Source organism: Xyrauchen texanus, chromosome 42 (genome assembly GCF_025860055.1).
Source record: "Xyrauchen texanus isolate HMW12.3.18 chromosome 42, RBS_HiC_50CHRs, whole genome shotgun sequence".
Classification (NCBI taxonomy): Eukaryota; Metazoa; Chordata; class Actinopteri; order Cypriniformes; family Catostomidae; genus Xyrauchen; species Xyrauchen texanus.
The window spans coordinates 3,176,314-3,320,492 of record NC_068317.1 but is presented as its reverse complement, the minus strand read 5'-3'; the positions used below and the strand labels follow the sequence as shown (position 1 = coordinate 3,320,492).

The window sequence follows — 144,179 nt, the reverse complement described above, 5'->3', positions numbered from 1 at the left end:
CCCCTCCAGAGATACCAGCTGTATCCACAGAGGTGCTGGCCATTCACAAGCTTAAACTAGTGGTCTCCAGTGTTCCATCGGTCCCTCCCAAGCTGTCTCGAGTCCTCCTGGAATACACAGACCTCTGCAAGGTCTTCAGCCAGGCCCGGGGGCCTCTCTTCCACCCCAAAGATCTTATGACTGTGCCATTGAGCTTCTCCCCTGGAACCTGCCCACCTCGAGGGTGGCTCTTTGCTCTGTCTGCCCCAGAAAGAACTGCCATGGATGAATACATCAAAGAGGCCCTTAACAGCGGGTTCATTTGCCCCTCAACCTCACCAGCAGGGGCTGGCCTCTACTTTGTTGAGAAGAAGAATGGCAACCTTCGTCCGTGCATTGATTACCGAGGCCTTAATCATATCACTGTAAAGAATTGCTATCTGCTGTCACTTATGAACACAGCTTTCAGCTCCTACAATGAGCAACCATCTTTACCAATCTAGACCTCCGAAATGTCTACCACCTCATCAGGATCCGAGCTGGAGATGAATGGAAGATGGCCTTTAACACCCAACCATATCCCCAGAAATTAACACAATTTTATCAATGACCAAGTTCACCAACAATCCGTCTTCCAAATCATGTTTTTGCCTATAATAATGATTTATATTTGAAAGCTGTTGGAACGGATTTGGCGGGAAATTATATGTTTCTGTCTTTCTTCCGCATGTGTTTATGCCATAAATTAATGCTAAATAAAGAAAAGAATTCCGCTATACATCATGCGTATACATGTGCTGTGATAGTGGAAGTAGTTTGAAACTGAATGCTTGTAGACACAACACATGAGCAACATTGACCATGCATCATTAAAAAGACATCCCTCAGGGGAAATCACTCATTTTTAAACTAAAGAAACTGAGAACAGAGACGTGTCTCCAAGCAAAAAGGGAAAGTGACAGAGCCCGTAATAATAAAACATGAAACAAAATCGGCCTGACTTTTTCAGAGGTGGTGAGAACTCAGAGATATTAAAGGATTTAAAACCGACCCAGAGATGGCTTTTTCTTGCTTAACAGGTTAGATATTTTATTGGACTTATAGATAGCCTGGTAGCTCTCTTATTGCAGTAGTTTTTAAATAGCGTTAGCCACTCTAATGGGGAATTTTATTACGGATTGTGGTACTGCAGTGCTTGATTTCATTTTTGAGGAAGGACAATGAAAAAAAAAAAGCTTTATGTTGGTAAAAATGCCAATCTCTAAACCAATTTCTACCTTGCTCTATTTGCCTGCTAGCTAAGTTATAATAGTTTCCACCCCTTGACAAGCTGATATGATTAGCAATCATTGACTAATGTCTGTGTTGCCTAACTTTTGTAATGTTATTTATTTTATAACAATTGTTTTCAATAAGTCAAAACAACATCGTAAGATAAGCTACTTATGCTAATAAAGACATATTTTTTTTCTTTTTATTATTTATTTATAAAAACAATTGAGGGGAGGGGGCGAGTTTTGTACTTGTTAGTGACGTTCGCTCTGATAAGATGATCACCTGTTACCATGGTTACAACGGTATTCTTAAAACTTTTACCAAAACAGTGTTCCTCTGCAAGTAACTTGCATTTCTATGCTTCAACCACTAGAGGGCCAAAAGATACATAGTGTACCTTTGAGGTATAAATTAATGCCTGGGTTATATTTTATCTTTCAGCATCACGTTTGAACTCTATGCATTCAGAACAATGCCAAGATTATTTTGTAAGTGGTTTTGAACACAAACAATGCACAGGTGAAACCTTAAAGACACTGTTGTATCTGTGACATTTAGACTGTGCAAATGAGATCCACAATGAGAAGGAAGGGTGGGCTACACTGTGTGCAACCTCTGTTGTGAACAGCCAATAAGAACGCTGGCACAGGTAGGTGCCAAACTGCAATCTCTTGCTCATGAGAAAGGGATAAAAGTACCATGTCAACGGACACACTCTATTCTGAGTCCGGCAATGAAAGGGTACTAAAAGAATAACAAACCATGTTCTGGGTCACTGGCCGGCAAGGTAGGAGGCAGTAACAGATCGATCAGGTTCTGTGTCTCTCCTCCAGAGAGACAATAACAGACACAACCAACAAAAAGGTGAAACTGTTGCGAGCAAACTTTCTCTTCAAGTTTCCTGCATCTGCATGTTCCAGATTGCAAGGACCTTCTCGGTGCTTCAGAAGTAGTGCTGTGCGGAGTGAATAATTTCACTGACATTTAAACGTAAATTTTGGAGTCTACTTGTGGACTAGTCTAAAAAGTAAGAAACACTCTAAATTACACAATTTAGAAAACATTGTATGTTTATGCAACCCATTTAAAATACTTAGGGTCAGATTCACTAAGAATGAATTGCAGCTGCCAAAATTGCTGTTTTTTGCACATGCCGTCTGCGCTCATTTAGTGCCCAATACATTAAAGGAATTCATCAGAGAATGCCACAGACCACAGTATTTGACATGTAATGTACAGCATCATTGTGATCCAGACACCTGAATCATCTCTTAAACATGCTGAAAGTACACTTGACCACATCGCTCATCTGACATGCCATGTTACAAATCTCTTTTCCATATTTTGATTTATTAATTACTGCTGTATAATTGGGTTCAACATTTTTACTTTGATTTCTTTTAAACAAAATACATTTGACTGCCTACATTCATTCGTGGTGTTTCAGGCAATTTTAGTGAAAGAAGCACAATCTACAATGAGTCTATTTTACATAGAAAGGAGATGTGTTGAAAGCAATGACAATGGCTTCATTTAAATTCTCAAGACACAACACAATTTCAGTGCAGATTGTGGGTGGTTTACATTTACATTTACGCATTTGGCAGACGCTTTTATCCAAAGCAACTTACAGTGCAGTTATTACAGGGACAATCCCTCCAGCGCAACCTGGAGTTAAGTGCCTTGCTCAAGGGCCCAACAGTGGCATCTTGGTGGTGCTGGGGCTTGAACCCCCGACCTTCTGGTCAGTAACCCTGAGCCTCAACCACTGAGCCACCACTGGGTGGTTAGTGAATAAGGTGCAGGGTTTTGTGCTAAAATGCCACATGTAAAAGTGCTGCAAGTATTTAGTTAATCTTCCCCTTAATCTATTCCTACAGCCAAACCTAACACTAAATTCCACTGAAAATTGACATTTAGTAGTAGTCCTTTATTGTCACATCGTAAACCAGTGAAATTGGCCATCGACCTGTCCATACAAACATACATATGACAAGGGGGTGGACAGGACAGGAAGACAGGGAATTAGAAAGAAATACAGCATGACATGAGGAGAGGAGAGGAGAAAAAATGGCAGCCCCCAGACTATGCTCCTTAAGAAGTACAGTGTGGGAACAGGAAAAAAACACCTCAGCAAAATTAGCACATAATCAGTACAATCTACAACATGAACAAGACTTGCAACAGTGGAGGGGATTGGGGGGTGGAGGTGGCCCAGCACAGGCAAGCAGCCATCCGGACCTGCAGCCATCTACATCTTCTGTCTAGAGGATCTTTAACTACCAGCCTCAAAGAGGTTCTGGCAAACTGTTAGATGAACTAGGCATGGGAGACAAGGCTTTGTCCAGGCTGTTGTGAGCTGGGAAGGGGAACCTGCTAACCTCGCCTGGCGAAATATTCGAGTGGTGGAATGAACACTTTGAGGAACTTCTGAACCCATTTCACACTTCTAATATGGAGGGGGCAGGGAGAGAGGATTCAAAAAGTTTAGAAGTAGCAAGGCTCCAGGACTGGATGAGATTCACCCTGAGATGCTGAAGGACCTGGATGTTGTTGGGCTGGCATGGCTCACAGGCCTCTTCAGCATCACGTTGAATTTGGGCACAGTGACTGGGGATTGGCAAATGGGGGTGTTGGATCCCATTTTTAAAAAGGTGGCTGGAGGGTATGTTCAAATTATTGAGGGATCACACTTCTCAACGTACCTGGGAAAGCCTATGCCAGGGTGCTGGAAAGAAGACTCCGACCAATTGTCCTCAGCTAGAAGAGGGGCAATGTGGATTCCATCCCGGTCGTGGAACAGTGGATGAGCTCTTTACCTTGGCGAGCATCCTAGAGGGGCCGTGGGAGTTCGCTCACCCAGTCTCCATGTGTTTTGTGGACTTGGAGAAAGCTTATGACCATGTCCCCCGGGGTGTCTTGTGGGGGGTATTAAGGGAGAATGGGGTTTTGGGGCTGCTAATCCATGCCATCGGGTCCCTGTATAACCAGTGTGAGAGCTGTGTCCGCATTCTCTGTAGTAAGTCAGTCTTGTTTACAGTGGGTGTTGGACTCAGCCAAGGCTGTCCCTTGTTACCTATCCTGTTTGTGATATTCATGGACAGGATTTCAAGTGTATCCAGTTTGGGGGCCTCAGGGTTTCATATCAATGTCAATACTTATAAATATTATAAATTAGGCATTTAACAAAAAAGACATCAACAAAATACTATATGCAATAAAATATATGCAATTTCAAGACATTTATGTATGTGTAACCCTGTATAATTAAGCAAATTAATTATGAAAAGGAAATAATTAATAAGTTTGTTAAAATAATAAACTAACCAGAAAAGAGTTAAGAGTGTATGGAAAATAAGAAAATCTAAATTAAATGCATGTCTGTATAATGATTGACATCGCAAATAATTGTCCAATTACGTGAGCTCTATATTGGAAGTACCGCCCCATCACACTAGTTGCTGGATGGAGAAAGCCATTTTTCTTTTCACTGTAAGACTGGTGAGACGAGCAGCCCCGTAACTTTGTTCAAAAGTTAACAGCATCAGATATAAATATAATTGATGTTCTATTTTCTTTGGATTTGGTGAGTACGCATTTTTTAATGTGTAAACTTCCATAAATTTGTAGTCAAATGTGTACTGATGTATTCAACTGAGAGAGAATGAAAATTTATTTCTTTGTCAGAATGTAATGCTGATAAGTTCTGTTGTTTTACAAAGTAAAAAAAGATGTAATCTTTGAAAGTTCCAAATGTTCATATTTTGATGGTGATGAATGAGAAGTTTGTTTAATTAAGTAGCGTAATGTTAATTTAGCAGTCGAATTGGGACTGAAATGTAACTGTTAAATGTTAAACAGGGTAACAAGTGTTACGATGTACTGTTGTTAAACCAGAAACAGTGAATTTAATGTTGTGTTGTGAACTAAAAGAACTGCCTGTTATATACAGGTGAAACTCTAAAAATTAGAATATCATGCAAAAGTTCATTAATTTCAGTAATTCAACTTAAAAGGTGAAACTAATATATTATATAGACTCATTACAAGCAAAGTAAGATATTTCAAGCCTTTATTTGATATAATTTTGATGATTATGGCTTACAGCTTATGAAAACCCCAAATTCAGAATCTCAGAAAATTAGAATATTACATGAAATCAATAAAAAAAAAAGGATTTTAAATACAGAAATGTCGGCCCTCTGAAAAGTATAATCATGCATATGTACTCAGTACTTGGTTTGGGCCCCTTTTGCAATAATTACTGCCTCAATGCGGCGTGGCATGGATGCTATCAGCCTGTGGCACTGCTGAGGTGTTATGGAAGACCAAGATGCTTCAATAGCGGCCTTCAGCTCTTCTGCATTGTTTGGTCTCATGTCTCTCATCTTTCTCTTGGCAATGCCCCATAGATTCTCTATGGGGTTCAGGTCAAGCGAGTTTGCTGGCCAATCAAGCACAGTAATACCATGGTCATTGAACCAGGTTTTGGTACTTTTGGCAGTGTGGGCAGGTGCCAAGTCCTGCTGGAAAATGAAGTCAGCATCTCCATAAAGCTTGTCTGCTGAAGGAAGCATGAAGTGCTCTAAAATGTCCCGGTAGACGGCTGCGTTGACTCTGGACTTAATAAAGCACAGTGGACCAACACCAGCCGATGACATGGCTCCCCAAACCAACACAGACTGTGGAAACTTCACACTGGACTTCAAGCATCTTGGATTGTGTGCCTCTCCATTCTTCCTCCAGACTCTGGGACCTTGGTTTCCAAATGAGATGCAAAATTTGCTCTCATCAGAAAAGAGGACTTTGGACCACTGAGCAACAGACCAGTTCTTTTTTTCTTTAGCCCAGGTAAGACATTTGACATTTGAAGCCCATGTCCAGGACCCGTCTGTGTGTGGTGGCTCTTGATGCAGTAACTCCAGCCTCAGTCCACTCCTTGTGAAGCTCCCCACACATTTGAATGGCCTTTTCCTGACAATCCTCTCCAGGCTACAGTCATCCCTGCTGCTTGTGCACCTTTTTCTTCCACACTTTTCCCTTCCACTTAACTTTCTATTAATGTGCTTTGATACAGCACTTTGAGAACATCCAACTTCTTTTGCAATTACCTTTTGAGGCTTTCCCTCCTTGTGGAGGGTGTCAATGATAGTTTTCTGCACAACTGTCAGGTCAGCAGTCTTCCCCATGATTGTGAATTCAACTGAACCAGACTGAGAGACCATTTAAAGGCTCAGGAATCCTTTGCAGGTGTTTTGGATTAATTAGCTGATTAGAGTGTGACACTTTGAGACTACAATACTGAACCTTTTCACAATATTCTAATTTTCTGAAATTCTGAATTTGGGGTTTTCATAAGCTGTAAGCCATAATCATCAAAATTATATCAAATAAAGGCTTGAAATGTCTTACTTTGCTTGTAATGAGTCTATATAATATATTAGTTTCACCTTTTAAGTTGAATTACTGAAATTAATGAACTTTTGCACGATATTCTAATTTTTCGAGTTTCACCTGTATATACAGGTCGGGTTTTTTCTTTATGCTGGAACTGCGTTCGGTTCAGCTCGTTGAAGCAAGATGGCGAGCCTTCCCCAGTGAGATGAGCATTGACTACTGTGAGAGTTAAGTTCCAACAAACACCCGAGGAGTTGGGTAGGAAAGTTCTAATTACCTGCTAGTAATTCTGTCCTTTAAACGGAATAAAGCTTTGATTTTGATGGACCACTCAAAGAGATTTTTTCTCTTGAACTGAATCTCTTGAACCGAATCTCTTGATGTTAATCTATTGAACTGAATCTATTGATGTGAATCGATTGAACTGAATCTCTTGATGTGAATCTCTTGATGTGAATCTCTTGATGTGAATCTCTCGATGTGAATCTATTGAACTGATTCATTTGAACTGTTTACATTGTATTCACTACAATGAGTTATTTCTGAGTGTTATTGTTTAATTGTCCAATTTTATAATTGTGAACAAGGTCATTGTTTGTTTAATATTGTGTGTTATAAGAAACTGTACAACTCCTAGAAGTTGCACCCAAATTGAGTCAGGTGTAAACTGATAAATTACTGTGAATTGAAATGTAATGTCACTGTGATTTTGGGTAGAGTTTGAAACTTACTGTCAATTATTTTATTTATTTTACAAAAACAGCAATTACTGAATTTATTTTCAATACAAAATTTCTTTATTTCTTAACCAGTATTGTTACAATTACGCCTCCATAGTCGAACCTACTGGCCTATGGATAATATTAGTAGTAAGTACATAACAACTGACACATGTGCTACATATGTACATGGACATTGTATTTTTTTAAATCCTTATCTTTTCGTAATGATGAAAATGACACAATAGAGGCAATGAAATTGTATCGTAGTTCAGATGCTCTATTTTGTTATTTTGTTGTAACTATTTCCTCAGCTGAGAAATCAGGAATATTGGATTGCTCCTTTTATAATCAATGAAGCTGTTTAATGAAGCTGTCTGCGTGACCTGCAGACAAGATAAGTTGTACAGGTGATTTGGGTGGTGGGGGGCCCCATCATGTTTTTCTGCACTGGGACCCATATGATTTTAGATTTACCACTGCTTTAAAGTGAGTAAAAGCTGCTTTATCTCTTCTGAAGACATGAAACCACTGGAGTCATATTGAATACTTTTATGCTGCCTTTGTATACTTTTTGAGCTTTAAAGTTCTGTCCACCCTTCACTTGCATTGTATGGACCTACAGAACTGAAATATTCTAAAAATCTTAATTTGTATTCTGTAGAAGAAAGAAAATCCTCCACATCTGGGATGGCTTGAAGTTGAGTAAATTATGAGAAAATTTTCATTTTTGGGTGAGCTTTCCCTTTAAGACTTTCTAGATTAAAACATATTATGGGCGCAATGTGGGTGGATCTTAGTGGAAATATATTTTGTCATCATTCATTACATTTTGAATACTACTTTTTCATCCTGTCACATTAATTAGATAAAAAACCTGCCATCTTGTGTCTGGGGCCATAGGACAGGGAGTGTGGATTATATAGATTATTTTGTACATGATGTATAGTAACAGATTGTTTTAATAAAATGCCATTAAATTAATTAAAGTAAAACTGAAAAATAAAATAAAAAAGACAATGTAGGCTTCATCAAATTTTGGTTTTATTCTGTAGGTGTTTTTTTCTTTATTTTTTATTGAGCTTTGATTTTTAGCATTAATTACTTAGATGTGACAATTAGTTACACAATCAATATATTAAAGCATTGAACATTCAAACTATTCAAATGTTTTCATGTCTTACAGTATTTGCATAAATGAAAATGGAGGGCTTTTGAATTTGTTTCTGACTGCCACATTGTGTGGGTGGGCTTATGCCCACAGAGCTCAGGGGTATCGTCAAATCCCTCGTCACTCTAGCTGTGCTGAGAAGATAAATCCAGCTCAAGACACCCACTCTAGATTATCATTCCCCTAGGCAGCATGCAGCGGGCCGTGCATTTGCACTTGGAATTTCGTGGCTCATCAAGGTGTTCCGGAGGCGATATTACAAATCCTATATGGGTATGGTCATGAAAATGAATAGGTCATTATAGTCACCAAATCACCATAAACGTTTTGGTTAATTAGACAGCCAATTGGCCACTTATCAACCTTTCACAGAATAAATTTATATATATGTTACTGGCAATGACGATGGAGTGAAGAACCCAAGTGCAAATGTATTTACATAAGTGATATCCAAAACATAAATCCAAAAAACCCTAACCATAAATGTGAAACAAACATGACTAGACTTGAATTGACTTAAACTTGACATAAACTTAACTTGACATGGCATGACAACATTACCAAATACAATACTTGACCCTTCACAATGGAAAACATGAGGGCTTAAATACTTAAGAATATATATATAATAGATAAAAGATAACCAATAAACACAAAGAACTCTAAACAAGATAAACAAAAAATTAACCAATGAAAACAAGACACATGAACATGGAGGGAAAACAGAACATCACATGACCAGGAACACATGACATGAAACAACTTTCAAAAATAACTTTCAAAACAATAGACATGTTAAACATGAACCAATACATCAAATATGACATACCCCCCCCCCCACTAGCGGCGGCTCCTGACGCCTCCAAACATGGACAACCACATTAAACATGACATAATTCAAAGTTCTGTAGGGAACTGGGGGGGTTTTCTTGAGGTGTGGCCTGGCGAGACTTGGCATTGGGCATGGGACCAGGGCAGAGTCAAGGGAAGGTGGGGCCAAGAGAGGCTTGAGTGGTGGAGCCGTGGAAGGTGGGGCTGAGAAAGACTTGAGGGGCAGAGCCACGGAAGGCAGAGCCATGAGAGACTTGAAGGGCGACACCAGGGAACTTGGTACCCAGAGAGTAGCTAAAGACTCGAAGGGCCAGTGTGGAGCCGGAGGCAGGGAGGACCATGGTGGCGCTGGTGGCTCGGAGGAACAAGGCGGAGCTGGAACCAGTGGGGCTGAGGACCAAGGCGGAGCAGTAGGGATGGAGGTCCCCAGTAGAGCTGACGGATCGGAGGGGTGAGGCGCAGCCAGAGGATAGGAGAGCCAAGGCGGAGCCAGGTGACCAACAAACCAAGGAGGAGACAAGGGCGGGAACCATCTCCAGGCCCAATAGCTCAGCTGTGACTATGACATGGCGTGGAGTAGGCTCAGGCATGGCTGTGACGTGGCATGGAGCAGGTTCAGGTGTGGCTGTGACATGACATGGAACAGGCTGAGGCGTTGCTGGGATGTGGCATGGAGCAGGCTGAGGTGTTTCTGTGTCATGACATGGAGCAGGCTGAGGCGTTGTTGTGACATGGCATGGAGCAGGCTGAGGCGTTGCTGTGACATGGCATGGAGCAGGCTGAGGCGTTGCTGTGACATGGCATGGAGCAGGCTGAGGCGTTGCTGGGACATGGCATGTAGCAGGCTCAGGCATTGCTGTGACATGGCATGGAGCAGACTCAGGATCCTGAGCAAATTATGGCGCTAGCTCAGTGACCATGACGTGGTACTCTGGCTCCGCATCCGCCTCCCCTACAGTGAACATAGAACCAATAATCTGCAGGGCAATGTTGATATACTGAGCCAGGCCATAAGTAGTCCAACCACCAGGCATCAGGAAGGAAAGCTCACTCAAACCTGCCTGGAAAATGTCCTTGAGGGTTACCTCATTAAAGTGCACCCGGCAGGCCAGAGCGCAGAATTCCTCCACATGATCCTCCATGGGACGATTCCCCTGACGTAGGCATAAGAGTTGGATTGCTGGGTTCATTTTAGGTCAGGTATTCTGTAACAATGTTGCTGGAAATGACGATGATAATGGAGTGAAGAAGGGCAAATGTATTTGCATAATTGATATCCAAAACATAAATCCAAAAAAATCTAACTATAAACATGAAACATAAACATGAACTTGACTAGACTTGACTTATATTTGACATAAACTTGACTTGGCATGGCAATGTTACCAAACACAATACCTGACCCACCACAATGGAAAACATGAGGGCAAAAATACTTGGACATGGGAAAACACATGACAAAGATAACCATATTATATTGCTTATTATGGCATAGCTATGTTCAGAATGGAGTAATAGCGTAATGTATACTGCAAAGTATTTCTGTACTAATAAAAACAGTATGTGATTATTTTTTGTGATTCACATGTAAACATTTCAGAAAGAAAACAGGAAGAACATATTAGATATATAATTGATATACAGTATGAAGCCCATGAAAAGATGGGACACAATAAATTATTTAGGGTATCTTTATTTTTAATTTTTTTGTAGTAATGAATGTTTGCCAACATTTGTTATTGACCCAACATCCAACAGATTTATCAGCGAGGAAAAGACATCAAGGCATCAAGGGCCTAAACCCTGATGAGAAGTGTCTAGAAACCCATTTCTATGTTCAACAATAATTCTGGCATTGTCAAACAGATCATTCAATTTACATAAAACAATTAGTAAAAAAATATGGCAGTGGACTAACACTAAACAAAACCCAAAGAACAAAAGTAAATACATACTCAAAAACCCATTTGACATTAAATTATCAGACATTAAATCCATTAGATATAATGTATTTCGGATCACTCACAATGTGGTACGCTAAAGGGTTTCACCTGAGCCACATGGAACCATAACCTCACACAACTTAAGTATATGCCTAAGTATATGAGTATATGGGGGGCCTAAGCAAAATCCTACTTCAATTTAATGGTCTATTTAAGCCATAACAGCTGCCTGAGTCTTACATGCAGCTTCTATATATATATATATACACTCACCTAAAGGATTATTAGGAACACCATACTAATACTGTGTTTGACCCCCTTTCGCCTTCAGAACTGCCTTAATTCTACGTGGCATTGATTCAACAAGGTGCTGAAAGCATTCTTTAGAAATGTTGGCCCATATTGATAGGATAGCATCTTGCAGTTGATGGAGATTTGTGGGATGCACATCCAGGGCACGAAGCTCCGTTCCACCACATCCCAAAGATGCTCTGTTGGGTTGAGATCTGGTGACTGTGGGGGCCATTTTAGTACAGTGAACTCATTGTCATGTTCAAGAAACCAATTTGAAATGATTCGAGCTTTGTGACATGGTGCATTATCCTGTTGGAAGTAGCCATCAGAGGATGGGTACATGGTGGCCATAAAGGGATGGACATGGTCAGAAACAATGCTCAGGTAGGCCGTGGCATTTAAACGATGCCCAATTGGCACTAAGGGGCCTAAAGTGTGCCAAGAAAACATCCCCCACACCATTACACCACCACCAGCAGCCTGCACAGTGGTAACAAGGCATGATGGATCCATGTTCTCATTCTGTTTACGCCAAATTCTGACTCTACCATCTGAATGTCTCAACAGAAATCGAGACTCATCAGACCAGGCAACATTTTTCCAGTCTTCAACTGTCCAATTTTGGTGAGCTCTTGTAAATTGTAGCCTCTTTTTCCTATTTGTAGTGGAGATGAGTGGTACCCGGTGGGGTCTTCTGCTGTTGTAGCCCATCCGCCTCAAGGTTGTGCATGTTGTGGCTTCACAAATGCTTTGCTGCATGCCTCGGTTGTAACGAGTGGTTATTTCAGGCAAAGTTGCTCTTCTATCAGCTTGAAACAGTCGGCCCATTCTCCTCTGACCTCTAGCATCAACAAGGCATTTTCGCCCACAGGACTGCCGCATACTGGATGTTTTTCCTTTTCACACCATTCTTTGTAAACCCTAGAAATGGTTGTGCGTGAAAATCCCAGTAACTGAGCAGATTGTGAAATACTCAGACCGGCCTGTCTGGCACCAACAACCATGCCACGCTCAAAATTGCTTAAATCACCTTTCTTTCCCATTCTGACATTCAGTTTGGAGTTCAGGAGATTGTCTTGACCAGGACCACACCCCTAAATGCATTGAAGCAACTGCCATGTGATTGGTTGATTAGATAATTGCATTAATGAGAAATTGAACAGGTGTTCCTAATAATCCTTTAGGTGAGTGTATATAAACAATCTTGCTTTATGGGGTCCCCTGGTGGCCCGGGGGCCCTAAGTGGCCATGTGTACCACTTATAACTAGAAACGGCCCTGGTTGCAACAATTTAAACAAATAAAATACAATATGTTTTAAGGTAAGAAATACAAAATAAAACTTCCAAAAAGTGTACTTAGTTCACAAAAGATCTCTATTTATCCATGTAATTTGGAGGATTACCTTACAAACAGAGCAACCGGCCACCAAGTCTCGGATTCACTCAATGCGGAAAAGAGAGTAAGCGCAAGAGAGAAGTTAAATGTCTTCAGTGCAAAGTGCCAACTAGTGACCAGCTCTTATAGTATTTTCACCAGATAAATCATTTAATTCCTCTCACACCAATAAAAAATCATGTTATCATACCTTGAAAACTAATTCCATGCATCACTTCTGAGGAATGAACATGGTCATGAAATTGTTATAAAAGTCACCTGTCAAAGTTTCGATCGTTTTTGATTCGGGCAAAATTTGGACATACTTTCCCTTTTTCCTCTTCAATTAATTTAACGAAACCCCCAATGTTTACATTACAGATATTCATTATAGCAAGTTACACTCAGACGTGTTGCAGCAAAAATTCCAGCCAATCAACATGTAGAGCTACTGAGCGGAAGTGCTAATGACTGTCTGACTCATTGTGGTACGCATGCTTACCCTGGCCATTTTTTAACACGAGGCCTAAATAAACGTACACCGGCCCTGTCCCAAATGGACCCCAAACCTGTGCGGTCCTCTTCTGAGTCCAGAATGTGGTGATGTAAGTAAGTCCATGAAGGTGCATGAGTTATAAAATTGTGCATTTGAGACAGACTTCAAGACTTCAATCAGATGATGCATTTTTATACAGTATGTTAATGACTGAGGTGATAATCTGACATGGTGCGAGCCGGAGCCTGTCTGTGTTCCGCAACTGCTACTGGGTCCTTGAATAAACTATAACGTGCAAGGAAGGACAGCTGATCATTTTTGGTGCCCCCCTAATGAGTTGGTGCCCTACGCAGACTGTGTAATATGTGTTTAGGGAGCGACGGTACTGATCACATCCATGCAGTTTTACAAATTATCATTTGAAATATCACAACATTGATAGATAGTTGTAACAGTTCAAGGATGGGCAAGGGGGAGGCGGGAACTGACTGAACAGTCAACATAAACTTTAATGATATAAATGAACTTAAAACAACAAAACATAAGGACACATAATGTTTTATTTAAAATGTAAAAATGCAGAATTGCAGTTTTTTGTGAGGGTTAGATTTAGGGGTAGGGGATAGAATCTGTAGTTCATACAGTATAAAAATCATTATGTCTATGGAGAGTCCTCATAATGATAGCTGCACCAACATGTGCGTGCGTGCGTGCCAAATTCAACCCAGAGAGCAAGAAACTTTGGGCCAAATGTGGAAGTTAACCATCACATCTAGCCTAGATCTGGCATGACTAAACATATGTGCGTCAAACTTTCACCGTATATGTTTTGCCAAAGCTTCAGAATTGGAGGAATTTTCTCTTGGGTCACAACTGGCATTGAGGTATATGGCCCAGATGACAACATATTGCTGAGAGACATTTGTGGCTATGGAAAACATTAACTTGCGATTGACATTTGGTTTATACTTGGAAAAACACATGCCTGTTCAACAATGCCATTGTTTGGTCTTTTTGTTGTAGCATCTTCTTTTTAATTCCTATTTGTGGATTAGTGAAAGTGTAGTTGGAGCAGCAGCAACTTAACACTGGACTATGGCCATTTTGTCCCGCTCTTTTCTGGATGGCCTACCTGCCTGTCTAACTATGTACCTGCCTACCTCTGCGCTCTCTGCCCCTTCACTCAGTGGCGTGAGTTGGGGGCGGGACTATCTGACAGTTTGAACAACTGCAGGCAATGGTATTCAGAAAGCTGTTTTGAAAACAATGTTTATTTTTGCAATTCCGTTCGGTGGTGTTAGTGTCGCAGAAATGATATACTCCAGCTTTAAGTAGCTTCAGGTAAGTGAAGTTTTGGCATTTTAAAATCCTATTACCGATATATTTACAAGATTTAAAAAAATAAATGCATCTGCACTTTGTACATTCATCTCTGAAATAATGTCTGATAGGTAACTAATTGTATTCATTCTAATTTTATATTTATTCGTTTTTTCTCTGATAGGTTGTGAGTGAAAAAGATATTGTCCATGGGTGAGATTCTTCTAATACGACTACCAACATTAGTACACTTTTAATGTGTTATGTTTAACATTATCTTAAATAAAAATGATTGTAAGTATGCTCACATCACGCATTAGTCAATTCTAACCAATTCCAATGTTACTACCAACATCAACACACTTCTGTAATGTTTAATATGTTATTTGTACTTAAAATGAAAAAGAATGTGATTTATTTTTGTGGTTATTGTTTATTTACTGTGCAGTAATTTAAAGTATTGTGTAGGCTTGAAGTTCTACTGGTTAAATTCTGGGAGAATGCTGGCATTTAATCTATCAGCCATGTGTGTGCCACATAAGAGCTGTCAGGCCTTAACAGAACTTAGCCAAACAACAATTATATGTAAGGCCCATTTATGGGCCACTCAATCTTTTCTAATTTGGCTTTCTACTGGTAGAGTTATGGCACTGTTTTGGGTCAATTCTGGCAAAAAATATCTGGACCAGATCTGGACCGTCATTCACTTTCTGAGCTGGACCACATTCCAGCTGTTTATTTGGGCCAAAGCTGTGCCAAATTAAATTTGAGGATGAGGAGGAGGAAGACGATGACAATGGTGAAGTGTATCTGAAAAAAAAAAAAAACTAGTTTGTTTATATATATTTTTTCTGCCATCTGTACCACAGACATTCTTCTTATTTTATAAAGGCTTTTGTATATTGTTTTTAAAATAACCTCAAATTATCTGACTGAACTCAAAAAAAGAAGCATCCAGTCAAAGTAAATGTGTATTGTAAATGCCATGTAAAGACAGTAAATGGCAGCATGTCTTAATTGAGTAAATACCATGTTTTAAATCATATCTTTTTAATAAATGTTTTTGCTTGTTTGTTTGTTAGGCCAGTAAGATTGAAGAGGATTTGTTTTTGTAATGATAAGTATTAGAAAAGAGTATATGCTCTTCAAAATAACCTTAAATTTAACGTCAGTAGTTCCAGTATATTCTTATCAAAAATAATGTCAGTCAAATGATTATGAATCGGTACAGGAGTGATCCTCTACAATAGCACTGATCTTCTTGCAAGAAGTGTAAATGACTCAACTACAACACTAATAATATTACATTTTGTCACTTTTTGCCTTTCACTCTGCAGGTAGACACATAAATTGCTGCTACTATTTCTCTTAACGTGCTACAAACTGATAAAGACCACAGGTTCATGTCATGGCTGATGTTGAGTGCTAGTATTTATATTCAATTGTCAAGAAATCATCGCTGAAGATGCTGAAGAAATGGCAGATGTTAATCTTCAGACACCTGTGAAAACCAAACACTGATTTTCTCATACCATAACTTCATCCTCAGTCTACTCTAACTTACATTTGCAAATTATTAGTTCAGTCAAAGGCTGTAAAATTATTTTTGGAGCTTCAAAAGTCAACTCACCACCCACATGCATTTTAAGGACCTACTGGGCTGAGATAGTCTTCTATTTTTCTTCAAATGTCTTCTGGTGAAGAAAGAAATTCATGTCATGAGGGTGAGTAAATAATGAGAGCCTTTAAACTCACTCTTGAATTTGTTTTTATTAATTAAAGCAACACACTGACAATAAAGCAGTAGACAATGTAACCAAGAACCTCTGAAAACAAAGCGCACATATAAATACAACAACAAAACCCCATTGTTCTAAATATTTAGAGAACAAATAAACATGAGTCGGACACATGGATGGTTCCAAGCAGGCCCTTACAAAGTCAAATGCAAAGAAAAGGAGAGTGTACATCTCGCATAACATGATAGATAAAAAAATAATTATAAAAATACAGACTTCTTTAGCTATACTGTATGTGTAATCTTACAAGCTACAGCTTGTGCAGGAAGGTATTCTCTCATATCTTGATATTTTAGAGACTCACAATAATTGTAAAATAATCTTTGAAACAATAGTAGCAAAGGTTGTGTTGTGTTAATAATAATAATAATAATAATATGTTTAATTTATATAGCGCATTTCCAGAGCTCAAGGACGCTGTTAGATTGTGTTCTGTAATATAATTCCATAGGTTGCATTACTATCTCAAGCCTCTAGGGGACACTGTGTCATGTGAATGTAAATTCCACCTGCCAGGAAGTTAATGTTTTGAACTTCTGAGAGTTAACTGTGTGCAATTTGATGCAGTTAATAAAACGTGCAGTTGGTCTTTAACCAGCAGTCTTCTACTTTTGTTTCTTTTACTGGCATTACAAATTTTAGATTACTTACTTTTTAGAATATTAAACTTTAACAAGAAAAACATTCGGATCAATAAGGAACTGAAAATGAGTAATATATGGAAATAAAAAAAATTGTGAACCAGTTATACAAATCAGACTAAAAGTGATACTATATACAGTACACAAGGTCAGTGTGAAGAGGTTTGTTGGGTGGGAAAGGAGAAAACTGAGGGGTATTGCACAAAAGCAAGATAAGGGATTAAGCTGGGATTTTCCAGTTATCCTGGCTGAATTTAGCTCTGACTCGGTTGCATGAAGGGAGGCTAAATTAATCTACATTAAGTTACTATGGAGATTTACACTTTGCAGCTAGCCTGCTCCGGAGCAGGCTAACAACCAGGCTAAGATTAATCCAAGTGATTTATCGGCTAGTTCCACCCTAAATCCTACTAGATATTAATGTGTTTTAGTCACTTCATGGTCCTGCATTAAAATACTAGATATACTGTCATTCATCTAAGTATGCATACTGTTATTTGAGTTATTATTGAAAACTGCTGTTCATTTCACTGTCAGAGGTTTGATGAATATATATATTATTCGAGATTTAAAGCGTTTATTGTCATACACCCAGTGAGGAAAGCAGATTTTCCTGAGCAATTATTACTTTGCTGTCCACAATGAATGCCAACACAGTGCAAAAGAACAATAATATGAGAAACAGAATATAGACTATGTATATCTATATATGCAAGTATAGAGTAGAAATGTACTGTTGAATGAGAAAAAATATCAATATATTATATTTTATTGCAGTTGATGAGATAATAAGAAATGGCTCATGAAGTTGCAAATGTGGTTTCAATTAAATCTGTAACGAGGTCAATATGTAGTATATATAGACTAAAGATTTGTGTTTCCTATTCACAATGGCTTGCCCTTTGTTGGATGACGTAGTTGATGAGGAAGTTTTAATACTCAGACGAGCATTCAGGCACGAAAGAGTCTTCCGAGATAGGGCAGACCCAATGGCCTTTTCAGACGAATATCTGACTGAGAGGTACAGATTCTCAGGTGATGGCATCAGATATTTGTGTAGGCTGCTGGGTCCAAACATACAGCACAGGACAGCACGGAGCCATGTTCTCACTGTCCCACAGATGGTCTGCGTAGCACTGCGATTCTTTGCAAGTGGCATGTTTCTGTATTCTGTCGGTGATGCAGAAAACCTTAATCCACTATTTGCCGCACAATAAGAAATGTAAGTCTGGCATTGAAATCTCTTGTGCACATATTTATCACCTTCCCTGGTCACAGAAGATTCATCCATATCAAGGAGGAGTTCTACAAGATTGCAGGTAACACGAATAATAACAGATTACTACAAAATACATTACATTAGCACAGTCACAGTATGACACTCATTATTTTGTGTTACAGCTTTTCCTAATGTAATTGGTACAGTGGATTGCACCCATATTCATATCCAACGCCCCTCAGGGGCACATGAGGGAGATTATGTTAACAGGAAATCCTTCCACAGTGTCAATGTTCAGGTAAGAATGAGTTATGGTTACTGTCAGCTACATAATTATTCTGTGCATTAAATGACCTTAATAGGCTATATATTTTTACAGATGATCTGTGATGCTGACTGCCTTATCACAAATTTAGAGGCAAAGTGGCCTGGCTCAGTCCATGACTCCAGAATCTTTCGGGCCAGTAGAATTTACCAGAGACTCTCTCTAGGTAACCACCCCATTTTTTTTAAGCACCTTGAACATCAAGAGTACAGTACTTGTAAGAATTATGTTTTGTATTCGCAGGTGAGTTCTCTGGTGTGCTGCTGGGGGACAAAGGCTATGCCTGAGAGACATTTCTGATGACTCCCCTTACAGACCCCCAAACCCCAGCACAGCAAGCTTACAACCATGCCCATGCCAAAACCAGGGCTCGAATTGAAATGACCTTTGGCCTCCTGAAATCACGATTTCAGTGCCTGCACCACCTGAGGGTCTCCCCAGACAGAGCATGTGATGTGACTGTTGCCTGCACAGTGCTGCACAATATTGCCAGCCTAAGAAAAGAAAGGGCTCCCAGAGTTGCTTTGGATGTTGATTGGGACAATGCTGCCATATTCCCAGATAACAGAAATGGTAGACTTGTTAGAGAACAATACATTGCAAATTATTTCAGTTAATTTAGTTTTGATTTAGCCCATCCCTTAATAAAGGATAATGTAGGCTATATAACTTTTTCATGTGTACATGCATTTTATTTGGCATCGGTAGCACACACTGTGGTTATCTTCCCAAATTCTAGTTCCACTTCACTGGATCAATAACTATAAAGTGTACTTGACATTCATAAAAAAAGAAAGTTACAAGACCACAATGGTTTTGGAATATTTTTCTTTTATTATTTTGCTGTTATTACTTGTCAGCTTGGAGCTTTGGAGAGAAAAAATTATGATGATTAATACATTGTGTTACAGTCATGGTTACAGTATGAACTGAAGTCACTTACTTCTCTTTCTAGTTTCTGGATTTCCAGTTCTAGTTTCCTCAGTGTCTTGCGTTTAATTTGCATCTCATGGTCCATGTCCTGCAGCTTTCTTTTGTTCACATCAATCTTGACTTCTGACAGCTCGATCTGTCTCTTAAGATGCGTTGTGTAGAGATATCTGACAGTTTGTGAATTCTGTGAACACCTTTTCATTAGCATAGCAGAATTTTTGCATAATGTAAATTTACTTTAGGCAATACTCACTATGTTACCAGGCTGCTTATCAGGCTGCCCAGTGTCAGGATCCTGTAACAAATGATATTTTCTATTAATACCACTTCCCTGACTTCTTATCTATTATGAACTTAAAAAAATGTGTCCATTTCCATAAAATTGACATGATACCTCGAGCCTTCTGGAGTCCAGCGACACGGTCTCATCATCGGCAAAAGTGCACTCCACTGCTGTAGATGTGGCTTCCCTCTGCCATATTCAATACTTGTATTGATATTTTTGACAGGACATGCAAAGCCTATGATTTAATAAAGAGTACTCACCGGCGAATCATAGTCTGGTGGCTCCAAAAGTGTAAGGGTGTTGCCAGCCACTGCAAGGTAAGGCAAAGTTACACAGTCCACATAGCAAAATATATTGGATTTCAATATTTTCCATGTGCAGTAGTATGGCAATAATGTACCTTGTATGAAGAGGCCAGTATCCCTTGCTGGGCCAGAGTCAGTGGCTGTCCCTCCCTGGATCCCTTCAATCACTGGCTTCCCTTTATTTAAGTCCAGGGCCAGCTCCTCTGCTGTGGTGAAGTCTTGGGTTGGAGGGCCACCCCCCCGTACCAGATATATGACTTTTTTTTATTGCTAAAATCAGCACAGACAAAAAAATGTCAGCAAACATGTCACCTATGTTCTCCATAAACAAGTCACTTACCAGCCTGCAAAATATTCTTGTATTTAATCTTGACTTGCTGCCAAGTCCTTTTTGGCCAGACATGTTTGTTCTTTAAGAGGAATAGATAGATACAAATGAGAAAATAGATTAGATGGATAAAAATAGAGCAAATTATCTGATTATAGATTACATCAAATCAATTAGAAACAAAACCTACATACAAATAGATAAGAGTAAAAGATTAAACAGATTATAGACATAAAAGAAACTAAATAGATCAAATAGATGCACATAGTGGGTAAGTGTTTGCAATTATTCTTCATGTTAAATGCATGTCCACTGGTCACATTTAAGGCAAAGTATACAATTATTTTTGAAAATGACAAGTAACTCCTTGAATTGTAATTATGAGGGTTTCAGTGGAGCACTGGTTATTTGGACTACTTACGCATTCAATCGGTCCGCTATTGTTTGCCAGGCATTCTCTCTTTGTTTTATTACAGCAGCTGTATTGCCTTTTTTACATATTATATGTTTCACTTCTTCATACGTTTCCATAAGAAGCTGTTGCTCATTAGGCGAAAAGTATGCCGCACGGGTTTTGTCCATTTTTGCATCGGTGATTCTGTGATCGATTTTGTGATCTTTTTAAGAATGCCGTGAACGTGCATTTATCCAAACTATATACACTTGGCTTGACATATCCGCGCGTTCTCATCCTGGCTCAGCAAACGTGCAACGGATTAAGCCAGGATGCACTGATTAAACTAGGTCAAGCCGCGACTGTTCTGTTATCCTGGCTTTCTTAATTCTACTTTTGTGCAATACCTCCCAGGAAACTAGGGATTTTAACTCAAAGGTAGGACTTTAAACAAACAAAATGGCTTTTCAGCATAATACACAGGTGAAAACACAACAGGCTTGCTTTTCAGCAGTCACAACTCAACACAAGTCTTTTGTGTCTGGTAGATCTCTCTCGCTTCGTCTCTGGCATGGTCCCTTTTTATTGCTCTTCCCACTGCTTACTGCAATTAGAAACAGGTGTTATACAATAATTAATAAGGCTCAGGTGTGTGCACTGCTTTCTCTCTCTCCGGATGAACAGGAAGTTGGCCATTTTGGATTGTTTTAAAAAAGCGTGCTCTGGATTTTGAAATACTCCCCTTAGTTACAGGTACCATATGTGTGCGACATTATGCCAAGACATTGATGATGCTAAATTGCGAATGTAGTTTTGATATATCAAATGGTGTTGCCATGGCGATGTGATAAAATATCAGCAAAAAATTGGAATAAGGAAATGTGTCATATCTTCTGCTTGCATGGTGTGATTTACATAAAACTTTAGCCAAATGTTTTCCCTTGCAGGCCGATCACATTGATGTGGCTATTGTGGGTCACGGTCGTATCACCACCAACTGGCGGAAGGAAGTGTGTCCATTTGAAAAGACTTTGAAATATCCCTATTATGTTAACTATTTATGCTTAAATGTTTTTAATAATGTCAAGACTGTGCAGATTTAAAACTCTGCAGGGATCGTATATTCTCATTTGTGTGAAGGATTCTTACAAACTTCCCACTCATACTAGTGACTATTTAATCATGAACTTTTATATCTTGAAAACGGTGCAAGAGACATGACATTTGTTGTCATCAACATTTTCTACGTAAACAAGCACTCATTTACATACTAAATAAGACATACTTTCATGAATATTATATGTGTAAGTAAAAAACTTTGAAAATCCCTGAATACAAATCATACTGGTTAATTCATTGGTTTTAGACAATTTATAATACATTACACGTTATGGTAAACCTGATTATCAGGGTATATTATCAGGCTAAGCCTTGAATAGTTACCATTCTTAATAGAATGAGATGAATAATACAAGATTATAATCATTGATTTGTCAGTTATAAAAGTAATCACAGGTCAAAGTCATTAGCAAAGCCATGTATTGTATACATTTTGGGTCCAAATGCATTCTGTACATTTGTAACACCCATCCACTGATATACAGATGCAATATTGGTATGTTACAATAACACTTTATATTTGGGTGACTTAGAAACCAGAACCTCTAAAAACTAGAAGCAAAATTAACCACTAGACCAATCAGTCAAGTTCTTGATTAAATTGCTGATATATGTGTTCATCTACTGACTAACAAAATCCCAAGACTGATAGTGGCAGACATAGAGACTAAATTACCATATAATGTGAAATATATATTTGAGTGATTGAAACGGTCATTAAGAATATCAAAATAGGTGATATAAAATAATCTTTTATTGTACATAAAATAATTGATATTCATGAGTTTCACAGCACTGCCACCCAAAGTACAATTTTCCTAGAGTGTATTTTTATTTAGAACTAAATTTGTGTTAATTTCCCTTTCAAATGTCTTATTCCAGATGTTACAAAGTTGATAGGCCTAAAGGGTTTTATTAGCAGAATAACATTGGATATGCATGCACTCTCCATCCATGCGTACACTTAAAAAAAATGTGTTGTGCTAATGTGGTTTATTCCAGATTACCAGTTTTATGTCAAGCTAAGGGATATTTAGAATTTGTTAATGTGTTTAATAGACAATGTATTGGTACTCTGGAGATTTTTTTTATGTTAGCAAATTAGTAGCATAATTGTTACTATATGGTTTCTGTAGAAATGCAGTTGTATCAAATATTTATAATTTGATTGTGACTCCAATTAATGAACTAGTACTTGTTGCAATGAAGCTTGGTACCTTTATCCATAAGATCTTCGCTTGGGTGCTTGCTTTGGTGTTGCCACCCCTTATAGTGCAAATGTAACAACTTTACAAACTTACATTGTACATTGTACAAATATATGAACTCTGATTGTTTTTGTTTGGATATAGCCATATACCAAATTTAAATATAAGAAAATGTGAATATTGCAACAGTCCTAATTATTATCTATTTTAACCTTAGATGCAATTTCTTGCATTACCAAACTGCACCATAATTTGATGACCAAACTTTCATTGTGGCAATGTATTTGATTACGTTGTGACAAACGGAAAAGTTAATTTCCTGTATTCGTAGCCACAATGTAACTTTGGACCATTGCAAGTCCATCATTATGACGTTGTGGCAACATTGACGAACAATACTGCTGTGCAAAGGCAAAAGGCCGTAACTTCGTGTTTGGTCAAAAATTAGTTATTTATATTTTTGAGATTTTCAAGACCTCCTTTATCATGTGGATAAGTATCTTGAGTCAATGTCATTGTTTTTTAGAGAAATTAATGGGTTGTCTTAACAATAACTTCAGTCTCCCGACTCAGCTAATTATCCATAATTGTGATCACACCCACGCGCAGAGGGTGCCGAGACTATCAATGAAAATGGTGAACGCCACTGAGACAAGTTCAAAATAAACGCATTTATCTGAAATATATATATATCTTTTTTTTTATATGAAATTAATACTTTTATTCAGCAAGAATGCACTATATTGATCAAAAGTGACAGTAAAGACATTTATAATGTTACAAAAGCTTTCTATTTTAGTTCAAAATATTGATTGTGATCCAGCACCCAAATGAAAAACATGGACAGTTCTTGATAGTTGTCTGGATGATTCTGATGAGCTGTTCTGAAGCAAACTTGACACCACCCTTGTTGCTCTTATGGAATTTCATCTCACTCCAGTCACAGCACCACTGCCAGCACCAGAGCCTGCCCAAATCTATGTCCTTTTATGCCCCGAAAAAGGAGGGCTTTCTGGTGTTCACTGCCGGTGAGCAATGTTATGGAGAATGACAAGAACACCATGAAACAACAAGAAATTAACAGGATTCCAAGTTCACCAAGTGCATGATTTATTATATCTTATTCCAGTCCCATGCATTTTACATTTGTACATGACTTAATATTAATTAAATTATTTATTTATTTTACTCATTAGAAAAATGCTTATCTTGTATTTATTCATATAATTCAGTGTCACCTATCTGCAGTCAACCTGTTAGTTTTGCTGTACACCAATTAAAGATATTCTTTACCTCCATGGAGGTTTGTGTCATGTCTAATGTATTAAAAATACCATCAGAATACAACCAAAGCACATGATAGCAATAAGTACATGGCTATAAGTAATTGAAAATCATCCAAAATAAATGCAATGATCAATATTTTTTATACAGGTGTTACTATAATGATTTTATAAATGTAATCAGCAACCAAATATTGATAATATGGAAGTTACTGCCTTTTGCCCTGGTTTGACTTCTCACTTTTTGCAGACAATACAAAGGCAAAGTACAGTAACTTCATAATAGGGGTCAAAAGTCAAGTTTGAGCTCAAGATTTTTTATTTAGATTTAATTTTCAGTGTCCTACTTATAATACATTTGGCTGGACAACTAAAAAACTTCAAAGAAATTTTTCTCAGTGTAACTACATTCTTCAGATAACTATCAATAGAATGACAAATAAAGTTAAAGATCCATTTAATATGGCTAGCAAAATAACAACGTCTGTATCTTAGAAATAATAGCCTTCAGAGACCCCCCTTCCAGCCACTAGAATCAGTCGAGCTCAAAGCCCTCTCCTTGAAGATGGCCATCCTGATCGTGCTCGCTTCCATCAAGAGGGTTGGGGACCTTCAAGTGTTTGGTCCGGCAGACCCTCATGTCATCCTAAGACCGACAGGCTTCCAGGCTGCCCAAGGTTCCTACGACCAACTTCAGGGACCAAGAACTGAACCTGAAAGCGCTGCCCCGGGAGGAGGTAGACCCAGCCTTTTCATTGCTGTGTCTGGTGCGTGCTTTGCGTACTTATGTGGACCGCACGCAGAGCTTTAGATGTTCTGAGCAGCTCTTTGTCTGCTTTGGTGGACAGCGGAAAGGGAACGCTGTCTCCAAACAGAGGCTTTCCCACTGAGTTGTTGATGCCATAGCATTGGCCTATCACACCCAGGTCATGCCCACCCCTCGTGGGCACTGGCCAATGGCACCTCCCTAGCAGACATATGCAGAGCAGCGGGTTGGGCAACACCCAGTACCTTTATGAGATTTAAGACAATCTCAGGGTTGAGTCGGTCTCATCCTGTGTTTTCTCTGGTCCGAGCCAGTAGAACTCTGTAACGCGGAACAACTGACCGGGTGTACCACTTGCAACTAGTGCCTTTCCCCTCCACTGAGGCGATCATGTGCGCTCTTATCCCAGGAGACCCCACTAACTCAGCTCCCTGGATGACTCCTTCCTAGCCCTCTGGTCCTCGAATTCAGCGGAGGAATTCCCCGGCCAGACCTACTACAGGTACTGAAACTACTCTGTACTGGAATAGGTGCTCCACAGGACGGGCCCCTGTGTGGATTAATCCCCCTATGTGTATTTTCCGTGGTACGGTCCCCCTACTGGCGAACCCGCATTTCCTTGGACAGTCCCCCCTGCCCCCCGGTCGCCACGTTGCAGCAACTCCTCCCTCGCAGCAGGTAGGATCTACCACTGCGCCATTCCCACATGTGGCCTGAAAACCCATGTGATGTATCTCGACACTCTTTACCTCCCCCCAGCCTGGGCAGGTGGTGGTCTCCGTGGGGTCTTTTCTCCCTGAAAGAATAGGAGTTGGAAAAGAACACCTTCCCCAATGTGTGTGATAGCGTTAAGATGGCCCCAGCCATCATAGAGAGAGAAACATAGAGAGAGAAAAGGCGCGGCCTGCTCCCATGCTTAGCACGTCGCTTTGTTCCCCTCTTCGAGGTTCTGGGAACCTAAAAGGTTTATGATGATTTTATGGGGTGTTGGGGAAGGGTACATGCAGTCTGCCCACGTACACGGTTCAGCGCATGGTGAGATTGAATGTAGGCCCCTAGTCTCACTTCTTCGACACAACATCGAAGTGAGCGACCGACGTGTAATGTCTAGGTTACTGTTGTAACCTCTGTTCCCTGATGGAGGGAACGAGACCTTGTGTCCTCCTGGCCACGACGCTGAACCGAGCCACTGTTATGGCCGGACCTCATTCTCGGCTCCTCAATGCAAAACCTGAATGGACAGATGCATATTTCCCTCCCTTTATACCCATATGTCTGGGGGAGGGACATGCAATTGGTATGTGTCATCACCATTTGGCCCTGCAACATTTTGGTGCTCTGCCCCCTACTGGTAATGAGATGTAATGATAATGCTAGTTTGGCTTATAACTCTTGAATGCTTTCCTGCATGATAACCATCATGCCCAGATAGTACCTCAGAACAGTGCCACATACTGGACAAAAATAATAAGAACTAGTTATTTTTATTTATTTTCAAAATAAATGTTTTTTTTTTATTATTGAAAGTTAATATTTTCTAAATGTAAGCAAATGTACATTTGTAGAGCAGGGGTCATCAGCCTATGGCATGCGTGCCAGCATTGGTACGTGGAGGGGCAATCACTGGCACGCCAGCAAGTGTGAGAGAGGTGTAGACTATTTTATTTATATAAATTCCACACCTGCATCACAACCTACATCTTGATGTAATCCTTCCTCATGATCACGCAGCGTATTTTAATGAGCTGAATGGTAGACTATACAAAAAGTTAAAATGTGATAAGACTGCAGTATACCCAACAGACTCATGCAGCACGTGCAAGCCATTCACTCATCGACAGCGCTTCAGTTTCTGTTAATTGAACTAATAAAAGCACCCATTTTGCTTCGGTCAGTCAGCACGGATGGCAGCCTACATTCCGTGTTTCATTTGATCATTTGCTTTCAGAGCAACACGTCATGTAAAAAAGAAAACACCACTATATATGAATATTTATATTTAGATAATTAAAATGCATTACATTCTTGTGGCAGAAGAGTTAATCATTGATAAGTCAATACAAAAAGCGGCTTTAGAATACAATGTATTGTTTACTACCATATTATTGATCATAAGTCAATCATTGTCATACAGTTCACAGCAATCCATTTCACAAGTGAATTTGTCAATCAGTTGGAGATTTATTATCAGGGCTTGTTTAAGACCCCATCAATTTACACCTGCTTCAGACGTATCGGGTGTTTTGTGTCATAAACATAAAATGTTTAGGTCACTGTGTCAAGTTAAATATAGTTTAATACTCAGTCTTTAAACACATCTTGAGATCCCTTAGATCGCATTTGCACTCCTTCAAGTGTTTTGAACACAAGAACGTAAGGCATGTTTGTGTTGTTCTGCCTACTGAAGTGTTTTCTTCACTATATAAACTGTGTGTTGTTCGTACAGCTGAAATTTCACTTACTGCCCTCTGGAGTAAACAGGTGGTACTACTTGCATTTCTCAGGAATCTTCCTTATTATGGTCCGGGGGCATTGCGATTAAATGCGTAAATTTTTTTAACGTGATATTTATTGTAAAATTCATCGCACTGAATTAACATATTAAATTGACAGCCCTAAAAATAACATAATATTTCATATAATAATAACAAAAAGAAGAAGGTTCAGTGGTTTCTGATCCATGTAGACTGTAATGTGGTCACATTTATTTTAATAAACTGCTCTTTCAGAATATCCTGTGGGATAGATAGAAGTCGAATTCAGTTCCCTATAACTACACTATTACGTCTTAAAGAGTTTTACACATGGGAGAGATTAAATTAATATAATTTCAGATGAAAGTGTTTGCTAACATGACAAGCTAGTAGCGATGTAAGTGTAACTTGGCAACATAGATAACAAAATAGCAAAATATTAGCCAAGAGAACCATACTAATAGTGCTAGCCTGATGGTTAGCTAGCTAGTAAGCCTGTTGTAAGTCAACAAAAGAGCTGCTGTCATGTGGTCATAGTGTGTTACACATCTCCTTTCTTGAAAACAAACAATCTCCTTCTCCTCTTCCTCTAGCAGTATGATCTGTTGTCTAGCCAGCCAATCAAAATTGACCACCTTCCTCATTTCCCAAGTGACTCAAACTTTCTCTCTGCCTTCCATTATTTCTCGATTTGGTATGATTAACTGTGAGCTCTTATGACATATTCACCCAATTAAAGGGCCTCTCTTTACTGTGCATCATTTCCATAAGAAATTCCTCTGCACCAACGTCATAAAATATCCCACCCATGCCACACACACACACAGAGAGAGAGAGAGAGAGAGAGAGAGAGAGAGAGAGAGAGAAAATCTGTCCTATTTTATTCTTTACTTTATCCTTAACGTTATAAAGCAATTTAAGTTATAAAGGGTGGTAAAATGTGAAGGTGAAACCTGATGGTAGAGGTGTTATATATAGTATATATATGTATATTCTTTTCAAGTGTTCTTGTTATATTGAATTTCATGTTTCTTTGTGTAAACTTTGATTTATATAAGTGTGAGTGTCAAGTTGACTCAACTTTATTTATATAGCGCTTTTCACAACAGGTGATGTTTTTAAGCATAAAATACATAAAATTATGCTATTGCAGAAAATGGATGAATATAATGTCAATATTAACTATTTATGTTTAGATTAAAATTAATAAACTAAGTTAGTGTTGTGGGTCAAAATTTAAGCAAAATTATATTGTATGAACTAAGTTTTAGTGATTGAAGTCCTTGAAGTTATTCTGAATTATCTGAGGAAATTCACGTAGATGTATTATTCTTTGATTTTGGCCAATGAAGGCTTTTGTTAGTGGTTAATTCATTTTCTATGTAGTTCTTTTTTTTTTTTTCTTAATAGAGTGTTGTATCTCCTTTGACCAAGTTACTATAGATATTATTCAGCCGGAAGCATATGGCAGGTTATATTAGTGAACTCCAGCCTGAGCTCATGCTTCAGACAGTGGCTCATGAAGAATCCCATGTCTTTGAGTTTGCATCAGTTCTGTCATCTTCTGTGAAGTCCATCTTAGTAGACTGAAGTGACGTCTGGCTGGCACATGCTGCAGTTAGTCATCATCACTCAGTGACACATAGCAGGACATCACACAGGACCGGAGATGAATCTGGCAGGCTCTGGTATAAGGTTTAGACAGGGAAAGAAATAGAATAAAATGATTGTAGATGCCATTCAATTTTAACCTGGGTTAAAGAATAAGAGAAGTGTTTCTGTTCTGGCAGACCTTACTAAAACAGCAACTATGAATTGAGGGATAAATTAGGAGTATGCCTGGCAGAATAGATAAGACTTTAGTCTAGACTTAAACTGAGAGAGTGTGTCTGAGTTTCAAACACTGCTAGGAATACTATTCCATAGTTTAGGAGCCAAGTATGAAAATGATCTCCCTCCTTTTGTGGATTTTGATATTCTCGGTATTGTTAACAGGCAGGAGTTTTGCGATCATAGTGAGCGAGGATTATAGCATTATAGAAGGTCACTTATACTTTGAAGCTAGACCATTCAAAGCTTTGTAAGTAATTAACTAAATATTTAAATTAATATGAATATGAAAATTATAATATAAATATTTCTTGGTTTTAACGCCAAAAAGTGAGGTTGATATGATCATATTTCTTGGTTCTAGTCAGCAATCTAGCTGTTTCATTTTGAACCAACTGAAGTTTTATTTATTAAACCTGCAGGACATCAATCTAGTAATGCAATACAATAATCTTGTCTTGAGGTCATGACCACAGTTTTTTGGAATAAGAAACATATAGCATGTGTCGTAACTTAGCAATATTTCTGAGGTGGAAGAATGAAGTTCTACAAATATTGGAAATTAGTTTTTCAAAGGTTAGGTTATTATCAAATATAACACCAAATATTTTATATTTTTTTATTTTTTGCTGTAGAAGTTGACATAACAGTACATCCATCAAGAGCTGGGTTACATTTTAACATCTTAATTTTTGAGGTTTTGTTCCAATAATTAGTACCTCTGTTTTATCGGAATTGAGTATAAGGAAATTTCTAGCCATCCACTCTTTGATAGCATTTATACACTCTGTTAGTTTGGAAAATTGTGACATTTCGTCGGGTTTCAAAGAAATATAAATGTGATAGCAATCCATCCAAATTTTGTTGTTGTTGCTTCTTCTTTCTGTGTGAGCGTGATTTGAACTCGAATAACTTTCAATAGTCCAGTAACTTCTTTTTGATATAGTTTAATAACAAAATTAACTGGAAAAATGTTACACGGTCAAAAAACTGTATCGCTCCCATATTGCATCACAAAAAACTAACCGTCATTGCCGGACATGACGTCATTGTTGCTTAGAAATATTGTATTACACATATAAAATTATTTATTATAATTACTTAACAATGCTTAATGCACACAATTATTTGTTCCACATCTATATAAAGAAACACATAACTTATGGCTCTTGCAATAAAGTTGGGTATTGTCGGCATAACAATGAAAACTTCTAGGTTACTGTTGTAACCCCCGTTCCCTGATGGAGGGAACGAGATGTTGTGTCAATGTAGTGACACTAGGGGCTCTCTTGAGAGCCTCGGTTGCCTCTGAACTTTGAGAAAAGGCCAATGAAAAATTACCGAACAGAATTTGCATGCCCCTCCCCTGGACATATGGGTATAAAGGAGGGCACAATATGGCTGTTCATTCAGGTTTTGCACTGAGGAGTCGAGAATAAGGTTAGGCTGTTACAGCGGTTGGTACAGTGTTGTGGCAAGAGGGACACAACATCTTGTTCTACGGAGGAAGGAAATCCAGGGAGCGGGAGTTTGTGTCCTCGCCTAGGAGTAAGAGCGCACGTGTTCGCCTCGGTGGAGGGGAAAGGCGCTATGCATAAGCGGTACACCCGGTCAGCTGTTCTGTATTACTGAGTTCTACATGCTCGGACCTGACAAAACATAGGACGAGACCGACTCAACCCGGAAATTATAGAATCTCGCAAATTTATAGAGTGTTGCCAATCCCGCCGCACTGCAGATGTCTGCTAGAGAGGTGCCGTTGGCCAGTGCCCTCGTAGAGTGTGCTGGAACCCGCAAGGGGCGGGCACGGCCTGGCTCTGATATGCCAATGCAGTAGCATCCGCCAAAGCAAACAAAAAGCTGCTCGGAACGTCTAAATCTCTGTGTGTGGTCCAAATAGGTGTCCAAAGGATGCACACAGCAAAGATAAGGCTGGGTCTGCCTCCTCCTGAGGCAGCGCTTGCAGATTCACTACCTGGTCCCTGAAGGGTGTTGTAGGAACCTTGAGCACATAGCCCAGTCAGGGTCTTGGGATGGCATGCGCATCTGCCGGACCTAACTCCAGGCAAGTGTCGCTGACAAAGAATGCTTGCAGGTCCCCAACCCTCTTTATGGAAGCAAGCACAATCAGGAGGGCCATCTTCAAGGAGAGGGCTTTTAGCTCAACTGATTCTAGTTGCTGGAAGGGGGGTTTCTGAAGGCTATTATTTCTAAGATACAGACATTGTTATTTTGCTAGCCATCTTAAATGGATCTTTAACTTTATTTGTCATTCTATTGATAGTTATCTGAACAGTCATGGCTGTGGATTCAACCTCCGGATGCCTCTATGGAACCTGATGATCAGTTCGTGCTTCCTTAAGGACTTACCGTCCACTGCGTCGTGGTGAGCTGATATAGCGGCTACATACACCTTCAAGGGGGACAGCCCCCCCATTGCTCAAGGTGCCCCAACCCAGTTTGGAGGCATCTGTGGTGACTATGTTGCATCTGGACACCTGCTGTAGGGGGACTCTGTCCAGGGGTTGAATAGCTGACGTCAGGAAGGGGTGAAGATCACACGGTATGTGCCATGGCGCCATGCCCATCTCAAGACATGAGTCTGAAGCCAATGCTGAAGCAGTCTCATATGCAATATTTGCCATATGCCCCAGGAGCTTCTGGAACTGCTTTAGAGGGACCTCAGTGCCTAGTTTGAATGAGGTGAGTCAATTCAGCACCGACTGCGTGTGCTCGTTTGTGAGGCGTGCTATCATTGATACTGAGTCTAACTCCATGCCGAGAAAAGAGATGCTCTGAATTGGGGAGAGCTTGCTCTTTTCCCAGTTGACCTGAAGCCCTAAACAGCTGAGGTGCCTGAGTACCTGGTGCCTGTGGGCAAACAGTAACTCTCGAGAGTGAGCTAGAATCAGCCAGTCGTCGAGGTAATTGAGTATGCGGATACCCACTTCCCTTAGCGGGGAAAGGGCTTCCTCTGCAACCTTTGTGAAGACGCGAGGGGAAAGGGACAAGCCGAAGGGGAGGTACTGATATGCCTGGCCCTCAAACCGTAGGAAGGGTCTATGTCAGGGCAAGATCAAGACATGGAAGAATGCATCCTTACTACTGGTCTACTGCTGTGAACCAATCTTGATGCCGAATGCATGTTAAAATATGTCTCTGCATGAGCATCTTGAACGGGAGTTTGTGTAAGGCCCGGTTGAGAACTGGCAGGTCCAAGACCCACTGCCTTTTTTGGGTACAGTGAATTAAGGGCTGTTGAAACCCTTCTTCATCTTGGCTGGAGGGACAGGCTCTATCGCGTCCTTGTGTAAAAGGGTTGCGATTTCCGCCTGCAGGGTGTTGGCATTCTCGCAGTGCACTGAAGTGAAGCAGATGCCGCTTAAACGGCGCAGGCACCTGGCGAACTGAATCGTGTAGCCGAGTCGGTTGGTCCTGGCCAGCCAGCTTGACGTTTTGGAGAGCGAAAGCCACGTGTCCAAGCTCCACGCAAGGGGCACTAAGGGGACAACCGTATTTGACGTACCTGGTGGGGGCTGCATCCTGAGGCATTTGTTCTGAGGACAGACTCAAATCATTTACCTTGCTCCACATACCCGGCAGGGGGCAGGTTGGTGACTGAGGAGCAGGTCCTGCGGAGACGTACATTTCCGGCAGTAAAAGGTGCCCTCCACGACTTCGTCAGCTCATCATGCACTTCCGGGAAGAAAGGGACCAGGGGGGTCATGGCTGCGAGTGGCGCCCTGACCCGAGGAACCAATCGTCTAGCCAAGTCGAGTGAGTGACAGAAGGGGAACTAATTCCATGATTCCTGATAATGTCTCCATGTATAAATATGGAGAAAAGCAGAGGCCCTTAAACTGATCCCTATGGCACTCCATATTTAACTTTAATTTTGTCTATCAGTTCCTCATTTATACCAGATAAGTGCAAAGCCAAGTTACTGCCTGTCCACAAATACCAGTGTAATTGTATGATTTATATGGTGAAAATACTATGAGAGTTGGTCACTAGGTGGCATTGTGCACTGAAGCCATTTAAAGGAATAATTCACTCACCCTCAGGCCATCCAAGATTTTTAGGATTTCATTTCTGGCCTCCTCCTTTAAACAATGCAAGTGAATGTACTCTATTTTTTGACAGTCCAAAATGCATATTTAGGGTGCATCAAAATAATCCAAAGTTCTTCTGAACCCAAACGACTGATTATTTTTAGAAACAAAACAATACTTATATACTTTTTAACTACAAATGTTCTCTTCCATACATCTCTGTGATGCACGCTCATAAGAGGGATTGTAAGTTTGTTGGTAAGGTCACACGTTACGTGGAGGAGGAGGCAGGAAGTGTTTCATTGTTTACAAGAGAAATGTCCACAGACCAAGTGCCGTTCCAAAACAGTCCAAAACAATTTCAAAACAATATAAAATAATAATAAAATTAGGACCATTACTTTGGGTCGGCTGCTAATCGCAGGGTTGGCGGTTCGATTCCCAGCCCACACGATTGCACATGCTGAAGTGTCCTTGGGCAAGATACTGAAACCCCAAGTTGCTCCCAATGGCAGGCTAGCGCCTTGCATGGCAGCTCTGCCGCCATTGGTGTGTGAATGTGTGTATGGATGGGTGATTGGGACACAGTGTAAAGCGCTTTGGCAACCTCCAAGGTTAAAAAAAGCGTTATAAAAGTGCAGACCACTTACCAAAACACTTATACAAATACAAATCTACAGCAAAGACAATGAAACTTTTGTACAGCACTCCTGCTTGTAAACAATGATGAGCTTCCTGCCTCCTCCTCCACATGACGTGTGACCTTACCAACGATCTTACGTCATCCCTCTTATGAGCACAAATCACAGAGAGGTTCGGAAGCAAACATTTGTAGTTAAAAAGTATATAAGTATTGTTTTGTTTCTAAAAATAATCAATAGTTTGAGTTCAGAAGAACTTTATTTGTCGACTGGAGTCATGTTTGTGGATTATTTTGATGCACGCTAAATATGCATTTTGGAGAACATTCACTTGCATTGTTTAAAGGAGGTTTTGACGAAGACAAAACATACATCTTGGATGGCCTGAGGGTGAGTAAATTATCAGCAAATAAAAACTTTTTGGTGAACTATTAATTTAAGTTCTTTGTTTCGCTTGTGTATTCACGTTCTTTTCCTCTGTTGCATGGCGCGAATCAGAGATGCGGTGGATCGATGCTCTGTTTGTAAGGTAATCCTCCAAAATAAATAGATAGAGATAATTTGTTATCTAAGTACTCTTTTGGGGGGCTTTATATTGTATTTCTTGCCTTACTTGAAGCCAGTGTTGTATTTTATTGTTTTCAAATTGTACAAGGTAAATGCTTCCACATGGCCCAGGTGTCGAAACCCTTCAGCGTACCACATGAGTGTTACGAAATACGTTTTATAAAATGTAATGCCTAATAGGATTGTGTGTATGTACCGTTTTTACTTTTGTCTTTTGTGATTTTTTGTTGTTGTTTTGTTTAGTGTTATTCCACTGCCGTGTTGTTTTATGTGAATTTAATGATTTGTTTTCCATTGTCAGAAGCTTTGTTAGACATAGAAATGTATTTCTAGTCACTACTCATCTAGGATTTAGGCCCATTATGTACAGTATTTTTCTATGTTAAATCTGTTGGAAGTATAGTCAACAACTTACAGTAAAAGTGTGGCAAAACACCTTAAGATGGTTCCAGTGGATTTGTCAGCATGCCATCGCCTGCTTTACCTATCAGTTATTGCTTTACCTGTTTTATACTTTCTGGTTCTGTTCCTCAGTTCAAAGAGTTTCATTAATCCACATTTATGATCATGAATTTCTTCTGGATATTCGAGCCTCTGTTGTGGACACCTGCAGTCGCTACAATGGAGGGCAAAAGAACCAAGGAATTTGTGCCTTATTCCTGTTTTCCAGAGTTATTGGTGTCAACAACCAGGAATGTGTCAACAAGAAAGCATGTCCGCAGGAGAGGAGTAAATCCTTGTAATATCCAGGCTTTAGAGTACGTTCCACTATGGGGCAATCAATTTTAATCTTGAACATGACCTACCATACCCACGACATTGAAGATGGCTTTACTGAATGTAAGGTCCATCTCTAATAATACTTTCATAATCAATGACTTTATTTCATTTCAAGAACTGACTTTTTATTTCTGACTGAAACTTGGTTCGATGGTGATCTGAGCCCCCTCTCAGAAGCCTCTCCTGGTGACTGTAACTTTGTGAGTTCCCCAAGGGATATTGGTCTGGGTGGAGGTGTAGCTGATTCAAAAGCTGATTATTGTCAGTAGAAAATTAGTCTAGCTTTGTGGCACAGTTGCAGTTGCTTAAATTAGATCTGATAAGCCCTGTTCTTTGTGCACTTATTTATAGACCGGCAAATTATAAGGATTTTATTCAATAATTTTTTTTTATCATCTCTTGTTCCTAATTTTGATAGTATTATAATTCTCAGTGATTTCATTTTTTTTATTTCTCCCAGAGGGCCCTGAGTCCAACTTAGTTGGTCCTTGTGGTGGCACAGTTACTCACCTAAATCCTGGTAGCAGAGGCTAAGTCTCAGTTGCCTCCGCTTAGAGACCATCAATCCGTGCATTTTATCACGTGGCTCATTGTGCATGACACCGTGGAGACTCGACATTTGGAGGCTCATGCTATTCTCCACGATCCACGCACAACTTACCACACACCCCATTGAGAGCGAGAACCACTAAATCAGGACCACGAGGAGGTTACTCCATGTGACTCTACCCTCCCTAGCAACCGGGCCAATTTGGTTGCTTAGGAGACCTGGCTGGAGTCACTCAGCACATCCTGGATTCGAACTTGTGACGTCTATTGTCCTAATGAGCCACTAGTTTAGGATTCTTATCTAGTTATTACTAGAAAATGTCTTGTTTTTATCTGATTAGGAAAGAATATACAAATATAAAGATACAAAATAAAATGTACAAGTAAAGGTTTTGTAATTAACAGAAATTATCTATTTTATACTAGAAATTAGTTGTTTCTTTTTACCAAATAATAAGTAATAACTGAATGAAAGTATCTACTGTTTTAAAACAGGACATGGCTTAGCCCATTTGTGAGAAAATCAAAACTGTGGTCTAGAAATTGTGCCAAAAGTCACATGACTCACAAGTATGTATTTGTTCCCATTGGATTTTGTATTTGTTCAACACTCCTGCAGAATTTGTAGAACAGATTTTATTTATTTATTTATTATTATTTATGAAATATGATGTGGAGCACACGTACCCTGCACTATATAAAAAGGTGATTTGGTCCCCCACATTTTTCCAAGCTAAACCTATATATCGAGTCCAAATGGTGGATTTGTATACTGTATTCTTTGCATTATGTTACTTTGGGCTGATTTAGTGACCATCCAGCCAATCACAGGGGAGTTTCATGAGCCGAATCCACCCTTACAGTATGTAATAGGCCATCAGTCAGACAGTTGAATCAATGTGGCTCAACAATGCTCAATTATCCATGTATTTTTATCGCCATTGATGTTGATCTAAATTAATAATCTAAAGATGAGGAACACAAAAGAGAGTTATTTATCAACATACACTTTAAAAAAACAGATCCTGTTAAATTTACGGTAAAAAACTGCCAGCTGTGGTTACCAGAAATTCACTGTAAAAAATATGGTAACCACGTTTCAGGCTTTACGGGGTGTAATTTTGATGCCTGTATATTGTGCGGTGCATTATCGTCATTTATATTATTAAATGATAAACTTGATTTTAACTTTCTGAAAATGTCAAAAGCTGCTTTTAACTTTATAATGCATTGTTCTTCAATACAATACGTTATTCACCGTAATAATTACAGAAGGTCATAATTACATGCAATTCATCAATTGAGACCCTTCCAAGAGCAATGATCAATAAACATGTAGAGTATCACGATTATGGATGAAGGCAGACACCGGACGAAGATCTATCTGCAGTGGTGGTTTATTATACACAAAGGGTAATACAAAAACATGAACAAAGGAAAACATCCACGATGGAAAAAAGGTAAACAAAAACACGGAAGGCACACAAGGAGTTAACAGGAACACGGATGGCAGACAAGGAGATAACAGAGGCAAAAACAACGACGGAAAACATGGGCATCAGGCATCTACATACAACATCTAAAGACCGACAGGGGAATGGAGAAATAAACAGGGTTATATACATTAACACAATGAAGACTAAACGAGACACAGGTGAGAACAATGACGAGTGCAGGCAGTGAGAGAGGCCAGGAATTGTGGGAATTGTAGTTTATCACACGGACAGTGAGACTCAGGGCAGACAACAGGGAAAACGTGACATGGAACGGGATCGGTGACGGGTGAAACGGAAAACACGGACCAGACAACACGGAAACATGACATAAACGTGATGGGTGAAACAGAGAACATAGGGCAGACAACACAGGAACATGACATAGCCCCCCCTCAAAAAGGCCGGATTCCAGACGGTCCTAAAAAAGGAATAGAAAAAAATGGGCAAAGGTTCAAGGAGAGGGGGGCTAGACAAGGGGGAAAACAGACAGACCAAAGGGGCCACAAGGAACAATTAGGCAGTCCATGGGGGAAAAAGGGGCAGTTAGGCAGTCCACGGGGGCACAAGGGACAATTAGGCAGTCCTCGGGGGCACAAAGAGCAGACAGGCAAACCAGGGAGGCCGAGAGGGCAAGCAAGCAGTCTCTGGGGATGTGTGAAGGGAACCGGGTCAGGTGGCCTGGGGGGCATCCACAGGGTAGGGATAGGCTTGGGAGGCCAGGGAGATATCGACCGAGCAGGGACAAGTTTAGGTGGTCTGGGAGGCGGCCACAATTTGGGGACTGGTTTGGGTGGCCCGGGAGCTGGCCACAAGGCAGGGGCCGATTCAGGGTGCCTGGGAGGTGGCCACAGGACTGAGGCCGGTTTAGATGGCCCGGGAGCTGGCCACAGGGCAAGGGCCGGTTCAGGGGGCCTGGGAGGAGGAGTGGCCACTGGGGAAGCTGGCGGAGCCACGTGAGGCGGAGCCAAGGAGGACTTCTGAGGCGGAGCAGTCGAAGACTTGGGTGGCGACACCAAAGGAGGCGTAGGCAGGGCCGCAGAAGACCCTGGAGGTGGAGCCGTGGGAGGCGATGGCGTGGAAGGTTCGGGAGGCGGAGCCGAGGAAGGTGGCGCTGTAGGAGGCTTTAGGGGTGGAGACCTGGAAGGCTCTGGAGGCGGAGCCGAGGGAGGTGGCGCCGTGGGAGGTTTCAGAGGCGAAGACCTGGTAGGCTCTGGAGTCTCTAGGAGCAGAGCCGTAGGAGGCTCTGGGGCCGGAGCCATAGGAGGCTCATGAGGTGGAGCTCTAGAAGGCTCTAGAGGCGGAGCCGAGGGAGGTTTCGGAGGCAAAGACCCGGTAGGCTCTGGAGTCTCTGGGGGCAGAGCCGTAGGAGGCTCGGGAGGCGGAGCCATAGAAGGCTCGGGAGGCGGAGCGTAGAAGGCTCGGGAGGCGGAGCGTAGAAGGCTCGGGAGGCGGAGCGTAGAAGGCTCGGGAGTCTCTGAGAGCAGAGCCATAGGAGGCCCTGGAGGCGGAGCCGTGGGAGGCTCTGGGGCGGAGCCATAGGAGGCGGAGTCATAGGCGGCCCGGGAGGTTCTGGAGACAGAGCCCTGGAAGACTTGAGAGGCTTGAGAGTTGGAGCTCTGAAAGGCTCGAGAGGCTCGAGAGGTGGAGCCCTGGAAGGCTCGAGAGGCTTGAGGGGAGGAGCCCTGAGTGGCTTGAGGGGCTCGAGAGGCGGAGCTCTGAAAGGCTCGAGGGGCGGAGCCCTGGAGGGCTCGAGAGGCTTGAGGGGCGGAGCCCTGGAAGGCTCGAGTGGTGGAGCCCTGGAAGGCTCGAGAGGCTTGAGAGGCGGAGCCCTGGAAGGCTCGAGAGGCTTGAGAGGCGGAGCCCTGAGTGGCTCGAGAGGCGGAGCCCTGGAAGGCTCGAGAGGCTTGAGAGGCGGAGACCTGGAAGGCTCGAGAGGCTTGAGAGGCGGAGCCCTGGAAGGCTCGAGAGGCGGAGCCCTGGGAGGCTCGAGAGGCTTGAGAGGCGGAGCCCTGGGAGGCTCGAGAGGCGGAGCCCTGGAAGGCTCGAGAGGCTTGAGAGGCGGAGCCCTGGAAGGCTCGAGAGACTTGGGAGGCGGAGCCCTGGAAGGCTCGAGAGGCGGAGCCCTGGAAGGCTCGAGAGGCTTGAGAGGTGCTGGCTCTTGGACGGTCCTGGCTGCTGGCGCTGGCCCTTGGACGGTCCTGGCTGCTGGCGCTGGCCCTTGGACGGTCCTGGCTGCTGGCGCTGGCCCTTGGACGGTCCTGGCTGCTGGCGCTGGCCCTGGGACGGTCGAGGCTCCAGGCGCTGGCCCTGGGACGGTCGAGGCTCCAGGCGCTGGCTCAGGGACGGTCGAGGCTCCAGGCGCTGGCTCAGGGACGGTCGAGGCTCCAGGCGCTGGCTCAGGGACGGTCGAGGCTACAGGCGCTGGCTCAGGGACGGTCGAGGCTACAGGCGCTGGCTCTGGGACGGTCGAGGCTGGCAACAATGGTTCGCTGACCGTGGCAGGCGTGGGCGCTGGCTCGCTGACCGTGGCAGGCGTGAGCTGGAGAGTGGAGGCTTTCCTTCTCCTCCTCCGGGCGGAAGAAGTTGGCAGCGCTGGCTCATCGATCCGGGTAGGTAAGGGCTCAGGCTCGACAGCCGGAATCACGAGGGATGATTCCTCGGGCACAAGTTTCCTGAAAACGAGACTCACGTACTCCCTCCACGGGTGGTCTCCGGGTTCCGGCGCCTCTCCCTGCCGGGATGACGGTAATCCGACCCAGTAGATGGTCTTCAGGGCGTTGTTGTCGAACCCGGTGTGGATGGCGACCGTGGAGAAGAGTCGTGAGTACTCGCGGACGGGAAAGTTCGCCCAGGCCAGTTCGAGGAAAACCGCTGCTAGATCCATTAGTGGTCGGTCTTTCTGTCACGATTATGGATGAAGGCAGACACAGGACGAGGATCTATCTGCAGCGGCGGTTTATTATACACAAAGGGTAATACAAAAACATGAACAAAGGAAAACATCCACGATGGGAAAAAGGTAAACAAAAACACGGAAGGCACACAAGGAGTTAACAGGAACACGGAGGGCAGACAAGGAGTTAACAGGAACACGGAGGGCAGACAAGGAGATAACAGAGGCGAAAACGACGGAAAACATGGGCATCAGGCATCTACATACAACATCTAAAGACCGACAGGGGAATGGAGAAATAAACAGGGTTATATACACAAACACAATGAAGACTAAATGAGACACAGGTGAGAACAATGAAGAGTGCAGGCAGTGAAAGATTCCAGGAATTGTGGGAATTGTAGTTTATCACACGGACAGTGAGACTCAGGGCGGACAACAGGGAAAACGTGACATGGAACGGGATCGGTGACGGGTGAAACGGAAAACACGGACATGACATAAACGTGATGGGTGAAACAGAGAACATAGGGCAACACAGGAACGTGACATAGAGACAGTACTCTAAACAACTGATATTCAAAATAACAAGAAACATAACTATTCCCATAAAATATAATGAAATATGATGGGTAATGCAGAGAATTCTGGGAATGCCTGATTATAGTTTTTTACTGTAATTTTAACAATAATTTACTATAAAAAGTAAATGTACGCTCTTGTTAATCATTATATATATTTTTTTCTTTAATTATATACAAAAATTAGACAAGAATTAAAAGTGTCTGAGCATCCGAGACCGTACGTCGCACAGACCCACATGATGGTTCCAAACTTTGAACTGGCTGAGAACAACGAGCCCACAATTTGATGGTTGGTGTTGTTTCTCAAAATAGCACCACTGGAAGGGCTGAATTGGCAGCTACATACAAGAGGTGGGCTCTCCCAAGAGGGGTGTAAAGATCAATAAAGAAATATTGGTTTATAGAAAGTATTATTTTATAAAGCTTGGGCTAAACAGTGTAGATATCTGCTGAGCAGTATATACAGTGCATTTGGAAAGTATTCTCAGCGCTTCACTTTTTCCACATTTTGTTATGTTACAACCTTATTCCAAAATGTATTTATTAAATTCATGTAAATGTACTAAAAATAAAAAAATAAAATCACATAAGTCACATAAATTACATAAGTATTCACAGCCTTTGCCATGACACTCAAAATTGAGCTCAGGCGGAAGCCACTCCTCAGTAAAAGGCACATGACCGCCTGGAGTTTGCCAATAGGCAACTGAAGGACTCGCAGACCATGAGAAACAAAATTCTCTGGTCTGATGAAACCTTTGGCCTGAATGGCAAGTGTCATGTCTGGAGGAAACCAGGTACCACTCATCACCTGGCCAATACCATCCCTACAGTGAAGCACGGTGGTGGCAGCATCATGCTGTGGGGATGTTTTTCAGCGGCAGGAACTGGGAGACTAGTCAGGATCGAGGGAAAGATGAATGCAGCAATGTACAGAGACATCCTTGATGAAAACCTGCTCCAGAGCGCTCTAGACTGGGGCGACAGTTCATCTTCCAACAGGACAACAACCCTGAGCACACAGCCAAGATAACATAGGAGTGGCTATGGGACAACTCTGTGAATGTCCTTGAGTGGCCCAGCCAGAGCCCAGACTTGAACCTGATTGAACATCTCTGGAGAGATCTGAAAATGGCTGTGCACCGACGCTCCCCATCCAACCTGATGGAGCTTGAGAGGTCCTGCAAAGAAGAATGTGAGAAACTGCCCAAAAATAGGTGTACCATGCTTGTAGCATCATACATAAAAAGACTTGAGGTTGTAATTGGTGCCAAAGGTGCTTCAACAAAGTATTGAGCAAAGGCTATGAATACTTATGTACATGTGATTTTTTTATTTCTTTTTTATTTTAAGATTTCAAACAAACTTCTTTCACGTTATCATTATGGGGTATTGTTTGTAGAATTTTGAGGAAAATAATGAATTTAATCAATTTTGGAATAAGGCTGTAACATAAAATGTGGAAAAAGTGAAGCGCTGTGAATACTTTCAGGATGCACTGTACATAATGGCTGTGTTGAGTTGTTTATAAAATTGACATCATTGTTTTTATATTGGCTGTTTATATTGAGTTGGCTGTGCTGTGTTTATACTGAACTATGCCGTGTGTGTGTGTGTGTGTGTGTGTGTGTGTGTGTGTGTGTGTGTGAGCATGTATTTATCACTTTGTGGGGACCAAATGTCCCCATAAGGATAGTAAAACCCGAAATGTTTGACCTTGTGGGGACATTTTGTCGGTCCCCATGAGGAAAACAGCTTATAAATCATACTAAATTATGTTTTTTGAAAATGTAAAAATGCAGAAAGTTTTCTGTGAGGGTTAGGTTTAGGGGTAGGGTTAGGTTTAGGGGATAGAATATAAAGTTTGTACAGTATAAAAACCATTATGTCTATAGAAAGTCCCCATAAAACATGGAAACACAACATGTGTGTGTGTGTGTGTGTGTGTGTGTGTGTGTGTGTGTGTGTGTGTGTGTGTGTGTGTGTGTGTGTGTGTGTGAGCGTGTATTTATCACTTTGTGGGGACCAAATGTCCCCATAAGGATAGTAAAACCCGAAATGTTTGACCTTGTGGGGACATTTTGTCGGTCCCCATGAGGAAAACAGCTTATAAATCATACTAAATTATGTTTTTTGAAAATGTAAAAATGCAGAAAGTTTTCTGTGAGGGTTAGGTTTAGGGGTAGGGTTAGGTTTAGGGGATAGAATATAAAGTTTGTACAGTATAAAAACCATTATGTCTATGGAAAGTCCCCATAAAACATGGAAACACAACATGTGTGTGTGTGTGTGTGTGTGTGTGTGTGTGTGTGTGTGTGTGTGTGTGTGTGTGTGAGATTAAACTTTGATTGTGCAGTTGAGTGTGTTGTTACATGCACATGTAAGGGTTTCATGCATTTATTTATGAGCCCTGTGGTATAAAGAAGCAAGCGTTTTAAGTTTACGAGTCATGTATTTGAGAATTGTGAAATGAATAATGAAAAAAGTGTGAAAAAAGTTTGAAATACTTAGTATTTGTCATCACAAATACTAAGAACGTTCCAAGAAGTTGTTTTTTGCAATTGTTTGGACATATTCCAAATTGTCATTGTTGTGATCCAGATAAAGAGACAAAAATATTAATACAGAAACTTAAAATCAAGAAAAACACTTGTTTCTCTCTCCCACAGAGGAAGTAAATGGTAAAGGACTGACTGTCTGTGTGTTGCTAAAGAGAGAGTGTGAAGGGAGGGTCTGCGTGCAAGTTAGTGTGTGTGAAGCCAGGGAGGGGCTGCCTAACTAAGAACAGATGTGGAATCTAGCAGAGTTTGAGGGAGAAATTTTAACCCAAAGATTAACTGAATCAAAAGAGAAGAGAAAATGTGAAAAAACATTAATAGAAACAAAAGGGAATAGCAAGCACTTCTGGAAAGAATCTGAATAGATAGATGTAACAGGACAGGTAAGGGAATTAACAGAACAATAGAAGAAGGAATTCCTTCTGAGGAATTTGACTAAAATTTGAGTGAAATAGAACAGGAGTGGCCAACTGTGGACTGCCAAGCAATAGTAAATAAACATGTGACTGTTGAAAATTGGAAGGACTTTATATGCTAAGTTCTACTCAATTGGGGCAATTAGTAGTGTCGGCAGAAATACCTGTTGGCTCAGTAGTATGTGCCTTGTATCAAAAGGTATTTGAGCTATTGGCCAGAGAGATTAGAAGCAACAATCCTAAAAAACAGTCACCTTGTAAATTCAGACATACGAAAAGTACAGTGGAAAAGTAAGGTGTTATTCCATCAAGAAAAAAGTGGAGAAATAACACAGTCCACTTCCTAGGACTAGAGGAAGGTTGAGGGTAACAGTTTTTTTAAGAAGAGTCCCAGGACTGATGCGACAGATGCAGGTAGAAATATTTGGGTGTCAGAGAAAATAAAAAGAAGTTGGCAATTTTACATTTAGCAATTAACTGTTGCAATTGGAAGGGGAATTTTAAACAAAGAAGAGTGTGGAGAACATCAGTTAAGATGGCATTCCAGGGACCAGTTTATGGCAGGGCCCCTCTCTAACTGCCGGTGTTTAAGAAGATGTGCCACACTGTAATTAGATCCTTGGTGAATGAACATAAATAAATGTTAAGCAACATCAGAAAAGATGCTAAGACAACTGCCAGACACCTCTTACAGGGCAGGAAGGGGGAATTTCTGCACCCACCACCACCAAGTACAGGACTTCTCATTGGACTACAGGTTGACTTTAACTCATCAAACTCATTCTTAAGGTTTAGGCAAGAACTGCTATAAAAATTCCTTCAGAACCTCACGGATACAGCAGCAATGGAGGGCCACATAGATCTACTCATACCTATGTTTCCAGGCTTTAAATTAATATAAACTGCAACACATCCACTCAATCTTCATGCAAAGCACAGTTTATGTTAATGATTATTGACTGTTAACACAACAGTTCATGGGACAGATCTATTAACAAATAAACAAATGCGTGGACGATGAATTAACCATTTCTTATCGTGTTTGGTCTCTATCTGTTCCAGACATCAATGGCCAATCACACTCCAGGATCGGAAAGGCACCAGATTTCAATCTCTTCATCATCAGAAAGGGATAAATATGTCCCCGTGTAGACACACCCTTGTTCTGCATTTCCAACTTGACGGGGAAGGAGACACCTGTCCTGACAATGAAAGAGACTACAAGATAGTTGAGGTTAGTCTTTTGCAAGCAAAACCTTTTATATTGCTTTCGGCAGCACTCTAGCAGAAAAAGGGCCCCATCATTGAGGGACCTTATCTGACCTTTACAGCTCCTCCAGCAGCACAGCCCAGTCCACAAAGGACCTCTCATCGGCAGACATTGCCTGTCCCACACTGCTCTTCAGTGATGCAGCCAGCCTTCAAAGGACCCTGTTAAGATTCAACTGACCCAGCTGCCCAGTCCACACTTTAAGGACCCTCTTGGCACAACCGAAGTTCAGCATCCTCCAGCCCAGCATGGCAACGACTACTGGATCACAACTCTGCGCCCTTCCCACTGCACACTACCCGCATCACCAGTGGAAGATGTCTCTACTGCCGTACTGATCACCCGACTGTGTGGAAAGTAAATCGTCTAGGTTACGTATGTAACCTCGGTTCCCCGATAGAGGGAACGAGATGTTGCGTCGAAGAAGCGACACTAGGGGTCTCTCTTGAGTGCCGAATATGCCTCTGATCTATGAAAAAAGGCCAATGAGAAGTTGGCAAATAGTATTTGCATACCCCGCCCCCGGACATACGGTATAAAGGCGAGGAAATACTATGAGTTCATTCAGGATTTTTCTGAGGATTTTTCGGCGAGTTCCTCCGCTGAACTGCGGACCCACAAAGGCTAGGGAGGAATCATCCAGGGATCCGAGAGAAGGGATCTCCTGGGAGAAACAGGTGCACTGTTTTACCTCAGCTGAGGAAAAGGGCGCTAGGCGCAAGAAATTCACCCGGCCAGTTCCTCAGTTCCGAGATCTACCGGCTCGGACCTGAGAAAACAAGGGACGATACTGACTCAACCCGGAGATTGTGAAATCTCGTGAAGATATTAGGTGTTGCCCAACCTGCTGCTCTACAAATGGCTGCCAGGGAGGTGCCCCTGGCCAGTGCCCATGAGGATGCAACACTTCTGGTTGAGTGCGCTCAAACCCGCAAGGGGGGGGGCACAGCCTGGGTGTGAAAAGCCAATGAAATGGCATCAACGGCCCAGTGGGCAAGCCTCTGTTTGGAGACAGCATTCCCTTTCCGCTGTCCCCTGAAGCAGACAAAGAGCTGCTCAGAACGTCTAGAGCTCCACATGCAAGTAGGTACGCAAAGCATGTACCGGACACAGCAACGAAAGGGCTGGGTCTGCCTCCTCTCGGGGCAGCGCTTGCAGGCTCACTACCTGATCTCTGAAGGGCATGGTAGGAACCTTGGGCACGTAGCCCGGCCGCAGTCTTAGGATCACATATGTGTCTGCCGGACTGAACTCCAGGCAAGTGTCGCTGACAGAGAACGCTTGCAGGTCCCCGACCCTCTTGATGGAGGCGAGTGCGATCAGCAGGGCCGTTTTGAGAGAGAGGGCCCTGAGTCCAGCTGAATCTAGTGGTTCGAAGGGGGGTCTCTGGAGCCCCATGAGGACCACTGAGAGATCCCAGGGGGGAAACAGGCTTGGCCGGGAGGGATTTAACCTCCGGGCGCCTCTTAGGAACCTGATAATTAAGTCATGCTTACCCAGAGACTTGCCGTCTACCGCATTGTGGTGAGCCGCGATGGCGGCGACATACACCTTAAGGGTGGAAGGAGACAGACTCCCCTCCAACCTCTTCTGTAAAAATAAAAGCACTGACCTAACTGCACACCTCTGTGGGTATTCAGCTCGGGAAGAACACCAATTTGCGAACAGGCGCCACTTTAGGGGGTAAAGGTGCCTGATGGAAGGGGCTCTGGCTTGGTTAATCATGTCGACGACAGCCGGTTGTAGACCGGCTAGATTTTCCGCGTCCCGTCCAAGGGCCAGATGTGGAGGTTCCAGAGGTCTGGGTGTGGATGCCAGAGTGTGCCCCGTCCCTGAGAAAGAAGGTTGTGGCAGGGCGGAGGGCGGGGCCAGGTTGTGATCCTACACACCCGGTCCCGTATTAGGCTAATCAAGTCTTCGAGAGGGATAAAGGTCGACTGCAGAGGAACTCCTCCTTTCCATTGACTCCTTTACACTGGTGCAGAAACCCGGAAAGGAGGAGGCGAGAACCAGCTTGTCAATATAAATAATATTTTAATATAAAACAAAAAAAGACAAACACACACATGACGGACATGTCCGTTAACGATCCGTGACATGTGGCAGGAGCGTACGCCGCCTTGGCGATTTATTTACGCTACCACTGCGGTGCTGTCTGACCTGACTAGGACATGTTTGTCCCGAACTAGTGGGAGAAATTTCCTCAGGGCAAAGAAAACAGTCAACAGAAACAGTTTGTCTCTAAACCGGGGTGAGCTTGCTCTTTTCCCAGTTGACTTGAAGCCCCAAATGGCTGAGGTGCCTGAGCACCTGGTCTCTGTGCACGCATAGTAACTCTCGCGAGGAGGCCAGGATGAGCCAGTCGTCGAGGTAGTTGAATATGCGGCTGCCGGCTTCTCGAAGCGGGGCAAGGGCTGCCTCTGCGACCTTTCGTGAAGACGCGAGGGGACAGAGACAGGCCGAAAGGGAGGACTTTGTACTGATATGCCTGGCCGTCGAACACGAACCGTAGAAAAGGATGATGTCGCTGCAAATTCGAGACTTGAAACTACGCGTCCTTCAGGTCTACCGCTGTGAACCAATCTAGATGCCGGACGCAAGTCAGGATATGTTTTTGCGTGAGCATTTTGAATGGGAGTTTGAGCAGAGCCCGGTTGAAAACTCACAAGTCCAAGATCGGTTTTAAGCCGTCGCCTTTCTTGGGAGCAATGAAGTAAGGGCTGTAGAGACCCTTCTTCATTTCAGTTGGAGGGACAGGCTCTATCGCGTCTTTGAGTAAAAGAGTAGCGATTACATGTGTAGGGAATTGGCATGTTCGCCGTGTACTGCGGACGCCCGCGAAGGGGGGCAGGGGCCTGGTGAACTGAATTGCATAACCGAGTCGAATGGTCCGGCCCAGACAGCGTGACGGGTTGGGCAGTGAAAGCCACGCCTCCAAACTCACCAAGGGGACGAGTATTTTTGACGTACCCGGCGGGGCAGAGCAGGTAATGCTGCATCGGGAGGCTTTGGTGCTGAGAAAAAACTCAAAGCACTTACCGCCCAGCAGGGGCTAGGTTCGTGACAGAGGAGGAGGTCAGCCGGGGAACAGTCGTGGGGCTGAGGGCGGAGGTACCGCGTTCAGGAAGCCGGGACTGTTGATATCTGGAAGCAAAATACCGTGAGGATGGCATTTGAGGGCCAGGTGACCCAGAGACAAAGGAAATAGCTCTGTTATTGAGAATGTGAAATAATTTCAACACAAGATTGGCGGTGGGGCATGATGTGAGATATGGCCTCTGTCAGCTTCTTCACCGTGGAGAACTGCTGGGCGAATTCCTCGACGGTGTCGCCTAAGAGGCCGAACTGGGAGACAGGTTTTTGCGTTGAGGAAGACAACTTTGTCGTTTTCACGCATCTCGACCAGGTTCAACCACAGATGACGTTCCTGGACCACGAGCGTGGCCATTGCCTGCCCGAGTGACTGCGCTGCGACCTTCGTGGCTCTAAGGGCGAGGTTGGTCGCTGAGCACAGTTCCTGCAGCACATCGGGATCAGGACTACCCCCGTGGAGATTTCTGAGCACCTTGGCCTGGTGGACTTGCAGGAGGGCCATGGCGTGCAGGGCAGAAGCGGTCCACCATCGAGGGTAGTGAGAGCGGAGGAGCGAGGAAGCCGTCCATGTAACAGGTGAAAATTTCTGAATGAACTCATAGTATTTCCTTGCCTTTATAGCCGTATGTCTGGGGGAGGGGTATGCAAATACTATCTGCCAACTTCTCATTGGCCTTTTTTCATAGATCAGAGGGATATTCAGCGCTCAGACAGACGGGGAAATAAACTTACCAAAACTCTTTCTAGAGACCTTGGCATTTATACCTGCAGCATATGTTTCTCGAACTTGCTTAGAACAGTTACCTGGGGTCAGCGTGTTACAAATAATAGGTATAATATTTGTTTAATGATAAATAAGCATTATTTATCATAATTTTGCCAGAGCTATTAGGTGGTTTCCCATAAGGACGAAATTCACATACAATTCTCTCCCATTGCTACATTCAGTCCAACAGCATTGGATTTATCCATTCTGTGTTCAAATAATGTATTTGTTTTATTGTTTAATTCAGAACTTTCCTTTTGGTTATTAGTTTATTATCCTTTAGCAGTGCATATTAATTATTAGCATTATTAATCGTTGTGGTATTTACTCTTGCATATCTATCGTTAATGAATTTCCTAAATTTTATTACAACTTTGTCTTCATTGTGTTGATGATCAAAGACTCTACTAGTTGTTCAGACTCTCACAAATCCTTCAGATAAATCAGCTGACCAACTCCCTCTAGTTTACATGAATTCTAAATTATCAAACCACTCTTTTGGGAGTGTTCTTAAATTGTTAATATAGTATTGTTAACTGGTGCCCCGTATTGAAAAGGGGGAGTGTTCATCTGATACACTCAAAACTACACTCACCTTAAGTGACATGTGATCAAAAATCACTACCTCTTCATTTAGAATATTGTGTTAGAAGTGAATTAAATATCTTTGAGGTTTTGTGGGGAGGGTGTCAAGTAGAATTAACCCCATTTCTAACTTTTATACATTAGTCAGGAGGAATAGCTGCTACAGGCCGTTGGTTTGCTGAAGACAAGCTATGGAGTTTTTACATAATTAGTCTAAGAGGAGACATTATCTGGATGCAGAATAATTAAAATTGGTTTGGAATAAAATTATTGCCGTAAAACCATTGCCTGGTGAAGACTAGTTAAGAACAGACGTAAACTGGGGTTAGACCCAGATAGCAAAATCTTACGGGCATTTTCTGGATTCTTCTGGCATTTGTTTGGTTTGTGTACGATGTTGGCAAATGGATGGCAACCCTGAAGAGTTCCGGAATCGGTGGTGGCACAGCTGGAGGTGGTGGAGGGAGGGGCATTATTTTATGGCTCTCTTCTGGCAAATATGAAACATGCCAGATTCAACGTATTTTTCAGTTGCTGTTGTGGGAGTGATTGTGAAATTACTTAAACAAGTATTTCCTCTCCAGTTTTATCATAAGATATATATATATATATATATATATATATATATATATATATATATAGCCTCTAATGGACAAGCGTTGTCTTTGTCATAACTTGAAATTACACGAAGTTACAGAAATTTTTTTAATAATAAATTAATTTAACTGAAATCGTACTTAAAATGTATGTAGGGTCTGACCATAATTAACTTGACATAATAAAATAAAAACTGATACATGATATTTAAGTATGAAAAAACGAACTTATTAAAACATTTGTGATTTACCCTTTGACCTTCCTGCCGCGCCATTTTAAACGATGTCGGACAATTCTCATCCTCATCTGAACCGCGCTGAGAAGTGTTGTTTAAGCTGAATATGCTTTATTTTTAGTAATTCCATTAACTATCCTGCAAATAGCCAGTTGCCTAATTATATTTTCTGTATTGTAAATTAGGTGGTAAGTTCCGTGTAAACTGGCATTATATGATATGCCATAGGGATTAGTGAACGAGTGAGCGTGCACATTCGAGAAAACTCGGTATTCCCGAGTCATATTAAAGATTTGTTCACAATGAACGAATCGTTCATGACCGATCCATCACTACAAGGTGTGATTTTATTGGTTGTACAATCAAAGCTCGCTGCTGATTGGCTGCGAGATCGACTTCCCATTATTCTCTTGAGGTGAGTGGAGACGGTTGTTTTCAATGCTGTTTTATAAAGCCTTGTATTTTCAAATGCAGCTTTTTATGTGAATTAAATGTAATATTATCATATGAGTTGTACTTAATATTTTTGTTTACACTTAAGCTGTTTTTCTCTGAAAAAAGGGTAATGTTAATGTATGATAATGTATGTCTACAGCTAGCCACACTTCCATTTTTGTGTGAAAACATGATATTTTGTGTGTGTCTGATGGATATTATGTATTTTTGCTGTTTGTGTAGTTTAGTTTACACACTGTGTGTTAATCCTCACTAGTAGCTTATGTGGTGATGTAAGTTACAAGTTAATATTATACTTATGGTATTCGCTGTTTGTTATAATTTATACTCATGCATAACGTTAGATATTTTAATTAAATTGTCAATTTATGTAGGTCGCTTCATATCAAAGGCAGCGTCGAATTTTCCGCATCTAAAAAGATTAAGTTACTGCTAGTCATGGTAAAGAAATCCGGTGAGAAACGGTTCCAGTGCATGCTCACTGACAGAATTCTCTAATCATAAACAACAAAGTGCAAATATAATCTATGTATAAAATTTATTTTGCTCAGTAGTTGGCTTTATAACGGGAGTTCCATGAGTGTATTAACTGGTAGTATTACTCAAGAGTGAGATAGCCTTGCTTTCGCGCCTTGCAGTCACGTGGTTGATGTTACACAAATCTGCGCTGACAAATCTGTGTTCCAAGTAACGTTAGGATAGAGGCGGCAGCTTCACTATATTTGCAGTGAGTCATGGTAACTTGTAAAACGCATGATATGTGACGCATAACGCAACGATTACTACTTTGACTACATTCGCAGTATTTTGAGGAGTGATGGAGACAGAACATTAAATAGACTATGTTTTAACGTTAACGTAGACTAACCATGTTCCGTACACTTTTCGCCTTATCACCGCACGTCAACGGCCACTGCTCTGTTGCTGAGAGCCAGACAAGCTTGTGTGAGTGCTTATTCTCTGGGGAAATTCCCATTGGAGGATCTATTCTTTGATTTATGTAGATGACATGCGCATGTGACAGCGCGCGTACTGAAAGAACGAGCAGAGATCCTCGGCCGCGCGCGCGCTCTCGCCGTCTTCCAAGCGCTGCCTTGCTCTCTTGCGCTATTAATCAAAATCATAAGGTTACTTATATGACAATGTGTAGATTTTTGTAGAAAATTACAGAAAATGTAGAAAATTACAAAAAATGAAAATTTTCTGGGGCGGCACGGTGGTGCAGCGGTTAGCACTGTCGCCTCACAGCAAGAAGGTCGTGGGTTCAAACCCTGGTTGCCCCGGCCTTTCTGTGTGGAGTTTGCATGTTCTCCCTGTGTCTGCGTGGGTTCTCTCCGGGTACTCCGGCTTCCTCCCACCATCCAAAAGACATGCAGGCTAGGTTAATTGGTGTCTCCAAAAAATTGCCCTAGGTGTGGATGTGTGAGTGTATGTCTGTCTATGTGTGGCCCTGCGATGGACTGGCGACCTGTTCCTGTACATTTCCTGACAGAGATTTCACCGGTGACTATCAAGAGCCAAGTAAGGTAAGTTGTTTGTTTTTATGTTTTTAAAACATAATGTTTTTAACTCTTGTTCTATGTTGCATTTTTTTTGCGAATGTCTTTTATCTGCTAAGTAGATTTTTTGTTTGTTTTTAGCCTCACCAACAAAAAATGTCCTTTCCCATGTTCATTGCACGGCTTCTATCTTATTCCACAATTGAGCCTGACAGATTTTTACATGCAATAAAAATTATCAATAAGCTGCAGGCTTCAACATGAAATATCTTTCATTACCTTTTCTAAGTATTTTTGAATGGAGATGTTTTATTTGGCTAGTGTAACATTGTATGCCTTGATCAGCGTATGTTTATTGAAATTTGAAAGATTTGATTTCAAATGCAAATAAATCAAATGAGCAGTGGAGTTTTTTATGTGACTAAGGTTTACCCTACAGTACAGCCTAGACTACTTGGGACATACACTGTTCAAGACATGCATACAAAGAGCTTTCTCCTCTCTTTTCTCTCTAAATAAATCTGTAGCGTTAACAAATGTCTGTGTTTGGTTTTCCCCAGTTCACAATGGAGCGGTCCCAGTGGAGTAACATGCGCAAGCGAGCCATAAAAAGGACAAATGACAGAATTTTAGAGGTACAAAGAAGTCTTTGCACAGGTGTCGTAGAGCACAGCGAGATGGTAAGTAATGACTTTGGTGAAGTTGTGGACACTGAGATGGTGAGTGAGGATGAGGTCTCTGAAGATGATGAGGAAGATGAGGATGAGGATGAGATTTCTCCTCCTTTAGATTTGTCCACTGCTCTTTCTACCTGGGCTGTTGAGTATGGTGTATCATTAGTGGCATTGTCTGCTCTTCTGTGCATCCTTAGAGTGCATCACCCCTTTCTTCCAAAGGATGGGAGAACCCTTTTAAAAACAGCAACGAAGTACACTCTGGAAAGGTTGGCTGGTGGGGTGTTTTTCTATTTTGGTATTTTGAACATGTTTCGCAACACATTTGAGTATTTGTCGTCCAAATTTCCAGATAGAAATGTGTTTATGTTGCAGCTTAATTTTGATGGATTGCCGCTGTTTAAGAGCTCGTCGACTCAGTTCTGGCCAGTGTTAGGCATGTTGCGTCACAAAGATTATGTTTCCAGCAGGCCACTGTTAATTGCTTTGTTCTGTGGTGAGACTAAACCCACTTCATTGCATGAGTATCTTGGTGCCCTTGTTCAAGAATTGAGAATGCTGAGAGAGGGATTTGTCATAGGCTCAAAAACCTTGTTTCTGAAGGTAAGTTCGGTCATTTGTGATGCTCCTGCTAGAGCCTTTATCAAACAGGTGAAAGGCCATTCAGGTTATGCAGGATGTGATAAGTGTTTACAGCCAGGTGTTTATGCTCGTCACCGCATGACATTCCCAGAGGTAAGTGCTGCTGATAGGACTGATGAGTCATTTGCGAGAGGCACAGATGAGGAACATCACATAGCAGTTTCCCTCTACTTGAAACGGGTATCGGTATGGTCAGTCAGTTTCCTCACGATTATATGCATTTGGTTTGTTTGGGAGTAATGAGGAGGCTCTTAGATTTGTGGTTTGGCAGTTCTGGCCCTCTTCGGTGTCGTCGTTCGGGTCGTGATATGCAGGAGATCTCTGAAAAGCTGATAAGTTCGAAGGCATTCGTCCCAGTTGAATTTGCTAGGAAGCCAAGGAGTCTGGCAGAAAGATTAAGGTGGAAGGCAACTGAACTCAGGCAGTTCCTTCTGTACACCGGTCCTCTTGTTCTTAGGGGTGTGTTACCTGAGGAAATGTATAACAACTTCATGCTGCTGTCAGTTGCCATCTCGATTTTAGCCAATCCCGCCTTTGTTCAGCTCTGAATGGTTTTGTGAAAAGGTTACTTGTGTCATTTGTGGAGCACTTCAGTAAATTGTATGGTCCTGAGTTTGTTGTCTACAATATACATGGGTTGATTCATCTTAGTGATGATGTAAAGATTCATGGTCATTTAGATGTGATCTCTGGGTTTCCATTTGAAAATTACCTGTGTACATTAAAAAAAATGATCAGGAAACCACACAGCCCTCTAACTCAGGTGATCCGTGAGAGTGTCTGAAGTTCACAACCAAAAACATAGCATTGAAGTTAAGTGGCCAAAAATGCAAGTAAATATAGAGCATAGAAATGGGCCTGTACCAGACTTGTTTGAAGGGATGTTCTACAATTCAGAGAACTGGTAGTGAATGATGTGCACGTCAGAATTACAGGAGGAGACAATTGTGTTCGACTCAATCAGATTGTTGCTTTGGTGGAAAATATTATTGTCTATAAAGACCAGGAGTACATCATCTACCGTGAATTTGCAAAGATGGAGACATTCTTTAATTACCCAGTTGATTCTCAAGAAGTAGGAGTTTTTGTAGTGTCAAATTTGTCTTCAGATTTAAAATGTACAAGGCTGAATGACGTATTAAAATATTTCAGGATGCCATTTGGGGAACAGGGCAGTTTTGTTGTCTTTCCCTTTTACATCTGAAATAACTTCATTCCCCCAACCCACAGTGTATTTCATAGTGAGCTTCATTAAGACAAATGAAGTGGAGGTGGTGCCAGCTGTGTGGGTAGAAGGAGAGGTTTGTAAATGGCCTAACTACAAACTCGATGCCATGTTGAAGGCCATCAAGAACTGTGAGATGCCTAAGGAGACCTGGACAAGTTTTGACATCAGGGTTCTTTACAAAGCAAGTGAGTTTTCACTTTAATCCATTATTCATGGTTCAAGACTAAATCAAGCCACCTTTTTTATGTATTTCTTAAAATGTAAATGTAATGGTAACACTTTATTTGAAGGTGTCTACATAAGAGTGTGCCTTATTAGCATGACGCACATCATGAACATTAATGACACTTTTATGTTTATGACTGGTGTCATTAAGTGTATTTATTTGTTTTTTGCAATGTAAAGTTGACACTGGGATGCAGACATTACAAGAACCAAATGATTTAACATATAACAATCATGACTAATTCCAGTTTGGGTAAAGCTTTGTTTTTCACTTGGTTCCCATTCATGACAGATAGTTTTAGTGAGGCAAGGTTGAAACTTCGCCGGGCAGAAGATGACACAGACCTCCAATCAGAAGCAGAGGAGGGGAGGCCAGAAAAAAGAAAAACCAGGTATGTCGCAAATCTGCTGAATCCAGGATAATGTGTGTTGCACTCAGATTTTGCTCAGTTTGTCTACATAATGTTTGTTTAAACTAAGGCATGTAAAAAGATTTAAGCATTAAGTTGCCAAATTTCTGTAAGAAGTAGCACTGAAAAAAATTGTATGTGGGGTAGTTGGTGAGAAGCCGTAACTGTGGGATTTCATTACTTTAAAACCTCAGTTTTATAGAGTTTCATTCATAGATGGGTCTCTTCATTATAGGCAGTGCAAACGAGCCTTACATGGCTGTAGGGTTGTAAATAATTTTAGTTATTTTTCTCTCTCCAAAGACCAAACAAGTGCTTCCTCTCGAGTCAGGAGTCTGATGAGGAGCCTGTGAAGCGCAAACCAATCCTCCCTAAGGTGCCCTCCATTCCACCTCTGCCGTCACTGTTGCGTGACGCCATTTCCTCATCAGATGAAATATCTCCGCCAGCTAGTCAACTTGCCTCTCTGCAGCCGATTCACGCCCTTGGAACTCCTGAGCCATCCTACCATCTTCCCTCTCAGCCGTCTCGCCACCATGGGACGCCTGAGCCATCCTACCATCTTCCCTCTCAGCCGTCTCGCCACCATGGACCTCCTGAGCCATCCTACCATCTTCCCTCTCAGCCGTCTCGCCACCATGGGACGCCTGAGCCATCCTACCATCTTTCCCCTCAGCCGTCTCGCCACCATGGAACGCCTGAGCCATTCCATCTTGCCCCTAATGCTGCTTCTGAGATGGACCTGCAGTCTGGTGAGACCTTATGCTGTATTCCAATTTACAATACATTTCTATGTTATAGCTAGCAAGGACTGAACAGTTTTTAAAATGTTCTGGTTTCAGCATTACTACGAGAGATCATTGCCAAGCGGGAGGTGATGTGTGATATGCAAAGAAATCTGCTGCGGATTGTTCAGGATCTCCATTCTACACCTACACCACATGGACACTACATGGACGGAAGTTTTCTGCCGTTGAGGGATGCTGAGGCTCTTTTGTCGCTGGACCGCGACATTAAGACAAAGCCAGAGAAGAGAAAGGACTTGGTAATAATTACTTTTATCATTAGTATTTGGACCAGATTTTTTCTGAACTTTTTCTTTGCATTTTTTTCTCCGCAATGAACATTCATATTTTCAAAACTTTTATTTTTCCAGGTGCTGACACTGGGCCTTGCTGGGGGCGTGAACCTCAAGGACACTGTGTGGAGGGTCATGAAGATGCTTATTCAGAACGACTTGGCCTGCAAAATGAATTGGACAGGCCTCCATGGCAAAACATCATTCCAGGGCCTAGAAGTCAAGAATGTTGTTACAGGTAAAAGTGTTGATTAGATGTACCAGGCAACATTTTTAGGTTCATTTACCAGCTTCAGTAGTCACTTCGATGAGCTGCCACCCCTCAATACAGGGTGAATAAAGGCTCTTGGCCGCCTCCAGTGTAGTGGCCACCGTTTTTAGAGGCAAATTCTTTGTTTGTATGTAAACAAAGGGCATAAATGCAGAGAAATGTCTTTGTTTTTCAAAATAACCATGTATGTGTGAAAGGGGTGTTAGTCTATCGTTCGTGGTCAGACTACACATTATGATATAGTCTGGCTTGTCAGGCTATGTATACATCTCTTTTGTAAGGTCTGTGCCTGTTTAACTCCATAGTGGTAAAGAAACTGTATTAACAAATTATGCTTTCCCTTTCCCTTTAGTCTGTCACACAAAGTCAACAGAAGAATGGGACTTAACTTAAAGACCTAAATTAAATTTAAGTTTAAATGGCATTGGCTGTCTTTACTTTGTCTTTACGAAGTCTTAAATTTAAACTCTGAAACCTCCCATGATATCTTTAATTGTTTGTTTCTAGAAGCCATTCGGAGAAATCCTGGATGCAGAGAATCCACGAACCAGGAGGTGGAGCAATGGTTGAGGCGTTGGTTGTATTTGGCTGGCGATCGAGAGGGGGGAAGGAGGAGGAGAAGCACAGTCCTCCACCATCAGCCACCCACCAACACACAACGTCAACCACCCACCAACACACAACTACAGGCGCACACACACCAACACACAACGTCGTCAGCCGCACACACACCAACACACAACGTCGTCAGGCGCACACATACATTCCACTTTGGCCCGTTTCTGGCCATACACTACCGTTCATAAGTTTGTGGTCTTTAATGGTTTACACAACTAAGTGTGATTTCTAAAACTAAGCTTTGTATGTTTTTACATTTTATTTGTATAAAAAAAAAAATTGTAAATATTTACCTATTTAGGTAATACGTTTGTTAATTGAAAATAAACACTAATTTTCTGCAGTTATGGTTTCCTGGTTTGATTTCTCTTTGAATTGCATGGTTGCTATTGGGTGCAGATATTGAATATGGGCCAAATTAGTTATTTTAATATAATCTGGCAGAGTTGTGGCCTGTGCTCGGGAGACATCTGGCTTTTCAATGGCGATATTATGGCATGAATATGGCCCAATTTAGGGTCTTCTGGCTCTCGTCTGGTAAGGCATTGGCATTTTTCTGGCGTGCTTTTGGCAAAACTGTCTGGGCCGGTTTTGGCCCTGCATTCCTGGTGGTATGATTGCGAAAACTAAGAACAGTGTTTGGGCCATAAAAGGCCCGGAACAATTTTGCTATCTGGGGAGAGCTATGTTAAAAAGCATAAAACACATTGCAATAACAAATGACATCAACACCTGTAGAGCTGCTGGGGTCAGAATACCCAATATGTAGAAACATCATAAGATAATTTTCTAAGAAGTGGGAGAAAAGAACTGTTAGATAATTTTGTCATCCAATGTATTTTATGTCATTTAATATTTAATGAGGGAATCCACATATTCACCACCTCCGTGTCACCTGTGGAGAGAAAGCTAGCGTGGCCTTTGACCCAAGGGGTCAGGAAAGTCTTACCCATTAGTATTTCAAATGGAGAGATTAACAACAGAGGATGGTGACATTCTGAGCTCAGTCAGCCGAATCTCTGTATTATTTATTTTGCCAAATTTTCACCATTTTATCATTTTACCTCACACACAGGAAAGCTTCTGTCCGTTTAGAATGGCAGTTCCGAGTGTGGTAAGGAGTTGTGCTTCGTAGGCTTGTATCTGTTGTTCTGTGCGCACATTAGACATGAGTCCAGGATCAATTTTACTGCATTTTGTACCCCATTTATGCAATAAGTTTGATTTCACTTAATTTGAGGCCCAATGTTATCAGATTCAGATGGATTTGCCCTTAACAATTTAATGTCATTGTCTTTTACCAGTGTTGATTGTCTCATGGAAAAAGTCTCTTCAGCTTGATTCAGCTCTGGGCTTACCATAACTTCCCTTGCAGCCCACTTTGCCTCCTCATCAGCATACTTCAAGTCTGTGTATATATCGATTGATTTAAACATCTCAGCAGCTTGTGCAGATTTATATGGGTGTGAATAAGCTTCAATAATTCGATTCGGGAGTTCCGTTACAGCATAACCAAACCAGTATACAGAATCATTTGGCTTGGAACAGGACCCATCAACGTACCAATGGTTCCCCTCCTCCAGGGCGGTTGATGAAACAGCCGGCCTGCATAAAGTATATGTTTTCAGGCGATCGATGCAATCATGTGAATCGTTGTAAAATTCACCTTTAGTTAGTAATTTGTGTAATGATAATGTCGAGCCGTGTACGGTGGAAGTTGGTTTAATGGTCAGATTAGCAGTAGCCAATAAAATAGCTTCATATCCCGATCAATGTTGTGCTGTCATGTGTTGTGTTGTAATGTTGTGCATGATAGTTCCTACCTGGTGAGAGGTGTGCACAACTAATGGATGTGAGAGTACAATGCGTTCTGCATGTTATACTATCAATGCCGCAGCAGCCACTGCTCACAAACATGCAGGGAGGCCTTTGGCGACTGCCTCTAAAAACTTTGACAAGTACGCCACTGGTCTATATGTTCTGCCATTGGACTGAGCGAGGATCGCGGCTGCTTTGCCTGCCGCCTCGTGCACGTACAGATGAAAGGGTTCATCTTGATTTGGTAGCAATGTCCATTTCAGCAGTCCACTTGATAGGTTCCTCAGCCCTTGAGAGTGTTGCTTCTCTCAGGATTTTGTCATATAACGAGCAGTTTGGCACCCATGCTCGACAAAATTTCACTAAACCCAATAAGCTTTACATTTGAGTCTTTGTTTTAGGGTGTTGGAAGGGAGAGACGTATTGTTCCTTTCTGTAGTTCATGACCCAGATTGATAGTTCAGTTTCACCCATTGCATCTTTTTTTTGATGTCTTGAAGCCAGCCTTCCCTAATACATTGCACACAATAGTTGAAGCGGTTGTGCATGACTTGATGTCCGGGTCGGAAAGCAGAATGTCGTCAGCATATTGCAATAGACAGGTAGCTTGGTGTCCTTCAAAGTAGCGTGCACTACAGCAGAGAACACAGCAGGCGAGTCTCTAAATTCTGTTACTATTGGCCTCCATATGTGAACGCGAACAGCGGCTGTGTAATTGGCATAACTGACACTGAAGAATGCAGAACACAATTTAATAATAGTAAAATGAGTGTGGTTTGCTGTAATTGAGTTAATGATAGTGTGTATATCTGGTACCACAGGTGACAATGGAATAATTAAATCATTAATTTTCCTTAAATCTTGTGTTAAACGCCATGTACTATTAGCTTTCTTCATAGGATTAATTGGTGATTTATATGAGGAGTGAATGTGTTTCAAAATACCTTGTTACAGGCATTGCTGTATTATTGGGCCAATGCCTTGTTCTTTTTCTTTGGAAAGTGGATACTGTTTGCAGTATACTGGTAGTGTCATTTCGCTTTAAAATGTGTTTTCTACCTTGTTTCAGCAGTTCAGTGGTTTGTTTATCTTTGTAACCATAGTAACGTAGTACCAGCGCATGTTAGGATACAGGAAGAAAAATTATCATACGCTAATTTGCTACAGGAATGCGCGAGCTCTACCAGTTGTCAGTTTCTGAGTCGATCGCTTTTCCTTTCCCCTTTTTGCTAAGGCAACGTCTGTGAGTATTTATCATCGTGTAACATTAGGTTACTGCTTAGTTTAAATTTGTAAGACTATTGAGAAGGCTAATTTAGCTTTGTTTATTGCTGCTGGTTGTTTTTTACTAGCTCTATTGTGTTAATCATATAAGCTGCACTGCTATGTTAGCTAATCGGTGCTATTTACACTGTTACTGTGTACTTGGGTTTGATTAATAATATAGACTTCTCATACTGTATTGCAGTTTCACAAAATTCCCAGTAAACTTCTTGGAAATGAATCAGCTGTGTCCTGAAGTTTCTTGGGAGTGTTTAAGCTGAATGGAACATAGTCCATAACAGGTAGGTTAGAGCAGAGTTTGGCGACATATGGTCTTACGTCAATAAAGCCCGCCTCCTCTTTGTGGGCGGCCCATAGCGCTGGGTCGACATTGAGCATTTCCTGTTTCGCAGCAGAAGTGTTGTCAGACGTTGAGCTGCAAACTTCTCCGTAATGTACTGAATACACTGACTGAAAATATACTGAGGGAAACAGTAAGTGTAATGAGTTAGAATCAAAAGTTTTTTCCCCAATTTTATGCATCGGATCACAGACCAGTAGGCAGAACGGATGTGTTATCTGGAGATGTTACGGGGAATTTCGGTGTCATATTACACTTCACAGGAATGCCATTAATTCCTACAAAGTTCAGAGTGCGTCCCGTAATAGAGCCCTTGTAGCAATGCGCTGTTAATGAACTTTTAGATGTGCCAGTTTCGATGATAAAGGTATGCGGTTTATATATGGTAATTCTCCACATATAGCCAGCGTCTCTGACAATGTTAGTGAAACGATTTTATATCCGTTTGGGCACTTGATAAAAGGAAATGCAGATGTTTTATTTTCGCTTGTATCTTTCTTTGAATCTGAATCGAATACATCCGCGGCTGCATCGAATGAGTTACCCTTTAAATTGTGTTAAATCAGGATACAACAGTGCGCATGGTGTCTTTGGGAGGATAGGGGTTAAAGCTTTGTTCACGACAATATCATATTTAGGCGGCTTGTTTTGAAACAGAGACCGCTGCGTGCATTTGATTAGTCTCTTTTTGTTCAGGACCTTTGTCCCAGAATGGTTTTATTTTCTTCCACACATCACATGACTCTTTTATGTATTTATAATCCCACTAAGGGTCCTTTCACCCTTTTTAACCATAGACACAGCAAGCTACATCTCCCAGAGAAGTTGTTGAGAAGCCTTAATTATTCCACAAGAACCAAAAGTCTAAACACAAAATGTTAACCAGAGGGAACATTTGATGTGCTATTTGTAGAGAACTGGAAGCATTGATAAAAAAAAAAATCATAAGGCTAAAGATAAGGGTAGGAAAAGGGAACAAAAAAGGGGAAAGAACAAGAGGTACTGAATTTATTCAAAAAACCATGCGATAAAATTACTAAGAATTGAGAGACAGGGAAAAACACTATTGAATGATAAAACTGAAGAAAAACAGAGAGACTCACTATGTACTACCTTTTGAACAATCTGGGAAGCACATGCCTGTCACATCGGGAACAGTAGAGGTAAGAGGTGAGGTATAAATAGAGGATGATGCACGCAAAAGGAATGATGAAGAAAAGGGAATTGAGATTTCAAATTAAAGGGAAGAGGCAGAGACAGAAGAAAGAAAGGGTAAATAATTATATTAAAGGAAAGCATATGAAAGAGCAGAAAGTTTGAATGCTTATGAACATGTTTAACAAGTACTGGAAGAGATGAGAAATAGACAGGAATAAGAATGTAGGGAAATGTCAAAGGAAAGATTCACACCTAAGAAGAAGAGATGGAAAAACTGGAGCAAGAGATAATAGAGACTGAGGAACAAATATCAAAAGAGAAGAAAGCACTGGGAAGAGACCTGGCGAGAATAGAATCTAGAGAAAGACACAGAAGCTCAAGGGGAAGAACACACTCGAAAAGCCTTACGAGAGGAGACTATAAACATGTTTCATGCAAACTACTCCTTGAGGATGTGCTGAAGGAGGAACCATCCTGGTTACAAGGGGGAAAGGGCAGATTGATAAGATCCACAAGCAGCATGCATCTACCCAGTGAATACCTAAGCAGCAGGCATCTATCCAGTAAATTCTCAAGCAACATGCATCTACCCAGTGAAAACTTAGCACAGTGTCCTATTTTGATCAAGGAAACATAGGGACAGTATGTGCCATGGGCCAATCAAGATATTTTTGGATTGCTAGCCTGCCTTACAGACATCCATGAGGGGCTGTAAAATGAATTATAATGGTGAAAAAGAAACAATGGGCAAGTTGCTTGCAATTGTGGACATTAAAGCCCTACTGGCTAAATGCCTTGGAGGATACAAGATGAATGAGATCCATGGAATAGTAAATCTACACCAAGCAATTGACACTCCAAGAATGGATGGAATCTCATTTGACAGGTATCGTGCTAGGGTATGGTCTGCCTTAAGAAATGAATACCCAACACAGATGGATCTGAAATCCCTGAAAGGAGAAACAGAGAATCCTACCACCTACATCCAGAAACAACTGAGAAGATGGAAATAAGAACTGGAAAGAGACCCAGTAATGACAGCATTGTTCAGAACTGCCATAGTGGATGCCATGCCACCTACAGTGAAGGCCAATATGGAAGATGTGGTTGGACTGAACTACAAAACACAAAAGGAGTTCTGTGATCATGTGGCTCATGCTGTGAAACAATACAGGAAGAATGAGCTGAAATTAAAGAACCAAGCGAGAGAACTGCAAAGAAAGCTGATACAACTACAACTTAAAGAAATAACTGGCAAAAGAAAGAAGATTCAAGCTGCAGTAGAAGAAAAAGAAGATGAACAATCAGCAGTAATGGCTCCTGTGAACATGGCTGTATATGCTGCTGAGACCACAGTAGTAGCACTGGCACCTGTTGTCCAGAATGCAATGGCAACAGCTGGAAATACCTCACAGCCACAAATACCAATTGTAATCTACCTAAAACCAGTACAATCAAATAACAGAAACTGGAACAGACAACAACAAGGAGGAATGAGAAGAGGAAGACAGAACAACGGCCTGCAGAGAATTAATGGCCCACAAGGAGTATGCTGGGGATGCAACCAGCCCGGACACAACAGATGAGACTGCCCTACTAATCCATGGCAAAATAACCAAGTACCAATTCCAGGCAATTATAAATGGCAGCAAGAATACCAACCTCAAGCTAAAGGGCCAGTAAATCCATGGCGTGGACCACATCAGTGCTACTAGGGCTGACCAGAGGATCCTACAGGGATGGGTCAGGTTCCAATGATAGCATCTGATGCTGATCAAGAACCTATGCTGCAGGTTAATCCTTTAAAGGCTGAGCCAAAAATTCTGAAAATTCCATTCTGTGCTAGAATATGATATTCATATCCAAATTCATATTATATTCATATAACATCACACACCTGAACTGTATATACCATATTGAAGAGAAGACCTATGGCTTTCAAATTATATAAATGTGTATGATTATTTAAGGCAAATCATCCTTTATCAATAGGATTTCTCACAATGTTTCACAGCAATTTGTGGGCAATGTAGAATAGCAGACAGATAAGAAATATAATCTATTGTTTAAAAGTTATGACCATTCTAGTAAAATGTTATGACCATTCTAATGATTAGAGGGAAAACAGAATAAAACAAATATTTAGAATGTTAAGATACATTTCACATGACCACTCCAGAAATACTCCCTTTGAGCACTTGTAATAATACATTGAGATTGCATCTGAAATTGAAGGACACAAACACTGAAAAATACATGTTATGTGTTCAATAATAGACACACTTTGTTTAATTTGAACATTAGAATTACACACGAATTACACAGCAAAACATACCAAATCAAACTTTTGAACTATCTATAGTAAATAATTTTTTAATAAAGAGTGCAGGAACAGAATATATATAAATTCATAAATACTCAACAACTGTAATACCTGTGGAGAGAAGAGAGGGAGAAAAGAGGGGAGGACAACAACACCAGTAAACACAGCCCAACCTAGGCCTCTTTGCGAAACTAGTCACACTGAGCTGATTTTTTATTTTATTTTAATAACGAAATTTATTTAATTTTTTACGAAAGCATAGCCAACATCTCTTAGTGTACTCTTCTAAGTTGTCAAACCAAACATTGTGGCCCTGGTCTTTGAATGGCTGCAGTAAAGATTCAACTACTTTGTTACCAAGTGACACACCCATCACGACTACCTGTGTAAACATTCAAGTCGAGAGTATACCTCTGATGTTGCAATTACCCATCATTTAAAACCCCACCGAGTACCGTAATTTCCGGACTATTGAGCGCACCTGAATATAAGCCGCACCCACTGAATTTTTACAAAATTATTATTTTGAACATAAATAAGCCGCACCTGTCTATAAGCCGCAGATGCCTACCGGTACATTGAAACAAATGAACTTTACACAGGCTTTAACGAAACATGGCTTGTAACAAAAATAAATAGGCTTTAACGAAACACGGCTTGTAACAAAATAAATAGGCTTTAACGAAACACGGTGTGGCAGCGGGGGCGTGGTCAAAGTTTCTCAATTCTTGGTCTTCTATGCACCAACACTAGACTGACGTGTGTCTCTCTCTCGGGGCTCTGTGGCTGCTGACTTGTTATGCCGATCTCCCCATGCTTACTGAAATTAGACACAGGTGTTAGACATAATTTAGCTCAGATGTAAGCGCCCTTACCGCTTTTCTCTCCCGGACGGGCGCTTGACAATGCCCCCGCTGCCACACACGGCTTGTAACAAAAAATAAAAAATTAGCAGTTAACGGTAGCCTACCAAGAAAGTCATTGGTCACTATCTTCCTCCTCCTGTGCACTGAAACCACTGAAGTCATCTCCTTCGGTGTCAAAGTTGAATAGCCTCAGAATAGCCTCAGCTTTAGTTGTCTTTTTGTCAATTCCTCACTCTGCTGTTTCCAACGTCTTATCATCGACTCATTAAGACCAAGCTCCCGTGCAGCAGCTCTATTTCCTTTTCCAACAGCCAGATCAATCGCCTTCAGCTTGAAAGCTGCATCATATGCATTTCTCCATGTCTTTGCCATGATGAGGGTGACAAAATGACTACCGTAATCAGAATTATGTGAAGTTTGAGCGTGCTCGATTTAATCTAAACATTAACAAAAAAGTTGTTTGACCTTAACCCGTTCGGCAATTTCATTGGTCTAATGAAAGCTTCACGCCGCCAAAAAACTGAGCACGTCACGGAATGTTTGTTTTTTTTTTTAAATAAAATTTGAAAGCGGGAAAAATCCATATATTAGCCGCGTCATTGTTTAAGCCGCGAGGCTCAAAGCGTGGGGAAAAAAGTTGCGGCTTATAGTCCGAAATTACAGTAAGCTTGCCCTGACTTGACCATACGTTCATCTATTGCGAGATTTTGGTTAGGCTGATAGAGCTGCTGGATTTTTTGTTTGAGGTGGTCCATAACATAACGCAACATCCTAGGGTGATCCTGATTATCCTCTGTTGTAGGGTCTACAACATGTAGAGCTGCTAAAAAGAATGATGATAAGAATCAGGGAGAATTGAAAACCCCATGTAAATGAGCAAACCAAGAAATTTGTCAAATTCATCAGGAGTCACCTCCATCCAAGCTCTTTGGCAGCTGGAATATGACAGATAGTTTAGGACGAGCTCCCACCCCTGACGGTTTGTAAACCTGCATATCTCAGCAACTACAGCCTGAGTAAAAAACAGCATGAAAAAGTCAATTTGTCGCAACATCATATTGGAGGTTGACTGCACAGCCTGATGCACACTACCTAAGTCAATACCGAATGGATGGCTAGGCTTAAATGGGAGAGGATCTTGGTGCCTGTGAATCGATGTCAGAGTACGAGGGATAAGAAACAGAGTCAGGGAAGCATTTACACTTTCTAGTTGACTTGGGACTTGTGCGAGAATGGATAGCCATACTCAATATAATAAGAGTAACAGTGTTAGTTACTGTAAGTATCAGTCATGAGAAATAGAAACAAACAATACATACACATTCCTATATACCCAGTTGTTGGTATTGACTGGGGATCAGGTTCTATCTCATCCTCCATCTCCTCGTGGTCCGGGTCTTCCTGCAGTAGTTCCTGCTGGGTGCTCATGCCCTCATGAGCCACGTCCTCCTCTGCTATGAACCTAAGCTCATCAGCAGTCAGCTGCCTTCCCCTTTTGAGGGTGCTGAGCAGGGAGCCATAGTCTCTATCCATCTCTACAACAGAAACATTTACACAATTTGCAGCCAGCAGTGTGGTCTTAACAAATCCGTATACTGAATAGTCACCAAAGGCTTGCTGACTAACCAGAATGTCCAACTGCAGACAGCCCTCTCAGTATGCTTTTACTGCTTCGACCCTGGCAATTTGAATTTGGAGAGTTAAGCTTGGAAACTGAACATTTCTGCTTGTAAACCCAAGATTATAGCTTTTGTGCTGGCAAAATCTGTGTCTGATCTAGGGCTCCAACTAATGATTATTTTGATAATCGACTTATCTAACAATTATTAGAAAGCTTATTGACCTATTCGGGTGATTACTGCAACAATTAATTGAGCATCTTGTTCCTCTTTTTGCTCGAGTATATCATCCCTATATCCCTGATGCATAATCTGCTAGAAATCTGCAGTGCTTTGCATCCCTCTTTTTTGGGTTCCAAGGTGGGTGGGGAGTAGCGATGATGAAACTGAGAACTTTAAACATAGCTACAAAACACACCAAAACACACTGGATCCAGATTTTAGCTCTGAAAGTAGATGTGTTCCCATGTCAATTAGTTATGATTGGCCAAAATGTATAATAATTGAAGCTGTATCTCCGATCATCGCATCCTTATTGGCAGACTTGGTAGCCTTGGTTTCTCGAAAAACTCCCTCGATTGGTTCACCGACTACTTTTCTGGCAGGGTTCAACATGTTAAATCTGAGGGTCTGATGTCTGCACCTATTGAGGTTTCGATGGGGGTGCCACAAGGTTCGATTCTAGGACCAATACTATTCTCTGTGTATATCAATGATGTTGCTCTTGCTATTGATAACTCTCAGATCCACCTCTACGCAGATGACACCATCCTATACACATCGGTTCCTGCATTGGACACTGTGCTAACCAATCTCCAAGAGAGCTTCGATGCCACTCAAAATGCATTCTGGGGACTTAAGTTGCTTCTAAACTCGAGCAAAACTAAATGCATGCTGTTTAACCGCACACTGTCTGTACCCGCCAACCTGACTAGTATCTTAACTTTGGATGGATCTAGACTAGATTACGTGAACAACTATAAATACTTAGGCACCTGGTTGGATAATTCACTTTCTTTTCGGTTTCACATTAACGAGCTTCAAGCCAGAATTAAATCTAGAATTGGCTTTTTATTCAGAAACAAAGCCTCCTTCACTTATGCTGCCAAACATACACCGGTAAAAATGACTTTACTACCGATTTTGGCGATGTCATTTATAGATCTGCCTCTACCTCCCTTTTGAAAAGGTTAGATGTGGTCTATAACAGTGCCATCCATTTTGTCACCAATGCCCCTTTCAATACTCACCATTGCGATCTATATGCATTAGTGGGCTGGCCCTCTTTACATACTCGACGCCTGACCCACTGGTACCATTTTATATATAAATCAATATTACGCAAAACCCCTCTGTACTTGAACTCTCTCCTTGTTATTGCCCTACCTATCCGTAACCTGCGCTCTAGCAGGTACATCTCCCTAGTAACCCCAAAAGCAAATAACTCTTTCGGCCGTAACTCCTTCCAGTTTGCTGCTGCATCCGACTGGAATGAGTTACTAAAGACTCTGAAACTTGAGAATACCATCTCTCTCACTTCCTTTAAAAAATGACTATCAGAGTTGCACATGTTGACCCCCATATTATAAATTCACATTCAATTTATCTCTGCTCTAGTGCCTTTGGTACCATGCTTGCACTGTCCTGCACATTATCTTACGTGTTGTATGTTATACTGTACAATATCTACTTGCACAATCATGCACAATATCATTTACTACTTATGTAGTTGCTTGGTTTTTTTTTGTTTAGTTTTTTTTTATAACAACTTGATGCCTTTACTATAGATTATATTTCACTAATTGTTTATATACCGACACTATATTATTGTCCAGAAAACTTGTATTTTACTTAAAATTTTGTTCCTTGTGTATTTAATGTGTAATTTGTATAATTTTATGTGTAATTATTTGTATGTCTTGCACCTTCGCTTTATCTTGGCCAGGTCGCCGTTTCAATTGAGAACGTGTTCTCTACGTGCTCACCTGGTTAAATAAAGGTAAAATAAAAAAATTAAAAAATTGTCAGTCTCTAAGCTTTCTCTTTTTCTATACATAAGGGTATTGCAGGAATAGCAGGAACAGTGAAAGAAATAAAAAAATTACGATTTGGTTTGTGGAATGCTGTAAAAAGGCCAATATTAAGAACCTTATACATGCCAACCTGTTAGCTGGAGTACAAATAAAGGTATCTCCTCCGCCGATGCTGAATTACAGCAAAGAAGTGATCCGCACCAGAGAGTTGGATGATGTAGACGAAGGAAAAATAACCCACAAACTCAAGACTCGAGGTGTAATAAACACAAAAAGGATGATAATCAAGAGAGAAGACCGAAAGATAAAGACGTACATGCATAGAGAGTTGTAATTGGATATATAAGCATTCCAGTGAACTTATTTGTACCCAACCCATTGCAATTTTTAACTGTCAAAAGTATGAAAATGGATCTAATGGCTGTAAAAACAAACACATCTGTTGCAACTGCGGTGAGGTAGACAGTGACAAGGAGATGTCTTGGCATCACCTTTGACAGCAAACTGTCATTTATTCCTCGTTTTAAGTTAATACGTTTTAAGTTTTCAAAAATGAGAATTTGCTGATAATTTACTCACCCTCAGGCCATCCAAGAGTTTTTTCTTCATCAAAACAGTATTTAAGAATTTTACGATTTCATTTCATGCCTCCTCTAAACAATGCAAGTGAATGTACTCACATATTTTTTGAGGGTACAAAATGCATATTTAGGGTGCATCAAAATAATCCACATGACTCCAGTCGACAATTAAAGTTATTCTGAACCCAAACAATTTAGTATTTTTTTAAACAAAACAATACTTATATACTTTTTTAACTACAAATGTTCACTTCCATACATCTCTGTGACGAGTGCTCATTAGAGGGATGATGTAAGCTCGTTGGTAAGGTCACGCTGAGCCTGGATATCGTACACCCCTTCATTATCTCAAATATTGGAGGGTGTGCAGTGAACATTTTATCCCTGAAGATTTCAGACCATCGAAAGAAACAAAGGGTCGACATCTGAATTCATTGGCTGTGCCCATGCTATTATGTGAAAACTTTGTCATATAGCCTATATATTTCTATATTGTACTTACTCTACTAATAGGGTGCCATTGGCACTCAGAGGGCTCGGAGGTCATGTTGGCCAGGGACTCATAGGGCACGGATGTCAAGACGGCCGGGGACTCAGAGGGCTCAGAGGTCAAGGTGGCCGGGGACTCAATCGCTGGCTCTGGGACAGACTAGGCTTCAGGCGCTGGCTGTGGGACGGACAAGGTTTCCGGCTCACAGACAGTGAGGCGGGGATGACCTGATGGCAGATGGTGCTTAAGGCACGCCCTCCCCCAGGGAAAGAGGGAGGAATGTTACGGGTCGGAGGGTGGGGCTGGGTTGTGATTTTACACACCCGGTCTCTTATCAGGCTAATTAAGCCTCCGAGAGGGATAAAGGCCGATTGCGGATGGTGGTGCAAGAGAGAGAGAGATCATTTACCGGCAGCTGACCATCATGTGTTGAAGTTTGTGTCTTTTGTTTAAGTTTTTCATTAAAATATTATTTATATTGTCAAGCCAGTTCTTGCCTCCTCCTATCCATTGAACTCCCTTTACAAGGACTGCTGAATTCCTCATCTGCCACTCCTACAGTGAAAGATTAACTACTTATTAAAAGGGCAAAGTCAATATACTCATCAAGAGTCAAACCTATTGCGCCTCCAGGAAACAGAGAATATAGGGGTTCATCCAAGCCACCATGAAAAAAGACGTTCAGTGAAATCTCACTAAAGTCCACCAGCTGACACAGCTCACAGAAATCCACCATAAAATCTTCAATGGGACGATCTCCCTGACAAAGACTCACAAGAGCAACTGCTGGGTTCATATTGGTATTCTGTAACGAATTAGGCATGCTAAAGACGATGATTTTAAGAGTGCCCAAGTGCAGTGTTATTAAATAACCCAAAATGTAAACATAAGAAAGACTAGACTAGACTTGACTTGACTAGACTAGATTTGATGTGACTTTAACCTTACAAGAAACAACACTCAAGAAAGGCAAATATAAGGGCTTAAATACAAACACACTGGGGAAACAAGTTAACAGGACAACCAATGAAAGGACAGAACTAATAAACAAAACTAATAAACATGAACTAATAACAAAACACGGGTACAAAATTGTGAGGTTTATCTTGATGACATAGTGATCTTCTCTGTGACATGGCAAGAATATTTGAACACACCTGGTTTAGTTTTAAAATCTTTGTCTTAAGCCTTTGCAAAGTGAATTTGCAAAGGCAGTTATTCCATCCATTGGCAAATATGTTGGTCAAGGCTGTAGGGAATTTGGTTGATGAAGATGTACGTGGTACGGGTTAAAGTGACGCTTTCCCCACCATTATTTGTAGGGAAACAGTATGTGTGACTTAAGGAATTAAATTAAACTGTACTTATTCTACATTATTATGTAAGGAAATTTATAATGGAATTAGTCTCGTTCGACAACATTATAAATTACCTTAATAACAAATAACTGGATTATTTGTCTGAATAAAATTCTCCACCATTAAATTCGTAATACAACATCTTGTTGTATCCACTCACAATTTCTATTGTAAGGAATTAGCTTTAATAAGGGAATTATGATTAATTCACTTATTGGAGTAATATTGTTCTCATGACAAATAATATTACACATATTTAGGTCCAGCTTTGAAGCAAAATCTTTGAAAAACAGGGAAGAGATTATTTATCAAACTATAACACAGTCAAATTATCTTTGAAAACAGACAGACTTTATTGCTATTCTAAACATAAAACTAATCTAACACATATGACATGAAACAGGTTGATGGGTATTGACAGAATGTGATGTAAATGATCAATACAGGGAAAATGAACTTTATAGAGACTGTTGACAATGTCTCAAGAACAATTTATCCTTCTTTGAGTCTAAATCAGTTTACAATAGGATTACCTAAAGTATTTAACTAATACACCAGCACTTTGAGCAAAAGTCTGGAGATGTACTTGCGTGTCCTTGCGTTGTGTTCTTTGTGTTGCTTGGTTCTTTGGCGTTTGAAGAAAGTTTGTTCTGTCAATGTTTTGAACGTCTGTTAGATCATTGATATTTATTGTCTTGATGGATGATGAGGCGGGCTTTGAAGCAAGGCCATCCGCAAGGGGGACTCGCGACTCCCGTTGGTTGTATGAACCATAGAGCACAGAGTGAGAGGCTTCATCAGGACTTTGTGTGTCCCGAGTTTTCCTTGGACTCTACATGGCACAGAGGATCTGAAAGAAGCAAGCGATGCTTCCACATAGAGTGTTGCAAAGCAAGAAGTTCAGCAGAAGAGACAGAAGAGAGGAGCCGGAGAAAAGAGTCTGTTCTTCCTTGGGTAGGACATTCTTTCATGAATATTATACATGTAAGTAACAAAACATGAAAATCCCTGGTTACAAATCATACTGGTAAATTCATTAGCTTTACAACATGGATAATACATTACATGTACTGAGAAACCTGATTGTCGGGGTATAATATCCAGTTGAACCTTGATGTTACCATAAAAGATTAAAGATTATAATTATCGATTTGTTTGTTAGAAGTGATTACCAATCACTTCACATATTTTAAAAGGTGGCTATAATCATTAATTTGTCAGTTATACAAGTGAACACAGGTCATAGAGTCATTTGACACAGGTGCCTGTAACACTGTTAAAGGATGGGCAAGGAGGAGGCGAGAACCGGCTTGTCAACATAAATCATAATTTTAATGAAAACTTAAACCAAAAGCATAAACAAACACACACATGACGGACATGCCCGTAATTCTCTCTCTCTCGAACCATCGTCACCGGCCGCCTTTATCCCTCGCGTGCCTCATCAGGCCGACTGGGGACCGGGCGCGCGGTATTCCGACCCAGCCCCGCCGCCCTCCACTCCACACTCCTCCCGCCGTTATCTCAGGCCGTCCCTGGGGCGGGGTGTATCTTGCGAAAAAAACAACAACAACAAAATAGGCGAGGGAAAAGGCCAAAACGGTGCGAAAGGGAGAGAGAGAGGAGGGAGCGAAAAAGCAACGGACATCCCTCCTCCTTCCCGGGCTTTCGACACCAATGTAACAACCCTCACGGGAAGGATGACAGGAAACGAGGCTCCAACTAAAAGGTAAGGTTTTAATTGCCGTCTTTCTCCCAATACTTTACAAAGATACACTATACTACAATACAATACAATACAACACAATCACACTGAGTTGGCTTGTCGGGTTCTCGGGTTTATTCTGGTCAAATAAATTCATATTATATGTGAACTGAACTATTGAGCATCTACATCTGAGATGTTGTTTGTGAGTAGCGTTCAAATATCGCGCACCTCGTGAAGGCTAAAAATAGCCGAGAGTGTGTGTGTGCGTCAACAGTTGAACTGCCATGTTTAGTCAAGTTTATGTTTTGTTTCACGTTTGGATTTATGGTTATTGGATTTCACTCATCTTGTAAATAAACTGCACTTGGGTTCTTACATCATCGTATTGGTCTGCTCTTGTGTCATTGCCTGCCAGACACATTACAGAATACTCGTCCCAATAATGAACCCAGCAGTTCGACTTCTGCACCTACGTCAGGGGAATTGTCTTCTGGAGGACTATGTGGATGACTTTTATGATTTGGCCAGCCAGGTGGACTTTAATGAGGTTGCACTCAAGGACTGTTTCCGATTTGGACAGTGAGCCAGTCTCCATTTTGATGCCAGGCGGTAAGTGTGCCCTCACCATCGCTCAGTATGTCGACCTCGCCCTGCAGATCATTGGTTCCACGTTCACTGTGGGGGAGCCAGCGTTGCCAGCCTCATTTGTCCCAGAGCCTGCACCGCCAACTTCGGCCTCACGGAGGAGGAGGAGAAGGGATTTCGTCTCTGAGTCTCAGCCTGTGTTCATGACCACAGAGATCATTCCCAAGACTCTGTCCATGCCCACGACCACAGAGGTTGCTTCCAAGTCTCTGCTTATGTACACGACCACGGAGGTCGTTTACCAGTTATCCACGGCTCCACCTTCCTCGACTTTACCCCACATCATGGCAGCCAAGCCAGAGTCAGCTCCTGGCTATGTCACAGCCAAGCCAGAGTCAGCTGTGGGCCATGTCACACCCAAGCCAGAGTCAGCTCCATGCCATGTCACAGCAACACCTCAGCCTGCTCCATGCCATGTCACAGACACACCTCACCCTGCCCCATGCCATGGTACAGCCACGCCTCAGCCTGCTCCATGCCATGTTACAGCCACACCTCAGCCTGCTCCATGCCATGTCACTGCCACGCCTCAGCCTGCTCCATGCCATGTCACAGCCACGTCCCACCCCAACCCCACCTTTGTCAGCCCCATCGGCTCTGCCTCTCAAACGTCTCATGCCCCGCCCCACTGGCTCCACCTTGATCCCATGCTCCACGCCCTGTCACTCCAGACCATGCCTCAAGACCCCCTTCCCCCAGCTCCCTACAAAACTCTGGACTTATGTCATGTTTTATGTGTTTTTGTTCATGTGTTGGGGCATCGGGGGCAATAATTTCACTATTATACACACACACACACACACACACACACATATATATATAGGTCAGGTTTCTTGTGCTACAAATATTATAATGATATTTACAAAATTGTTTCAGTATATATTCAGGCAAAATTTATTTTTGGCAAATTGGGCTATATTATCATTATTAGTAGTAGTAGATACAATTTATTTTATGAATTCAATGATTTACACATGCACATGACAAGCATTTGTATTGTCCAGATTTTTGTTGTTTTTGTTGTTGTTTTGCAAAACAATTTGCCACTAGAGAGCAGTATTGTACTAAATATTAAATGCAGTCCATTAAATTGTTTTGACATGGAGTTGATATTGAAGGTTAATAGAATACACATTAGTACCAACAGTTCAAATAGCAATTCTATTCAATTGCATCTCTACTTTTTAGTTACATCATTTAGTTAAATCCCAATCCTAGGTAAATTCCTTTTCTTAAATCCATTTCTTCTGTTTAGCCTTTGGGCCTCTGACTGAATTATATGGCAGAAAACATTTTTCTAATTAAGAAGAGAGCAGACAATTGGCTAGACAGCATAACTCCTTTCCACACCTGAAACGTTCAGTTACTCACCACAAATAGATTAAGGATCAATTTTTTAATTTATTTAATTATTTTTCAATTAAGTTTAATATTAAGAATATCAAAAAAGGTAAAACACATTTAAAATATAATAACTAAATTATGAAAATTGGTTGAAATACAACATTTTGACAGAGTGGGCACTGCCCCCTTGTGCAAACCCTTCCCCCCACTTCCACAAGGGATCTATTGATAAATGAATAGTTTATTGCATTTAAGCAGGCTTGAGTAACTCCACTGCTTAATAGAAACCTATGCTTAACCCCACACAAGCACAAAATTACAGACCAGTCTCTCTCCTCCCGTTCATGGCAGAAACACTTGAGAGGGTAGTTTTCAATCAGATCTCTGTATTTCTTTAACAGAACAAGCTGCTAGATCACAATCAGTCAGTCTTCAAAAGTGGACATTCCACCGAGCCCTGCTATCTGTCACTGAGTCACTGAGACAGACGAGAGTGGGATCCAGATCATCTGTCCTTATTCTACTGGACCTATCTGCACCCTTTGACACAGTCAACCATCAGGTACATCCTCTCTACTCTGGGAATCACAGGAACTGTGTTTGGCTGGTTCAAGACTATTTCACTTTTCTAAATACACAACATCACTGGGACCCATCTTTCAAGCACATGGGTTCTTTTACCACCCCTCAGTATTGGGTCAAATCTTGGCCTGTTTGGCAGATATCTTGGTCTGGATGAAGGATCACCACCTGCAACTCAACATAGCGAGTTCCTCATCATTCTAGCCAACCCTGCTGTTGAGCAGAACATCACCGTTCATCTGGGTTCATCTACAAATCTAGAGGTAACATCGACAACCAACTCACATCATGAAAATAAGACCCTTCTTTTCTGAACATGCCACACAACTCCTTGTTCATTCACTTGTCTTATCTAGACTGGATTACTGTAACAATCTCATTGCCAGCCTTTCTACATTCGCAATTAGGCCTCTGCAAATGATTAAGTATGCAGCAGCATGTCAGTCTTAAACAAACCCAAGAGAGCGCATGTTACACCCCTTCTCGTCTCTGTACACTAGCTGCCGGTTGCTGCACGTATTAAATTGAAGGCTCTGATGCTGGCATAAAGAACAGTCATTGGATCTGCTCCAGCTTACCTAAAATCATTCCCACCAGAAACCTGTGGTCGGCCTTGTGGTACCAACACAAAGAGGCACCAAATTACTTTCCTGAACTTTCGGCTTCACTGTACCTCGGTGGTGGAACGACCTTCTCCATCCGTGAAGCAGATTCCCTCTCTGTCTTAAAAATACGGTTGAAGATACATCTTTTCCATAAGCACATGACAATATATAAATATATATATTATTCTTGTTGCACTCTAATCTGTCTTGCATAGTATTTTTCTGATGCAATTGAAACTTTAAAACGCATCACGTTTTGTTCTACTGTCTCCTTTTAAATTAATCGCTTATGTTGTTTTGTTACTTTTTTTTTAAATGCTTTGGACAAAAGCATCTGCCAAATTAATAAATGTAAATGTTCTTGTTCACTTCCATTGTTCACATGAACAACTTAGTGCTTTTTAACTAACCAAAATTCACTGACTCATATAACATAAAATATGCTGATTTGTCACTAACTACAGGTGTAAAGATGTGATATGCAGAAATGGTCCTGAATGAAATCAAAATGAATGATGAATCAAAATCCCCACCAATATTTGGAAAGCTACGATCAAAGACAAGTGGAGTGATACAAAAAGTGCCGTTATACTTAATAAGGTTTAGGTATAAGTAGCCTATACTTCACATTATATATAATAAGCACTTGGAATGCAGCTCTGCTGGAACCAGAGCTAACTGAACTGTGTAACATAAGGAATATGTAACCAACTAATGCAAAAGTTTGTTTGTTTTTAAGTTGTGTAAGGGTGAATCAGTGACATTCACTTCAAAACAAAATGATGCTATATGAATGTACTCACTCTGTCAGCATGCACACATACAAATAATTTTATTATGCAATACAAAAATACATGATTTCTCAACTTTCCATCCTGTATCTGAGCATGCAGATAGATTAGTCTCAGCTCCATATGATCAAAGTTCTGTTTTTTAATGTGGAGACAGAGTAACAGTATGTGTGTTGTTGATCTGCAGAGATGAGAGAGATAATGCAGTTATCAGCACAGAACAGATTTTGCTGGAAATATCACTACTCTGTATAATTGCCACAATGACCAAGGCTGTAACCAGGATTTTTCAAATACCGAGGTAAAAAAAACAAACACTTGAGAAATAAGTTTGGCTGACAACACATTTATTTGTGTCTTGCTGCTGTTTTTGGTATTGTTTGTATTGTTGTAGACAGGAAGCTCCTGTCACCTAGACAAATTCCTTGTATGTGTAAGCATACTTGGCAATAAAGCTGATTCTGATTCTGAACTGTTGAAATATAACCTATAGGTAGTTGTGGCTTCTTGTGCAACCTCTGAAATGGTGGAGATCCATTTGTAGTGTACACTAAATTTTATTATATAATACACTATATTAGTGTTTATGCATCCTCTGAAATGGACTTGGGTTCTCACCACTAACTGTAATTGATAGAAAAATATTTCAACACCTGTACTGCAATGCATACATACAATACATAAAATAATAAAGAATACCTTTAGCTTTCAGTAATTCAGTCTCACCTTTTATCAAAACAAATAACTATTCTTCTGTGGCTAGAAGCATCCCACCTTTGCAGGACTCTTTTGGGATAACGCAAGGCAGTGTCGCGCACAGCTCACATAAACTTCAATTTGAAGTTCAATTTGAAGTTCATGTGAGAGTTTATATGAGCTGTGCGAGACACTGCGTTGCGTTCTTTAATTAGTTTAGGGAACACTCCGCTACAGCCGACTATTTTCCTTTTGACATGACAGCGGTATCTGCAAGTAGGCCTACGTGTCAAGTGACTTTCCGTTGATGCAAGGATAATTGTCTCGTGTGCTATTTTCACTTCCCAATGAAATGACAAAAAATTAAAAGAAAAAAAAATACCGAGGACATGACCTCGGTGTCATCAATGGTAGTTACGGCCATGACAGTGACATTCAGAGCCGGCCCAAGGCATAAGCGAACTAAGCGGCTGCTTAGGGCCCCGGTGGCCACCAGGGGGCCCCCAAGAGCACATTTTTTTTTTTTTTTTTTTTTGTGATTATACTATCAATGGACAGTAGTAATTATACAAAACGCAATATTAAATGCAATATTATGTTAACGGGCTGCAGGATGCAAGCACATTCAGACAGCAAAACAGCAATGTCACAAAAAAAGACATATCCTCTGGTGCAAAGAAAAGGAAAAAGAAGAAAACAGAGGAAGAGAAAAACAGCACGATAAAGGTATGTTAAGTAGCTAGGCTGTTAAGAGCTGGCTAGTTAGTTAACATAGCCTTTGTAGCATATCTGCTTTTTTAGGAAAGTTTGATTAAACATCAGTAAATAGCCTTGACATCTTAATATATTATAGTACAACATATTACTTAGCAAGTTTAGATTCAAGTTTTTGTCTTCTGTGTAAAAATAACTTTCCTGTGTATATATTTTTTGTAATAAAAATAAGCTTCTTTTCCATAAACTTTGTACTGATAACAGCTTAACATTATTTACGTTAGTCTACCATTTTGGGGTCTTTGCTATTATATTCCAATATCATTATGCCTCAGTTAGCTAGTAATAGATTAAGAGTTGTTGTTTATGTGTACAGATGGATTGCTGCTGTGTATAATAATTTGTGAGAAAATAACATATTTTGTCAAATATTCTGTCAAATATGAACTCTTATGAAACTTTGTGGGGCACAACCAACTCCACCTGCCCCAAGTTCCAGTGCTACAGCTGATGATGATTTTTCAACAATCCCAGATCATTATATTTATATGCATAAACCATGCCTTTGTTTTTGACAGACAGTTGCATTACCTTTTAATATGACATCTAACATGGCTAGCTTTTATTATTATTTTCATCTTTCATCAGGTCCATCCTCTGCATGCGAGGAGCACTTCCCAGCATGTACATCCACTGATGTGGTCATCTGACTCTGAAAGGACTGATCTGGTAAGCAGAGGGCCACTGCCTATAAAGGAAAACTTCACATTCCCTGAAAAACCTGATGGCCGAAGCTTCCACTACACCTACAGAAAGTTAATTAATGGGGAAAAAATTTAAGTGGAGCTGCTCACTTATTCAAAAAGAAATGATACTGTCTACAGCTTCTGCTGCAAATTGTTCTCTAGGAAGTCCACAAAACTGGTAACAGAGGGACAACAGGATTGGGTAAATATAGGTGTGCTACTGTTACATTTAAAACCGTTGGGTAAAATCATGCCAGGCAGACATTGGTATGTTGTAAGCAATAACATCTACAACTAATAAAATTGATAAGGGGTGTGTTAGATTTATAGTGTGCGAATAATCAAGCATTGACAATATTCAATCATATTGGCAGCACCGAGAGGCCCCCAAATCAAATTCTGCTTAGGGCCCCATAAAGGCTTGGGCCGGCCCTGGTGACATTAACACATATTAAAAAGCGCTATGAATTATTTAATTTCTGTTAATTTGAGTAATGTTTATTGTGACTAATTAACTTTTTTTCAGGCTACTTCAAAGCATTCTACTTTTTGTAAAATACACTTGTATAGATTGAATGAATACCACAGAAGTGCATGACGTACAAGCCCAGCAAACGTCTAGGTTACGTATGTAACCTCGGTTCCCCGATGGAGGGAACGAGACGTTGTGTCAGAGAAGCGGCACTAGGGGTCTCTCTTGAGCGCCGATATTCACCTCTGATCTATGAAAAAAGGCCAATGAGAAGTTGGGAGACGGTATTTGCATATTCCGTCCCCGGACATATTTAAGCGGGGCAAATACGGGAGTTCATTCAGGATTTTTCTGAGGAGCCGGAAATGGTCCGGCCACAACAGTGGCTCGGCTCAGCGATGTGGCGGGGAAGACACAACGTCTCGTTCCCTCCATTGGGGAACCGAGGTTACATAAGTAACCTAGACGTTCCCCTTCTGTCACTCTCTCTACGTTGTGTCAGAGAAGCGACACTAGGGGTCCACTTATAACCGTGCCATGCGCTGAGCCGTGTACGTGAACTGCTGATACAGGAGTGAGCAGGTATTCTTACGTGCAAAGACGACCAACTGTATCAGACTGCACCTACCCTTCCCCAATGCCCCATTAAGGCCATCAGAGTCCTTCTCGTTACCCTGGAGGGGGGAACAACAAAAGTTGGTGCAGTGGTAGATCCAACCTCGTAGAGGGGGGATAGCGTACAGCACGGCGACCGAGGCAGCTGTAACTGCCTAAGGGAGACACGGGAGTCTGCTCGTGAGGGGACATGGCTTGAAGGAAGCGAGGCATTTCAGCACTGACTGAGCACACTCGTTGGAGAGACGTGCTGTCATTGAGTCTAACAGGGGGCGGGTTCGTGACTGAGGAGGAGGTCTGATGGAAGCCGGGACTGTTGAGGCCTGAAAGCAGAGTGCCGTGAGAATGGCATTTGCGGGCCACATGACCCAGAGACAAAGGAAATAGCTCTTTTATTGAGAATTTGGGTACCGCAAACCCTGGGTGCGGCAAATGAAAAAACACAGGATTCTCCTCCCGGGCCTCCACCGGGGGACAGAGCGGTCTTACCACCTCCGGAGCTAACGTCTTGGACTCTGGGTGCGTTGTCTCAGGAGCGCCTGGGAGCCTTCCGGGTCCTCAAGGGGGTCCGTGAGACAGGGGGCGTGCGCTTCCCGCGGTTTGCTCGATGCTGGGGCTGAGAGCTGGGCCCGGGTTGAGGCGGAGCAGAAGGTCTTCTGGCCGCGGGAGGACGCCCTTGGCTAGCAGACGGGGCACGGGCCGTGGCGGCAGGCTTGCGGCGAGGCATGATGTGAGACATGGGGGACTACGATCCTGAAATGAAATGCTTAGACTAACAATTGCCAACAAAAGCCTTCATCAGCCAATTAACAAGGACAATTGCATCTATGTGAACTTCTGCAATTAATCAAGATGGACTTCAAAGACTTTGGTCATTAATCTTACAGTTCAAACACAATCTATGTTTAATCAATGACCCTTATCACTTAGTTTAATAATTTTAAACCATGATTTTACTATACATAATTAATATTTACATTACATTCATAATGTTAGCCAGAGGGAACTGGCCCCCACAGTGAGTCTGGTTTCTCCCAAGGTTATTTTTCTCCATTAATCTACATCTTATGGAGTTTTGTGTTCCTTGCCACAGTCAGCCTACAGCTTGCTCACTGGGGTTATTAATACAATTATCATTTAATTATTTATAAACACTATTAAAATTCGTATTTTATCTAAATTACACAATGATGATTAATCGACTTTATAGACATTACAGTTCTTATCGTCTGTTAATGCTAATATTCTGTAAAGCTGCTTTGAAACGATGTGTGTTGTGAAAGGCGCTATACAAATAAAATTGACTTGACTTGACTTGACTTGACATGGCCTCCGTCTGTTTCTTCACTGTGGAAAACTGCTGGGCGAAGTCTTCGACGGTGTCGCCGAAGAGGCCAAACTGGGAGACAGGGGCGTTGAGGAAGCGAGTCTTGTCAGCTTCACGCATCTCAACCATGTTCAGACATTGCTGACGTTCCTGGACCACCAGCGTGGCCATCACCTGCCCGAGCGCCTGCGCTGTGACCTTCGTCGCTCTCAGGGCGAGGTCGGTCGCTGAGCGCAGTTCCTGCAGCGTGTTGGGGTCAGGGCCACCCCCGTGCATGTTTCGCAGTGCCTTGGCTTGGTGGACCTGCAGGAGAGCCATGGCATGCAGGGCGGAAGCGGCACGTCCGGTGGCGCTGTAGGTCAGCGAGGATGTTGCTCTACAGGTCCGGGAAGGGAGTACAGGGCGGCCAAGCCAGGTGGTAGGGCTTCCGGGGCATAGATGGAGCGCAACTGCCCTATCCACCTGGGGAATCGCCGTGTGCCCATGGCGCGCTCCGCCGTCGAGGGTGGCGAGGCCGGATGAGCAGGTGGCGGTGTGACGAGTGGAGAGGGGTGCTCTCCACGAAGAGGTCAGCTCATCATGCACCTCCAGGAAAAACGGGACCGTGAAACCTCCCACGGCTGTGAGTGGCGCCCAGACCCCAGGAACCAGTCGTCCAGCCGTGATGGCTGTAGGCAGGATGGAGGGTTCCAATCAAAGCCCACGCTGTTGGCTGCCCGGGAAAGCATGTCAGTCATCTGTGCGTCGGCCTCAGCCTGGGCATGCAGGCCCGAAAGCGGCAGCCCAGGGGAGTCCTCAGCATCAGAGACCGCGCCCTCCGATGCCGCGGTGAGCTCATCTGCTTCGATCACAGGAGGGTAGGCGGACTGGCTGTAAGGCGAGTTGCCGTTGCCTCGAGCACGGACGGGAGTCAACGAGCGTGCCGGGGTGTGGGCGGTCCGAGGGGGGCGTACACGGCGGAGCTGCACCCGCTGCCATCCTCAAATCGCCTCCATCGACAACCGCATCGTCCTCAATCCCGTGAGAAGGAGCAACGCGCGGGGGGCGGCTGGAGTGGCTTGCTTACGGTTGTAAGCGAGCCGCGACCGCAGCGTTGTCATGGTCATGTTCTCGCAGTGAGAACATGAACCATCCACAAACGCAGCCTTGGTGTGATCACTACCCAGACACATGAGACAACGCATGTGGCCGTCTGAAGTGGAGAGCACTCTATCGCATCCAGGAACAACACAGGGGCGGAAAGGCATCTTTATAAAGACGCATCCTTAAAAGGACGTTCAACGCTGCTGTGTTTTGCCCTTTTAGAGGAAATTACTCTTTTAAATAAAATCACTCTTTTATGAAAAAGGACTCGTGAGAGTTCTTTTATAATCTGCAACTGTCGAAGCGCCCAGGGGCAGGAATGCACAGCCGTGCAAACAGGAGAAAGCCGCTGTTGTGCGCCGTAGAATCCAACAGCATGCAGCAGAGGAATGACAGGAACTCGGTGTGTAACACGCAGCAATTGCATACACGACCATTGGCTCCGAAGAAATTTTCTGAATGAACTCCCTTATTTGCCCCGCTTAAATACCCGTATGTCCGGGGGCGGGATATGCAAATACTGGCTGCCAACTTCTCATTGGCCTTTTTTCATAGATCAGAGGTGAATATCTGCGCTCAAGAGAGACCCCTAGTGTCGCTTCTCTGACACAACGTAGAGAGAGCGACAGAAGGGGAACACAGAATTTTCCCCTAACGTTAGTGTATGGTTACCTTTTTTTTCTTCTTTTTTTTATATATAAATGTCCTAATGTTTTAGGAATGTTCTCTTTAGGTTCAGCTTTTATAACCATAAACTAACGTTCCCAGAAAGCTGGATGGAGTTTTTTTTTGTGTGACAACCTAAAAAGTACTTTTACGGAATGTTCTCTAATGGATATTTTTAAATTGTATTTGAAGAACCATAAACTAACGTTTCTACAATGTGTGTATGTGTGTGTATATATATATATATATATATATATATATATATATATATATATATATATATATATATATAATTATTTATTTAAAAAGAATTGTCAGACACCAAGGAAATAACTTATACAGAATGTTCTCAAATGGTTTTAATTATTATTATTTTTTTTTTGGACGACAACCTAAAAGGAGCTTATAGCCTTCAAAACATTCTAATTGTTATTTTTAGGTTTTCTTTTTAATGTACAGTTCTACATTATTTTTCTTTGTCACATATTTGATTATTTTTCACAAACGTTGCAGTTAATACAACAATGACTGACGACTTCCGTACAGCAATTAATTAAATGTTGAAATAAATACAGGATTGGGATTTAAACACATTTTTGTATTATAATTTTATATATATTTTTTTTTTACAGTTAAACCTCTCGGTTTCCTTTAAAAAAATGTTTTGTGTGTGTGTAGTAATTTTTATGTTTATGTTATATGTTTTTTTTTTTTTTTTCTTTTTTGCTCTGTGGGAGGACACGTTTAAAATCCATCCCGTTATTTGCCAAGCCTTCGTGCTGACGTCACTTACAGAAACTCTTGCGCTTGTGGCCTTTAGTTCGGACAGCGGTCAGCTGCTTCACGAGATCATCTGATCATCATCATCAAACACGTTCGGAACAACAGAAACAATTGACATGGGGAACTGTTACGTACGTATTTAAGTTATGCTTTTCGCTTTAGTAGACATCTTTAACCGGCGAGATCGCCAGAGACAGATTTACTCAAACATCCACCGCGCAGTTTTGTTATGGGACTGTCGCACTAATCTAACACAAAGCTCTTTTTAAATAAAAAGGAAAGACTAATGTAGAGAAGTATAGTAAATATGGTTACAATCAAATATGTGTTGGGTTAAATAGTGAATCTGAATGAGGTCGTTTCATTTCATGCAGCAAACACATTTAAATTAAAGGGAACAAATTGTATTTCTTTATGCGTTTCTTCATATACATTAAACTGATTTCGATTGTATATGTTATTGTAAAGGCGGAGGAATGCGTCAGAATCCCGTTATGTGAGTCAGAGGAAACGCTTTGGGAGGAGACAGTTTCATTTCCAGCGCTAAGTCGAAGGGCCTCCATCTGGGTTCAGTCTGTGTTTGGACAGGCTGGATGCTTTGAGCATTCTTCAGGGGGAGACAGGGGGAAATGATAATGCACTACATTTCTCCAATCACAAACAAGTTGGAGTAATGATACTTATTCTGCACATAGAAACATAGAAAAAGCGCAAAGATTATTTAGCCATCACTGGGTGATATATTGTGTATATGTATCTTTCATAAGTATATTCGGTTTCAATTGTGTCTTTTTGTGGTTTGACTGCTTAAATTAAACCTAGTTAAAAATGTTATAATAATTGTGGCCAGTTACACCAGTTTCATAAACTAACCTGCAAACATCGGTTCATTCTTGATAAAGTACAAAAACCTTCGTAACTTTTAGTTGTATGGTGATTTGATCCACATCTTTGGACTGCCAGCAGCACTGCATTTTTATTTGGTACCTGTGCATTTTTCATGCTGCGACCGGCTTGAGTAAATGATATATCCTTCTCTTCTGGTTTCCTAAAGCTATTACGCCAGACATAGAACAACACATAAATTAGGCTTCTTATTTCAATGTCAGATCATTTTAATATATCGATGCCTCAAAAATGTATCGATAAAATAATGTGCAGAATCGGCCAATTAATAATGTCTAAATTGAGATTTTATAATATTCCTAGAATGCAATGATATTTTACTTGGAGACGTGCTATTATTTGCTATTCATTGAATCTTCCAAGTGACATATGCCCCCAAACACTGGTGCAATTGCCCCTGCTATGGGGCGAATGTAACGGTGGTTGGGCGCAATTGTTACTTCTTGTATTAAATTCTACATTATAAAATGGATAGTCCTGGAGGCTGATTGGTCAATACAGCACAAATAACCTGTTCATCTTAATAAAATGAAACTTGTGACCTTAATATTTGTATTATGTAGTAGCTATTTATAATAGAAAAAGCACAAAAAAAACCCCCAAAGGGTTCTCAAGGCTGTGCTTTGTGAAAATAGTCAATACAAATTTAGAATAGCATCTCATATCTTATTGCTTAATTATGATAACCATTTTTAATTATGAAGCAAAGTACGGTGATTTTCATTTCTGGTTTTATTTGACAGCCAACAGTTGTGCCTTATAACGACTTTGATGTCGTTGCTGACATAAAGGCCATCCGCAAAGCCTGCAAAGGTTTAGGTAAGATGTCATTCTTATACTGTACTGCAATGTATGTGCTTAAATCATTTAATTATAATCAGTCAATGTTTCACAATTAGTTGTTACCACTTGTCTAGACAAGTAGTGTATGTGTTGTAAATACAAATGTACTGATTGTTGTGAGTCGTTTTAGAAGAGCACTGTTTTCCCTTGTTTCTTTTTAACTGGTTAATTGTCCGAAGTTGTTGGTCTCTGAACTTCTGATTGAAACTGACCAGTCCTGCTCTTTGGACCCACATGATTAGTGTTTATGGTGATGTGAAAGAGTTGATATTTAGCAACAATAGCTCTATTTTGTGTAGTTGATGCTCAAGCCTCTGCAGAAGGGAACATGTTCTTGTAAGGGGCACTGGAAGGCATTTAGGAAGAATGAAGTTCAATAAAGTTGAATATATATTCACACACGCCCTATATATACCCTAACACACCAAAAGCTATAATGGCATTTAATCATTTGTTTTTATTGCCAATTGAATTGTTGAAAGTTATTATATGACAACAGTAAAAATAACTTTGAATTGAATTTTTGAGTTTAATCTTCTGACAACTAGTAATCTACTGAAGTTGTTCGGTCTAAATCATTGTGAGACTAAGACTACTTTGAGTCAACAAATTTAATCTAGTCATCCAAAACTCAGTTTTGTATTTTTGTTTACTATGTCAGTGTATATAAATTTTAATATAACTTTGTTGTTAAAAGTTGCATTTCTCAAATTCACAAGCATTGTTATCTTTGGATGCTAAATTTGATCATTTGTTTTTATTTTTAAAGGCACTGATGAGCAAGCCATTATAGATATATTAGCCAATCGCTGTGCAGCTCAGAGACTGGAAATCAAACGTGCATACTTCGAGAAATATGATGATGTGAGTACTCTAAAAATGTAGAATGTACATTTTGACATCTTAAAATCAAACTAAGGGCAGGCAATCACAGATTAGTATTTTCCGTCCAGGAGTTGGAGGAGGTTTTGAAGAGTGAGCTGGCTGGTAGTTTTGAGAAGGCCATCATCGCCATGTTGGATCCTCCTCATGTGTTTGCTGTGAAAGAGCTCCGGAAGGCCATGAAGGGTGCGGGCACAGATGAGGATGTCCTGGTGGAGATACTGTGCACTTCCACCAATGCTGTATGTTACTCTGTTTTCAATTGAAAGGATCTGAGCATGTTCCTGTGTTTGTAACAGTTCCCAAAGTAGGGACATATGTTTTTTTTTTTTCTGTGTTTTATATTTAAAATTAGTCACTCGCTTCTTATTATTTTCTAATAGGAGATTGCCACTTACAAAGAGACCTACACCCAAGGTAACAGTGACTCATATTGACAACTCTTCTCTCACAATTGAACACACAGTTTCCAGTTTCCTTAAACCTGCAAACATTTTTTAAAAATACCTTAAGACTTAAATCTTCCACAGCAGCATTTAGTATAATTTCCTCTGTGAATTTCTAAAGAGAAAAATCCTGTTTGAAAAATGTTCACACTCTCACTAGTTTATTTAATTTCTCTATTAACAATGTCCTGCAGTGTATGTACATGCATCACAGGAGATTTGTGTCATATATTTGCAAATCATTAAAGGGGCACACAGTAGCTTTTTGCTTGTGTCATCTTGGACTTACAGTGACATCTAGAGGTGTGGATGCAGCATTATATAAAATCAGTAGTTTTCAGTTACTGATGCCATTGTAGAAATGTATTAACAATCAGCCATGATTCATTTAATCCAAGAGTGAAAGTGTCCAATAACAGGGCAGTTACTGAGATTAAGCGAGTAGTATTCGGCTGGTCATGTGATTCTAAAATGGCAGCCCCCATGAGGGCACCCCTGCCATATGTAGAATAAAACAGCTTTTATAAGTCCTCATCTCATGTGAGTGCTCATGATTTTATACATATGTTTCAAAATTACAATTCATTTCTTTAGAAGTAAAACTCCTTAAATCTGAAAATATTACTGAGGGCACCTTTACATTTCCCACCACATTGCATTTAATAGAATCTATGCTGAAAATGAGGCTCATTCAAATTATATCTCAAGCATTTTTTCACTGACGCTTGGTTAACAAGTACACTAACATTTGAAGAAACTGCGATTAGAGGCAAAATTGTTTGCTTTGGTGGAAATTATGCCTCAACTGTGGGACATTCATAATTGTTGAAAAACTTTCAGAGATCATTTTAACACAATAAACATTGAAATGTTTTGTTTATTTCACTTTTTGTTTAGATGATTATGGTTTTAAACAAGTAATAACTTGTATTTGTATAATGTGTCTTTATATTTGAAATTGAAAGTCTGGGTCTGGGACAAGGCTAAAACTGTCAAATCTATACGATAAATGCTGAAGGAAGTCAGTTTTAATGAGTTAAACTAACAAAAAAGTACAAATGTGAAAGTTAAAATAATCCTTAGGATCATATTTAACGAAACACCAATATATATCTTCTTGTCTACAGTGCATGACAGGGATTTGGAGTCAGACATTGAAGGAGACACCAGTGGGGATGTGAGGACACTGCTGACGTTCCTTCTCCAGGTAAATACCTCTTCATTCTTTCTCTAAATGATTGTTTACATCCTACAAAATGACTCTTCAGCAGACCTGAGTGAAATAATGCCTTCACTGTCAGCCTGTGTTTAGCACCCGTCCCTCTTTCTGCTTTTTGGCAGTGCTTCAGATCCGCTTTCATGAGATAAGCATGGACAGGGTTCAGTGACGTGACCCATACTGGATTTCACTTTCCTCGGTCAGACCGGTCAGTTAATACTCTCTCTCTCGCTCTCTTGCAGGGTAACAGAGATGAGAGCTACAATGTGGACGAAACTCTGGCAGAGCAAGACGCCGTCTCAATGTTTGAAGTAGGAGACATTCAATGTGATCTCATTAGTATTTGTACATAATTATATGTTAAGTGTGCCTCTAGAACATCTTTGGACAGACACTGAAATGTACATTTTCAGCATGTGTAGAATAGCTTATAAGGGCGCCTCCACACTGACTAGAATTTACGGCATGTCAGAGAACGCTGTGAAACCATTCATTTCAATGGACATGGTGAATTGCAAGAACATAGAGGAAATGCAAGAGTTTGTAAAAGCCACGCTCCATCATGTAACCAAATTTTTTTGTCAACAAAGATGCAGGCCCTTCGCTAGTCAACAAAGGATCGGTAAATCTGTACATTCTTAAATGGGTTTACATTTTAAAAGCCGTCAATACATTGTTACTGTAGGGTAAAATGGGGCTAAAGGCACCCTTTAAGGGAATTTAGCTTTTTTTCTGGTCACAAAATGTATCAAGTTCAAACAAATAGATTTTTTTATTATTGAATATTGATAGCACAACATAATTTGTGTGAAAAGTGATAAATGATAACGGAAGTTGTTTTGATTAAAATTAAGTATAAAAAAAAAAAAAAAAAACATCCAATGTTTTTCACATCCAATCTATTCCCCCACTTAAGAAAAACAATGTGTTTAATAGGGGCCTTTAGCACCTGCAACAGGGGGCTTTTTACCCCAAACACTGTCCTGTCCCTGATTTTATTTTTTATTCACCTTCAACACAACTGAAAATGATAAATAAGTATTTTGTCTCAAAATAAATGTGATGATTTCCAGAATATTCATTAGCTACATACATTTGCAACATTTTAAAAATGATTAAATCAACCTTTAGACATCACACACAAAGATCTCGTGGAAGAGGAATATTATGTAGTGCACAGTGACAAACAGGTGTTCAGGAAAGTGCTGTGGTAGTTTTTGTTGCTAGTTAAGTGTTTTGGGAAAAAATAAAATCAATGGATCCTTTTACCCCGCGGAGCCTTTAGCCCCTTTGTAACTTACTTTTTACTGTTCTATGTTCATTGTTCTGTTGTATCTAAAAGTCCAAAAATATATGTGCACACTGAATGTACCTGTACAAATACTTACGGATATGAATGAAATCACTCTGCGATATTTGATGACAAAATTATGACTTAAATATTTGGTCACATTTCCTGGCCTCTTTCAGTTTGTTAATGTTTGTTGTTGTCTGTCAGTCTGGAGAGGGCTGTTTTGGCACAGATGAGTCCACCTTCAGCATCATTCTGGCCACCAGGAACTACATGCAACTGCAGGCCACATTCAAAGCCTACGAAGCTGTGAGTTTGTGCTTTTATTTAAGCTTCAGGTAGTAGCGTACAACAATGTCCATATAACAATGCATCACTTTTAAATTTCACCTTTGTTTCCTTCAGATTTCTGGAACAGAAATTTTGGATGCAATTGATAAGGAAACCTCTGGAACCCTGAAGGACTGCTACACCGCACTTGGTTTGTATTAAAACATACTGTTTCATTTAAAGGTGCACTAAAGAAGATTTTCCACATTTAAAAAGTTTTACCTCTAAATAAATGAATAGTATTTTTGACAAATGTGTAAGTGATGTACATTCACATGAGATAAAGATTCTAAAAATACCCCCTTTATTTCTATAACTTCACTATTCTGAGACAATTTTGGTTGCAGAATGAAGAAATTATGGGTGCAAAATACACTTGCAAATAGGGTATTTTAACAGTGACATCACTGAAAACATTTGCTGTTGTATAATACTGCATACATGCCAATAGGTGTCAATATAAAGTCCAAAAACATTACTTGATACACTTTTACAAACAGACTTTTTATTTATTTATTTTTCTACAAGATTACTCTGTTCAATTAAATTGAAATGCCCAGTATATAAATACTAAAGTGCAGTTTTTTTGTGGTTTGAATGGCAAATTAAACAAAATAGGGTGTAAAAGGAAAAAATCTTTCTAATTGAAAAACTAAAGAATGAAAAGAGAAAAGTAAGAATGGCTAAGTGATGAACTCTTTCTGCCCCACAGTGCGGTGTGCTAAGAACCCTCAGCTGTTCTTCGCTCGGAGGCTGAACGCTGCTATGAAAGGTGCCGGCACTGACGAAGACACTCTCATCCGCATCATTGTGTGTCGCTCCGAGGTATGATACCAGTTCACATTCTGTGTTTTGAATAATGTTAGGTTGTCTAATGGACCCTTTCACACTTTCGGGTTTTAGAACACGAAAGTAAACGATTGCAGGGTAAACTTCAATAGCGGGGTGAGGGAGTGAATTTAAGACCAGGCAAATGTATATCTCTTACCCATTTGCTACAACATCAAAAGAAAAATGCCTCTATTACATTTCCACGACTTTCCAAATAAAGAAAAAACTTAAAAGTAATAAGGGTCCTTCTATAATTATAATTATTTGGCATTTGATAGAGAGAATTTTTCCCACTAACGTTTTCCCCAAAACACAAATATGATCGTATAAATGGCAAACTCAGAGTAGTCTAATTTTTGTTAAAAAGCATGATGTTAGCAGCTTAATTTGTCAACCTTATTACTGACCAATTAGTAATTATGTACACTTTTTCAATAATTAACATACCAACTTAATTTGATAGATTATGTGACCACTTGACCAATTGTGATCATTAACACTTTAATGAAAAAGTGATAAAACCTCTCTAGTTGTACAAATAGGACTCAATGGTCATTGCATTTTCTCAAGCAATTAAAAATTGTATGTGCTGTTTTGGAAGAAAATTAACTAGATTAACTACAATTATGACAGTGATCATCAAGTTTATTGAACTGAACATGATTTTAAAATGCTTCAAATGACTGCTAAGCTAATGTTTTACAAATTGTATATTTTCAATTTGATCATTTTCAAACAACTCTTAATATCTGTAGAATGTGCTGAAAATGTCAAATGTTACCTATTGTCCACTATTTTAACTTTAGTGGGTAATATTGTTGACTGATAACATTGTTAATGTTTTTTTCTTTTTTTTATTTTGGGTCTTTACTCAACATAAGGGACCTATAACTACTTAGCACATGGTATGTTTTGAAAAATCTTGAATTTATAGTAATATTTTCTTGTAAAGTTATATAGCAATAATACTTAAGGAACACTGTTGACAGTCAAGTAATCCACTCTTGACCCAGGCTTGGCTTTTTAACATGTTAATATATCAGATGTGTAACTTGGTTGACAATGGTTGTCTGGACAAACAAAATTAGGTATAAACCATTTCAAGCATGTAAACAATAACAAGGAGTTCGAACACAAGTTTTGCTGCAGAACTTCTGGTATCATTAACGGATCCTTTAAATACAGCTCTGAGTTAACATACAGTATTTTCTTCAAATAACGTGATTTATCCAGACGTGTTGTTGATACTGAGCGTCTACACGAGAGAGGCGATGAAAATGTATCGTAGTTTACAACGTAGATGGTCACAATTATTTCCTCAGTGGAGAGCACAGGAATGATCACTCCTGTTACGAAGAATTTGTAGCATGTTGGGTCACTCAGCAGATATCTTTGAAATGCTCTCGGGCAGCTATTTTCTGTGTAGACAAGTTGCATACAAGTGCAGCTCAAATCTACTTGAATGGGAAAAGACCAAAATCCCCAAAACATTCAGTCAAGATTATGATCAAAGAACATATTTCAAATCAGCAGTAAAATCTGACAACACTGGTATCATAAATTGTGCTGCTTTACCTTGAAAAGCTGATTTTCACAGCTTGTATAGCTAATGCGCATTCTCGAGTTGATTGACAGATGATGTCTGTATCTAAAAGATGATTGGCTCGTTAACTTGTAAGGTGGGACTTGATTTCTACATCTGTTGACTGATTGATGTTCCATATTCTCCCACTCATTTTAATAAAATTGACCCGTCTCTGCTAAATTGTCTCTGGTTATAATCAATAAAGCCGTTCAGTGAAGCTGTCTGTCTGTGCGACCCACAGTAATGATTTATTTTTAATGATTAAAATACTTTTCTTGTCTCTTTCTTCTGGATAAAAGTGTCTAAATGTAAAAATAAATAACTTGAATGAAGCGCCTCACGAGTCGCACTGTTGTTTTGATTAAGGGTGCGTTCTATACAGAAGTAATCATCCCTATGCCCTATTCCATTTGAAGACTTTACCATCCACTGTGAGAGCTTTGAAAGGTGAACAGGTGTGGGGCTAAAACAAGAGGTCATTCAGAACTCACTTTCCAAGTCATTTTTATTGGAAATTATGTTTGAAGTGTTCTTACAGCATGATTATAATGACTGTTCTCCATTCAAAGTGCCCTTCAGAGGGTGATTTATCCTGTTTAGAACACACAACTAGCAGGAAATGTTCAAGGAACAAAAATACGTCACTTCTTTAAACCATCTTGAAATAGTCTATATCACTAAAAACTTCTTGTAGTGCATAAAATGTCTTGACAATCTATTTAAAGGTAGAAGTATGATAATAATTTATGTTTGAGGTAATCCCCCCCAAAAAATCTAATCAGGTGGGGAGATATATAATATAAAGGTTTATTTCTGACACTGCAGCCTACATTTCTAAAATTTTATTTGCTGCTTTTTTGCTTTTCAGAGCATCACTTCATTTACATAACAATATACGCTATCAATGTTTTTCAACCCAGCATATATATATATATATATATATATATATATATATATATATATATATATGTATGTATACCACAATAATGGAGACTCTTGAACCTACATTATTAAGGGAAAAGAGCAAACAAACATAGTGTGGTATGATTAAAAATCTAAATTAAACCTTGAAATGAACAAAACGTTCTGCATTTTAAAAACTCATAACATAAAATGAATAATAAATATTTAGTATTCCACAATTTCTAGTTCTCATCAAATGATAACTCCTTTTCTACTAAATATATTCTTGTTTCCATTGAAGCACACGAGGTGCCCTGTGGAACATTCACAAGTCTTGCTGTATGCAATGATAACCGTTTTGAACAGTTGCGTGCTACATTTTTGACACACACTGCATAACATACAATATTGTCTTGTTAACAATATTATTGCTTCTTGTCCATTCATCACACTGAAAGTGGAATGTCAAGTTGAGAGCATTGTAATGTGGGATACAGTAGTGCTTTGGCTGAATACTGCATGTTTTCACAAATGTAACATATCATCCAGATATACCATGCATACTGAACTTTCACATACAGTATACATAATGCATACTGCAGAAATGGTAAAAGTAGCTTAGAATAATAATTTGAACATAGCCATTGATATGAGATTTACTTTCTAAATGATCACCACCTCTAATGGGCACTACTGTGTTTGAATAGATTGATCTGGAGACCATTAAAGACATGTACTTGGAGAAATATGACGTGTCTCTGAAAGAAGCCATCGACTCAGAATGCGGTGGAGATTTTAAGCGCCTCCTGCTGGCCATCCTTCACTGAGATTCACCACCAGACCCCTATAGTGCTCACAGTGGCTCAAGGGTTCTTTTATTATAGTCACAAACAAGGCAAACTAACATGACTTACATCCTGTCCTATTGTTTGCAAACACTTAAAAGTCTACATGAAATGACATTCGCAACCCATTTTACTAATGCAGTGTGACATATTTCTGAGTGAAACAGAACACCAAATGAGAAATATTGGGTGAAATGAATTGAATCGTGAAAAATGGACATTATCAAATTGGAGCAGGGCAGTTGGAGGGGAGGGGTTAAAAAAAAAAGAGGGCTTGGTGACGTCAGTTGAAAAAGAAAGTCACTTTAGAAGAAGCAGCAGAGAACTTTATTACATTTTGATGAAAAATAAGAAGACAATTTTTTACTCTTTACTCTAGCTTTGAAATAATGTTCACTGATAAATCATGTTCAGTAAGACCTGGAACATGTATTAGAAAGTAAATAGGGTGAGTTTTGATTTCATGTTGACTTAAAGGTGTACCTATAAAATCCATTATTCTTGTCCAATATTCTTGTTTTTATATCATTATTGTATCATGTTTCAAAAGCAGCTGTCCTCACAAACATGAATATGCATCTATGTCCTGTAAACAGTTTCTTTGACATTCCTTATTCTAGTGGTGTCTTTTGGTTCTGGATTACAAGATAGCATTGTTACATTATGATGTCTTCATGAGATGAACTGAAGATTGAACGTAGATTTAGTAAGACCTGCATTTTTATTTATTATTTATTTTGCCCAATAGCAGTAATGAGTTGTCCTGCCAGTATTTTGCCACACCAGAACCTCAGAGTTAAAAGGGATACTACAGAGGATTTCTTGAAGAACAATTTTTTTTTTAACAAAATAGCATTATTAACCTAGTACATAACAAAACTCTGTGTTCAAAAGCATGTTCTTACTTATTGGAGTCACTACGGTAAGCCTACAATACGGATTTTACATTCATAGCTGTCAGGTGCCATTTGGCTGGAAATTTTAGGCTTCCTTTATTCTTGTGTTAATGTCATGTCCGTAACCAAAGAAGACAAGGTTTGTTTAGTAGGCCTATGGCACATGTGTGAGCACTGGTGAAATGGAGGGAAATTAAGTATAGAGGGGTGGGGGGCAAATTAATAAAGGGTTAGGTAAGGAGGAGAGAGGTTGTAAGCTCATTGCTACAGTAAATGGGGTAGATGCATATGTCTTGAAACTAGTTAGCTAGCTAGAACATGGATAGTTCTAAAGAGCAACCCTTGTTGACCTCTGGGTAATCACCTGTGGTCAAGCCCAAGAAACATTTAACTGTGGAGGGCCTGCAGGCAAAAAGGGAACATGACAGGGCGCAGGTATAAAGCAAGGATAAATATTCGCTTGGTTTTTCAAAAGTGGTGACAACTCTGAGATCTGAATGGATTTAAGACTGAGGATTTTTTTCTTGCTGGAAAGGTAAGATATTTTAGTGGGTTGATAGTTAGCTAGGTAGCTAGCTAACAATAGCATGCTAGTCAGTGAGATATTCCATCACTCATCTATCTAGGATAGTTAGCTACCTAGCCAGTTATGTGTAGAACTTCTACCAGCTAGTCAGATCTGACCCGATATGGTCATCATAGACCAAACATACCTAAAACCATCATTTTCATCCACGTCGAAGAGCAGTGCACAACTGACGTTATGAACACCGTTCCTTCTTAAGCAACTTGCAATTGTACTATGTTTCAACCATGGATGGCGATAAAGAGCCCATGATTCTGTTTCGTACCTTCTGACGGGACCAAAATGTCAGTTCTGTATGCATGAGAATGTAAAATGTGAATATGTGTGAATGACTTCATGAAGCGTGTGAAGAGACACCAAATTGCAACATGTATTGCCTATTTTTAGAAAAACTTCTAGGCAGCTGATATTTCTGAATTTACAGTTTCACTTACCCAGTCTGTAATGTTGTTGTTACTAACACAAAGCATTATATTTATATTATTTGCATGATATATTTTAGTGCACTTGCCGTGTATATATATATATATATATATATATATATATATATATATATATATATATATATATATATATATATATATATATATATATATATATATATATAAGAGAATGGTCAACAAGCAGGGTATTTGAGACTAAATTACATAATTTTAGATAACAGTAGCACAAGCAACATTGTTCTCTTAACAAAATGTTCTTTATTACCAAAGTTTTTAATATAGTTGGATAGTTTTAATTCATGAATTATAATTTGTTGACTTAACTGTTATTGCAGCATAGACAGAACAAGAACATTGTTCAATATATCACAAAACTGCTTATTTGAGTGAATGTGGACTCTGTAGTTTGGACCAGTATTAACAAAATGTAGTATTCTAGATTTAACCGAATAAAATAAAGTAGTACAAAATTACCTTGGTGTATTCCAGAAATTACTGGATGACAGTAGGCTATTGTTATTTTGTATGTTATGCAGTGTGTGTCTTTTTTATTTTCTTTATTTGTATGTAGTCTGATTAGCTGTTCAGTGCACTAATATTTGTGTGACCATCTCTTAAAACCACAATAACCACATTCATCACAATAAAGAAATTAAACGCATAAGCAGAAGTCAAAGGTTGGTTGGAAAGTGATCTCTTCTGAATGTCCCTGGAGTCACATGTGGGAGTGGACTCTAGGGACTCCTTGCATGGTCTCATGATACCATAACCATAAATATCCCCTACAAACCTTCAACCATCTGCAAAAAACATATGTAAAGGGAGTGAGAAAAAAGCTCTCACACATAACAGATCCTATAAACATCCTCTATGATCCACATCCTATAAAACTTAAATAAACCTCTACTTATGACTCACATTACAATCATATAGTATGTAGCAATAAATAAGGCAATACAAATATGAAGGTCAAAAGTATTGAAAGAGTAAATATTTGTGTTAGTGAATAGCCTGCTTGTTATTTTTTTATCTGCGCTAATTATTTTGACCTGTACTTTTTAGTTATTTTTGCACTTATTCTTTTTTTTTATCTGCACTTCTTATTTTTTGATACACGTGTATTATTTTGATTCACGCTTATCATTTTTGGACACCACAATACTTTTGACAGGATTTTGATCCCATACTTTAAACCCTTCTGACATTAGGGAACTTGTGTTGAAAATGGGGTTAGAAGGTTATACAAATTTTGTGTGGTTTACATTATAGAGATTAATTTGATCCCAGAACACACGCTGTCAGGGATAATATACACCTCATATTCAAACGGCTGGAGTACTAGAAGAAGAAGAGGTATGGTTAAAGGGATAGTTCACCCAAAAATTTTAATTCTCTCATCATTCACTCTCATGCCATCCCAGATGTGTTTGACTTTCTTTCTTTTGCAGAACACAAATGAAGATTTTTACAAGTATATTTCAGTTCTGTAGGTCCATATAATGCAAGTGAATTGTGACCAGAACTCAGAAGGTTCTAAAATGGACATAAAGGCAGCATAAAAGTAATCCATATGACTCCATTGGTTAAATCAATATCTTCAGCAGCTGATAGTGTGTGAGAAACAGATCAATATTTAAAGGTGCACTCAATAGCTTTTGTCTTTGTGTCATCTTGGACGTACACTGGCACCAAGTGGCTTGGGTGCAGTATCATTTAAAATCAATCATTTTCAGTTTCAGATGCCATTGTAGAAATGTAGTATTTACAGTCAGCCATGATTAATTTAATCAATGAGAGAAAGAGTCAAATAACAGGATGGCTACTGAGATAGTATTCAGCTGGTCATGTGATTCCAAAAATGGCAGCCCCCATGTGCAGAACCCTCTCCATGTAGAATAGCTTTTATAAGGTTACTGATATGACTTCATTTTAATTTGAGTGCTGATAATTTCCCACATACATTGCAAAATTAAAATACATGTCTTTAGGAGTTAAACTTTTATAATGAGGAAAGAAGTCCTTTTTACTTCAAAGCTACAATTTCACTTTTAATTTCCACATTCTAGTGTGTAAATAACTTTAACATTCAGCCACCTACTATTTGAGGCTGGTCAAATGTGGAGATCTATAGAAAAAATAATATAAATATTGATCTGTTTCTCATCCACACCTATCATATTACTTCTGAAGACATCGATTTAACCACTGGGGTCAAATGGATTACTTTTATGCTGCCTTTATGTGCTTTTCACAATTCTGGGCACCATTCACTTGTTTTGTAAATATATAAAAAAAATGTTTTGCAGAAGAAAGAACGGCACACATCTGGGATGACATGAGGGTGAGTAAATGACGAGGTGGTAACTGCACAGTAAACACTAGGTGGCGGTATGTGCTTACACCACTCCACCCGCCACTATATCAAAGACAAAGAAGAGAAACAAACTGAAAACATTAGTGGATGTGTGGAGATCCGTTAACAAGTCAGATAATCAGATGTTTTATGACGTGAAAAGGTTAGTCTGACGCCAGGAAACTTCAATCACACCCGTTTAAAAACATAATTGACTTAATCCGAGGATATTTTTCTGATGGATACAATGTTTGACCTAAAGTGTGAAAGCGACGAGGAAGAGATGGTGGCAGAGGAGCCCGTGTTAACAGCACAAATATCCAGGTGTGCAAACATTTCATCTGCAGATTTGGAGGAACTGGAGAACTTCAGATGCGAGGCTAATACAATAAGGCAAACCGTATGGGCTATCAACTGTTTTAAAACCTGGTTAAGTGAGAAAGAGATCAACATAGACCTGAAAACCGTCGAAAAATCCGAGCTCTGTCCAGTTTTGCGGGAATTTTACGGATCCATTCGGACTAGCAAGGGTGAACTGTACGGTGTCAGCAGCTACCTTGCGCTTCGGGGTGCATTGAACCGCTTCATCAATGAACCTCCCCTGAGTCGGGCGTGGAATCTGATGCAGGACACTGAATTCGTGTCCGCCAACAATGTTTTTAAAGGCGTTGTCAAACAGATGCGACGCTCAGGTAGGGGCAAAACGACACACTTTCCCCCGATCTCACCTGAAGACCAGCACATACTGAAACACTCGCCTGCACTAGACCCCGGCAACCCCAAAGGGCTGTTAAATAAGGTCTGGTATGACATCCAGTTGCATTTTGGACACCGTGGCAAGGAGGGCAACCGACACCTGCAACCGGACTCGTTTGCTCTGAATCGAGACTTAAACGGTTTAAGATATTTTACAATGACATTAAACGAGGAAACAAACAACCCATATGAAAAGAGCAGGAAAAATCGGAAGGGTGCTAATATGATTGAAGAGGCTGGAAACCCGCTGTGTCCAGTCGCCTCATTGGAGAAATATCTTCGCAAAATCCCTCCTGATGCAAAAGCATTTTATTTGCAGCCCAGAAAGAGGTATCTTGTCACCGATGACATCTGGTATACAGCTGTTCCTTTGGGAGTAAATCTTCTGTCCCAAATGCTGCCCAAAATATGTAAAAAGGCTGGGACGCGATCAATATATACTAACCACAGTATGCGGGTGACTGCGATTCAAAGACAAGGATCAAAGTCTGATCCGGTGTTGCAAACGACGGGGATCTTGCTACTGAGTTGGAACAGGTATGCTCTCCGGTTTATTGTTTGTATAAATAAAACCTACAGTATCACAAAGGATTTCAGAAAAAAAAAAAAAATACTCACCCTCATGCCATCTCAGATATTTATGACATTCATTCTTCTTCAGAACACAAATTAAGGTTTTTTTATAAGAGTATCTCAGCTCTATAGGCCCATACAGTGCAGGTGAATGGTGACTGGAACTTTGAAGATCCAAAAAGCACATAAAGGCATAAAAGTTATCCAAACAACTCCAGTGGTTTAATCCATGTCTTTAGAAGTGATATGTGTGGGTGAGAAACCCACCCAGTAGATGGTGATATTCACAACAAATGCGAATAGTCAAAAAATAAAAGAAGAATGTGGATGTGTAAATGAATGTTTACATTTATTGTAAAAAGACTTCAATATTGCTACGTTTCTCACCCACACATTTCGGGGACAAACGGCATCTGAGACTGTGATACTTAAAGTTTCTCGCTTGAGCCTTACAAAATGAATATGAATTTGGTTCACTGTGTTGGCATGCCTCTGAGTTTAAAGCCGCAATGGTTCTTTTCAGAGCTGCAGATCTTATTATTACTTGACGTTCTCCCTATTCTGTAATTTCAGGTATCTGGAGCTGCCGCCTTTGTTGTGATTGATCAATGTGCAAATAAAGTAACCAATTGCTGCTAAGGCGACCAGTGTCTTTGCCCAGGAAGTTGACAGGTCTATGGGTGGTCAGGTGTCTTTGAGTGACATTAATAGCTAAATTTGTCAGTAACTCGCTTCTCGATTTTCAGTGCTGTTGTAAGCTGGGAACGAGAAGATGTTCAAGGTCTTCCGAGTGGCATGTCCATGCCCAATACCGGTCTTGCGCTAAGAGGTATGAGGTCTCTTCTCCAAAGATGCGATGAAGATGTTGCCGGCATGTGACACACAGTTAGGCTTCTATAGCCTCTACTTTCTTGTCACCAAGATGGAACGGTGGGCTGAGGCACATTCTGGATTTGAGACACTTGACTCGGAATCTTGCGAGATGTTTGTCAATTTACTTGATGCATACTTTCATGTGCAGATAGCCTCTCATCTTAAGCCATTCTTGAAATTTACCTTCAAGGGCACTGCATACCATTTCAAAGTCCTGCCCTTCGGCAAAGTTGGCACGACATACACTTCAGACACGCGTCAAACGTGTGACGGAAGTCCAGCCTTCGACACTTGGATATGTGCGCAAACTAGTGTTGTTACCAAAATTTCAGGAGTCGTACCGATACCATTTCTTGTACCAAGGCAAAACAAAAACAGGTTACTGGACAACACTCTTTTATTAACAAATTTAACAAAACTTTAGCAGCAAAACTAAGAACAAAAATATCTTAAGTATGCAACACAATAATATGCCATTGAGCAAAACTAAGTTAAATATTTTATTTCTCAATTATAACAAAACTGTGCAATCAATGTATGCTTAAAGTATTTATTAAACAATTATTTAAGATTTGCTTCAACTTTTGCAACTTGGGCTTACAATATACCCTGCATCACTGAAAACTCTCTCCGATGAACAACTTGATGCAGCAATGCACAGATACTTCCTGGCACACTCAGATAGTTGAGGTAGTGTTTTCATATTTGTTTTCAACAAGCAAAGTTGTTCATCTTCCACGCTGACTTCTAGTATCTGGCTCTAAATCAAGAATTCACCTTGTAACTTATCATTTGCAGAAAGTGTTGATTGACTAGTGTTGCTTGAGGTAGTAGCCTCTCCTTTTTATTTTTTCACCCTGTATGCTGGAGAGCAGATGCTTGAGATCAGTATTCTTTGGTTTGTTTGATGGCCTCCTTTCACTTGACCCTTCTCCAGACAGAGGAGTGACATCAATTGTCCTCCCCTCATTCAAAAGACTTTCTCTGACTTCATCCTTAAGGACTACAAAACTGTCCTTAAACCTTGTATAAAGGTAAGTTGCAGTGCTCAAAAGAAGTTGCAGCTGAATGTCTTCATGACGATTCTTAAGATGTGCACTTATCTTTTTTTATCTTTTCCTTGACAGTGCTGCGGCCACCCTGTTTATTTCAATTGCTTTATTGACAGCAAGGTGGAGATGGTGCCCAAAACAAGGTATCCACGTGTACTTACAGGTGAAACTCGAAAAATTAGAATATCGTGCAAAAGTTCATTAATTTCAGTAATTCAACTTAAAAGGTGAAACTACTATATTATATAGACTCATTACAAGCAAAGTAAGATATTTCAAGCCTTTATTTGATATAATTTTGATGATTATGGCTTACAGCTTATGAAAACCCCAAATTCAGAATCTCAGAAAATTAGAATATTGTGAAAAGGTTCAGTATTGTAGTCTCAAAGTGTCACACTCTAATCAGCTAACCACCTGCAAAGGGTTCCTGAGCCTTTAAATGGTCTCTCAGTCTGGTTCAGTTGAATTCACAATCATGGGGAAGACTGCTGACCTGACAGTTGTGCAGAAAACCATCATTGACACCCTCCACAAGGAGGGAAAGCCTCAAAAGGTAATTGCAAAAGAAGTTGGATGTTCTCAAAGTGCTGTATCAAAGCACATTAATAGAAAGTTAAGTGGAAGGGAAAAGTGTGGAAGAAAAAGGTGCACAAGCAGCAGGGATGACCGTAGCCTGGAGAGGATTGTCAGGAAAAGGCCATTCAAATGTGTGGGGAGCTTCACAAGGAGTGGACTGAGGCTGGAGTTACTGCATCAAGAGCCACCACACACAGACGGGTCCTGGACATGGGCTTCAAATGTCAAACGTCTTACCTGGGCTAAAGAAAAAAGAACTGGTCTGTTGCTCAGTGGTCCAAAGTCCTCTTTTCTGATGAGAGCAAATTTTGCATCTCATTTGGAAACCAAGGTCCCAGAGTCTGGAGGAAGAATGGAGAGGCACACAATCCAAGATGCTTGAAGTCCAGTGTGAAGTTTCCACAGTCTGTGTTGGTTTGGGGAGCCATGTCATCGGCTGGTGTTGGTCCACTGTGCTTTATTAAGTCCAGAGTCAACGCAGCCGTCTACCGGGACATTTTAGAGCACTTCATGCTTCCTTCAGCAGACAAGCTTTATGGAGATGCTGACTTCATTTTCCAGCAGGACTTGGCACCTGCCCACACTGCCAAAAGTACCAAAACCTGGTTCAATGACCATGGTATTACTGTGCTTGATTGGCCAGCAAACTCGCCTGACATGAACCCCATAGAGAATCTATGGGGCATTGCTAAGAGAAAGATGAGAGACATGAGACCAAACAATGCAGAAGAGCTGAAGGCCTATTGAAGCATCTTGGTCTTCCATAACACCTCAGCAGTGCCACAGGCTGATAGCATCCATGCCACGCGCATTGAGGCAGTAATTAATGCAAAAGGGGCCCAAACCAAGTACTGAGTACATATGCATGATTATACTTTTCAGAGGGCCGACATTTCTGTATTTAAAATCCTTTTTTTTTATTGATTTCGTGTAATATTCTAATTTTCTGAGATTCTGAATTTGGGGTTTTCATAAGCTGTAAGCCATAATCATCAAAATTATATCAAATAAAGGCTTGAAATATCTTACTTTGCTTGTAATGAGTCTATATAATATATTAGTTTCACCTTTTAAGTTGAATTACTGAAATTAATGAACTTTTGCACAATATTCTAATTTTTCGAGTTTCACCTGAAAGGCTTTCTTGTTGTTTGAGGCGTGTCAAACTTACATTCTTAAATTTTTTCCTCAAAGGCCTCCATCAAACTCTCAGCTGCGTGTTCTGTATTTAGCCCACAACAGCCTAGACACCAGGACTGCAACTCCCAAGATTCAGTTATGTACTGCAGAGTTTCAGACATGAGTGTCTGCTGCTGTGTTTGTCCACAGATAAGTTGTACAAGTGTAGAGTGTTTTTTTCTGAGAAGGTGATTTATTAGGTCTTTGGTTTCATTATAGGTGTGAGGTATCTCTGTGTACATTAAATAATTTCTACTTGGCAGCTGGTTCTTGGGGTTGAACTGTTGGAGCATTTGCTGGAATCCACTTTTTTTCAACTGTATTGACATGAACTTTATTCATACATATTCTGCAATCGGTTCAGTTTTCTTACTTCGGCTGAATTTTTATCATATTTGACTTGGCGATTAAAAGCTTCAGAAATTGTTGGCTGTGTACAGTGCATCCGGAAAGTATTCACAACGCTTCACTTTTTCACATTTTGTTATGTTACAGCCTTGTTCCAAAATTGATGAAATTAATTATTTTCCTAAAAATTCTACAAACAATACTCCATAATGACAACGTGAAAGAAGTTTGTTTGAAATCTTAGCAAATTTATTAAAAATAAAAAACAAAGTATTCCCAGCCTTTGCCATGACACTCAAAATTGAGCTCAGGTGCATCCTGTCTCCACTGATCATCCTTGAGATGTTTCTAGAACTTGATTGGAGTCCACCTGTGGTAAATTCAGTTGATTGGACATGATTTGGAAAGGCACACACCTCTCTATATAAGGTCCCACAGTTAACCGTGCATGTCCGAGCACAAACCAATCCATGAAGTCCAAGGAATTGTCTGTAGACCTCGGAGACATGATTGTATCGAGGCACAGATCTGGGGAAGGGTACAGAAAAATGTCTGCAGCATTGAAGGTCCCAATGAGCACAAGCGCCTCCATCATCCGTAAATGGAAGAAGTTTGGAACCACCAGGACTCTTCCTAGAGCTGGCCGCCCGACCAAACTGAGCGATCGGGGGAGAAGGGCCTTAGTCAGGGAGATGACCAAGAACCCGATGGTCGCTCTGACCAAGATCCAGCATTTCTCTGTGGAGAGAGGAGAACCTTCCAGAAGAACAACCATCTCTGCAGCACTCCACCAATCAGGCCTGTATGGTAGAGTGGCCAGACGGAAGCCACTCCTCAGTAAAAGGCACATGACAGCCCACATGGAGTTTGCCTAAAGGCACCCGAAGGACTCAGACCATGAGAAACAAAATTCTCTGGTCTAATGAAGCAAAGATTGAACTCTTTGGCCTGAATGCAAGCGTCACGTCTGGAGGAAACCAGGCACCACTCATCACCTGGCCAATACCATCCCTACAGTGTATGGAGCCAGAAATATGCCAAAACAATTTGAATTTGAATTGTGTAAATTTCAATTATAGACTTTTGAATTATAAGTGTGATTTTGCCAAATGAAATATTACGTTGTATTTTAAATTGGTTTGAATTTGATTTTTTTTTAAACTCCAATCCTGGACATTTCATATTTAACCAAATTGAATAGTTTTTTTTAAGGCACAATTTTATAAATATGTGTTTTCAAACAGCAAATTTTTGGTTCTGAATTCTTACACTGTAAATATCCCATTTTAAAAAATACAGCTTCAAGTTTTCAAGATGAAGAAATTCAGAACACCAAATTCAATATTCTAAGATCTACAGAAAGTGGGTCAGAGATCAAGCTTCCGTGTTCCACAGGGAAGAGTAGAGGGTCTCGGAAAAGTCGAACGGAGCATTTTGGCCAATTACAGGTCGAGGTGCAATAATTCTCTGGCATGAGCGTGATTCAAAAGGTCGCAATTCTGACCATGAAGTGGTTCTTAAACTTGTATGATTTATATTTTTATGGTTAGCACATTAGCACATTCTCAGCACATGAGACTTTTTCTAAGCGGTCTCTGGTATTTGTTTTGGTATAAAGTATATTTCGTATGAAAGTGATTAGTATGCGTAAGAGAAAGCATCACATATAACTCAATAATGAATTTCATTCTGTGATCGGAATCCACATAAGATCCAAGTCGGATGTTATTTCAAGCACTTGTTGGTGTTTGTAAGTGCGTTTTGAGCTCAAGACATGAACATCACGAATGATCATTCAGATGTGTGTGATTTAGCAGGCGTGATTACATTATACGATTAATTTCATGCAAATTGTAGGCTTATTGGAAGGCATTTAATGGCTTATTTACACACCGAACTCCAACAAACATCACAAAAATTCCAGAAAATGATGGCAAGCCTTTAGGCATTCTTCTAATAGGCTAATTTGAGTCAATTGGAGGTACCTGTGGATATATTTAAAGGCCTACCTTTAAACTCAGTGCCTCTGTGCTTGACATCATGGGAAAATCAAAAGAAATCAGCCAAGACCTCATAATTTTTTTTTTGGCAAATCAATCCCAGAATAACAGCAAAGTACCTTGTGAAGATGCTGGAGGGAACAGGTAGACGAGTATCTATATTCACTGTAAAATGAATCCTATATCAACATAACCTGAAAGGCTGCTCAACCGCCATACATAAGCCAGACTACAGTTTGCAAGTGCACATGGGGACAAAGGTCTTGTAATCTATTAAGTTAAAGCTCTGTCACAAATGGGTCTTCCATATGGACAATGACCCCAAGCATAACTCCAAAGTTGTAGTAAAATGGACAACAAAGTCAAGGTATTGGAGTGAACATCACAAAGCCCAGACTTCAATCTGATCTGGCAGAACTGAAAAAGCATGTGAGAGCAAGGAGGCCTATAAAGTTGACTCCGTTACACCAGTTCTGTCTGGAGGAATGGGCCAAAATTCCAGCAACTTAATGTGAGAAGCTTGTGGAAGGATACCCAAAATGTTTGACCCAAGTTAAACAATTTAAAGGCAATGCTACCAAATACTAACTTCTGACCCACTGGAAATGTGATGAAAGAAATAAAAGTTGAAATAAATCATTCTCTCTACAATTATTCTGAAATTTCGCATTCTTAAAATAAAGTAGTGATCCTAACTGACCTAAGACAGGAATTGTTTTCTACGATTAAATTTCAGGAATGGTGAACAACTGAGTTTAAATATATTTGGCTATGGTGTATGTAAACTTCTGACGTATTGTCCTTTTGTTAGTTGGCGGATGAAGTATTCCATTTCAGAAGTGTAGACCAAGGTGATTAAGTCAGAGATCAGTGAAGTGCATCGCAGTTCATCTGGACGGTCATTTCGGTGAGGTCTACATTAGTGGACTTAGGTCCAAGTTTCAGGCAGTGGCATATGAAGTATCCCATGTCTTATGGTTGGCGAAGTCCATCGTAATAGACTGAAGTGGTAGAAGGTCACTTAACAACAGTGGAGCAAGACCATTGAAAGCTTTGTACATATTTAACAAAATGTTTTAATTAATACAAAATTTAACAGGTAGCCAATGTAACAATGATAAAATGGGGCTAATATGATCATATTTCTTGGTTCTAGTGAGCACTCTGGATGCTGCATTTTGAACAAATTGAAGTATATTTATTGAACTTGCTGGACATCCTCCCAGTAATAAATAACAATCTAATCTTGAGGTCAAGAGTGCATGGATTAGTTTTTAGGGATGCACCGATCCGATACCTGGATCGTTATCGGCTCCGATACTGACATTTTTAAATGGATCGGGTATCGGTCCGATGAGCCCGATCCAAACCGATGTGTGTTAAAAAAAAATTACATAAAAGAACCATAAAAACACCATTAAAGTAGTTCATATGACTCATGCATTTTATTCAAAGCCACTTGAAGACGTGCGATAGCTCTGTTAATCACAAAAGGCTGTGTTTAATAAGTAAATATATAAAATTCACACGCAGCTCCAGTGCGTCAGTGAATGGCACTGATCTGTTTACACACACACGCACACCTATTTTTAGCCTTCACGTGGTGTGCAATATTTGAGCGCTACTCACAAACAACATCTCTAATGTAGATGCTCAAAAGTTCGGTTCACTTATAATATGCAATTAGAACATTTTTACCAGAATTTGAATAAGTAAATTAAACTACTGTGAACTTGCCTATAAACAGACACATACAGGACTTCCTGGAGAGTTCAGAATGTCAAAATAAAAGGGGTTCAAAGTTAAAGGTGCACGATTGAGATATATTTTTATTATAATATATTATTATCATTTGTTTGCAATTTCTAACAATATTTAAGTTGAATGGGTTCCAAAAAATAACTGTGTGAATGAAAAGTGGACTGATGCCTTACAACTAAATTGAACAAAAAAAGAGATCTGAATCCTTTAAAGTCCAGATACAAGTTGACATTTTTTTGGCAAAAAAAATAAATAATTGCTTCTTTTCTGCTGATGATTTATACTGGAATTACTGTTAATTTGCTGCTACATTATTGAGTATACTTGTTAATAATAAAGTGTTTCTTAATAAGCTATACATTTATATTGAAATAATGTGTAGTTAGAGGTTTGTGTTTCTTTATATATTAAAGAGTGGTGGTGGCGTAGTGGGCTAAAGCACATAACTGTTAATCAGAAGGTCGCTGGTTCGATCCCCACAGCCACCACCATTGTGCCCTTGAGCAAGACACTTAACTCCAGGTTGCTTCGGGGGGATTGTCCCTGTAATAAGTGCACTGTAAGTCGCTTTGGATAAAAGCGTCTGCCAAATGCATAAATGTAAATGTAAAGAGTACTCCCAATTAGTTCCACACAATTGTAAACTGATTATGCAAGAAAGCAACACAGGTATCTGATCAGGCCAATACTGAGATTTCCGATATCTGAATCAGATCAAAAGAGAAAAATTGGTATCTGTGCATCCCTATTAGTTTTTGGGCATCAGCAGCAGAGAGCATGTGTTGTAATTTAGCAATATTTCTGAGGTGGAAGAATGCTGTTCTACAAACATTAGAAATGAGATTTTCAAAGGACAGATGAGGTATCAAATATAACACCGAAGTTCTTTGCTGTAGAAGACAACATAACAGTACATCCATCGAGAGTCAAATTATATTTTAGCTGCTTATTTTTGAGGTTTTTTCATCCATTAATTAGGATCACTGTTTTGTCAGAATTGAGTAAAAGGACTTTTCTGACCATCCAATCTTTGATTTCATTGATACACTCTGCTAATTTGGAGATTTGTGAAATTTCATTGGGTTTCAAAGAAATATAAATTTGGGAATCGTAACGGTGGAAATTATTCCATGATTCCTGATAATATCTCCCAGTAGGGCTGCTCGATTGAAATGAAAACTGCACTGGGTAGGGAAGAGGCTATTGTCATATGATAATTATGTTATAATTATACGTAATTATACATTACGTATGATAGTCAAATAAAGGGAAGCCTCCATCTTCATCATTAACAGCAGGGGTGCTCACACTTCAATGGAATGAGATCTACTTTTTCATTATGTTATTACAGTAAGATCTACCATGTACAATATAGACTATACATTATCACAGTACCAAAACTTTTTTAACAATAGTAGGCTGTCAAGTAAACATTCAGAATGAAATGCAACATAAAACTACTACTGGTCTTTTCTGCATGATTACATTACATGAATACATGAATACTTTTTAAAGATACAAAAGTTACCCAGTCAAGAGCAGTGAGTGTTTACTCATTTTCTTGTTATTGTTGTTTGATTTTTTTAGTTATTGACTTTTATTCAATCTGCTTGTCCATTCGGGCAAGGAAAATTATCTTTCACTTGACAAGTGGACAGTTTGATTTAAATATTCTTTTAGATTTTTTTCTTCTGCAATATAGCTTCTAAAGTAAATGTACATAGTTTGTAAGGAGTTTTAGATATTATTTTGGAAAACAGGCCAAAAAAAAAGACTAATCAAAAACGTGTATAATGGGCTAAGACTACACTCTCACCTTTATGTTCACTTCGATCCATCCAACTCACAAAAAACGAACTTTCTCTTAATAGAGCGAATCGCCGATTTTCTTCATGATAAGTTACACACAGTGAACGTGACACATATTATGATTCACTACATCGTGAGCCATTACGTTATAATCTAGCTGCAGCAAATGGCGTGAGTGATGAGCGTCCTCAAGCCAGAGTGTGCATCTGCTGGGAGAAGATTCAATTTTCACCTACTGTTGCACTTGTGTACACAGTAGTGTGACAATAAAGTGATTTGATTGAATCTCTTCCTCAGTCACTTCATGCAACTCCTAGATGCGGTGCTGATTGCACAGCGAAATGCCAGTTTCAGAGTTTTTTTTCATAACCCACTTACTTATTATTTGAACTTTAACCCTTTAAGACCTAAGGGCATTTTTACAATTCATTTTCCGTCTGGTTTTATTTACTAAAAAAGCTTGTAAAACATCAACCCTGTTGTGCACAGACAATTGACACACCTCTTTTTTTTCAAGACAAATTGGACTTTCAGCATATTTGTGTTGCATTGATGTCACCTGAATGTAAAATAAGTTATGGGACCATAAAGACAAATGAAAAAATAAAACGGAAATTGAATCACTCAAATATTTATTGAAATCACACACAAATAAATAAAAGCTAAGCAAATTTCCTCTGGAAAACAGTTTGTTCATGTCTTTGGAGTCCTGGAGCACAGGAATAAACATCGTAACTTCTACAGAACCAAAACTATTTACATTTTTCCAAAAAAAGTCCAGGCGTTTTTTGCCTCACGCGCGTCTCTCTCTCTCTCTCTCTCTCTCTCAATTCAATTTCAATTTCAAATTTGCTTTATTAGCATGACTGTGTAACACAATGTTGCCAAAGCATCAACATATTATATATAAATAATAAAACAAACAGACAAACAAACAAAACATATATGTATAAATCATGTCACATGTAGCATTGTAAATAGATGGATAAATAAATATACACACACTGTATAAATAAATACATTGGGTCACTCTAGAGAATTAGCTGTCTCTGGCGTTGTGAATAGCTAGCACATATTTAGCCGCTAGTGCAGCTGTATTATCATCTTCTCCGAGTAAGAAGGACATTTTTTCAGTGTCACTCAGTTCATAGAATGATGGGATCAAGGCTTCAAATTTGGGCAGAAACGTTTCTCTTATATTGCTATATTTCGAGCAAAAGAGCAGAAAGTGTTCCTCATCCTCTATGTGCTGTAGATCACAATGTCTACAGATCCTCTGCTCTCTCTCTGTCCATGTTTGTCTACGTCTTCCTCTCTCTATCTCTAGGTCATGGTCACTTAATCTGTATTTGGAGAGGATTTGTCTTTCTTTAAAATGTTTAATAAATAGATAACTGGCCAATTTAGTGGTTCTATTGAGGGTCGAGTAACATTGGAGTTTATTCTGGAGGTCAAAATGTGCTTTTAATGATTTATCATGAGTGTCTTTTAGATTTGTGTGGATTTCTTTAATAATAATTTTGGGGCTGTAGCTGTGGTCAATAGGGAGTATAGTCTGATGGACGAGTTGAAGAGCGAGTGTGTTCAGAGGATGAGGTTCTGCTGAGGATTCATTGGCAGGAGGGCTTTATATTGCACTGACTCTGGATCAGACTGATGGAGGTGATGCCAGAACTGAACACATCTCTTCTGGATCTCAATGTTCAGCGGGTACAGGCCTAGCTCGGCCCTGCAGGCGGCGGTGGACGTGTTTCTGTGGACCCCTAAAATATTTTTGGCAATTTCCAATTGTAATTTTTCTACTGGTGTTTTATCCCAATTTTTAAAATTTAGTACTGGTCCCCAAATTTCACATCACTCTCTCTCTCTCTCTCTCTCTCTCTCTCTCTCTCTCTCCTCAAAACTGCTTTGCCGTGCGTCTCTCTCTCTCTCCTCAAAACTACTTTGCCATGAGTCTCTTTCTCTCTCTCCTCAAAACTACTTTGCCTTGAGTCTCTTTCTCTCTCTCCTCAAAACTACTTTGCCGTGCGTTTCTCTCTCCACAATATCAGAGCTTGGTTCATGCGTAGTGACGCACACCAACGTGGAAGACGGATCAGCCTGTCATTGGTCAACAACCTCACGCAAAGCATCATGTGATATCCAAAATGGCAGCTAGCATCGAGCTAGCGGCAAAAATGATGGAGAATTGATAAATTATGGACATCAAGTGGATAAATCTTGGATGTAAGTGTTTGGATTTATTGCTGAAAAACTCCGAAAAGAGGCACAAGTTCCGGGCTGGATAGAAAACCTTCTGTAAAGGCTACAAAGACACCAAAGACACCCCCGTGATGGCTAGCTCGTTAGCTTTCTGCTGGAAAAAACGGTAAGAAAATCGATAAAACTTTCATCAAATTATATAAATATTTATCAGAGGTGCCGTGTGACGTCGTGGACGATACCGTCGGGCTCTGAGGGTTAATAAATGATGCTTTAAATATATAACTCTGGGGTGTTTAATTGTGAAATATAATGTGGCACAATAATCGTTTTTATCTCAATTATCTTGTTTTCATAATCGTTGGAAGTCAAAATCGTAATTGAAAATCAAATTTGATTAAATGCCCAACCCTATCTCCCAGGGAAAGCATATATAAGGAGAAGAGCAGAGGCCCTAAAACGGATCCCTGTGGCACCCCATACTTTTGTATGATTTGACAATTCCTCTTTTACACCGACAAAGTGGTAGTGGTCTGCTAAATAAGACCTAAACCATGCTAATGCAAGTCCACAAATGCCAACATAATTTCCAAGCCTATCCAAGAAAATTTTGTGATCTATGGTGTCAAAGGCTGCACTAAGATCTAAAAGGACTAGAAAAGAAATGCAGCCGCGATCAGATAGTAAGAGCAAGTCATTTGTAATTCTGATAAGTGCAGTTTCTGTTCTGTGATGGGGCCTAAATCCTGACTGAAAATGTTCATATACAGCTCTGGAAAAAATTAAAGAGACCACTGCAAAATTATCACCGATCCTCCACAAGATTTCACAGTGGGTGCGAGACACTGTGGCTTTAAAGCCTCTCCAGGTCTCTGTCTAACCATTAAATGACCAGGTGGATGATTGGTGACATTCTGGTGGTGCTTCAGCAAGGCTGGAATCGGGTATATTCGCCTTTGTGAAGGACACATGCATCAAGCCACATTAAGCATTATTTGGAGCGCATCCAAACTAATGATCTGTAATAATTTAATTTACAATTAGTGTTTTGGTTGAAGGAGATCTTATGTTTAGTAGCCCTACCTTTAACTGAGGCTTATCTTCAATTTATTATTATTTATTTTTTTAAGTTTGACCTTAATAAAAAATGTCTTAGTGAGGGGTATATTTTTGGTAGTTAGGGGAACAGTCTCTAAATGATATCTAGGTGATACAGTCTCTGTGTTGTAGTTTATGTGACCTGTGTGACATCTCAAGGCAGCTTACAGACTGATAGTTAAGCCATTCTGTCTGTTTCCTGATCTGGGTCCCAGTTAGTCAAATAATGTGACTATTAAGATTATGAGCCAAATTACTAGAGGAGAGAGGCACCTTACTTGGAGGGATGGAGTTTAGCAGGTCTACCCCAGAAACTCTTCCAATTGTCTATAAATCCTATGCTATTCTCTGGACACCACTCAGACATCAAGCAATTCAGTGACACTAATCTACTATAAACCTCATCACCACGATGGGCCAGAGCACATTACAGTGTCTGACATCGTTTTTGCAAGTTCACACACCTCTTTAACATTATCTCTAGTGATCTCCGACTGGAGATACCGGACATCATTTGTGCCAACATGAATAACAACTTTAGGAAATCTGCATTTGGCATTAGATTAGATTAGATTAGAGCGCAAAGCCCTGCAGAGGATAGTGAGGACAGCTGAAAAGATCATTGGGGTCTCTCTTCCCTCCATCAAAGACATTTACAAAAAACACTGTATCCGCAAAGCAACCAGCATTGTGGTCGACCCCACACACCCCTCACACAAACTCTTTACCCTCCTCCCGTCTGGCAAGAGGTACCGAAGCATTCGGGCCCTCACGGCCAGACTGTGTAACAGCTGCTTCCCCCAAGCCATCAGACTCCTCAATACTCAGAGACTGAGTTGCACTTTAATTACTGTCACTTTATAACTGTCTGCTACCCCAATAACTGCTATGTGCATAGAACATTATCTCATAGTATATTATGTATACGTTTTTTTTTTTTTTTTTTTAGAAACTGTCATCTTTTTGCACTACTGTGTACTGGTCGGCGCTGCACTTTGTCTATTGTCCTGTTCATTGTCAGAAATTTGTTGTACTGTCCCGTACTTTTTGCACATGTTTGCACGTGCACTTTATATAGGTATACATAGGTATTTTATATAGGTATTTTATTTCGTTGTGTAGTCTCATGTGGTCCTGTGTTGGTCCTTTGTTGTTTTTATGTAGCACCATGGTCCTGGAGGAACGTTGTCTCATTTTGCTGTGTACTGTACTAACTGTATATGGTTGAAACGGCAATAAAAACCACTTGACTTGAGATGGCACTTGTAAATTGTATCTGATGTCAGATGCCCATGCCCCCAAAATACAATTAACAATAGTGGCATATAGTAACAATAGTCTGTATTTCCATGTTCCTTACAATATAATCGCAATTATGTCAGCTAAAGATCATGGGCTGTCCTGCATTGTCTTCACCAAAGTGTGAATGGATATAGTTTTCTTCACTACCCTGTGTGGCTAGTGTCTTTGCCACTTTTCTTCCTTATATTGTTATTTTTATCATCCGCCTTCCTATTTGTCTATATGAAGGGAAAGTTATGTCAATGCCTTTAACTACCCTACTGGCAAGTAGGCATTGCTAGTGCATGCAGATCGGCAGCATAGTGCCGGCAACTGAAGCAGCATTGAAATTACCAACTTGAAAGGGAACGGTACGTTACAACTGTATCTCTATTTCCCTGAAAGGAGAAATGAGATGTTGTGTACGCTGACTGCTCTGCTCTTCCAATTGTAAAGGATTCAAGAGATTCACTCTCTTTCCTTAAGTCGAAAAGCATCAATCTCTATCTGCCAAATTGGCATGATTTTAAAGGGCTTCAGAGATCATTACTCCTAGCACATTGTCTCATTCCCTCGTTTTAAGGAACCAGGGTTACAGTTGTTACTATACCATTTTGTTTATTGGGATTTTTTTAATTATTACTTGCTGTAAAGGTATAATGGAAAAGAGGAGGTGAGAACCGGCTTGACAATATAAATAATATTTTAATGAAGAACTGAACCAAAAGACAAACACACGCACTGGTGTCGGACAGCTGTCCGTAACTCTCTCTCTGTCGCACTGCCGTCTCCAGTCGGCCCTTATACCTCTTGGGCTAATCAGTCCAATTAAGGGCCAGGTGTGTGGAATCACAACCCAGCCCCGGCCTCCGCCCTGCCACACTGGCAATTTAAAGAATTATAGAGCATTTAGATGTCGTCACATTCAGTTTGTAATGGCACAGTTAAAACATGCAGTGTTTTTTACAAATGAAAATAAGACAAGTGGCAGTGACAATGTACATGGCAGTAACATTGTCAGTGCATTGTTTATATTCTACATATTTATTATAACTAGGAATTATTATATGATGTTCTGTGATTATTTTCCAACAGTGTTCAAGTTGGGGTGAGACCTCAATGCCAGCAGGAATCTGCTCCAAGCAAGCCAAGCATTGAGATGGACTCCAGCTCTACAAAACAGGATACCTGTGAGACGCCTGTGAACAGCTACAGCTTGATAAAACAAGAGGCAGTTACTGAAGCCATCAAGTGTGAAAATACAAATTCAGAGGCTGCCAGTGATGCTGAGCAGGACAACACTCAGAGCAGTGCCATTTCCTGTATGTCATTATTCATTTACTGATGATCAATGTAAATGAGCTCATTAGCATTATAATTACAATTATTACGATGATGGGATGTAAATTGTTAGGATTTATGAATAATAGGAAGCTCGAAATTTTTTTTTAAAAGTAATGTGACCCCAAACATGCAAGCAAATTTGGATTCATTGACAGTCTCTCTTGCTCCATAGCAAATATTCCTAATGAAGGTGAACCCTCTAGTATGATGCAGACCATCACCAGACTTCAGTGTCTGCTGGAGAGCAAAAAAGAGAGAATTGAAGCTCTGGAGAAACAGGTTCAGGATCTACAGGAGGATCGCAAGTTCCTCCGCACACAGATCGAGAACCTCACCAGCGCTCGTGTGGTTCACGTCCCAGAAGGTGTGGTTTCCTTGATTGTTCATAAATGTTAAATGTTACGTTTCTATATTATATACTGTAGCATTGGCACTTGCTCATTGCTCTTGTTTACTACTATGCTCAATATCTACAGCGAGCACATCAATGTTGTCAGAGTCCAGGCCGCACAAGAGACAGAGGAAGAGTTCCTCCAGCACATATGACACTGAAGAAAGTGTCTCTGATGAATCTGTGAGCACTGCTTCATCAGAGTCCAACAGCAACAAGAAAAAAAGACGACACAAGAACAAGAAACAGAAGAAAGGGAGGAGAGGTACACAACACGTTTACATGAGAATGCAGAATGTTTTTGCAGCGTCGGATGTGTATCTGGATGGTTATTCATGAAGTTTAAATGCAGGCCTGCATGATTTGGTCAGAAATGTTATTGTGATTATTTTGATCAATAATGCAAATAAGATTTAAGTTGTGATATGATACATTTATATTTCAAATTGCCTCTTGGTTATCAAGGCTAAAAGAATGTTGGCCTCTTGCAGTGGACCAAAAAGTGAATCAAGTGAAAAAAGCATGTTATTGATGCATTCACATAGTACCTGCTCTTTAAAGTGCACTCCATCTCTTTTTAGTTCACTTTAGTTTCTGTCTCTGTCATCTTTACATTCACACTTGTTCTTAAAGAACCCAGAGAAATGTATGATTGAATCATAACATTGAATATTTGTGTTTATTATACAACAGTTATCTAACTATGTTGTTGTTTCATCGCTGTTAAGCGGCATCACTAGACGATTGGATGTGACATCTCAAGATGTGACATCTCAAGGCAGCTTACAGACTGATAGTTAAGCCATTCTGTCTGTTTCCTGACCTGGGTCCCAGTTAGTCAAATAATGTCACTATTAAGATTATGAGCCAAATTACTAGAGGAGAGAGGCACCTTCCTTGGAGGGATGGAGTTTAGCAGGTCTATCCCAGAAACTCTTCCAATTGTCTATAAATCCTATGCTATTCTCTGGACACCACTCAGACATCAAGCAATTCAGTGACAATAATCTACTATAAACCTCATCACCACGATGGGCCAGAGCACATTACAGTGTCTGACTTTATCTAACTATGTTTTTGTTTCATCGCTGTTAAGCGGCATCACTAGACGATTGGATAAAATCCTTAAGCTACATATTTAATTTTTAAAAAACATTTTATAACTACGATGCTTCTGTATGTGCTTTCTAAAAAAGCTAATTTACAATCTGGTGATGTCCTCTGTCCACAAAACCCTGGTGTTGTTGCGCTAGGTTACATTAGATTTGTGTAGTTTTTAGGTGCAAAAAAAAAAAATACAAAATCTTGGAATTAAACAAATGTATAAATAAATCAGAGCACTTTATGTTGAAAATGCATGCTACAAGCAAAGTGATCATTTTGTTTTCAAATCAATTCAATGAATTGTGGAGCCCTAATTAAAGGTTAAAATAGTCTTTGAAGCACATTTTAATGGTAAATCCACCTCAAAGAGTGAACATATTGGTTAAAAAAATACTATTTTGATGAGTTGTGTATGACATTTTTTCCAACAGGACGTGTCTCCCGCTGCGACTGGTGATAGAGCGAGACTCACTCTTACACAAAACAGACCAGGACTATTCTGGACACAGGAAGCAGTAAATGGACATCTTTATATACAGTATATCCTCCTTCAAACCTTTCAGACTTCAGAGAAGAGTTGACAAAAAGGGGTGGAAGAGTTAATCAAATGTTGTTTGGACTTGTTTTCTTTATAGAGATTGATGTTATGACTGGTTTAAAACACTACTAAATGCTACTGATCTACTGAACACAGTTATGGTAGTATTTGTGTGCTGGGGGATTATACAACACATTAACTGCAAACTGTTTGGGATAATAAATGTGCATCATATTCACACGAGTTTGCTTAGAGTACCGGAAATAGTAGTTCGGTTAGAGTGGATCAGTCGTGGTAACTGGATGGTGAACAGTAGGTGGCGGTGTGTGCCCACAGCGCTCCATTTGCCAGTATCTCAAAGAAGAAGAAGAACAAAGAAAACCTGGAAACACTCATGAGTGTGTGCAAAATCTCTTACCAATTTGATATCATTTGAGCTTTAATGGAATCATGGGAAGGTTAGTTTATGATCGTATCGTTTGACTCCAGGATTAATTTTAAACACATTTGTTTAAAATATAATAATAATAATAATACAAAAATAAATAATCGGCGGTTACGTTTCTCATGAAAACAATTTTGACCTAAAGTGTGAAAGCGACGAGGAAGAGATGGAGGCAGAGGAGCCCGTGTTAACAGCACAAATATCCAGGTGTGCAAACATTTCATCTGCAGATTTGGACGAACTGGAGAACTTCCGATGCGAAACTAATACTGTAAAGCAAACAGTATGGGCCGTGAATTGTTTCACAACCTGGTTACGTGAAAAAGAGCTCATCATCGACCTGAAAACCGTCGAAAAGTCCGAGCTCTGTCCAGTGTTGCGGGAATTTTACGGATCCATTCGGACTAGCAAGGGTGAACTGTACGGTATCAGCAGCTACATTGGTCTTCGAGCTGGACTGAACCGCTTCATCAATGAACCTCCCCTGAGTCGGTCGTGGAATCTGATGCAGGACACTGAATTCATGTCCGCCAACAATGTTTTTAAAGGCGTTGTCAAACAGATCCGACGCTCAGGTAAGGATGTAACGACACATTACCCTCCGATCTCACCTGAAGACCAGCACATACTGAAACACTCGCCTGCACTAGACCCCGGCAACCCCAAAGGGCTGTTAAATAAGGTCTGGTATGACATCCAGTTGCATTTTGGACTCCGTGGCAAGGAGGGCAACCGACATCTGCAACCAGACTCGTTTGCTCTGAATAGAGACGAAAACGGTTTAAGATATTTTACAATGACATTAAACGAGGAAATTAACAATCCATTTGAAATGGCCAGGAAAAATCGGAGGGGTGTTAATATGATCGAAGAGCCTGGAAACCCGCTGTGTCCAGTCGTCTCTTTGGAGAAATATCTTCGCAAAATCCCTCCTGATGCAAAAGCGCTCTATTTGCAGCCCAAAAGATTGTACGTTGTCACCGATGACATCTGGTATACAGCTGTTCCTTTGGGAGTAAATCTTCTGTCCCAAATGCTGCCCAAAATATGCAAAGAGGCTGGGACGCGATCAATATATACTAACCACAGTATGCGGGTGACTGCGATTCAAAGACTTTCTGACCCGGTGCTGCAGGCGAGGGGCATCATGGCATTGAGTGGGCACAGGTATGTTATCCGGCCATTTTAAATATAGTCTACAGTAATCTAAAGGGGTTAAGAAAGTGTTCAGATATTACACAGAATCATCATTGGAAAGTTGTGAACGCTAGACAGCAAAATATGATGCCACCAAATCAACAAACTCCTAATAAACACATTTTGTATATCTATATTCCGATTTAAACAAACGTCCACTAATTTGATTGGACAAACTGCGTTCTAATAATGCTGATATTTCAACAAAAGACACTAGAACGTTTCGTTGTTTGCGTCACTTCCCTTCTCTTGTCTGTGTGTTGCTTGGCGACAAGTTACTATAGAAACAGGAATGGGCTTTGCACTGTAACGTTTTACTGTATCACTTTTCATTCTGTTTTGCCACTTTTAAAGCTATTTATGTTGGCGGAGCGAATTTAAATGAAGTCAAGTACTCTATTAAAGGAATGTTCCGGGTTCATTACAAGTTAAGCTCAATCGACAAGCATTTGTAGCCTAATGTTGATTACCGCAAAACAATTTCGATTTGTGAACCGGTATATCCACGAGTCGTGAACAATATGCTTGTTACAATAAGTCGCTTTATAACTTTTTGTGTGGAAAGTTTCATCCGATTTTAAAACATCATTGCCATGACGACTTAAAGATGTCTGTTAACGGCTCAAATAATACACGAGGTTAAGCAGAATAATTATTAAATTATACGATTTTTGTGCCCCCCATGTTTGATACATTTTCATGCCTAGCAAATTTTACCATCAAAATAGGGTCTAATCAAATTAATTTATAAAACTCCAATCAAATGAAAGTGGAACAATTACCTTTTTTAACATGGCATTTTTTTTTTATATCATATACAATCCTTTCAGTTAAGATCCTCACAGCATAATCCAAAACACAACATTGCTCTTTTTTTTTTTTTTTGTTTGTTTGTTTTTGTTTGTCAGATAAAGTGCTGCACAACAGCACCAACCCGCATCTCTGAATAGCATTCTAAAATATTCTTCTCACCACAATTGTACAGTGCTGTTATCTGAGTTACCGTAGACTTTGTCAGTTATTCAGGTCGAACCAGTCTCAACAAGGTATTTCCATCCGCAGAACTGTCGCTGGATGTTTTTGTTTTTGGCACAATTCAGAGTAAATTCTAGAAACTGTTGTGTGTGTGAAAATCCCAAGAGATCAGCAGTTTAATACTCAAACCAGCCCATCTGGCACCAAAAATAATCCCATGGTCCAAATAACTGAGGTCAAGTTTTTTTTTCCCCATTCTGATCATTGATGTGAACATGAACCGAAGCTCCTGACCCGTGTCTGAATGATTTTATGCACTTCAATGCTGCCACCAGGGCTCTACGCTAACTTTTTTTCCCAAGGAGTACATGCGCTCCTAAATGAAAAAATTTAGGAGCACACAATGAAATTTAGGAGCACAGTGAAAATTAAATACAGATTTTATTACATACATATTTATACTGCGTGTATGAGTGTGTGTGTGTGTACTAAGGGACACACATCTGTGGAACAGCACATACCTCCCAAATCACACATTGAACCCATGCCTACTAAAATCAAAGGATATCAGTTGTCTAGCTGCTTTTGTATGTTGACCGTCTGGCATACTTGGAGGTCAGCCAGCGATCTCACATTATATCAGCTATTTGACCGATCATCTCCACACATTGTCATATGTGGGATTAATGTAAACTCTGTTTTTGTGGTGGAGTCTGATAAGCGGCCCAAATTTGATGAAAGGTTCTTCTTCTTTCACAATGAAGTATGTGATGTTTATCTTTATTTTCAGCTGCCTTCTCCTCCTCAGACTGCAGCACTTGCCTCCTCAAGGCTGCTGACACAGAGCCTGATGGTTTCTCCTGTCTCATCCAGAGCACTGGATATGCCGCCGTGAGATGTTATGTTTCGCTACACTATCTCTTTTCAGATTAGCTATGGGCATTCCGGCTCTTTTCATAATTCGTGTTAAAACAATTCAAATTAAATTATTAAATGAAATTACACTCTACCTTAACCACAATTTATTTAAAAATGCATTGATTTGTTAAGAAAAATAATACTATTAAACATTTGCATTTAAAGTATAACTTATTGTATATAAACAAAGTGCATATAAATATAACCATTCAAAATGAATACAGTCTGAACAGCATAATAGACAGGGCCACCGCTGGCCAAATTGATGCCCTACGCGTGATATGAGCGTGAATAAATAATTTGCAAAACTGCAGCATCCCACAAATTGAAATAAATGTAAAAAAGAAGGACTGCGTGTCTGATTGACAGGAACAACAGGTGATGCTTTTAGTCTGAGCAGACAGTCAGAACTAATGTGTGCGCTTGAGCATCTAGGCCTATATTATTTTATTTGTTTTTTTTTCGTTATTTTTAAATCTTTTGATTATTCATATTTTAATTTTTTTGTAAATATTTTTATAAATAGATTCTGATATGCGAGCCGGCTCCCAACGTTCACCTAAAAGAGCCGACTCTTTCGCAAATGACCCATCACGATTTCAGATGCGGGTTTCCTGACACGAAGGACGAGATGCCCACCTGTTTCTGCCCTCTACAATATTTGCAGAACATGATGTTGTTTTCGAACTCTAGCCATGGGAACGTTTTGAGCCAATTTGCATTGAATCTATATGTTCTCCCTCCACCGGCTACAGTGGACGTTGAAGTGACAGCTGTGGTCACGGTAGCTTTGCTCTCAGCATCCCTAATGTTAGCCGTCTCCGGTAAACCTTGTGAAGAGACTTCATTAGTTGAACCTTGCGAATACCCCTCGCCAAATTCCTCTTTCTCCTCATCTCTTTTTCGCTTAAAATAAAATGCGATGTCGCCTATACCGCTACTTTTTCCATTGTTCACCTTTCTCTCTCTGACTGGACCGCGTCATCACAGAAAACTCCGCTTGTGGAATGTGGGTTTTGTAATTTTTAAACCAATATCTTAGAAAGGGGGGATTACGTTTGTAATCTTTAATCGCACACTGTGCTCGTAAATCATTTTTCCAGTTCGCACATATCTATTTTTAGGGGCAAATGCGAGTGAAATACTCTCACTGTAGAGCCCTGGCCACACAATTGGATGATTAGATAATCGCCTGGTTGATTGTTGGTGCCAGATGGGCTGTTTATTTTTTTCCCTGAAATTGCTGATCTGGGATTTTCACACACAACAGTCTCTAGAATTTACTCAGAATGGTGCCAAAAACAAAAACATCCAGTGAGCAACAGTTCTGCTGATGGAAATGTCTTGTTGATGAGAGGTCAACAGAGAATGGCCAGACTGGTTCAAACTGACAAAGTCTACAGTAACTCAGATAACCACTCTGTACAATTATGATGAGAAGAGTACAATTTTTTAATGATATTCTGAGATGCGGTTTGGCTCTGTTTTGCCGGCATGAGGAGGATATATATATATATATATATATATATATATATATATATACACTCACCTAAAGGATTATTAGGAACACCTGTTCAATTTCTCATTAATGCAATTATCTAATCAACCAATCACATGGCAGTTGCTTCAATGCATTTAGGGGTGTGGTCCTGGTTAAGACAATCTCCTGAACTCCAATATATATATATATATATATATATATATATATATATATATATATATATATATACACTCACCTAAAGGATTATTAGGAACACCATACTAATACTGTGTTTGACCCCTTTCAGCCTTCAGAACTGCCTTAATTCTACGTGGCATTGATTCAACAAGGTGCTGAAAGCATTCTTTAGAAATGTTGGCCCATATTGATAGGATAGCATCTTGCAGTTGATGGAGATTTGTGGGATGCACATCCAGGGCACGAAGCTCCCGTTCCACCACATCCCAAAGATGCTCTATTGGGTTGAGATCTGGTGACTGTGGGGGCCATTTTAGTACAGTGAACTCATTGTCATGTTCAAGAAACCAATTTGAAATGATTCGAGCTTTGTGACATGGTGCATTATCCTGCTGGAAGTAGCCATCAGAGGATGGGTACATGGTGGCCATAAAGGGATGGACATGGTCAGAAACAATGCTCAGGTAGGCCGTGGCATTTAAACGATGCCCAATTGGCACTAAGGGGCCTAAAGTGTGCCAAGAAAACATCCCCCACACCATTACACCACCACCACCAGCCTGCACAGTGGTAACAAGGCATGATGGATCCATGTTCTCATTCTGTTTACGGCAAATTCTGACTCTACCATCTGAATGTCTCAACAGAAATCGAGACTCATCAGACCAGGCAACATTTTTCCATTCTTCAACTGTCCAATTTTGGTGAGCTCTTGCAAATTGTAGCCTCTTTTTCCTATTTGTAGTGGAGATGAGTGGTACCCGGTGGGGTCTTCTGCTGTTGTAGCCCATCGACCTCAAGGTTGTGCATGTTGTGGCTTCACAAATGCTTTGCTGCATACCTCGGTTGTAACGAGTGGTTATTTCAGGCAAAGTTGCTCTTCTATCAGCTTGAATCAGTCGGCCCATTCTCCTCTGACCTCTAGCATCAACAAGGCATTTTCAGCCCACAGGACTGCCGCATACTGGATGTTTTTCCTTTTCACACCATTCTTTGTAAACCCTAGAAATGGTTGTGCGTGAAAATCCCAGTAACTGAGCAGATTGTGAAATACTCAGACCGGCCCGTCTGGCACCAACAACCATGCCATGCTCAAAATTGCTTAAATCACCTTTCTTTCCCATTCTGACATTCAGTTTGGAGTTCAGGAGATTGTCTTGACCAGGACCACACCCCTAAATGCATTGAAGCAACTGCCATGTGATTGGTTGATTAGATAATTGCATTAATGAGAAATTGAACAGGTGTTCCTAATAATCCTTTAGGTGAGTGTATATATATATATATATATATATATAAAATAAAAAAATATTCAGATAATTAAAATGCATTACATTCTTGTGGCAGAAGAGTTAATCATTAATAAAACAATACAAAAAGCAGCTTTAGAATACAATGTATTGTTTACTACCATATTATTGATCATAAGTCAATCATTGTCATACAGTTCACAGCAATCCATTTCACAAGTGAATATGTCAATCAGTTGGAGATTTATTGTGAGGGTTTGTTTAGGTTAAGTTATCAAATCTGTGAAAACCAAATAAAATGTCTTTATATAGCAAAGAAAAACTAGTTAAAATAGAGGTATGTACAAACAAACAAACTTTTCATCACCACATTACAGAAGGAGCAAAGTGGATCTATTTCAGGGAACATGTTTCTTAAATAAAGATTGACTGGGTACACCTCTTTAACCTCGTTGGTAATTAAATATGTATGAGGTAAAGACCGTACAACCTGCGTCAGACATGCTTGTGTCGCGTCTGGGGTGTGTTGCGTCATAAAAATAAAATGTTTAGGTCACTGTGTCAAGATAAATATAGTTTAATACTCAATCTTTAAACACATATTAAGATCCCTTAAAGATCGCATTTGCGCTCCAAGTGTTTTGAATGCAAGAAATTGTTTTCTTAACTGTATAAACTGTGCCTTGCTCACACAGCTGAAATTTCACTTACTGCCCTCTGGAGTAAACAGGTGGTACTACAAGCTTGAATTTCTCAGTTAAGCATTGCGATTAAAGTACGTTAATTTTTTTAACGCGTTCATTTTTGTCAAATTAATCGCACTTTATTAACGCGTTAAATCGACAGCCCTAATATATACACACACATTGGCAGCCAAAAGTTTGGAATAATGTTTAGGTTGTACTGTTTCGGAAGGAAATTGGTACATTAATTCACCAAGGTGGCCTTCAACTGATCACAAAGTGTAGTCAGGACATTACTGTTGTAAAATCAGCACCATCACAATTGGAAAAAAGTGATTTTTGATAAAATCTAGACAGACCCCATTTCCAGCAGCATCACTCCAACACCTTATCCTTGAGTAATCATGATAAATTGATCATTTGGTTCTAGAAAATCACTTTCCATTATATCAAACACAGTTGAAAGATATTTGGTTCATTAAATGAATCTTAACATTGTCTTTGTGTTTGTTTTTGAATTGTTACAGTATGCAATTGACTGGCATGTCTTAAGGTCAATATTTGGTCAAAAATGGCAAAAAAGAAACAGCTTTCTCTAGAAACTCATCAGTCAATCATTGTTTTGAGGAATGAAGGCTACATAATGCTTGAAATTGCCAAAAACTGAAGATTTCATACAAAGCTGTAAACTACAGTCTTCAAAGACAAAGGACAACTGGCTCTAACAAGGACAGAAAGAGATGTGGAAGACAAGATGTACAACTAAACATGAGGATATGTACATCAGAGTTAGGTGTAAGGTGTGTGAGAAGTGCCTGACAAGACAGACACATCTATAGGAAGTGCTACAGGAAGTGTGGGGTGAAATATCACCCGAGGATCTGGACAATCTGACATATACAGTATATGCATATCCTTGGCATTCTAGCAGTCAGGTTGTCCAGATACTCAGGTGCTATTTCACCCCACACTTCCTGTAGCACTTCCTATAGATGTGGAGACTCTGACGTACATATCCTCGTGTTTAGTTTTACATCTTGTCTTCCACGTCTCTGTCCTTGTTAGAGCCAGTTGTCCTTTGTCTTTGAAGACTGTAAGTGAACACCTTTGTATGAAATCTTCAGTTTTTGTAATTTCAAGCATTGTATAGCCTTCATTCCTCAAAACAATGATTGACTGATGAGTTTCTAGAGAAAGCGGTTTCTTTTTTTGCCATTTTTGACCTAATATTGACCTTAAGACATGCCAGTCTATTGCATACTGCGGCAACTCAACAGAAAGACAATGTTAAGATTAATTTAATGAATCAAATATCTTTCAACTGTGTTTGATATAATGGCAAGTGATTTTCTAGAACCAAATGATCAATTTATCATGATTACTCAAGAATAAGGTTTTGGAGTGATGCTGCTGGAAATGGGGTCTGTCTAGATTTGATCAAAAATGAGTTTTTCAAATAGTGATGGTGCTGTTTTTTATATCAGTAATGTTCTGACTATACTTGTGATCAGTTGAATGCCACTTTTGTGAATTAAAGTACCAATTTCCTTCCAAAACGGCTAAATCTGTACATTATTCCAAACTTTTGGCCCTGTGTGTGTCTTCAATATATATATATTAGTAATCAACATTATGCAACACATACCCTTGATTTAGTTTAACTTGCATTGAACCATAGGTTTTTGTTTTTTATTTAACTCTTAAGCATAACAATGATTTTTGAAAAGGCAAATAAGTAATACTTATTCATGATAAAAAAGCAAATAAGTACTTTTTATTACTTGTTTTCATATTCTAACTCTTGGCTTTATTCATTTGCTAATAAAGTTTCCCAGTAGTATTAAAGAGAGTTCTTGCCCAAATGAAAATTCTCTCATGATTTACTCACCCCCGGAGTAAATCCCAGATGTGTATGAATTTCTTTCATCTGTTGAACACAAATCATTTCTCAGCTCATTTACACCTAGTGTTAAGATGTTTTGGGTGATCCGATCACAAGTGGTTAGCATTAAATGCAGGTCTAAACTGGGTGTAAAATATTTTTGGGGGAAAATATGAGGTAGTCAAAAACACAATTTGAGGTGTAAATGCCAATCCGCCCTGAATGCGTCCTGGACAGACGTGAAGCCCCACCCCTCACCTGGAAATCAACAGCGTGAAAAGGCTTTTAAAGGAAATAACTGTCTGAATGGAAATTTGAAAAAGTAAATGCACTCAAGCATGAGAACTTTGCAGATCTTCAGTGTGATGGATATCAAAGTCATTCATACCAATGGATGAGGATCCGCATTTATGGTGGAAAGAATATGTGAAGCAATTTGAGAAACTTGAAAGCTTAGTATGTGTGTGCGTTACCAGCAGAGTGCAATCGGCTCATTTTACCAGCTTTTAACACTTGTTTTTCTGAATAAAATGTATTTAGTTATTTTTACTCTCTTCCCATTCATTCCATTTCCCTAATTAAGTAAAGCATAGTTTGTTACAGTTATCTTATTTTGAAACCGTTCTTGGTAATGTTTGTGAATAAAGCAATGTACGTACATTTCACATATGTGTCTTGGTATTTTTAACTTTATATACGAGTATTCAGTTACTCGTTTTTTGTGGGTTAGAGTACATGACTACAAAGTTAATTCATAATGCCCATCCCTAGGGATTGTCATGTACATCTACTTGTGTTATTTTACATTTGTGTGAAATCACTGTGTCAAACATCTTATTCACAGTAGCACCATCTTTGATTTTTAATGGGAATGAAAAAGAGCCTGTGAGTGATAGATTTACAGTCTCTTCAATGGGCTGTTCTCTGTGCAGGATTTAGGCATGGGTGGCATGGGCAGGCAGGTGGCACTGACAAATGGGCGCCCTGAATTCCACCAACCATCTCATTTACAATCATCCCTCTCCCCCCGGTCAACAACTTTGGGGGCATGCTGGAACGGGTTTTGCCCATGGCGCCATACAAGCTAGAACCGCTACTGGCTGTACTCCAGTTTAAAGTTGTTGTTTTTATCGTTCCGTGGACAAATCATTGATGAAATATCTGTTCAAGAACATTCAGTATACAACGAACTCCAGACAGCATGCGTTGTGGCAAATCAGATGTGATTTAGGATCTTTATACAGTTCATGACAGTGAAGAGATGGTAAGTCTATCCCTCATGTCCTCGATGTCAATCTCATTAAAAATCAAAGATGGCGCTATGGTGAATAAGGCCCATGCTTACACTTAATGACTTACATAATGATAGCATCTTAGTACGTAAAGTACTGTGCAAAAGTTTTAGGTAGTTGTGAAAAGTGTTGTACAGTGAGGATGTCTTAAAAAAATACCATAAATAGTTTTAATTTATTATTTAATGTCATAAAAGTCTAGTAAACAAACAAACATAAAAAAGCTAAATCAATATTAAGTGTGACCACCTTTGGCTATAAAACGGCACCAGTTCTCCTAGGTACGCATGGACACATTTCTCTTAGTTGTTGGCTTTATAGAATGTGCCAAGCATCTTGGAGAACTTGCCATGGTTCTTGTCTCAATTGCTTCTGTCTCTTCATGTAATCCCAGACTGATTCAATAGTTGTGTTTCCACTGTTCTGGGGCTTTATCGTGCCTTCAGAATGGTTCAAAGTCTTGGACGGTGTGCTGGACGACATCAGACCGCTCGGGACACCATGGCAGTTAAAGTCAGGGAGTCATCAATGTTAAAATTATCTAGCTAACATTTACATACAACATAAACTTACTATTCTAAATAACTATAACATGTGTTTTTGGTTTGGCTTGTGAAGTGGCCGGGTTGCGTGCACCAGGGCGGCGCATTAAGTGTGGGTTGTAAGGCAGCGGTGCGGGGCTTTTTGCCTGATGCTGGGAATGCAGAGTGATTTTGGTCTCGCGGCTCAAGGTCTGAGGCTATTAGCCCCAGCTGACCAGTATATGGCCCTGGCTCACACTGGCCTGATAGTGGAAAAGCGGCTAATGATGTTGAGATCTGAGCTCTGTGGGGGCCTTACCATCTGTTGTAGTGCTCCTTGTTCTTCTATTAAATTCTATTTGCAAATGGAATGTCAAAATCAAAAAAATTATATTTCCTACACTAAAAGCAGAATATATCAAATTAATGTAAGAAAAATATAAGACTTTTGCACAGTAATGTACATCTACTTGTGTTATTTACATTTGTTGAAAAATCCAGCTGGTTTTACTTGTGCAGTAACTAATTAAACATGACAACATCTAAATGCGCCAAGACTCTGTATAAAGCAAGAAATAAAAAAAAAAAACTAAACCCATCATCTGTCTAACTCATGATTTGATATTTTAAAATTGTTCTACGATAGCACAGCTATAGTGGTTACATAATTGTTTTGGAGAAACCACCAGTGTGTTTGGTATACAAAAGCACTTTGACACAAAGAAAAATATAGTATGAAAAAAAGTATAGAGTGTGGTAGTAAGTCACAGTAATAGTTATAATGTATTTGGTGAAGAAAAGCCACGCAAGATCTGAAAAGTTGTTTTATTAATGGCATAAAGGTGATTTTCTTTTTAAATCAGAAGAAATCTAATTTTTATCAAACCATTTCAAGCCATTTTTGCCAAGTAGATTACAAATGTTTATTTAATGGATGAAATAAAATCATAAAGGTTGCCTAAAATGTATCATTATTTAAGCGACTCCATAGCAAGCGTACAGTATTTGCCAGTATTTGAATTATTTCCTCTCCGCATGGCAGACAATATGTATAATAAATGTACTGAAATTGTTTTTAATGCTACAGTAATTCAAAATAATTTTAATCCACAAATTACATTGCGTACTGTATAATATCTGAAAAGAAAGAATTTTTTTTCTTAAGACACTGCATTTTGGCAGTGTACTTGCTGATTGACCCAGACACGCCAACGTTGAAATATAAATGCTATAAACAGGGTTGCGCAGTACGCGAAGCCTACGGCTTAGGTTCAACACAGAAGTATAAACTGGCCTTAATTGTTTTAAAGTCTCCAATGAACAGTTTTGTTGAAAAACTTAATTGAAAATCTTACCTTAATATTTTTATCTTTAGACCCCCAGTGAGCAAGCCAAAGCTGAACGACAAATGTCGAGTTGGTGAAAAGAAAAAGAAGCCAGTTCTCCTCTGACAAAATAACATGAACATAATTCCAATATTTGTTAGATTTGCATAATATATTGAATGAATTATGAATTAATTAATGTATTAATTTAGTTGATAACTTGATTTGTATTTATGTTAATTTACTGACATTGAATCATTTGAATTTGTTTCCACCAACACAACAATACAGAATAAAAAAGTGGTATTATATTTTTATTAGAAAATGTATGTAAATGAATAAGGTGAGCAAAAAAAAAGAACATTTGGAACCCAGTTGAACTATTATAATACTGAAGTGCAATATGTATTTGTCTGTTTACAATGTTCTTCATGACAAATCTGGTGAATTTCCTTTTTTTGCTTCAAGTGTATTCTCATTCCCAAATAAATTACTCTTATGAGCCGGTTCTATTTAGTGAATCAAAAACACTTATACATCAGTCAGAGCAGTTACTGAATTAATCTTGTACTGATGCGCAAGTTATGAATGTCCAACTCAAAATGAAATGAGAACTGTTGAAGTCTCACAAACAGACACTTATTCCAAAATGGATTAAATTTATTATTTTCCTCAAAATACTACAAACAATACCCCATAATGACAACATGAAAGAAGTTTGTATGAAATCTTTGCAAATTTATTAAAAATGAAAAAAAAAAAAAAAACTATAAAATCACATGTACATAAGTATTCACAGCCTTTGCCATGACACTCAAAATTGAATTTAGGTGCATCCTGTTTCCACTGATCATCCTTGAGATGTTTCTACAACTTGATTGGAGTCCACCTGTGGTAAATTCAGTTGTTTGGACATGATTTGGAAAGGCACACACCTGTCTATATAAGGTCCCACAGTTAACAGTGCATGTAGTGCATTAACAGAATTGTCTGTAGACCTCCGAGACAGGATTGTATCGAGGCACAGATCTGGGGAAGGGTACAGAAGATCTCTTCGGCATTGGAGGTCCCAATGAGCACAAGCGCCTCCATCATCCATAAATGGAAGAAGTTTGGAAGCACCAGGACTCTTCCTTGAGCTGGCCGCCCGGCCAAACTGAGCGATCGGGGGAGAAGGGCCTTAGTCAGGGAGGTGACCAAGAACCCGATGGTTGCTCTGACAGAGATCCAGTGTTTCTCTGTGGAGAGAGGAGAACCTTCCAGAAGAACAACCATCTCTACCATACAGGCCTGATTGGTGGAGTGCTGCAGAGTGGCCAGACGGAAGCCACTCCTCAGTAAAAGGCACATGACAGCCCACCTGGAGTTTGCCAAAAGGACTCTCAGATCATGAGAAACAAAATTCTCTGGTCTGATAAAACAGAGATTGAACTCTTTGGCCTGACTGGCAAGCATCATGTCTGGAGGAAATCAGGCTCCGCTCATCACCTGGCCAATACCATCCCTACAGTGAAGCATGGTGGTGGCAGCATCATGCTGTGGGGATGTTTTTCAGCGGCAGGAACTGGGAGACTAGTCAGGATTGAGGGAAAGATGAATGCAGCAATGTACAGAGACATCCTTGATGAAAACCTGCTCCAGAGCACTCTGGACCTCAGACTGGGGTGAAGGTTCATCTTCCAATGGACAACAACCCTAAGCACACAGCCAAGATAACAAAGGAGTGGCTACGGGACAACTCTGTGAATGTTCTTGAGTGGCCAAGACTTGAACCCGATTGAACATCTCTGGAGAGATCTGAAAATGGCTGTGCACCAACGCTCCCCATACAACCTTCGTGCAAATAAGAATGGGAGAAACTGCCTAAAAATAGGTGTGCCAAGCTTGTAGCATCATACATAAAAAGATTTGAGGCTGTAATTGGTGCCAAAGGTGCTTCAACAAAGTATTGAGCAAAGGCTGTGAATACTTATGTACATGTGATTAGTTTTTTTATTTTTATATTTTTTTTTTCACATTGTCATTATGGGGTATTGTTTGTAGAATTTTGAGGAAAATAATTAATTTAATCCATTTTGGAATAAGGCTGTAACATAACAAAATGTGGAAAAAGTGAATACTTTCCAGATGCACTGTATATGATAACACAGTCTGAACTGTCTCTGGAAATGTTACTGTTCTCTAATGTAATGAGACTTTAATGCATTTACTGACTGGTGACTCATATGAGCATGTGTAGTTAAAGATACACAGGAGTTTTGTTGTATTTAGTTCCATTTTATAAATTAATGAATTATGCCATAACATTTCTTGTTTTAGAATTTTTATTTAAAGGCCACATGAAATGGCAAATCAAATTTCCCTTGATATTTAGACATTTAAGAGGTAACTGTACAATTAAAAACACACTGTAAATTTCAGAACTTAAAACTTCCTCCCCAGTCTAAAAAGAGCATTTATAGTTTCCACCTGTTTGAAAAGTCAGGTTTTCAAAACTGAGTGTTCGTGACATCACGAGACATTGCTCAGTTGTATTTACATTCCCCACAACACGTGTCATTGCACCCTTGGCCCTGCCCTCTGATGCTCATTTCGTAAACAGAGAGGGAGAGAGACAGGCCTAGTGAGACCAGTTATTCCTAACAATCAAAGGACCTATCTGGACTAATTTGACATTTTTGTTCATAAAACATGGATAACACAGACATCTTTGACCATTATCATGTTTATCGCCATTTTTAAAAGACGTGTTATTTACAACTCAGAGAAGGAGACTGTTCGGCTTCATTCAGCTGCTCTGCGTCTTGCGCCCATCTGCGCTACTTTTAATTGTTGGTGTATGTAAACAAGCACTAGCTGGACGTCTTCGACCATTTGGATGAGTTTCTGGCAATCTGCGCCTCAGTGCACCTATGTGTTTCCATAATGTTTCACCATGCTATGTATTTTGTATGTGCACATACACAGATACACATGAGTTCATGACAAATCTGGTGAAAATCTGGGTGGACTAGGTCTGTCGTGATTATTAAATAATCGTCTGATCACGGTAATTTGATCTAACCGTGTTTTTTTATTTAGATAGTCGCGATAATGGTGCACTTCAAATTTCAATAACTTTTTAATGCCCAAAGAAGGGAATTTGAAGTGAATATGTAAATGTCATGAACTGCATGTTTGTGTGTCATTCAGTTGAACTCCGGGCACCACTGAGCCGCTCAACCAGAGCATCTCCTAGCAGTGCACACGCCGTCAGCTGAGGCTCACACCAAACTCCCGTGAAAATATACATTTTGTTAGTGAGCGCGTAGCGCCACAGTTTCACTTTAATTTGAAGGTGCTATTTTTACTGTACTAAATCATAAAATGACCATAATATGTCATTAGAGAATTAGGAAACATGCTAAGTTGAAATACTGGCTTCTCCGATAACAGTGCAACAGCCAGTGCATGAGCTTCGAGTCTGGGGCGGGGAAGACAGCTCTCCCATAATTTGAATTTGGACTGCAGTACCCATTTCAAACCCTTGTTGTCAATCTTACATATAGCATATGTGTAAACCCTGAAATTTAGTTTTATAATGTTGTGGCATATAAATATGGCTGAGTTTGAGGGGCTGCACGATATTAGCCAATCACAACAGTGGGCGTTTACATTGAAGTTTAAAGGAGATGCTGTGGCCAAAACTGAGTGTTTCAGTCAGAGGGCCAGAGACAGGTTGGGTAATTATCATTTGTTATTAAATATGACACAAATAAAACTTAACTGACATTATCAGTGAAATAAAAATATATTTAAAATATGGTTAGGATAAAAAAAAGGATTGCATTTATGTCTCAAAGTCTGCTAACACACCTTTTACATGAATTGTATTACATTTATTTCTGATTTGCTCTGTAGAATCCTGAAATGATCTCATCAATTGGCAAGAGACTGCTGAGGGCAGTAAATGTAATACAAATATTTTTTTCAAAATTACTCTTCCTTTAAATAACTAAAAGAATTGTTACCGAAACCGTTACATTTCTTACAATTCCCATCCCTACCAATTGCATTGTTTTTGTTAACAGCAGTGGCTCCTGACACATGATCCAAAGCTTCACTTTTTATTGATCAGGGCATTTCATAATTATGCATATGAAAAACAAAACGTGTCTTTTTGGCACACAAATGCTCCTTCCCAGTGTGAAAGGCTCAGTAGCAATCCATTATTTCTATTTAAAATCTTGTGTTGCTGAGAATACACATTGGATGTGAAGGGTCTTTATTCAGGTACAAATTACCATCCAGACCTCTGCTGATCCGTATATATGAGTGTAATAATTATAATTATTTATAATACAATGCTCTATGGTTATTGTCCAGCAGTGTTCAGGTTGGGATAAGCTCTCAATGGCAGCAGGAATCTGCTCTATATTCATCCAGCAGTGAGATGGACTCCAGCTCAACGAGACAGGACACCTGTGAGACACCTGTGAACAGCTACAGCTGGATGAAACAGGAGGCCGATACTGAACTCATCCAGTGGGAAAATACACGCTCAGTGGCTACCAGTGATGCTGATCAGGAAAACACTCAGAGCAGTGCTGTTTCCAGTATGTCATTATTCATTTACATTTACCAGATTACAGTGATGTGGCATAAATTGTGTAACTAGATGCTCGGAAGATGATGCATAAGCAAACAAAACTGCAATGTTCTCGTTAGCTTAGCATGCTTTTGGCTGTCAGCAGCAGAGACATCTCCTGCAACCAAAGTGATAAATGCTGCTGCAATGCTAGCATTTGTTGTACATGTGTACGATTGTCAAAAGACAGTATAATTAACAATATTTTGAACACCTGTTTCTTCAAACGTTTGCTAAACAGGTTTTATTATCATGTAATTCATGTTGGGTGTGAAGGGTCTTTATTCAGGTATAAATTACCATCCAGACCTCTTCTTTAAGTTATATTCTCATAATTATAATACATGCACGTTGGGTGTGACTCATTGATGGATTCTATTCAATAAAAGTGAATGTTATTGACTCTGTAAATCTCCCTGGGTGCTGACATATGGCTGTACGTGATTGCAACATCCAGTGTTCAGAAAATGACTTTCATATAATTTATCAATTGTGGGCCAAACTCTGTTTTTAAAATCTCTCTGGGGTTGCATTAGAGCAGTCGGTGGGCCGGAGTTTGGACCCCCCTGATATACACAAACCCTTAATCTGGTGAATATATAGACTAAGAATTTGAATAAAGAACATTTTATCTGAGCCAAGTCTCTGTAATTTCAAAATAAGAGCCCCTTGTTTGTATTTTGGTTGCACAATAAACTACATATGGGATTATATTCATTTTGAACTCTTAAGCCTCTGTGTCAGTGCCATCATCCATCCATCCATCCATCGTCAACCGCTTATCCTGTGTACAGGGTCACGGGGGGCTGGAGCCTATCCCAGCTAACATTGGGCGAAAGGCGGGGGACACCCTGGACAGGTCGCCAGTCGGTGCCATCATTTTATTATTTATTTTTTTCATTCCAAAAATCAATATTAAAAACTACCTGCTGATTATTCAGCTATCCACTTTTTCCACAACATTAGTTATTGGTCTGGGCAAAATTCTTTGGAGCTAATATGAAATGTTATGCTTTTTAAGTTGTTATTATCTATATTGCAACCCTTTTACCAAAATTAGATTTTTCTAAAAACAATCTGTAACCCTGATTTGTTTTTCTTGTACTTAACATTAAATTAAATTTGAATATATAATTTATTTAAAACATAAAAAAAAAAAATGGCTTACCAGTTTGTTACCACATGTCAGTTTCTAGTTATTGATAGTCAGGATTGGGAGGGTTACTTTTGAAATGTATTCAACTACAGATTACAGAATATATGCTGTAAAATGTAATTTGTAATGTATTCCCTTAGATTAAAGGCCAGTAACATATTATAAATACTTTGGATTACTTTTTCAGCACTGGTAGATTTATTACATTTTTACTGTGAAGCACTTTGTGATTTTTATCTGTGAAAAGTGCTATATAAATAAATTTTACTTACTATTCACTTGTTTTGACTATAAAAACTCAAAATACACATGTTAAAAATACATTCTCTGAAAAACCCAAATATATATGCAGTGTTGTTTCTTAGGATTTTTAGATATTTTTACAGGAAAACAATACAATAATTATTATCAAGAATATGATTTTTGCTCTAATATCAAAGATCTTACTAGAAAAAAGAAATGACGATCCAATGTGAATTTTCTTGATAAAAATAAGATTGTGTCTGGTAACATGTGCATGTTAAATGGCTAGAAATAGTATTTTATCTTAGCGTAAAGCTAACAATTTACACAAGGTTTATTTCTATTTCTTCTGCTTCAAACTTACTTCAAACGTACTTCACTGTCTGCTCGTATGAATGTAACACATCATAAGTGTTTCACCGCTGTTCAAATGCACTTTGGATCATTTATATGTATAAATGTTTTCCATCTGAAAGAACTAAATTTTGAATGAAACAAATGACAATGAAATGCAAAGGAATCTCTTCAGTAATCAAAGTAAGTTTTTGAATGTAACTATTCTAATTACATTTATTTAAATTGTAACTGTAGTGGGATACAGTTACTTATATTTTGTATTTTAAACACATAATCCTGTTACAAGTATTCCGCTAATCCCCAACACTGTTGATAGTTAGCTTTCCCGTAAATTAAAAAAATATTTGTTAATTTTCTTAACAAATCTTAACAAACAGGGTTAAATGGCTGTCAATTATTTGATTGCTGCTTTTCATGCTTTAATTTATTTTGGATTTATCATTCCATAGAACATGGGAATAATGCCTTTATTTTATATATATATATATATATATATATATATATATATATATATATATATATATAAAATCCAAACAAACATTTTCTGTCTCTTACTCCATAGCAAATATTCCTAATGAAGGTGAACCCTCTAGTATGATGCAGACCATCACCAGACTTCAGTGTCTGCTGGAGAGCAAAAAAGAGAGAATTGAAGCTCTGGAGAAACAGGTTCAGGATCTACAGGAGGATCGCAAGTTCCTCCGCACACAGATCGAGAACCTCACCAGCGCTCGTGTGGTTCACGTCCCAGAAGGTGTGGTTTCCTTGATTGTTCATAAATGTTAAATGTTACGTTTCTATATTATATACTGTAGCATTGGCACTTGCTCATTGCTCTTGTTTACTACTATGCTCAATATCTACAGCGAGCACATTAATGTTGTCAGAGTCCAGGCCGCACAAGAGACAGAGGAAGAGTTCCTCCAGCACATATGACACTGAAGAAAGTGTCTCTGATGAATCTGTGAGCACTGCTTCATCAGAGTCCAACAGCAACAAGAAAAAAAGACGACACAAGAACAAGAAACAGAAGAAAGGGAGGAGAGGTACACAACACGTTTACATGAGAATGCAGAATGTTTTTGCAGCGTCAGATGTGTATCTGGATTGTTATTCATGAAGTTTCCTTGTGTAAATGTAAGCTTGTATGATTTGGTCAAGTGTTATTGTGATATTCTTAAAATGCATTTGAGATTTTAGTTGGGAAATGACTCATTTAATAAAACCCCAATTCCAAAGATGCTAATAAAAACAAAAAAGGATTTGTACATTGTATTCATCCTGTGCTATAACGAAAGTACTACAACACATTATTTGATGTTATAGAAATAGTCCGTGCTACTGACCTACAGTCAATATGGTTGGTTAGTTGCCCTTTGTGTGATATTGGAACTAAACACAAAGTTTTGCAGAGCAACAGCACTCTCTTCAGACAGAGACTCAAGTTGAACAGGGGCTGAAACTCTCCACTCAGCTGATCGGCACAGGCCCTCAGGACTCTGTGACAGATGCCACCTAGTCCTGCAGACTAAAGCCTAGAAAGTATAATTCAGTCAGACATGAGCATCCACGTACAGGACGTGTGACGCAAATTTCATCATCAGCAGAATGTGCATACGCCTGGAATCATTTGCACTAATTTGTGGTCCACAAGGTGGCAACACTCACTGATGAACCGTTGCTAGAAGATGCAATCGCCAGTAAACAACTGGAGACAAAGGGGGAAACCACAACAGTAGACGTGCGCAACGAGGGCTTGTGTGAGCAGGTCTGAAGGAATATAAAGACATATTAATAGGTCTAAACTCCTGAACAGAAATAGTCCAGTGTCTCAGCAGTCGTAGCGTGCATGCTCCAACCACCTGTTTATACGCGCACAGTCAAATGAAGTATACTATGAAAGGCTGAGCATTCGACTGTATGCAGACACAAAGCGTTCACGTCAAAACAGAAGTATACTTTGGGCTTTACCCTGGTGAGCTCTTTACCTGATCATGTGTGGTCAGTGTGACCTGGGGGTGTCAGCTGTTAAGAGAGCGTGAAGGGTGATTTATACTTCTGTATCGAACCTGCGTCATAGGCTATGCTTATACGGCGGTTATTGCCTAGCCTACGCCATAGCCTGATGTGCACCTCTTAAATAATATAACTGCTTTCCACATTGAGGCAGATCACAACAACTGTGATTGGTCCACTTTGTTACAAGAGACCATCCCCCAGCATGATAAGATATCTGAGGTAGCGGTGCATTTTCTCAAAGATTATTTTAGATCTATGCATCAAATCCGCTGATCAGTGATCGTGCCACATTGTATTTGGACTCGTTTAGTTTTTTGTGAGAATCTGCTGTTTTTATATTTTGTAATTTCATGAAGTTACTAGCGAAAATGTTACTAAAGATACATCTGTTTACAACTGATCTGCACTATGTTTTGAGCGTATGTTTGACAGTCCTTGAGAGGGAAACTTTTGGGGGGGCTTGAAGGTGAGAATGTTTGGTGATGATGGTCTCTGCAGGTATAGAGTAGTGGGTGTTGGGATGGGTGTTGGATAGCTGCAGGGGGCCCTACATCAAACCTATTGAAGAACTGGTTCAACTAATTTATCATTGGAGACAGATCAGGACTGCAGGCAGGTCAGTCTATCACCCGCATTCTCTGCTTACGCAGCCATGCACTTGTAATTTGGGCAGAATGTGGTTTAAAGTTTTCCTGCTGAATAATGCAGCAACGTACTTGGAAAAGATTGCATTTGGTTAAATGAATGGTGCCCTCACAGATGCAAGTTACCCATGCCATGTGCACTGATACACCCCAGGCCCATACAGACACTGGCTTTTGGACCTGACACTGATAACAGCTTGGATAGTCCTTTTCTTCTTTTGCCCTGAGAACACAGTGGCTTCTTTTTTTCTTTTTTTTTCATAAACTATTTAAAATGTGGACACATCGGACCACAAAACATGATTCCACTGTTCTACTTTCCATCTCAGATGAGACTAAGCCCAGAGAAGTCTGCAGCACTTCTGGACAGTGTTGATATACGGCTTCTCCTTTACATAGTAAAGATATGTAGATACAGAGGTGAATGCTGTTGACTGAAAAAAGTGCTTTTAAGACTTTATTAGAAGAAATGGTGATGATTCACAGAGGTAAACACTCAACTGTCCCAACATTTTTGGAGCATGTTGCAGTCATTTGATTTTAAATGAGTGGATGTTATAAAAAAATAATAATAATATCAGCATTTTCCAGACAGTCCCAACTTTTGGGGTAGTATTTCATATTGCTGATGCTCAGATTTCAATGCTAAAATAATGTCATTGTGCAACCTTGCTTAAATGTTAAATTAGTCTTTGCTGCACATTTTAATCTTAGAGTGGACATATTGGCTTATAGAATATTTAGAGTATTTAATGAGCTGTATTTCAATCTTTTTTCAACAGGACGTGTCTCCCAGCACAACTGGTGTTAGACCTAGACTCCGTCTCATTCAAATCTGATCAGGAGTGTTCTGAACACAGGAAGCAGTAAATTGTCTTCCTTATAAACACCTTACAGTGAGTGGGGTCCAATAAGCCATCCACCACTATAAGCAGGTCCTATCAGTCTTCGAGAAGTGGAGCCTGAGTGGAGGTTTTCACCACTAAGCCAACATGGCCCCATCGCACAACTGTTCCTGACTGCTTCAAAGACTTCTGGTGGATCTGTTTGGGCCTTGTGAGGTGACATTGTTCAGCTAGACCCAGATGTCTAATTTGACTATTGAGGCAAATGATGCTCTCACAAGAAGGCACTGGTGAACTTTTGACATGAGGACTCCCCTCATTGTTTTCTTGTTTCAGTCCTTTGTAAATTCATGTTAACATAAACATACAGTTCAAAACTATTGAAATATTGGATGTTTGCTGATAGTTGCAAGTCTAATGTAAATGTAGTAAATGGAAACATGAATTTACAAAGTCTCATCAACTTAGGCGTCAAACCTTACATTGCTTCTGATTAGGAATGCAGTAACAAGTATTTGCTTTTTCTGGCCTGTGTTTTTATTTGTTGCAATTATTGTCAGCTTGTTTCTGGGCAAACAAATCCTTGGTAAACATTGCCAGTGTAATGATTTAGTGTTGGGAAGTCCAAATCATTTTAGCGAATTGGTTCATTTGGTTTGGTTCCCTTACAAATCAATCTGCCTGGGTATCTCAGTGAGTAAAGTTGCTGGCTATCACACCTGGAGTCACGAGTTCGAATCCATGGGGTGTTAGTGACTTCAGCCAGGTCTCCTAAGCAACCAAATTGATCTGATTACTAGGGAGGGTAGAGTCACATGGGGTAACCTCCTCCACCCAGATTGAGGGGAGTCACTACACCACTGACAATTGGGCATACCAAATTGGGGAGTAGAAAAATCTAGAGTTCTGTCAAACTAGCTGCAAACCTGCCACTCATTATTTTCACATGCAATTGAGCTTGTGATTTGCAGCAAATGTTTGCCAGAAGTTTGCAGCTCTTCAATGGTTGTTGTGATCCTGCAACAAACCTTTGGCAACAATAGACAATTTGCTCCAAAGCTCATTTGCATGTGAAAATTATCAGTGGTGAACTGAAGGCAAATTTTGCCATGAACTCTCAATTTATGTTAGGGTTGTCATCAAACAAGTGTTACCTGCGTGCCATCTTTCATTTTTGTGGTAACATTTCTGTTTACACTGTTTGCACAATGGTTGTATAGACTGCGTCAAATGTTTGTTACCATACTGTTTTTACAACATTGCCAAGAACATTAACCGTGTTCCCTATTTTATTTGCTTTGTGAAATAATAGTCTAAGGATATTATTATTCCCAGTACTGTCAACATTATTATTCCTGTCTAACAGGAAGTTTAAAGAATTAGTTTGTGAGCACAGAGATGCACTTTTGTGCCATGTCCACGCTAAAAAGTTTTCATTTAAAAAGGCATTATTTTTGCTGTTTTTATGTCTCTCGTCCTCACTTTAAAGGTAATTTCCTCCACCCAAAATGGAGTGTTTTAAAAAACACCCTCCATGACCACATATTTTGGAAAATGATGACGTTAATAGTGCTGTAAGAGATTTGAGCCTGAAACTGGAATTTCCATAAGTCTAGCCATTAAAAAGACACTCACGCACACACACTGACACTTCGAAATTGTGCATCCTCGTCTCTTTTGCAAATTTTTTCCTAGCGTTTTCAAACTTAAACAGATTAGTGTGCACATTACTTTCGCTAATCTTTCACCCCAAAGTGATTATTTTGTTTGAGAAAATTTTTAATGGGTAAATTCAGTAAACGATTCTATCTCAAATTTCATATTTGTTTTGCTTTATTTTTGTACTGTCAATTATTTTCACATACGATTTTTTGACGAAGCACTCTTCACTTTTACTTCCTCCGAGAAAACGCATTTGCAAGAAGGATAATGGGCAGATAAAGGCATCTGGAGAACTGCTGAAGAAACCAACAGCATGCTTCTCTTTTGGACTGGAGAGGGCGCTGTGACCATGCTGATTTGATAAAAAATACATACACTGTCTACTACTGTATATTTGTATATATGTGTGAACTGTTTTAGCTTGGACCGTGGTTGCATTCATTGTCTGAATGTAAAGAGAACATTTGAAAATAGATTAGTCTGGTGAGTTACGCTGCCGATAGTTGCCAAGTACAGTGCCTTGCATTGCCTGATTTTAATTATACTATTACATCATCATCTGGAAAACATCAAAATTAAAATGTTTTGTAGATTATGCTGTGTCATTGAGAATGCATTTTGGTGTGATATGTGATTTACTATGCATACCTTTTGGTTTATGGAATGGGTGAGTTCATATTTTGAGTTACACAGATTGTTGCATACACACTATGTAAGTATAAAATAGACAATTCCTTTATGTTTGTGCTGTTGTACATCACACGTTTGGTATGGAATAATGAAAACACGAATGTTGAGTTTGTTTGCATAGACTTTATTCACGCTAGTGCCATCTTTGATTTTTAATAGGAATGACAACGAGGCTGTGAGGGATATTCTTACAGTCTCTTCAATGGGCTGTACTGCAGTTTAAAGTGTTTTTGGATCATTCCACGTACCAAACATTGATAAAAGTTCTGTTCAAGAACATTCAGTATATCAAGAACTCCAAACAATGCTGTGAGGGATAGACTTACAGACTCTTCAATGGCACGATAGGTATAAAGCCGTATAAAGCTCCTAGATCACATCTGATTTTCCACAACTCTAGGAGCTTTATACGGCTTTATACCGTTCGTGCCATTGAAGAGACTGTAAGTCTATCCCTCACAGCATTGTTGTCATTCCCATTAAAAATAAAACGTGGTGCTAGCGTGAAAAGGGTCAAGTCTCTGGAAGATTGTGTGTTTTTCCGTAAATCGCTCTCTCTCGCTCTGCAGGTTCCAGTCGGCCTTTATCGCTCTCTGAGGCTTGATTAGTCTGATTAGGGGCCGGGTGTGCAGCATCACGACCCGGCCCTGCCTGCCGCCCTGTCACATTCCTCCCTTGTTCTTTCAGGGCGGACTGCCCCCAGCATGACGTGCCTTCCGACTCATCTGCTGGCAGGTCATCCCCGCCTTCCTGAATCTGGGAGGGGACAGGGGGAGGGAAAAAACAATAATTAAAAACACGGGGTACTCCCTGTAACAGTGCAGTACCCCCTAAAAACCAAAGTAAAATTTAAAAGAGAGGGAAAAGTCAAGCTGTAGTGGCAGCAGGAGAGAGAGAGAGAGAGAAGAAAAACACTTACATGCCGGTTCTCTGATACGCCGTAGCTTGGCAATCCTCAATCCTCTGGGGGACGGAACGCCCCGCCGTGTTTTTGGTGGACGGTAGGGGTCTCCCCCACCCCTGGCAGCGGTAACCGCTCCAGGCGGTTGGTTAGGAGCCCCTCCCCCCCTTGCAGTCTGCGGCCGTTCCTCCGCTTCCAGGCAGCCGGACTCCTCCTGCGGATGGCCGCAGCTGCTCGTTTGGGGTGGATGGTAGCGGCAAGAACTCCACTATGGCGCATCCTTCCTCCTTCCCGGATTTTGGCACCAGTGTAAAGGATTAATGGAAAGGAGAAGGTGAGAACCGGCTTGACAATATAAATAATATTTTAATAAGGAACTTAAACAAAAAGGTAAAAATAGAAAGGTGTCGGACAGCTGCCCGTAAATATCTCTCTCTGTCGCACTAGAGCTTCCAGTCGGCCTTCATCCCTCTCTGAGTCTTGATTAGCCTGATTAGCCCTCCACCCTGTAACACCCTGTTTGTATGATTTTTTCCCCCCTTCTTTGCTTTGAAAATTTTTAAAAATCAATATATACTCTGCAAAATCATTACAAATAATTAAAGGTAATTAATTATTGTAAACTATATATATATACATACTCTACCGGTCAAAAGTTTTGAAACACGACTGAAACGTTTCTCATAATCTTTTAAATCTTTGATCTGAAGGCGTATGCTTAAATGTTTGAAATTAGTTTTGTAAACAAAAATATAATTATGCCACCATATTCATTTATTTAATTATAAAACTAAAATTTAATATAAAAAAAAAAGTTTTTGAAATTGATGACTTGGACCAAATAATCAAGAAAAGCAGCCAATAAGTGTCCGACATAGATGGGATCTCCTTCAATACTGTTTAAAAAGCATCTCAGGGTGATTCCTCAAGACGTTGCTTGGGAAAATGTCAAGAGTTCATGTGTGCAAATTCTAGGCAAATGCTAACTACTCACTATTTGAAAAAAGTCATTTTTGATCAAATTTAGACAGACCCCATCACACCAACACATTATCCTTGAGTAATCATGCTAAATTGATCA

The 144,179-nt window shown here is 39.9% G+C and overlaps 4 protein-coding genes, 1 long non-coding RNA gene and 1 pseudogene across 7 annotated transcripts; 5 read left to right on the top strand and 1 right to left on the bottom strand.

Moving 5' to 3' along the window:
• Nucleotides 1-18,131: 18,131 nt before the first annotated feature.
• LOC127634796 (putative nuclease HARBI1) lies at nt 18,132-19,072 on the top strand (annotated as a pseudogene).
• Nucleotides 19,073-19,798: 726 nt separating this feature from the next.
• On the bottom strand, nt 19,799-20,608 carry LOC127634791 (uncharacterized). Its single transcript, XR_007969411.1, has 5 exons — nt 20,405-20,608; nt 20,265-20,314; nt 20,113-20,190; nt 19,972-20,013; nt 19,799-19,885 (listed from the first exon to the last, which is right to left on the bottom strand). It is a non-coding gene; the product is annotated as an uncharacterized LOC127634791 (long non-coding RNA).
• Nucleotides 20,609-53,923: 33,315 nt separating this feature from the next.
• On the top strand, nt 53,924-58,120 carry LOC127635356 (uncharacterized). 2 transcript variants are annotated; one of them, XM_052115327.1, is made up of 7 exons: nt 53,924-54,025; nt 55,295-55,477; nt 55,810-55,909; nt 56,231-56,679; nt 56,770-56,972; nt 57,084-57,243; nt 57,787-58,120. In XM_052115327.1, the coding sequence occupies exons 2-7, from the start codon at nt 55,399-55,401 to the stop codon at nt 58,080-58,082; spliced, it is 1,287 nt and encodes a 428-aa protein (XP_051971287.1). In that variant the 5' UTR covers nt 53,924-54,025; nt 55,295-55,398; the 3' UTR covers nt 58,083-58,120. The 2 variants fall into 2 exon arrangements, with proteins under 2 accessions (XP_051971287.1, XP_051971286.1); XM_052115326.1 differs by having other exon boundaries at nt 57,784-58,120.
• Nucleotides 58,121-84,528: 26,408 nt separating this feature from the next.
• LOC127635234 (annexin A13-like) lies at nt 84,529-96,659 on the top strand. The gene is made up of 11 exons (XM_052115125.1): nt 84,529-84,672; nt 86,191-86,266; nt 87,060-87,154; nt 87,244-87,414; nt 87,556-87,589; nt 88,746-88,825; nt 89,080-89,148; nt 90,336-90,437; nt 90,534-90,609; nt 91,171-91,283; nt 94,485-96,659. Exons 1-11 carry the CDS (start codon nt 84,658-84,660, stop codon nt 94,602-94,604), a joined length of 951 nt encoding a protein of 316 aa, XP_051971085.1. The 5' UTR covers nt 84,529-84,657; the 3' UTR covers nt 94,605-96,659.
• A 2,333-nt stretch (nt 96,660-98,992) lies between these two features.
• Nucleotides 98,993-118,006, top strand: LOC127635258 (uncharacterized). The gene is made up of 5 exons (XM_052115167.1): nt 98,993-100,193; nt 115,507-115,733; nt 115,928-116,119; nt 116,232-116,411; nt 117,682-118,006. The coding sequence occupies exons 1-5, from the start codon at nt 99,139-99,141 to the stop codon at nt 117,705-117,707; spliced, it is 1,680 nt and encodes a 559-aa protein (XP_051971127.1). The 5' UTR covers nt 98,993-99,138; the 3' UTR covers nt 117,708-118,006.
• A 162-nt stretch (nt 118,007-118,168) lies between these two features.
• Nucleotides 118,169-142,066, top strand: LOC127635259 (uncharacterized). Of its 2 annotated transcripts, none has more exons than XM_052115169.1 (5): nt 118,169-119,400; nt 134,323-134,549; nt 136,900-137,091; nt 137,204-137,383; nt 139,783-142,066. In XM_052115169.1, the coding sequence occupies exons 1-5, from the start codon at nt 118,400-118,402 to the stop codon at nt 139,809-139,811; spliced, it is 1,629 nt and encodes a 542-aa protein (XP_051971129.1). In that variant the 5' UTR covers nt 118,169-118,399; the 3' UTR covers nt 139,812-142,066. The 2 variants fall into 2 exon arrangements, with proteins under 2 accessions (XP_051971129.1, XP_051971128.1); XM_052115168.1 differs by having other exon boundaries at nt 134,320-134,549.
• Nucleotides 142,067-144,179: the final 2,113 nt, after the last annotated feature.

Excerpts from the sequence above, each read along its gene's own strand:
- LOC127635356 (XM_052115326.1), top strand. The coding sequence starts at position 55,399 with ATGTTGAAGGCCATCAAGAACTGTGAGATGCCTAAGGAGACCTGGACA. Across the intron at positions 55,478-55,809 it reads CAGGGTTCTTTACAAAGCAA|ATAGTTTTAGTGAGGCAAGG; the intron begins GTGAGTTTTCAC and ends CATTCATGACAG. Across the intron at positions 56,680-56,769 it reads TGAGATGGACCTGCAGTCTG|CATTACTACGAGAGATCATT; the intron begins GTGAGACCTTAT and ends TTCTGGTTTCAG.
- LOC127635234 (XM_052115125.1), top strand. Across the intron at positions 87,415-87,555 it reads TGTGCACTTCCACCAATGCT|GAGATTGCCACTTACAAAGA; the intron begins GTATGTTACTCT and ends ATTTTCTAATAG. Across the intron at positions 88,826-89,079 it reads TGCTGACGTTCCTTCTCCAG|GGTAACAGAGATGAGAGCTA; the intron begins GTAAATACCTCT and ends GCTCTCTTGCAG.
- LOC127635258 (XM_052115167.1), top strand. The coding sequence starts at position 99,139 with ATGGATACAATGTTTGACCTAAAGTGTGAAAGCGACGAGGAAGAGATG. Across the intron at positions 116,120-116,231 it reads TGTGGTTCACGTCCCAGAAG|CGAGCACATCAATGTTGTCA; the intron begins GTGTGGTTTCCT and ends CAATATCTACAG. Across the intron at positions 116,412-117,681 it reads ACAGAAGAAAGGGAGGAGAG|GACGTGTCTCCCGCTGCGAC; the intron begins GTACACAACACG and ends TTTTTCCAACAG.
- LOC127635259 (XM_052115168.1), top strand. The coding sequence starts at position 118,400 with ATGGAGGCAGAGGAGCCCGTGTTAACAGCACAAATATCCAGGTGTGCA. Across the intron at positions 134,550-136,899 it reads TCAGAGCAGTGCTGTTTCCA|CAAATATTCCTAATGAAGGT; the intron begins GTATGTCATTAT and ends CTTACTCCATAG. Across the intron at positions 137,384-139,782 it reads ACAGAAGAAAGGGAGGAGAG|GACGTGTCTCCCAGCACAAC; the intron begins GTACACAACACG and ends TTTTTTCAACAG.